Below are 143,565 nucleotides of genomic sequence, written 5' to 3'. Positions count from 1 at the left end.
CAGACACCAGCATGAAGGGAATCCCCTTTTATTCCAGAGATGCGACATGGGAGGCAGCTGTGCCATTGTGCCAGACAGACATGAACAGGCCTCTGGGTCAGACAGGCTGGGTTCATGCCTCTGGTGAAGTGGGGTACAGGCAGACATGGACAAGCATGGTTATCACAGATAAAATGCCCAAAGCACAGGAGGTTCCCCAGATGCATTTGAAATCACTTCTGAAGAGACATGAGCAGGTTAATGATGCTGAGAAACAGCTGATTGAATCAGCTTCCTCAATGTGTCTTTAAGCTCCTTGTTCCTCATGCTGTAGATAAGGGGGTTCATTGCTGGAGGCACCACTGAGTCCAGAACTGCCACCACCAGATCCAGGGATAGGGAGGAAATGGAGGGAGGCTTCAGGTAGGCAAACGTGCCAGTGCTGATAAACAGGGAGACCACAGCCAGGTGGGGGAGGCACGTGGAGAAGGCTTTGTGCCGGCCCTGCTCAGAGGGAATCCTCAGCACAGCCCTGAAGATCTGCACATAGGACAGCACGATGAAAACAAACCACCCAAATTCTACACAGATACTAACCACAATGACCCAAACTTCCCTGAGGTAGGCATCTGAGCAGGAGAGCTTGAGGATCTGGGGGATTTCACAGAAGAACTGGTCCCCAGCATTGCCTTGGCAGAGTGGTATTGAAAAGGTATTGGCAGTGTGTACCACAGAAGTGAGTGAACCACCACCCCAGGCAGCTGCTGCCATGTGGACACAAGCTCTGCTGCCCAGGAGGGTCCCGTAGTGCAGGGGTTTGCAGATGGTAACGTAGCGGTCATAGGCCATGATGGTGAGAAGATAAAACTGCTGTAGCACCGAAAAAGAAAAAAAAGACCTGTGCAGCACATCCCGAGTAGGAGATGGCCCTGGTGTCCCACAGGGAATTGGCCATGGATGTGGGAACAGTGGTAGAGATGGAGCCCAGGTCGAGGAGGGAGATGTTGAGGAGGAAGAAGTACCTGGGGGTGTGCAGGCGGTGATCACAGGCTACGGCGGTGATGATGAGGCCATTGCCCAGGAGGGCAGCCAGGTAGATGCCCAGGAATATCCAGAAGTGCAAGAGCTGCAGCTCCCGTGTGTCCGTGAATGCCAGGAGGAGGAACTCGGTGACAGAGCTGCCATTGGACATTTGCTGCCTCTGGGCATGGGTACCCGTGCAAGAAGGAGAAGTCATTGACAAGTTAGGGGAGACTTTTCTGAGCAAAACCAAAGCCATTTCCTGCAGACCCTTCCCTTGCTATACACCCCACCCCTTTTCTAGAAGACCTTCCTTCACCTCCATGGCAGAAGCTCTGGTTGAATGTGCCGCGAGGCGCAGGGCCTCTGCCCGCTGGCTGCCGAGGTGTCAGCCCTGCTCAGCAGCAGTGAGTTCATGGGAACGGTAGAAGCAGGGGCCAGTCCTGGTGTTCAACTTTGTCAGATGAAACCACCCCTAATGCAGAAGGGCTTGTCACCATCTGCGCTCCCAGTGCTAAGGAACGAGGACTGCAGAAGGCAGACTGGAAGTTTTTCTAAAGAAAATTTCCCCCATCTTATTTGAGGATTGTTTTGCTGACCCTCAGCATTTCTGTTGCACTCAGAGAGAACAGAGCGAGTCCTGCAAGGCGAGAGGATTGCCCTTGGATTAGAGCAGAGGGAGGGGAGCTGGTTTGTCCCTCAGCCCAAGATGCCCTGGGCTTGCACCTTTCTGAGATTGAGGGCAATCACACTGCTATGTTTCCGAGAAAGCCAGCAGACACTGCTGAGAGCCGAGATCCACTGCAGACCACTAAACGTCTCACCCTTTCTCAACATCTCAGCAATGCACTTCTAGCCAAGGACACCCGTTGCTCATTTCACCAACCTAACAGCATTTCCTTGGTCATAGCATCTCTGTGCTTGTACATCGGGCTTTCAGATAACACAAAGATGCTATGGGACAGATTTGCATTCTGGAGGACAGCTCACAGCTTGGAAGGATACCTCAAGGAGATACATAAGTTTTTTCATGATGGCATCTCACCAAGGGAAAACCAGCTCATTCCCCAGCTGCACAGGCTGCATTGTCCACAGCCTCCCAGATGGCAGGAAAGCTGAGACACTTGTTCCCATGGACACACCTGCAGGAAAGGACCCACAAGGTCCGGGAGTGATTCTGCAGCTGAAACTCCCATCCTCAGAGAGCTTGGCAGCAAGAACGGGATGACGACAGCAAGAACAGGGTGACAACAGCAAGAGTGGGATGACAACAGCAGTAACACAGACAAGCGGAGAAACAAGGAAACATGCAGCGAGGGTCTGGCTGAGAGAGGCCAGGGCAGAGGCAGCCGGGCACTCCGGGCAGCACTACCCTTACCCAGCTGTGCAGCCACCTCCCAGACATCAACATTGCCGGGCAGTTCCTTGTGCTCTGCAGAGGGAACGGCGCATGTGGCTGGAGAGCTGCACCACAGCTCTGCTGGAGCTCCAGCTGCAGAGGAGGGGGTTCACAAGGGCCTTGGACCCCACAGCCCTCAGGGCAGAGGCTTTGCTGGGTAGGAGAGGAGGCAAGGGGGCTTGCTCAGAGGAAGGGGTCTGCACTGAGGGGATGAGATGGAGTTTTCTGAATTCTCCCTCCCACAGCATTTCTGGTTTAGGTTTCCTCTCATTCCCTGATTGTAACACTGCTGCCTGGAGATTTTCCTCCTGGGAAGTGGTTCCCTGTGCCATGTCTCTTCCCTCTCAGCACTCACAGACCCCATCCCAACCTCTGTGCACTCACCCTGGCCCTACAGAAACCTGCCTGTGTTCAGGGCACTGGCTGGGCACGTGTTCCTCTTTGGAGGTGGAAAAGGGCAGGTCAGAACCACCCTGATGGGTGCAGCGAAGTTGATGCTGGTGCTGTCCATAGGCAGAGGAGTGGCTGAAGGCACTTTAGGAGGCTATTAACTGACCTACTGACCACTCAAAGTTACAGCTCAGGAGTCTCAAGGACTTGTCCAAACTTGAGAGGTCCTTTTCTATTTCTCTTTCCCTCCCGACCCCCACCCCTGCTCCTGTTCCCTGCCCTCAGAGTAGGAAACTGAAAACACAGACTCGGGAAATGTCTTTATGCCAAACTCTGCCTTGACCTTTCTCTTGAAACATCCCCTTGGAAGTTTCCTAGTGATGTTCTGGAGCTGTGAGCAGCCCTGACCCACTGTCCTGGTTCCAGCTGGGACAGGGTTAACCTTCTTCCCAGTAGCTTGGGGGGTGTGCTGTGTTTTGGGTTCGGTGCGAAAGGAGCGTTGATGGCCCATTGATGCTTTGGCTGTTGCTGGGTGGTGCTTGCTCCAGGAGGGGGGAGCACAGGTGGGGTGGTGAACCCAGCTGGCCAATGGGGTATTCTATACCATGTGACATCATGCTCAGTATAAAAACCAGGTGTGTGGGGGGGGCTCGCCCCTCGTTCGTGACACGCGGTCGGCGGTCGGTGAGCAGTTGTGTTGTGCATTGCCTGCTTTGTGTATTCTGTTATTGTTGTTGTTCTCATTGTTATTATTACTGTTCTACTTAGTTTTATTTCAATTATTAAACTGTTTTTATCTCAACCCAGCAGCTTTCCTACTTGTGCCCTCCCAATTCTCTCCCCCATCCCACCGGGGGGGGTGAGCGAGCGGCTGCGTGGCGTTTATTTTTGCTGGCTGGGGTTAAACCATGACAGTCCTTTTTGGCACCCAACGTGGGGCAGCGAAGGATTGAGATAACGACAGATTATTTAGAGCATATTAAGGAATTTATATCTGGTAACATATTAATTTGTTCTGCACCATGCTCTTGTTTTTACTGTACCTGTTAAAAATTGGGAGTTGGGTTTTGTAGTCTGTTGTGCTCTGCCGTGATTAATGATGTTTTGCCTGGGAGATTTGTTTCTAAAATGCTGGCATTGGGGGTTATTTGGTATTTGGGATTCATAATGAAGCCGTTTCTGTATTTCCACGAGGATACCACCTCGTGGAGACCATTAGCAATTATACCTTTTCCTCTGAGAGATTTTTTATGGAGGAAATAGAGAATGGCACGCTCGCTACCTTTCTCTATGATGTCATCTCCTTTGTTAAAATAACTTGCCAGTACCTTGAACATCCCTGGGTAGTTAAGATACATCTATTGGTATTCCTTGGGAATATTGTTGTGGTTTTATCCAAGGTTAGTAAGCAATTTAAGAATGTCATCCAGGGATCTGCCCCAAGACTGGATAGTTATGAGTGGCAGGGCGAGTGGGATAGCATGGGCAAATGCCTAGGGCGATGGGCACCCCCAGTGTTCTGGAACTTTACCCCTGAACAAGTGAAGAACCCTGAAAAATTAGTAGAATATTTGGAAGAAGTATGCTGTCACCCTGGCCATTCTAGGGAGACGCAAATCACTACAATGTGCTGGGGCCTGGCCCACGCCTACCGAGCCCTGTTTAACACCACTCAGAACCCCCAAGGGGAAGGAAACGTCTCTGCAGCTGATGACAAAGCAACGGGCCCTGTGGCTACCCCACCCCCCACGGCAAGCACAGCGGCTCCCTCGCCCCCCACGGCAGGCACGGCAGCTACTCCGCCCCCTGCGACAGCGAACCAATCCATGCCGGTATCAGTCGCCCCTATACAAAAAAGAAAATGCACAAGAAAATCAGCTCGTCTAGTAAGGGATGAAGATGAACCAGGGCCATCATGAGAACAGGAGGAGGAGGAGGCAGAACCCGTAAATGAGATGGTGACCACCCGATCCCTATCTCTGGGTGAGCTGCGAGATATGCGAAAAGACTTCAGCCGTCGTCCAGGCGAGCACATTGTCACCTGGCTGCTCCGATGCTGGGATAACGGGGCCAGTAGCCTGGAATTAGAGGGTAGGGAAGCCAAGCAGCTGGGATCCCTTTCTAGAGAAGGGGGCATTGACAAAGCAATTGGACAAGGGGCACAAGTCCTCAGCCTCTGGAGGCGACTCCTGTCAGGCGTGAAGGAAAGGTATCCCTTCAAGGAAGATGTTATATGCCACCCAGGCAAGTGGACCACCATGGAGAGAGGTATCCAGTACCTGAGAGAATTAGCTGTGCTGGAAGTGATTTATGATGACCTGAACAACGAGCAGTTGTCCAAAGACCCAGATGAAGTCAAATGCACCCGACCCATGTGGCGGAAGTTTGTACGGAGCGCACCAGCGTCACATGCAAACTCATTGGCAATAACGACCTGGAGAGATGGAGAGGAGCAAACAGTGGATGAACTGGCTGGCCAACTCCAGCAATATGAAGAAAGTCTCTCTTCCTCCCTACGGGCCTGTGTCTCTGCTGTGGAGAAACTGTCTCAGGAGGTCCAGCAACTCAAAGAGGATATGTCCTGCTCCCCACCTGCACGGGCCAGCGTCTCAGCCATTAGGAGCAAGCGTCCCTCTGCTCAAGAGAGGAGACATTGTGGGTACACACCCCGGGGCACCCTGTGGTTTTACCTGCGTGACCACGGAGAGGACATGAGGAAGTGGGATGGAAAACCTACCTCAGTCCTACAGGCACAGGTACATGAGTTGCAAGGGAAAACAACCACAAAAGGGAGATCTTCCAGGAAAACTGCTGCTCCAGTCTCCAGTGAGCAGCTCCCCAGACAGAGTAGAAGGGCTGATTCCACTTCCAACCTTAACAAAGGGACTTCTGACTCATACTTACAAGAAGTGGATAGCGAATATGATGACCAGGACTAGAGGGGCCCTGCCTCCAGCCAGGTGGAGGAAAGGGACAACTGGGTTTACTGGACTGTGTGGATTCGATGGCCTGGCACATCAGATCCACAGGAGTATAAGGCTCTCGTAGACACTGGTGCACAGTGTACCCTGATGCCATCAGGCTATAAAGGGGCAGAACCCATTTGTATTTCTGGAGTGACAGGGGGATCCCAAGAGTTAACTGTATTGGAGGCCGAAGTGAGCCTAACCGGGAACGAGTGGCAGAAGCACCCCATTGTGACTGGCCCAGAGGCTCCGTGCATCCTTGGCATAGGCTACCTCAGGAGAGGGTATTTCCAGGACCCAAAAGGGTACCGGTGGGCTTTTGGCATAGCTGCCCTGGAGACGGAGGAAATTAAACAGCTCTCCACCTTGCCTGGTCTCTCGGAGGATCCTTCTGTTGTGGGGTTGCTGAAGGTCCAAGAACAACAGGTACTAATTGCTACCACAACAGTGCAGTGGCGGCAATATCGCACCAACCGAGATTCCCTGATCCCTATCCATGAGCTGATTCGTCGATTGGAGAGCCAAGGAGTGATCAGCAAGACTCGCTCACCCTTTAACAGTCCCATATGGCCAGTGCAAAAGTCCAATGGAGAGTGGAGACTAACAGTAGACTATTGTGGCCTGAATGAAGTCACGCCGCCACTGAGTGCTGCCGTGCCGGACATGCTAGAACTCCAATAGGAACTGGAGTCAAAGGCAGCCAAGTGGTACGCCACCATTGATACCGCTAATGTGTTCTTCTCCATCCCTTTGGCAGCAGAGTGCAGGCCACAGTTTGCTTTCACTTGGAGGGGCGTCCAGTACACCTGGAACCGACTGCCCCAGGGGTGGAAACACAGCCCTACCATTTGCCATGGACTGATCCACACCGCACTGGAACAGGGTGAGGCTCCAGAACACCTGCAATACATTGATGACATCATCGTATGGGGCAACACAGCAGAAGAATGTTTTGAGAAAGGGGAGAGAATAGTCCAAATCCTTCTGTTCCTCGGGCTCTGGTTTTGTTCCACGGGCCCTGGTTTTGTTCCTTGGGCTCTGGTTTTGTTCCACGGGCTCTGCTTTTGTTCCCCGAGCTCTGGTTTTCTCCTGCGGGCTCTGGTTGTCTCCCACGGGCTGTGGTTTTCTCCCACGGGCCCTGGTTTTGTTCCATGGGCTCTGGTTTTGTTCCGCGGGCTCTGGTTTTGTTCTGCGGGCTCTGGTTTTCTCCCACACCCAGACATGCCCAGCACCCAACATGCCCAGCACCCAACACACCAGAACACAGCAAACCAGCCCCCAATATCCCCAGTGATCAGCACATAGGACCTGGACATGCCCAGCACCCGCAGCGCTCAGCACCTCTAACATCCACCATCCAGCACCCCCACAGGTCTCACACCCAGCACGCCCAGCACCCGGAAACCAGCATACCCAACACCCAGCATCCAGCACCCCCACCCCCCAGCACCCAATGCCCAGCATGCCGCACTTAGACATGCTCAGGACCCAGCAACACAGGGGCACAGAACCCAGCACCCCCAGCGCCCAGAAACCAACCACCCCAGCGTCCAGCACCCAGTACATCCAGGGCCCAGCAACCAACACCCGCACATGCCCAGCACCCCCACCACCCAGCACAGGGACATGCCCAGCACCCAGAACACCCAAAGACCATCACCCCCAGCACCAAGCACCGCCATTGCCTAGCACCCAGACATGCCCAGCACACAGCACCACCAGCACACAGTACCCAGCACCCGGACATGCCCAGCACTCAGACATGCCTAGCAGGCAGCTTCCCTGCTCCCCATCGCCCAGAACCTCCAGTGCCCAGCACCCACCATCCGGACATGCCCAGGGCCAGCACCCATACTGCCCAACAACCAGCACCCACACATACCCAGCACAACCAGGGCCCAGCACACAGCACACGCACATGCCAAGAATCCAGCACCCCCAGAGCACAGCACCCAGCAACCCCAGAGCACAGGCCCAGCACCGGATATGGCCAGCACCAAGACATACCCTCCACTCAGTTATGCATAGTACCGAGCAATGCCAGGGCCCAGCATCCCCAGTACCTAGCACCCAGCACTCCCACCGCCCAATAGCCACCACCGGACATACCCAGCACCCTCACTGCCCATACCCAGCACCCAGACATGCCCAGCACCCAGACATGCCCAGCGCCCAACCAGATGATAGCAGCAAACCAGCCCCCAACACCCCCAGTGATCAGCACATAGCACCCGCACACGCCTAGCACCCAACACCCGCAGTGCTCAGCACCCAGCACCCCAGTGCCCAGAAACCAGCATACCCAACACCCAGCATCCAGTACCACCACCACCCAGCACCCCAACTGCCCAGTACTGGCACGCGGACATGCTCAGCACCCGGCCATACACAGTACCCCTAGGACCCAGCACTCAGAACGCCAGCGCACTGCACTGTCCTGCTTCCGGCTAGGACAGAGTTAACTTTCTTCCCAGTAGCTTGGGGGGTGTGCTGGCTTTTGGGTTTGGTGTGAGAGGAGCGTTGATGGCCCCTTAATGCTTTGGCTGTTGCTGGGTGATGCTTGCACCGGGAGACTTTTGTTCTCTCTTTTCGGCCTCCCACGGGAAGCTCGGGGGGGAGCACAGCCGGGGTGGTTGACCCAGCTGGCCAATGGGGTATTCTGTAGCATGTGACATCGTGCTCAGTATAAAAAACGGGGGGGCAGGAGGGGGCCTCCTGACCCCGTTCATGACATGCAGTCAGCAGCAGTGAGCAGTTGCATTCTGCATTGCCTGCTTTGTATCGTCTGCTGTTCTTGTTGTTCTCATTGTTATTATTACTGTTCTACTTTGGTTTATTTCAATCATTAAACTGTTTTTATCTCAACCCGGGAGTTCTCCTGGACAGCAGGAATATGCCATGGACATGCCCACCACCCAGCAGCCCAGGAGCCCAGCATGCAGCACCCAGCACCAGGACATGACAAGAAGCCAGTCCCCGCAGTACCCACCACCCCACCACTCAGCAACAGAACATGCCCAGCACCAAGCACCACCAATGTGGAGCAAGGGCTGCTAGGTGTGGTGGATATGGCACATTTGGGGTGCTGGAGGTGGCTGGGTGCTGGGCAGCTGAGAAGGGTCTATCAAGGCAAGGTGAGAGCCGCCAACATCTTTCAGTCCTGCCTATTTGTGTATGGGAGCCCGAAGTGGTGCTCGACTGCTTTGCAGTTGGGCTGTGGCAAGGTTGCTGGTTGGGTGGGAGAGCGAGAGCAGCTCCCTCTGAAAGGGCTGCCACGAAAGGCAAGAGCCAGAAACAGCTTTCAATGCTGGTTCCTTCTGTGTTGGAGTGCCCTCTGGTGGGAAGCCGTTTAGGAAAAGGACTCTGGTGATGGTGAGGCAGAGGTTGATAATTAGGAGGGAGAATAAGGGAGGGGGCCAGTGTTATTGAGACAGGGAAGGGGCTACTCCTCTTTTAGAGCCCAATGTGGTGCGTGGAGTTATCTAACGCAGAAGGGTCTCATTATCTACGCAGAACCTCAATCTATCCCTTACCCTCATCAGAGCCAAGCTCCGAAACAGCCACACACCTCATGGGGCTCAGGCACAGAAGTGGTGGGAATGAAGGCTGATGATGGCCCTCACCGTCGCTTGGCAGCCCCTTCTCAGCCCCACCAACACCGGGACTCTGTGTCTGTTCTCCCACCTAACCTCAACCTATCCCCTACCCTCATCAGGGCCAAGCTCCGAAGCAGCCACCCACCTCATGGAGTTTAGGCACAGAAGTAGCCAGGAATCAAGGTTGATGCTGGCCCTCACGATCCCTTGGCAGCCTTTCTCAGCCCCACCAACACCGGGGCTCGGTGTCTCTTCTCCCACCTAAAATCAACACAGCACTTACCTTCATCAGAGCCAAGCTCCGAAGCGACCACCCACCATATGGGGCTTGGCACTGAGGTAGCCAGGAATCAAGGTTGATGCTGGCCCTCACCTTCCCTTGGCAGCCCCACCAACACTGCGGCTCTCTGTCTGTTCTCCCACGTAACCTTAAGGTATCCCTGACCGCCATCAGAGCCAAGCTCCAAAGCAGCCACTGACCACATGGGGTTTAGGGACTGAGGTAGCCAGGAATCAAGGTTGATGCTGGCCCTCACCTTCCCTTGGCAGCCCCACCAAGATCTGTCTCCGTGTCTCTGCTCCCACCTAACCTCAAGTTAGCCCTTACCTGCCTCAGAGCCAGCTCCGAAGCAGCCACCCACCACACGGGGCTTGGCACTGAGGTAGCCAGGAATCAAGGCGGATGCTGGCCCTCACTTTCCCTTGGCAGACCCACCAACACCGGGGCTCTGTGTCTGTTCTCCCACCTAACCTCGATCTATCACTTACCCACCTCAGAGCCACGCTCCAGACTGGCCACCCACCTCATAGGGCTCAGGCAGAGAAGTAGGCAGGAATCAAGGCTGATGCTGGACCTTACGTTCCCTTGGCAGCCCCTTCTCAGTGCCACCAACACCGGGGCTCTTTTTCTGTTCTCCCACCTAACCTTGACCCGTCAGAGCCAAGCTCCGAAGTGGCCACCACCACGTGGGGCGTAGGGTCTGAGGTAGCCAGGAATCAAGACTGATGCTGGTGCTCACCTTCCCTTGAGAGGCCCTTCTGAGCCCCACCAACACTGGGGCTCTGTGTCTGTTCTCCCACCTAACTTCGACCTATCACTTATCCGCCTCAGAGCCAAACTCCGAAGCGGCCACCCTCCACATGGGGCTTAGGGAGTGAGGTAGCCAGGAATCAAGGTTGATGCTGGCCCTCACGATCCCTTGGCAGCGCCACCAACATCTGGTATCTGTGTCTCTGCTCGCACCTAACCTCAACTTAGCCCTTACCCGCCTCAGAGCCAAGTTCCGTCGTGGGCACGCACCACATGGGGCTTGGCACTGAGGTAGCCAGGAATCAAGGCTGATGCTGGCGCTCACCTTCCCTTGACAGCTCCTTCTCAGCCCCACCAACACCGGGGCTCTGTGTCTGTTCTCCCACCTAACCTCAACCTATTCCCTACCCTCATCAGGGCCAAGCTCCGAAGCGTCACCCTCTACATGGGGCTCAGGCACAGAAGTAGCCAAGACTCAAGGTTGACGCTGGCGCTCAAATTCCCTTGGAAGCTCCACCAACACCGTGGCTCGGTGTCTGTTCTCCCACCTAACCTCAACCTATCCCTGACCCCCATCAGAGCCAAGCTCCAAAGCGGCCAGAACCACGTGGGGCGTAGGGACTGAGGTAGCCAGGAATCAAGGTTGATGCTGGCACTCACCTTCCCTTGGCAGACCCACCAACACCGGGGCTCTGTGTCTGTGCTCCCACCTAAACTCGACCTATCACTTACCCACCTCAGAGCCAAGCTCCGAGGCGGCCACCTTCCACCTAGGAGTTGGCACTGAGGTAGCCAGGGCTCAAGGTGGAAGCTGGCCCTCAAATTCCCTTGGCAGCTCCACCAACATGGGGGCTCTGTGTCTCTTCTCCCACCTAACCTCGACCTGTCACTTACACACCACAGAGCCAAGCTCCGAAGCGGCCACCCACCACATGGGGGTTGGCACTGAGGTAGCCAGGAATTAAGGTTGATGCTGCCCCTCACCTTCCCTTGGCAGCCCCTTCTCAGTGCCACCAGCACTGGGGCTCTGTGTCTGTTCTCCCACCTAACCTCAGCCTATCCCCTACCCTCCTCAGGGCCAAGCTCTGAAGCGGCCACCGTCTACATGGAGCTCAGGCACAGGACTCAAGGTTGAAGCTGGCTCTGAAATTCCCTTGGCAGCTCCACCAACAGCGGGGCTCTGTGTCTGTTCTCCCACCTAACATCAACACAGCACTTTTACCCTCATCAGAACCAAGCTCCAAAGCGACCACCCACCACATGGGTCTTGGCACTGAGGTAGCCAGGAATCAAGGTTGATGTTGGCCCTCACCTTCCCTTGGCAACCTCACCAACACCGCGGCTCTGTGTCTGTTCTCCCACCTAACCTCGACCTATCACTTATCCGCCTCAGAGCCAAGCTCCGAAGCGGCCACCCTCTACATGGGGCTCAAGCACAGAAGTAGCCAGGACTCAAGGTTGAAGCTGGCTCTCACCTTCCCTTGGCAGTCCCTCCTCAGCCCCACCAACACCTGCCCCCTTCTCTTTGGTCTCCCACCTAAACATCAACCTACATCTTACCTTCATCAGAGCCAGCTCTGAAACCTTTACCCACTACATGGCATTCCAACACAGAAGGAACCAAGATGACTGGTGTTCGTTGCACTCGCCTGCCGCGGCAGCCCTTTGAGGTCCCCACCACCACCGGGGCTAGGCGCTTGCCGTAGCACTCAACCGTCACCTTGCCGCAGCCCAACTGCAAAGCAGACAAGCGCCCCGTCGAGCTCCCACACACATTTAGCCAGGACTGAAATATGTTCGCAGTGCTCACCTTCCCTTTACAGCCCCTTCTCAGCTGCCAGCACCCAGCCATCTCCAGCACCGCAAATGCGCAACATCCAGCACACCTAGCACCCCTTGGGATCTTTGGCAGTGCTTGGTGCTGGGCATGTGTCGGTGCTGGGTCGTGGGGGTACTGTGTGCTAGGCCCTGAGTGTAGTGGGTTCTGGACAGGTCTGGGTGCTGGGGTTGCTGGGTGTTGGGCATATCTGGGTGCTCGCCATGTCCCTGTGCTGGGCACTGGGAGGATTTGGTGCTGGGAATGGGCAGGTGATGATCATGTCTGGGTGGTGGATGCTGGCTACAGGCAGTGCTGGGCACTGGCTGCGCTGGGTGCTGGTCATTGGGGGTACTGGGTTCTAGGCACTGGGCATGCGGGGTGCTGGACATCTCTGGGTGCTGAGCATGTCCAAGTGATGGGTCCGGGGCACTGGGACTGCTGGGCAGTGGGGGTGCTGGGGACTATGCATATCAGGGTGCTGGGCATGCCTGTGTACTGAGTGCTTGGCGCTGGGTTCTGGATGCTGGCTGGTGGGCATTGTCTGTGTGCTGGGTATTGGGCACTGGCGGTGGTAGGCATGGGAGTGCTTGTTGCTGGGCATTTTCTGATCCTGGCTGTTGGGTAGTGGGGGTGCTGAGTGCTGGGCATGGCTGGGTGCTGGGTGATGGATGGAGGGCGCTTTGGGTGCTGGGCACTAGGGGTGCTGGTTGGTGGGAATGTCCGTGTGCTAGGCATGTCCATATGCCGGGTGCTGTGCGCTGGGGGTGCTGGGTAATGGGGTTGGTGGGTGCTGTGCACTGGGGTTGCTGGGTGGTGCGGGTGCTGGGGGCTAAGTCCTGTAGGTGCTGGTTGCTGGGCCCTGGGAGTGCTGGGTACTATGCATAAGTGGGTGCAGGGTATCTCTTGCTGCTGGATGCTGGGTGCTGGGGGTATTGGGTGGTGGGCACTGGGGTGTTGGGTGTTGGGCATGTCCTCGTCCTTGGCATGACTGTTGCTGGGCACTGGGGGTGCTGGCTGCTGGGAGCTAGGGGTGCTGGCTGTGGGCATTTCAGTTGCTGGACATGACCAGGTGCTGGGCGTGTCCCGGTGCTGGGCACATGCGGATGCTGTGTGCTCGGCACTTGGGGTTCTGGGTGGTCAGCAGTGAGGGTGCTGGACGCTGGGGATGCTGGCTGTTGCGGTGCTGGGTGCTGGGCACTGGGGCTGCTGAGTGGTGGGCATGTCCAGGTGCTGTGTGGTGGCGGTTGGTGTGCTGGGTTGTGCGCCTGTCCGGGAGTTAGTGCAGGGCCCTGGGGGTGCTGGGCATGTCTGGATACTGGGTAAACGGGTTCTTGGGCTGTGGGGGTGCTGGATGGTGGGTGTTGGGTATGCTGGTTTCTGGGCACTGGGGGTGCTGGCTGCGAGATCTGTAGGGTGGTGGGTGTTTGGTGTACTGGGTGCAGGGCATGTCCAGGTGCTGGGTACTGGGCGCTGGGGGTGGTGGTCCCTGGGGGTGCTGTGTGCTGGGCATGTCCGGGGGGTGGGTGTTGGGCAGTGGGGTTGCTGGGTGCTGGGAATGTGCGGGTGCTGGGCACGGCTGGGTGCTGGGCATGGGCGGTGTGGGGGCTGGGCCCTGAGGTTGCTGGGGGCTGGGCACTCGGGTTGCTGGGTGCTGGCCGGTGTGGTTGCTGGGGGCTAGGTCCTGGGGGTGCTGGTTGCTGGGCCCTGGGAGTGCTGGGTACGATGCATAAGCGGGTGCAGGGTATGTCTTGCTGCTGGGTGCTGGGGTTACTGGGAGCTGGGCGTATTGTGTGCTGGGCACTGGGGTGTTGGGTGCCGGGCATGTCCAGGTGCTTGGCATGACTGGGTGCTGGGCACTGGGGGTGCTGGCAGCTGAGAGCTAGGGTTGCTGGCTGTGGGTATTTCAGTTGCTGGTCATGATCGCGTGCTGGGTTTTGTGGATGCTGGGCGTGTCCAGATGCTGGGCATGTTTGGATGCTGTGTGCTTGGCACTTGGAGTTCTGGGTGGTGGGCAGTGATGGTGCTGGGTGGTGGGCACTGGGGCTGCTGGGTGGTGGGAGTGCTGGATGCTGGTTGTTCGGTATGCTGGTTTCTGGGCAATGGGGTGCTGGGTGTGAGACCTGTGGAGGTGCTGGATGTCAGGTGTTTGGTGTGCCGGGTGCAGGGCACTGGGGGTGCTGGGTGCTGAGTGCTGCAGGTGCTGGGTGCTGGGCATGTCCGGGTGCTATGTGCTGATCACTGGGGATGTTGGTTGCTGGTTTCCTGCGTTCTGGTGTGTTGGGTGCTGCGCATGTTTGGGTGCTGGGCATGTGTGGGTGCTGAGTACTGGGCACTGGGGGTGGGGGTGCTGAGTGCTGGGCATGTCCGGGTGGTGGGTGTTGGGCGGTGGGGTTGCTGAGTGCTAGGTGCTGGGCTCTGGTATTGCTGGGTACTATGCATAACTGAGTGCAGGGTATCTCTTGGTGCTGGGTGCTGGAGGTGCTGGGTGTTGGGCATATGCGGTGCTGGGCCTGTGCTCTGCGGTTGCTGGGTGCTGTGCTCTGGGGGTGCTAGATTCTTGGCATGTGCGTGTGCTGGGCCCTGGTTGTGCTGGGTATGTGTGGGTGCTGGTTGTTGGGCAGTATGGGCGCTGGGCGTTGTGGTGGGCGCTGGGCATGTCTGGGTGCTGGGTGATGGGCACTGGAGGTTCTGGGCAATGGGGAGCAGGGAAGCTGCCTGCTAGGCATGTCTGAGTGCTGGACATGTCCGGGTGCTGGGTACTGTGCGCTGGCAGTGGTGGGCAGTGGTGGTGCTGGGTGCTGGGCATGTCCAGGTGCTGAGCAATGGCGGTGCTTGGCGCTAGGGGTGATGGTCTTTGGGTGTGCTGGGTGCTGGGCATGTCCCTGTGCTGGGTGCTGGGCAGTGGGTGTGCTGGAAGCTGGGTGTTGGGTATGCTGGTTCCTGCCACTGCGGGTGCTGGGTGTGAGACTTGTGGGCGTGCTGGATGGTGGGTGTTTGGTGTGCACCCTCACTGCCCACCACCCAGAACCCCAAGTGCCGAGCACACAGCATCCGGACGTGCCCAGCACCTGCACACGCCCAGCACCCACAAGACCCAACAACCAGCACTGGTCATGACCAGTACCTGGAAATGCCCACAGCCAGCACCCCTAGCTCCCCGCACCCAGCACTCCCAGGGCCCAGCACTAATTCCCGGACGTGCGCACAACCCAGCACACCCACCGCCAACACACAGCATCGAGACATGCCCAGCAGCCCCAGTGCCCAGCATCCACCAGCAAGACATACCCTGCACCCAATTATGCATGGTACCCAGCAGTCCCAGGGCCCAGCAACCAGCACCCCCAGTACCTCGGCTCGCTTCTCTAATTCTACACAACGAAGACTTGTGGCTTAGAAGATAGGTAAGTAGCAGGTGTGGTGTTTGCAGGTGTGTAGAATTGTAGTCTAAATCGTATCTCCTGGAAGCAGTGTTAGACTCTAGTGAAGAGTAACCTTGGAAACGAGAACCATAAACAAACGTGGTCCAGACGTGGCTCGGAGACAAACCTCGACCTTAAAAGGAAAGAAAGGAACAGGTTCACGAAGAGTTCACTACCCTGCCGACCACCAGAGACCACCCGAGAGCCAAAAGGAGACACTAAAGGCTTTAGTGCTCATGTGTCTAGGATGATGTAATGTTATAATTAGTTCCCGGAAATTTAAGGAATATGTAAAAGAGAAACTTAAAATATGTATGAGAAGCATGGATACAAACAGAAAGGTGATTAGACCTGGTGTGCTTCATTTGTGGCAAGTCCACCGAGCACCCAGGCCTGAATAAAACAATATCTCTCCTGAGCGTGTGGAATTGCTTAACTGCACGCCGGGCACGCATCCGCTTTTCAGACAACAGTTTTTGGCAACCCAGGTGGGAGTGCTGTGAAGCCTTGCCGGCATCGACTTGCCGGCTCTCGGTGGGGAGACCCTGCTCTCCAGACTCCAGCGCACACCGACCTTTTGATCGGGGACTCTGTGAGTATTCTCCCCGACCAGAGCAGGTGAGCGACTCAACAGTGCAACGCTAAGGTAAAAGAGATATTGTTCTGGGGTATAAAATTGTGCATGCATTTGGTAAGGAATTGTGGCCAAAGGTAAAAAGTGTATATTGATATGCGTTTGACAGTGACGACTGGAGTATATGAAATCATGGTTAAGAACATTCTTTTTGGGCAAAAATATGGGAACTCAATAGTCTAAAGTAACACCTTGCTCTCCCCTTGGATGCATCATAAAATATTGGGGAAAATTTGGGGGAGATCCTTTGAGAAAGGAGAAATTAATTGAGTCTTGTACTAAATAGTGGCCAATGTATAAATTAGAAGATGAGGAAAAACGGCCAGAATTGGCAACTCTGCAATATAATACTACCTTGCAATTAATGTTATTTTGTAGACGACAGGGCAAATGGGATGAGGTCCCTTCTGCGGACTTGTTCTTTCCCTTGAGAAATGATCATGAAATTCGGAAGGAATGTAAACTTTTAGACTCAGATTCTAATGTGATGATGATGATGATGGAGGACGAGGAACCAAAACCGCATTGTTCTTCTGCTTGTAGTCTAGGAAAACGGTGTTTAAAACTAGGAGAAGAAGAAGAAGATACACAGATGTTGGTCGCACCGAGGAAAAATGAAAGTTTTGAAACTGAAGCAAGGGGAAGTAATCCATTTAGCCCAATAGCTGGCAGAACTAGGACCCAACAGGGGTCTGTTTTATTAGCACCCCTTCCTCAGGCTGTGGGCCTAAGGGGGGGACCAGTGTTTGTGAAAATACCTTTTACTACTTCTGATTTGATGAATTGGAAAGAATTGGCAGGATCATATAGGGAAAATCCTGAAAAGGTGTATAGATCTTTAAAGACAATTATTAAAAATCATAATCCAGATTGGCAAGATATTCAAATCCTTTTAATTTGTTAACTCCTGAAGAAAAGAGGGTCGTCTTGGAAAAAAACTAATATGGAAAATTAAAGAAAAAAATGGGAAACAGAAAGCTGCAATTCTTGCAGCTGCTTTTGTGAATGCCCAAGGATCTGCTGGAGGTAGGGGCAGAGGATTTTGGAGAGGTAAAAGCAAAGAGTACTTAAGGGGCAGAGGTAGAGGATGTGGAAACATATATGAACAGTCTGCTCCATTAGGGATCAATCAATGCACTGTATGTAAGAAGCAAGGACACTGGAAGAATGAGTGTCCAGAGAAGAAGAAAGTTTCTGTGATTCGGCCACAGCAAATTCCACCTGAAGCTGATCTCCTTATGATGGGAGAGGATTCTGAAGGATGGGGACTGGGGGGCAGAAAATTATATTCTCCCAGCTGAGACCCTGGTTCCAGTAAAGCTGGGAAATAAAAGAGTCGATTTTTTAGTGGACACTGGTGCAAAATATTCTCTTATAAATACATGTAAAGGACCAATGAGTAAATTTAATGTATCTATTGTTGGGGTCACGGGAAAGAAAGAGGTAAGGTCTTTTTTGAAAACTTTAAACTGTCAAATCGGAGGAAGAACATTGATGCATGAAGTTTTATATATACCGGAATGCACCATGCCTCTCTTAGGATGGGATTTATTGAATAAATTTGGAGCACAAATTAACTTTGAAAAAGGAAAAATCCATTTTTCTTGGATCCAAACAAAAGGAAAAGTTCATTTTCCTGAAGCTAATGCCTGGCAAGCCCAAGTTTATATATTACAGACAAACACAGAAGAATCTAAGAAATCAGTTTACCCTTCTGTTTGGGTGACAGACAAACCAGGAAGAGCAAAAAATGTGGAACCGGTAAAAGTTGAATTGAAAACAGGAGTTCGACCACTCTGGAAGAAAACGGTCAAAAGATTTTTGCCTTTGAGTGGGAAGATCTGTCGACTGGGAGGAGGACTCAGCTCTGCTGGACTGTGCTGCCACGAGGGTTTAAAAATAGCCCAACCATCTTTGGAGCAGCCTTGACCAAGGAACTGGAACACTGGTCCGGTAAGGAAGATCAAATCACCCTCCTTCAGTGTGTTGATGACATCCTATTGGGAGCAGATGCTATTGAGATCTGCAAAGAAAAGACTGTTAGCCTGCTAAACTTTTTGGGAATGGCTGGGTACAGACTGTCAGAAAAGAAAGCACAAATTGCAAAACAAACTGTAATTTATTTGGGATTTGGGATTTCCCAAGGACAACCAAGATTGGGAAATGATAGAAAAAAAAAGGCCATTTGCAAGATGGCAGCCCCTCAATCTACAATATCAAGCTCTGTTAGTGGAACAAGATGACATAATTTTAAAGTAAGTGCCATTTTAAATCCTGCTTCTTCAATGCCAAGTGAAAAAGAGAGCGATCTGAACCATGATTGTTTACAAGTTATCAAACAGGTATATGCCAGCAGGCCAGACCTGAGAGATGTCCCTCTCCGGACTCCGGATGAAGAATTATTTACTGATGGAAGCAGCTTTGTTGTGAAAGGAGAAAGGAGGGCTGGCTATGCCGCGGTAACTTTAACCGAAGATCAAGAAGTAAAAGCATTACCTCCAAATACATCCGCCCAGAAGGCCAAGATAACAACTTGGACAAGAGCTTTAGATCTGGCTAAAGGTAAAAGAGTTAATATTTAGACAGACTCTAAATACGCTTTTGGAGTTGTTCATGCCCATGGATCGATATGGAAAGAGCGAGAACTTTTGTCTGCCAGTGGCTCACCTATAAAGTATGGAACAGAGATTTTAAATTTATTGGAAGCAGTACAAAAAAAAAACAAAAACCAAAAAAAAACCCCAAAGAAGTTGCTGTGCATCAAAAGAAATTCAAATAGAATCCCCAAATTATAACGAAAAAGAAAATAAGTTGGCTAAGCTATTACAGTGCAAAAAGAATGATCAAGGATGATGGATTACTTCAAATCGACAATGTATAGGAACTCCTGAAATCATGAAGAAATTGATGGTCACAACCCATGCTGAGACACATATGGGAGCAGAAGCAATGGTCGAGTCGGTAAAACGATTTGCAATAGGGGCTAAAATGTTATTGATTGCTAAAAGTGTGAGTAATAAATGTGAGATTTGTCTTAGGAACAATTCGAAAATACAAATTCGACCCCCTCCTGGAGAGGTAAGGAAAGGCATAACTCCCGGTGAGTATTGGCGAATAGATTTTTCAGAGTTACCAAGGTGCAACCAATACCGATATTTATTGGTATTGGTAAATACCTTCTCTGGATGGCCAAAAGCTTTCCCGTGGCAAACCAACAAGGCAAAAGAGGTAACAAAACACTTACTAAAAGAAATTATTTCAAGATTTGGAGTCCCTTTAGAGATGTCCTCTGATAGAGGCCCACATTTTGTAGCAGAGGTTATTAAGAATGAGAGTAAGACACTAGAAATCAAGTGGGATTTACGTACCTCTTGGAGACCACAGTCTAGTGGGAGAGGCAGAAAAAATGAACCAAACATTAAGTAGACAAATTTCTAAAATATGTCAGGAAGCTCAGTTGAAATGGATTGAAGCTTTACCACTTGCCTTGTTAAGAATTAGGATGACCCCTAGAGCTACAGAAAAAATAAGTCCATTTGAAATTCTGTATGGTAAATCTTACAATGTCAATATAACAGGAAGGTCTGAACAAATGCACATAATAGGAGAAAAGTGATAACTGAGTATCTCTTGTCCTTGAGTGAAATGTTGAGCTCTTTACACAGACATGTTCTTTTGAGAACACCTTTATCCCTTGAATTTCCGGTACATTCATTCAGCCCAGGAGACCAAGTCTACCTGCGAATGTGGACGGACGACCCCCTTGGAGAATGGTGGAAAGGACCCTTCCAAGTGTTATTAACAACAAACACTGCTGTAAAATTAGAAGGAGTAGACTCTTGGATTCATTACACCAGAATAAAGAAAATACATCCTAGACTGTGGACATCTATACCTCAGGAACCTTGATGAGTCACCAGAGATGTTGCTGAACTATTTGTGATATTTAAAATATTTATTGTTGGAAGGGAAACCAAATTAATTAGGAAATTGTGGGTTTAAGACTAGAAACTGTTGATACTAGTTATGACGATCAGTAAAGCTGAATCCCAATTTCTGTTGCCAAAATGGGATAGAAATCGAAATATCTGGGAACATTTAGCCCGAAAAGTAACCAACATGTCTTCTTTTTGCATTGCAGAACCTAGGTGATAATTCACAGTTAATTGAGAAGATAATTCAACAATTAAAGACTTAGCATCTGGATTTAAGGAACGAGAAGTGTAAGATCTTTCTTGGTTATTTTCGAGGCTTCCGAATTTAAATTGGCTCAGACAGTTGTTCTTATTTGCAATACTGATAGTCATTTTAGTTATAATTACTTGTTGTACGATTCAATGTATGTCTTTTTGTAGACCAAATGCTTATAAGTGAATGATGTGAGACTCATGACGCTCAACATCATAAGTCTCAAAGGGAGGAATTGATGCAGCAGGTACAGTATCTACTATTCCATACTGCTCGCTTCTGTAATTCTACTGCTCGCTTCCGTAATTCTAAACAATGAAGACTTGTGGCTTAGAAGATAGGTAAGTAGCAGGTGTGGTGTTTGCAGGTGTGTAGAATTGTAGTCTAAATCGTGTCTCCTGGAAGCAGTGTTAGACTCTAGTGAAGAGTAACTTTGGAAACGAGAACCGTAAACAAACGTAGTCCAGACGTGGCTCAGAGACAAACCTCGACCTTATAAGGAAAGAAAGGAACAGGTTCACGAAGAGTTCACTACCCTGCCGACCACCAGAGACCACCCGAGAGCCTCAAGGAGACACTAGAGGCTTTAGTGCGCATGTGTCTAGGATGATGTAATGTTATAATTAGTTCTCGGAAATATGTAAAAGGAAAACTTAAAATATGAATCATAGAATCATAGAATCATAGAATCATTAAGGTTGCAAAAGACCTCTAAGATCATCGTGTCCAACCGTCAACCCAACACATCATGTCCACTAAACCATGTCCCTTAGGGCCTCATCTACACGTCTTTTAAATACTTCCAGGGATGGTGACTCAACCACTTCCCTGGGCAGCCTGTTCCAAGGACGGACCACTCTTTCAGTAAAGAAATTTTTCCTAATATCCAATCTAAACGTCCCTTGGTGCAACTTGAGGCCATTTCCTCTTGTCCTATCGCTAGTTACTTGGGAGAAGAGACCAACACCCACCTCACAACAACGTCCTTTCAGGTAGTTGTAGAGCGCGATGAGGTCTCCCCTCAGCCTCCTCTTCTCCAGGCTAAACAGTCCCAGTTCCCTCAGCCGCTCCTCATCAGACTTGTGCTCCAGGCCCTTCACCAGCTTCGTTGCCCTCCTCTGGACACGCTCCAGCACCTCCATGTCCTTCTTGTAGTGAGGGGCCCAAAACTGAACACAGGATTCGAGGTGCGGCCTCACCAGTGCCGAGTACAGGGGCACAATCAGCTCCCTCCTCCTGCTGGCCACACTATTCCTAATACATGCCAGGATGCTGTTGGCCTTCTTGGCCACCTGGGCACACTGCTGGCTCATGTTCAGCCGGCTGTCAACCAGCACCCCCAGGTCCTTTTCCTCTGGGCAGCTTTCCAGCCACTCTTCCCCAAGCCTGTAGCGTTGCCTGGGGTTGTTGTGGCCGAAGTGCAGGACCCGGCACTTGGCCTTGTTGAACCTCATACAGTTGGCCTCGGCCCATTGATCCAGCCTGTCCAGGTCCCTCTGCAGAGCCTTCCCACCCTCCAGCAGATCAACACTCCTGCCCAACTTGGTGTCGTCTGCAAACTTACTGAGGGAGCACTCAAACCCCTCGTCTAGATCATTTAGAAATGGATGAGAAGCATGGATATAAACAGAAAGATTAGACCCGCGGTGCTTGATTTGGGTCATGCCCATGATAAGAGGAGAGTCCCTTGTACACAGCAGTGAGCACACACCAGCACCCACCGCCACATCCCTTCCTCCTCTTTGGCTGACAGAAACAGAAGATCACTGGTGCATGCGTGGAGAGACGAAACTACAGACAAGAGATAATGAACACAAAGTCCCGCAAAGCATGGCCACACATGTTGGGGCATAGGGGGAGGTCCGTTCAGCATATGGTGCCCATGACCGGCCTCGTGGCCTGTGATGTGGGGTGCCCAAGAGAAGGATGTGGACTGGGGGTCCAGGAAGGCATATGGGCCCAGTGTGGGGCTCTGAAATTGCCTGTGAACCCAGGAGTGCTGAGTCCATGGGGCAGAGAACCACCACCCCTCCCAGAGCGGGGCAGAGGACCCAGGGGTCTGGGCTGTCTGTCTGCACTCCTCTCCTGCCCGACAACAAATGGTGCTACTTGGAGCCGCGGTAAGAACCTGTTTCCCGCTGTGCCTCCAAAACACCAGGTAGCCCAAGGGCTGGCACCATCTGCCCTTCGCCTCTCCCAGCCTCATGGGGGGACACTCCAGTTTGCCCTCATCTGGCCTTATCTGGAGGCACAGGGTGGGTGGGAAGGGGATCTCCTTTACAGAGACATCCCAGGCATCCGGGGTCCCTCAGCCACTCTGCTCATCGCAGTGGTGCGGCCAGAGAGGACCCAGGCATATGGCTGCTGGCAGAGGAGAGGGGACAGGGACATGGGCACACACACACATGCAGAGCGTAGCTTTGCTGAAGGGGTTTATTGATCATGAGAGGGAAATGGCCCAGGGCTCCCAGGGAATCAGGTGGGGTCATCCAGGGATGATCATCTCCTCATGCCGCTGGAGGGGGACAGGACAAGGGTGTCACCATCAGTTCCAGTCCTGAAAGACAGAGCCCAAAATGTGATCCCCAACGTCCGCTGGGACATGAGAGGGGTCTTGTCCCCATCGTCTCTCTCTGCAGAGGCCTGGGGAAGGAGAAGAGGATTGGAGCCCCCAATATACCCAGGACAGGACGTGGCTCTCCTGAGATCCATATGGCACCCAGAGCCCCTTGCCCAGTGTGTCATTACCCCAGGATGCCCCTAAATCTCCCAGAGCCCTGCCCAGCCCTCACGGTGATCCTGGGGGTCTGTATGGCACCTGTATGCCTGGCTGCACAGTGACCCTCTGGGTGCCTAGAGCCCCACTGAGTGCAAGGAAAGGCATGGGGGCAGCTCTGTCCAGCTCACCCTGGGACATGCATCATGGACAGTCCCCTACCATACCCAGGGTCTGCCCACCCCTGAGGGCTCAGGGACCCCTTTGAGGGGCCCAGGATCCTTTGAGGCTCGAGACCCCATGATGCTGCTCACCTAGACATCAGCGGCTGCAGCCATGCGTCTCTGGCGCACAAGCTCCACCAGCTTGTCAGCCACAAGGGGCTGGGGAGAAAGGGAGGGTTAGGGACACGCTTGGGTGAGCCGGGGTGTACTGGGAGGCAGGGGAAAGCAATGGGGTCTTTGGGGAAGGTGCCTCCGGGGAAAAATGGGGTACATGAGGTTGTATGGTAAAAGCAGCGGGGGTTCTGGGGAAGGGGCCCACCTGGGTGTGTGGCTGTGTCCTGGGGCATCCAGGGGTGCACTGGGGTGTACTGGGTTGTAATGGGGTGGCTGGGAAGGTAATGGGGACCCTGGGGACGGGGGCCTCCTGGGAAAACACTGGGGTGCAGGGGTGTTCTATGGGGTTGCAGTGGGGTGCACCGGGGTGTACTGGGGCACACTGGCATGCCCTGGAGTGTTGTGGCCATGGGAGGGGAGGGCCTGGGGCCAGCGGAACTCATGGTACCTACCTCAGCCCTCTTCACTCGCCCGATATTGATTCCCCTCTGGAGAGAGACCATGAGACCTCACTGGTCACTGGGATGTCCAGTTCCCCAGACTGGATGCCCTACAAGTCCACCCCATTACTTACATCCACGCAAAACCTTCTACTTGTATCGTAGAGTGCCTAGGGAAAAAGAGGAAAGGGGTGATCTGGATTGGACCTTGGTGGGGCTGTGGGTGGGGCACAGGTGTCCCCAGTCCTCCCAGGCCCATGGCTTCCCCCTGGTCTGAGCGGGAAAATCCCTTCTGCTCCCCGCAGCCCCATTCCTCCAAGTTTCACCTGGGATACCTGTTCATGCAAGGACCAGGGGTGGGGATGGAGACAAGGATAGTGTGGGGAATTTGGGGCCTCCAAAGAGGACGGGGGTGGGAGTGGTGGGGGCCAGAGACAGGGCACTGGGGCAAATTAGCAGATCCCAAGGGACTGGGCTTTGGGTGTTGAAGGGACAGGACTGCATGGGATTCAAGTGAGGGGTAAAGGAATTCAAGTGGAGGGGATATGGGGACTTCAAGCCAGTGGCTGATGGGGGCGGAAGGAAGAGGACTGCAGAGAACCAAAACGAGGGGCTAGGGGCTTGGAAGAGTGTTTGGGAGGGGGGTTCAAGGAAGGGCTATGTGTCCTATGAGGACACTGCTGCAGTGGACGAAAGGCAAAGAACTGAGGAGAAAGACGGAAAGAAAGGCGGTGGGAACGATCAAAGGGAGGGCATTTGGGGACCCTAGATAGGACACGGAGGAGATCCCGGGGTGGAGATGTCTGAGGGGACCAAAAGGATGGGATGGGGAGACCAAAAAGGGAGGGATGTGGGGGCACCAACACAAGAAACCGGTGGGGGCCCTCAGAGGAGTTTCCAGTGGACCCTCCCAGGGAGGGGACAGGTCCAACCACTCAGTGAGGAACCCGGTCTCTGGGCATCAGAAGCTTAATTGCAGGGGAAGTGGAGGGAACAGATGGAATTGTGGGAGGGAGAAAGCTGCATTGCCCAGGGCTGGTGGTGCAGGGGAGCCTGGAGGAGCCCCTTGCGGGGGAAAGGGAGAGGCCAAGTCAAGGGGTTTTGTGCTCACAGCTACAAATTTAATCCTGCAGAAGAGCTGATGTCCTGCAGCCAAGACCCATCCCCAGCCTTGAGCCCCTCCTGTGGCATTGGGGACTCACCTGAGCATCTTCCGGGGTGCACAGCAGGATGGTGAAGAGCAGGGCCACACTGAGCACCGCGACCTTCATCTTCCTCTGCGGTGTAGCAAGTCCTGGGTGAAGCTGGAGAAAGTGAGGGGCAGATTTATCCCTCCCAGGACTCCTCCTTGCCCACCCTCCACCTCCCAAGAGTCCCCAGGGCAAAGCCAGGCATGGCAGAGACATCAGCCCTGGCAACAAGCCCAGCCTCGGCACAGAGTCAACTCCGCCTCCGGCCCCGAGCCAGCCACCTTTCCTGGCATCAGTCCAGCTTCCTGCATGGGGCAGCTGCACAGGTAAGGGCCCAGGCATCTGGGGGTGATGAGGGGGCAGGCAGATTGCCCCTGACAGCCGGACACCCTATGGTGACAACCCACTGCTCTAAGATGAAACCATCCTCCAACAGCCCGCCAAAGCCAGATCCCCCCCATCTCCCAGTGCCCTTCACCTCGCAGCACTGCCATCTCCCAGTGCTGCTCGCCTCCCAGAGCAGTCTTTCCCTCCAGGACTCCCTCAGAAATGAGGCCAGCCTCAAACCAGGGTCTCTAAGTAGAATTGTCTTGGATCCCTCTCCAACCCCTTGGGTAAACGGGGAGCTGGGACTGACCCCTCTTCTTGGGGCACCAGGGACCCCAGGATTAGGGAACACTGGGAGGTAGGAGGACAACCGGAGGCACAGGCAATGGGGACAGCTGGGTGACTGGGATCTTCAGTCACTGGAGGCAATGGGGAGCACTGGTGAATGTTGAGCACCGGGAGATGAGGGCTGGGCTTGAGGGAAGTGCTGGGGTGGTTGCAGTGCGCAGCTCCAGCCCACACCATTTGCCTTGCACTGCACGCCCCAAACTGGTCCGGTCCCCAGCCATGGCATCCCAGGAGCAGAGAACAGAGGGGAATATCCCCTGCCCTGACCCTTACCCGGCCACTGCCTGGGGCCACCATGCCCTCCCACACAACCTGGGTCCCACGCTGCAGAGCTGGCCCCAGACTGTGGCTCCCAGTGACTCTGTCCCAACAAGGCTCTGGCTCCAGCCCCATCCCCGGCTGGGACTTGGCCACAGATCACCAAAGGCCCTCGTCCCCAGGCAGTGTCCCTTCAATGCCCTCATCCTTGGCCCAGGCCAGTGCTGTCCCTGAGCAGGATGTGGCCATTCAGAGGGACACGATGAAGCAGGCACTTGTCCCCAGGCAGCCACTCAGAGCTAATTGCGGGATGGAGCTCCCCTGGCAAGAGGAGGGATGTTTGTCCCCGCAGCATCTCGGATAAGCCGTGTTTGCCCAGGGCCCGTTCAGCAAGGTTGGTGCTTCATGAGAGTGCCCGACTGGGGGGAGTCTGGGGGGCGTTAAAGCAGCCTGGACGCCTGGGCTCCCTCCAGCATCGGCAGTGGACAGAGCCCACAGAGGAGCGCAGTGCTGGGGGCATGGGCGAGTAGCAGGTCCTGGGGCACCCCCCACACCCGGGGCTCCCTCGCTCCTCTGGGGACAGGCTGGAGCCCAGAGGCGGGGGCAGTCCCGGGGCAGCAGCCTGACAGGCGGGATGTCACTTTCCTTCAGGAGAGCCTGGTGGCAGGGCAGTCCTGCAGGAGCGGGGCTTAGAGCAGCCTGGGTGATGGAGCTGCCTCCCCAAGGGCACTGCGTCCCTTCCCCTCTCCTCCCCTGCCTGCCCTGCAGCCATCCCTGACTTCCCAGGGTGGTTTCCTTCACAGTACCCTTGGCCCAAACATCACCATCCTGGGGGTCCTGGGCAGCATCCTCTGGCCACTGTGGGGCAGGGGTGGTGTGGGATTGTATACAACTGGTTCAGCTCTCCACTCTGAGTGGGGAGAGCCACTGGGTGAAGCCGCAGGCCTGGCTGGCACAAGCCAAGCAAGACCTTTCCAGCAATCTGGCATCGTTGCACCCATTCTTTCCAGTCGTGACACGTCACGCGATCTGCCATCACTGCTCTCTGCAAGGATGCAAGTGCCCCAAGCAGCAGAGGGAATAGCTGGTACCTCTGTTAGCAGGGACATATTCATAATGAAGATAGGTGTATTTTGGATCAACAAGCTCAGGCACCCCTCTTTTGCCTCCCTGCAGATGCACACAACTATCAGAAGAGATAGATAACAGGACAGATATTTATTTCATAGAATCATAGAATCAGTTTGGGTCAGAAGGGACCTTTAAAGGGTCATGTAGTCCAACCCCCCTGCCATGGGCAGGGACAACTTCAACTAGATCAGGTTGCTCAGAGTCCCATCCAACCGGACCTTGAATGTTCCCAGGGATGGGGCATCTACCACCTCTCTGGGCAATCTGTTCCAGTGTTTCACCATCCTCATGGTAAAAAACTTCTTCCTTATATCTAGCCTAAATCTACCCTCTTTTAGTTTAAAACCATTACCCTTTGTCCTGTCACAACAGGCCCTGCTAAAAAGTCTATTCCCATCTTACTTATAAGCCCTCTTTAAGTACTGAAAGGTTGCAATAATGTCTCCCCGAAGCCTTCTCTTCTCCAGGCTGAACAACCCCAACTCTCTCTCAGCCTCTCTATTTATTTCTGCATAATGAGAAGACCAGCATTTTGGTGGTGTGAGCTAGTGCTGGGAGAAGATAGGGCCGGTAAGGTCTCAATCAGGAGATGCAGCATGTATTTACTTGTCTCTTTCGGCAGCTGATAGTCAGAAGTAACCACTTCTAATGACCGGCAAAGCCACTAGCCGCATGGAGCAGCAGCAGCATGGAATGCATTGGACTCATTGCCTGTACTGAGTTCACGGGACATCAACATTATGGTGGCAGATCCCTGAATACTTCGTAAGGCCGGCACGTTCTTCTGTAAACTCCTCCTCTCTTTATTATGTGCCACAGTAATTCAAGCTAGCATGCTGTGCTTCCCAATCGCCGTTCACTTCCAAAAACATCCAGCAGTCCATTCACATTTCTGAAAGTAAAATAGTGCTCTATTTCAGTCCTCTGTGGGTGTGAGGATAATTTACTTTTATGAGGCACAAGCTGGGAATCAAAGGCTGGTGGTAAAAATCTGGTTTAGGTTTTGGAGTCAGTGGGAAGTCTGCCTGAGTTTCCGTGAAACCAAGGTGTCACTGTTTTGTTCCCATGGTGATAGAGACTCCTGTCAGGGCATCAAAAAAAAGCCTGTCTGGTTTTATCTACATGAAAATAGATAAATAAAAATACACTGATAAGCGCTTCACGAGAACTGAAAATGGCTCAGATTCTTCACTGACATTATATGTCCTTTTCAAGGGTTATGGATAAGGTTATATCTTTACGTGACACTAACCATAAATAAGAGATCTGTTGTGGATCAGTTGTGAAAAGATTTAAGGCAACTGACTTGAATATTTGCTTTGAAATTGCCCAAAGAGCAGGCAGTCACCTGGAAGATTTCCATTTTGACTGCTTCTGCTTTGTGCGCTATTGAGTAGATAGCTAAGTTACACAGTGCTGAATTATTTATTGTATTTAAATACGCTGTGATGTTATTTGTATGCTGAAGTTGTTTTGAAAAGAATTGTACGCACTGTCATTATTGAGGAATATTGACTTAGGAGAGGTCAAGGCTGCCTTTGAGATAAATGCAAATCCGGTGGATGGCATTTGATAGCCACTTAACATTGAAGGTGCTATTCAGGAAGATCCCATGGGCTGGTTTAATGGTATCTAAAAAGACGTGCTCCTGGTTTTGTAACAGTAGCATATTGAAAACATAAAATGTCCCAAGTTTGCTGTTTTGACAAAGAGATGGACAAGAGACTTTGCAAGGTTAGTCTAAAGTGTAGCTAATCCTACCCATCCTGTCTCCCTCCACCTTCTCCGAGCGGGGCTGAGAACACTTCTGGAAGTTTCTCTGTTTTTCCTGCAGTCACTTCTGTGAGGCAGTGGAATTTTTACCACATTTATTTTCCAAATAAAGTTTTGGAACCCATGGTTGCTCTCCTCAGGCTTCGACCTGCAGCGAGGTATCCCGTTGTTTTACAGCGGGAAAGGAGAGAAAAAGAAAAGTGAATGTACTACTTCTTCTTTGGTGAAAACACTTGGTTCATCTGTTCATCTTGCAGACTTATCTAGGGTTGGAGCCTAAGCAATCACCCCAGCTCTCCCCTCTGCCATTTGGAGGTGTATCTTCCCCTGTCTCATTGTAGGAAACCAAGGGATGAAGGCAGGGAGGGAGAGAGAGGCCAACAGAGGCAGGCATGAAAGGGGAGGAGAAGGGATGCGGGGGTAGAAGGAGGGGGAGAGGCAGCTCTACAGCACTGGCAGGCATGTCAATGGGGACAGACGGAGAGTGGGGGCCCTCTTGTCCCCACATTTACCTTTTGCTTCCCATCTCCCAGTACCCTCCAGTTCCCAGTGTCCCTTAGTACCTGCGGAGGGTGGGGGGAAGGACAGGACTCAGCAGGGAGTCTCTGTCCTGCTGTACTGCTTTTGGCTGGGATAGAGTTAACAACAGATTTGCCCAGAGCGTATTAGAGAGAACTTACAATTGTTATAACTGTTTAACAGTTGCTCGTCGTGATATTGACTTACCTGTTCTTGACGTTAGTTTATCTGATCTGTGCTGTGCTCCCTTTTTTGTGGTACATGTTAAAGGCTGGTTTTGCCTTTTGCAGTTTGCTGTGCTCTGTAGCGCTCGGTGGTGTTTTCTCTGGGAGATGAATTGTAAAAGCACTGGCCTTGAGTTTAATCTGGTATTTGAGCTCCGCACTGATGCCATTAGTCTGCTTTGGGAATCATCTCATGGAGACAATTAGCAATCACACTCCTCTGAGAGATTTTCCGTGGAGGACACACAGAACGGCACCTTCACCACCTTCTTCTGTGTGGCAGATGTTTTCTCCCTTGTTACAATAACTCTTCAGTATCATGAACATCCTTGGGTAACCAAAATACTCCTATTGGTTCTTCTCAAGAATATTTTTTCAGCTTTTTCTAAGGTTAACCAACTATGTAGGAATATCACCCACAGATATGTCCCAAGGCAGTGTGGTTATGGGTGACAAGGCATGTGGGACAATAGGGGCAGGTACCTGAATGGTTGTCACCTCCGATGGTCTGGGACTTCAACCCAAACAAGTGCGGGATCCTGATGAAGTGACAGAATGTGTGAAAGAAGGGTGCCTTGGCCCTGGCTGCGCCAAAGAGACACAGCTTGTCGCACTGTGCTGGGGTCTGTCCTACGCCTACTGAGCACTATTCAGCACTATTCAGCACCCTCAAGGGAAGAGAGGGTCTCTGGATCTAAAGACATAAACCCAGACATTGTGGCTAAACCAGAGACCCAGCCCTCAACTGTATCAGTCGCCCCTAGAGTCAAGAAGGAATAATGGAAGCAGAGGTCAACTTGTGAGATATGCAAAAAGATTTCAGGCGTCATCCAGGAGAGCAAATTATCAGCTGGTTGCTCTGATGCTGGGATATTGGGGCCAATAGTCAGGAATTAGAGGGTAAGGAAGCCCAGCAGCTGGGATCCCTTGCTAGGGATAAGGCCATTGACAAAGGGATTGGAAAAGGGGCAGCAGTCCTCAGTCTCTTGAGGCAACTCCTGTCAAGGGTGAAGGAAAGGTATCCCTTCAAGGAAGATCTTGCAAATTCCCAAACAAGTGGCCCACCTTTGAGGGAGGTATCCAGTATCTGAGGGAATTAGCTGTGGTGGAGGTGATTGACAGCAACCTCGAGAACAACCAGGCATCCAAAGACCCAGATGAAATCCAGCGTACACAGTCCATGTGGCCAAAGTTTGTACGAAGTGCACCAACATCATATGCCAACACCCTGGTGATAATGAGCTGGACAGGCGCGGAGGCTCCACCTGTGGATGGACTGGCCAGCCAACTCCAGGAATTGAATGAGAATCTCACTTCCTCCCTGCAGGCCTGCATCTCAGCTGTGGAGAAACTGTCCCAACAATTGTGCCAGCATTGGCACATGGTCTCTCATACTGACCAATATCTCAGCTATTAAGAGTCAGCCCTTTTCTGCTCAAGGGAAAGGGTACCGGTGGCACACACCACGTACCACCCTGTGGTTCTGCCTGCATGACCAGGGGGAGGACATGAGGAAGTGGGATGGTGAACCTACCTGCAGACTAGAAGCTCAGGTACAGGAACTGCAAGAAAAAACAACTGTTCAAAGGCATCCATCCAGGAAAACTACTGCTCCAGTTTCTGTTGGGCAGAGTAGAAGGGCTGATCTTACTTTTGACCCTGATGAAGGGACTTCTGGTTTGCACTTACAAAAGCCAAGTGATGAATGTGCTGACCAGGAACAAAGGGGCCCTGGCCCCGTCTTCAGCCAGGCAGAAGAAAGGGACATCCAAGTTTACTGGACTCTGTGGGTTCAATGGCCTGGCACATCAGAGCCAAGGAGTGATCAGCAAGCCTCGCTCACCCATTAACAGTCCCATATGGCCAGTGTGAAAGTCTAATGGAGAGTGGAGACTAACAGTAGACTGTCGTGGCCTGAATGAAGTCATGCTGCTGCTGAGTGCTGCCGTGCCAGACATGCTAGAACTCCAGTATGAACTGGAGTCAAAGGCAGCCAAACGGTATGCAACAATTGTTATTGCTAATGTGTTTTTCTCGATCTCTTTAGCAGCAGAGTGCAGGCCACAGTTTGCTTTCACTTGGAGGGGCGTCCAGTACACCTGGAAATCGACTGCCCCAGGGGTGGAAACACAGCCCTACCATTTGCCGTGGACTGATCCAGACTGCACTGGAACAGGGTGAAGCTCCAGAACACCTGCAGTATATTAATGACATCATTGTGTGAGGCAACACAGCAGAGGAAGTGTTTGAGAAAGGGAGAAGAATAATCCAGATTCTTCTGAAAGCTGGTTTTGCCATAAAATAAAGTAAGGTCAAAGGACCTGCACGGGAGGTCCAGTTTTAGGAATAAAATAGCAAGATGGGCATTGTCATAGCCCAATGGATGTGATCAATAAAATAACAGATTTGTCGCCACCAACTACCAAAAAAGAAACACAAGCTTTCTGAGGTGGTGTGGCTTTTTTGGAGAGTGCATCTTCCAGGTTATAGTCTGATCGTAAGGCCTCTCTATCGAGTGACCCAGAAGAAGAATGGTTTTGAGTGGGGCCCTGAGCAGCAACAAGCCTTTGAACAAATTAAATGGGAGATAGTTCGTGCGGTAGCCCTTGGGCCAGTCTAAACAGGACAAGATGTAAAAAATGTGGGTGGTGGTGCATTCCTTCTCCCGCTTCTCCTGGGCCGCTTGTTGATCTGGACCACTTGTTGATCTCAGAAATTTCCTTGAAACCTTGGCCTTGGTGTACCGAGTCTGGCGGTTGAGCGCTCCTTGACCGTATCAGAAACTCTGCATAGCTGAGGCTGGGAACGTACCCCTACTGCCTGGCCCAGGTGTCATCTTATCTGAGTCATAGCTCAAGTGGAACAACACTGAAACCTTCAGAATTTTTTAGTAATTACCACCTGGGACTGTGGCCAGGATGGGAATTTACGGATGACTAAAGCCAATTACCTTGTGAACCTATAAACGGTGGTCCTAAGTGAGGCCCTTTGAGCTCTCCAGGACCGCAGCGGGCTGCACCCACCATCTCCCTCTGAGTGGGACGCCTCTCAGATCTTGCGACCTCTCGAGTCTGCGATATTCGGAGGACCGTTTTCCGACGGGACGTGGATGGGCTGGAACTCTTCACTGCTTGAGGCTCAACCCTCGCCTGTTGAGAAATGCCGAGACATTTTACGTGAATATTTCTTCACCGAACTCGAGGGGAATTTTTAACAGGTATACCTTTTGTACATGAATATATATATTTCTGCCTCTGTGTGTGTGTGTGAACTGATAATAAGCATAATCTGTAATTAAGTCACTGTTGTGATTGTAGTAGACTCTACTAACTTACTCTGTAAATGTTGAATTAGTTAATGATTAAGTGCTCCTAAAATCTTATGATCTATACTTCATCCATGTAGTAAGTAATAGAGTGAACCTTGCCATTGAACTCTGTTAAGTCACGCTTTTATAATTTTCTATTAAAATCACTTTCTGCTAATACCTTTGATGGTGATTCTTTAAGCAGCCTCTAAACCACTCATTTGCAACAACGTGCTTTACACCACAGCCAAGGACCACGGCCCCACCTGGAAAGAAAGAAGCGCCTGCAGAGACTCGAGGTCGACCTCCAGGGTTTGGAGATGGGGTTATAGAGGATCCAAGGCCCACTACACTCCAACAGAAAAAGAAATATTAGCAGCCAATGAAGGGCTTCGAGCCACTTCAGAAGTAGTTGGTACTGAAGCACAGCTCCTCTTGGCACCTCAATTGCCTGTGCTGGGATGGATGTTCAAATTGAGGGTACCCTCTATACATCATGTAACTGATGAGTGGAGTAAACGGGTTATGCTGATAACGCAACGGGCTTGAACGGGAAACCCTGACCGTCCGGGAATCCTGGAAGTGATCATGGACTGGCCAGAAGGCCAAAACTTTGGAGTGTTGCCAGAGGTGACTCGTGCTGAAGAGGCCCCACTAGGTAATAAATTACCAGAAAGAGAGAAGCAATATGCCCTGTTCACTGATGGGTCCTGTCATATTGTGGGAAAACATGGGAGGTGGAAAGCTCCTGCATGGAGTCCTACACAACAAGTCGCAGAAACTGTTGAAGGAGAAGGTGAATTGAGTCAGTGTGCAGAGGTGAAAGCCATCCGGCTGGGTTTAGAGAAAAATGGCCAGTCCTTTATCTCTATACTGACTCACGGATGGTGGCAAATGCTCTGTGGGGGTGGCCACAGCAATGGAAGCAGAACAACTGGCAGCGCAGAGGCAAACCCATCTGGGCTGCTGAACTGTGGCAAGATATTGCTGCCTGCGTGGAGAACCTGGTTGTAAAAGTACGTCACATAAATCCTCACGTACCCAAGAGTCGTGCCACTGAAGAACATTGAAACAACGAGCAAGTGGACCAGGCTGCTAGAATTGAAGAGGCTCAGGTGGATCTGGACTGGGAGCATAAGGGTGAGCTATTTATAGCTCGGTGGGTCCATGACACATCAGGACATCCAGGAAGGGATGCAACATACAAATGGGCTTGTGGTCGAGGGGTGGACATGACCATTGATGCCATTGCACAGGTTATCCATGAATGTAAAACGTGCGTCGTAATCAAACACGCCAAGCAGCTAAAGCCTTTTTGGTATAGAGGACGATGGCTGAAATACCAGTATGGGGAAGCTTGGCAGACTGATTATATCACGCTACCACAAACCTGCCACAGCAAGCACCATGTGCTTACAAAGGTGGAAGCGACTACCGGATGGTTGGAAACATACCCTGTGACCCACACCACTGCCTGGAATACTATCATCTTGGGCCTTGAAAAGCAAGTTCTATGGTGGCGCAGCACCCCTGAAAGAATTGAATCAGACAACAGGACTCATTTCCAAAACAACCTCATAAACACCTGGGCCAAGGAGCATGGCATTGAGTGGGTGTGTCGCATCCCCTATCATGCAGCAGCCTCTGGGAAAGTTGAACGATACACTGGACTGTTAAAAACTACACTGAGAGCAACGGGTGCTAGGACATTCAAGCATTGGGATACAACTTTGGCAGAAGTCACTTGGCTAGTTAACACTAGAGGATTAGATTGGCTAGTTAACACTAGAGAGATTCCTGGTCCAGCACCCACAGCCCCAGCTGCGCCCACCGTGCCTCCAGCTCAGGACACGTTTCAGTCTTTTGCCTAGGGATGCAGAGAGGGGCTTGGTGTCAGGATGGAGCATAGGCACCAGTCCTCAGCCTGTCTCCTGCTCCTGTTGCACAAGAGCTGCTCTCTTGCAGCGAGCTGGTGCCCTGTCATCCCCAGTGACATACAGCCCGTGCCAAGGGAAAGTGTTTAAGAAACAAGGGAGGTGGAGAAGGAATTTTTCCCACCCTCTGTCAGTGTGGTGAGTTGACCTTGGCTGGCTGCCAGATGCCCACCCAGCTGCTCTCTCACTCTCCCTCCTCAACAAGACAGGGGGAGAAAATCAGATTAAAAAGCTCGTGGGTCGAGATAGAGACAGGGAGATGCTCACCAATTACCATCGTGGGCAAAACAGACTCAGCTTGGGGAAGATTAATTTAATTGCCAGTTAAAAATAGAGTAGGATAGTGAAAAACAAAAGCAAAAAAAAAAAACCTTCGCCCACCACCCCTTCTTCCTGGGCTCAACTCCACTCCTGACTCTTCTACCTTCAGCGCAGGGGCACGAGGAATGGGGGTTGTGGTCAATCCATAACACTTTGCCTCTGCCGCTCCTTCCCCCTCACACTCCTCTCCTGCTCCAGTGCGGGGTCCCACCCACGGGACACAGCCCTTCACAAACTGCTCCAGCGTGGGTCCTTTCCACAGGGTACAGTCCTTCTCGAACTGCTTTTGTGTGGGTCCCCCATGGGCCACAGCTGCTGCTGCAGCATGGGCTCTCCACCGGCTGCAGCTTCCTTCAGGGCACATCCACCTGCTGAGGCATGGGGTCCTCCATGGGCTGCAGGGTGGATATCTGCTCCACCGAGGACCTCCATGGGCTGCAGGGGGACAACCTGCATCACCATGGTCTTCACCACGGGCAGCAGGGGAATCTGCTCCAGTGCCTGGAGCACCTCCTCCCCCTCCTTCTTCACCGCCCTTGGTGCTTGCAGGGCTGTTTCTCTTACATTTTCTCACTCCTCTCTGCCAGCTCTTGTTGTGCAGCACTTTTTTTTGCCCTTTCTTAAATATGTTATCACAAAGGCACCACCAGAGTCGCCGATGGGCTCAGCTTAGGCCAGGAATGGGTGTGTCTTGGAGCCAGCTGGAACTGGCTCTGTTCAACACAGGGGCAGCCCCTGGTCTCCTCTCACAGAAGCCATGCCTGCAGCCCCTTCCCCCTCCTAACCTTGCCATGTAAACCCAATGCAGTCACCCGTTCCTGGTTTTGCAACAGCTGGAGGTTACAGGCCTTGTGGCCTCTAAGTGTCTGTACCATTGCACTAAGGAGCTGGTGAACCTTTTGCTGTCAATTTGTTTAACTTTCTTTGGACCCATTTGCACGTTTGTCACCACCAAACACTCAGAGGAGCGGCAGGGTTGTGTGAAGGAGGACTTAAGGACATGTGCCAGCATCGAGCCTTGTGGGACTTTGCTGATAATTTCCCCCAGGATGAACAGCGTTCATTAGCCCTTGGCTGTGGTTTCATCTCTCCAGGCATGCACTGAATTACCACTAACTTTTATGTTGGGAATTTTTCCCTCACTGCACTGCGTTTCATGTCTTCAGTGGAGTCGACTGCAGGAGAATATTTCCCAGGGGGCCGGAGAGGACCTGAGAGTCCCCAGGAGCAGTAGGATGTGAGCGGGGCTGATGAGCACCATCCTGCAGCTTGTCCCTGGGCTGTGGGCTCGGGGCAGGAGCTGTCCCCACGTTCTGCCCTGGGGACCCACCCAGCAGCACCTGGGAGGGTTGCTTGTGAGGTGCACCCGGCTGTCACCTCCTGGGGCTGCCTGGCAAGGGGCAGCTGGTCACCTCTGCCTCAGCCCAGACTTTGTTCCATTTCCTCCTATGGTTCTTGGTCACATTCTAACAAAAAATATATTAAAAAAAAAAAAAAAAGAGAAAGAAAACAAACCAAAAACTCTCTCCCAACCCAGCCTTTGTGCAAGTGTTTCCCAGTGCAGAGTGATTTCAGGGCAGAGGGGGTTGCATTTAAATCTCTAAAGCCCTTCACAGCCTTTGGCAGCGTTTAGACATAGTCATGATGGATTTACCTTAAATAGTTTTATATCAATGGTGAAAGAAAGAAAACGTTTCCCAGGGGAGAGAGGAAACCTCTCCAGTTCCCCCATGGGCTCTGCTGTCTCCACACTTTTGGCCCAATGAAACCCCAACGATGCCCAGGCCTCCCTCCCCAGAGGCTGAAGGAGTGCAATCATAGCCTCCATCCACCCACCCACCCAGGAAACTACAGACCTGTTAGTCTACCCTCAGCATCTGGAAAAATTATGGAGAAGATCATATTGGGTGCTATGGAAAGGCATTTAAAGGACAATGCAATCGTCAGGCACAGTCAACATGGGTTCGCAAAGGGAAAGTAAGTCCTGTTTAACTAATTTGATATCCTTCTATGGTAAGGTCACCAGCCTCATGGATCAGGGGAGGGCGATGGATGTGGCTTTTCCGGATTTTAGTAAGGCTTTTGAGACCGTCCCTCACAGCATCCTTCTGGACAAGTCGTCCAACTGCGAGATGAGCAGGTTCACAGGGCGCTGGGTGAAGAGCTGGCTGAACGGCAGGGCTCAAAGGGCTGCAGTGAATGGGGCTACATCTGGCTGGTGACCGGTCACCAGTGGTGTTCCTCATGGCTCAATCCTAAGGCTGGTTCTGTTCAATATTTTTGTCAATGATCTGGATGGAGGACTTGAATGAACCATTAGCAAGTTTGCCGATGATACTAAACAGGGAGGTGCTGTTGACTCTCTCAAGGGACAAGAGGACATAGTATAACCAGCCAGTCAAAAGAGGTGATTATCCTACTGTATTCAGCGTTGGTGCGGCCTCACCTGGACTACTCTGTGCAGTTCTGGGCCCACCATTTGAGAAGGATGTGAAGGTCCTTGAATGCGTCCAGAGGAGGGCATGTGCTCTGAGGAGCAGCTGAGGACTCTGGGTTTGTCTAGTTTGGAGAAGTGAAAGCTGAGGGGCGACCTCATTGCTCTCTGCAGCTTCCCGAGGAGCGAACGTGGAGAGGGAGGTGCTGATCTCTTCTCCCTGGGGTCCAGGAACAGGATGCATGGGAATGGTTCAAAGCTGCATCAGGGGAGGTTTAGACTTGACATTAGGAAGCATTTCTTTACCGTGAGGGTGGTCAAACCCTGGAACAGGCTTCTTAGAGAGGTGGTCAATGTCCCATGCCTGCCAGTGTTTAAGAGGCATTTGGACAATGCCCTTATCAACATGCTTTAACTTTTGGTCAGCTCTGCAGTGGTCAGGCAGTTGGACTAGATGATGGTTGTAGGTCCCTTCCAATCGAAATCTATTCTATTCTATTCTATTCTATTCTATTCTATTCTATTCTATTCTATTCTGTCCTGTTCTGTTCTGTTCTGTTCTGTTCTATTCTACTCTATATATAGTCTCCACAAACCTGTTTTCCAGACTCTCCATGGCTCCAGCCATTTGCAGAAGCGCAGTTAACCAGCAGGGTCTTGCCCAGATCCTGAATCATAAAGTAGTTTAGGTAGGAGGGCACCTCCAGAGGTCCTTTAGCACTTCTTGGTGTTCAAAGCTGGGCTGCCGTAGATTCAGCTGTTCAGGGTCTTGCCCAAGTGGGTTAGGAATGTTTCCAAGGATGAGGATCTTGCAGTCTCCCTGGGGTTCTGTTCCATTGTTTGACCACAGTCATGGTGGGGGACAGGGGACAGAGAGATCTAAAATCTAATTAATTTCCTCTGTTGCAACTTGTGCCTGTTCCTCTTATCCTTCTATTGCACACCACTGAGAAGAAATGGGATCAGAGGAGGCTAAGGCTGGGCCTGGAGTAAGCGGTGGCTCCAGCACCAAGTCCTCGTTGGCCCAGCACTGGGGGCCAAGCACTGAGCGTAGGCCGGGTTTCTGGCCATGGTGTGTGACCTGGCCACGTGTGGGACCTGGCCACGCTGCTTAGCACCAACCAGAGCCTGCGGGAGCTGGGACTCGGAGGAAATTATTTTGGAGACCCTGGACTTGAGCTGCTGTGTGAGGGGCTGAAGCAACGCACCTACTGGCTGGAGGTCGTGGGGTGAGGGACCCAGGGCCCCTTGGGGCTTTTCCCTGGCTGCCTCGTGGGCAGCCCTTGATGGGGGCTGAGGCTGGTCAGCTGCTGCCTGCAGGGATGGGAAGAGGCTGCCATGGAGGTGAGCTTGCAGCACTGGGTCCCTGCTCATCCTGTGCTCCCTGCCTGCCTGCCCGGAGAGCAAGAGGAGTGTGTGAAAGGGGTGCCCCTGCAGGCACCTCTTTCCCCAGCCCTGGTGTCTGCTGAGTGCGGGGTGTTCAGTCCCCCATGAGCGGGCACCGGGGGAGGACAGAGGACACATCCTCGTGAGGAGTCCCTCTTCTGCCAGGGCCAGCTCACCTGGGCTGAACCACTCGTCCTTGCCTTTACTCACATCGCCTGGCTGCCGTGCCGAACGTCGGGGCTCTTGTGAAGGGCCTGTGTTGTCTCTGCTAGCTCTGCCTGGATGTTTGAGCCATGTGGGGCATCTCCTGGGGCTCTAGAGTGCTCTGCCGAGCCATGGGAATGCAGCCGCACAATTACCGCTACGGTGGTGGGATGACTGGCGTGCACACTGAGATGACTTTGTGAAGAAAACAAAGTGCCCAGAAATTCCCATTTCCCATGTCTGTAGCCTTGGGAGGTGCCCAGTGACTGGGGAAGCTCAGGGTCAGGGACTAGTGGGACTGAACTGGGAAGGCTGGTGCGTGGGTGGGTGCGTCTGTCTCTTGGTGGCTGTGACAATCCCACAGCTCGTCCTTGTGTGCCTCCCCCGCAGGCTGCAGTGCTGCCAGATCACCAGCACCGGCTGTGGGGACCCGGCCACTCTGCTCAGCGCCAGCCCGCGTCTGCGGGAGCTGGACCTGGGTGATAATGACGCTGGAGACGCTGGGGCGTGGCGGCTGTGCGAGGGGCTGAAGCATGCCTTCTGTTGGCTGGAGAGGCTGTGGTGAGGGACCCGGGGCTCCCTGGCAATTTTCACGTGCTGTTAACGCTCCCTCTCCCATCAGTCCTTTTTCCCACGGCCTTCTTGGCCCCCAGCTGCCATCCCAAATTTCAGGGCCCAAGAACAGGCCTTGTGTCACCTCTGAAAGATGCATGTGCATATCAGAGGCATGTGGGGAATATCCCATGGCACTTGAGCTGTTTAGTCAGCAGCATCCAGCCCTACTTACCCCCTTGCAGCAGCGTGACCTCTAGCAGACACACTGAGATGACTGGACAAAACAAAATGGCCAGAAATTCCCATTCCTCGTCTCCACCATGATGGGCCTAAAGCAGCGGGGAGGATGCTTGGGGATAGGAACCAGCAGGAATTATTGAGGAGATGGGTCTGCTGAAAGGCCGTGTCCAAATTTGCCAGCAGTGAAGAGCCAGGACGTTGGATACACGGAACAAAACTGCTGATGTAGAGGGCCTGATGTTCACACTTGGGACGTTTTGGCTTGCTCTCCTTTTGGCTTACCTTTGGTCTTGCGCTATGGACTGGAAGCCTACAAAGAGCTGGAGCGCATTAGGTGTGCTCCTGGGGCACAAGTTCTGGGTCCCGCTCATCGCAGAGGAACCCAGTTCCCACCCTCTGAGGCTGCTCTGCAGGGTGAAACGGAGCACGACAACTGGGCCAATCCAGAGGTGTATCTCAGAAACACGCCATTGATGGGAGTGAAAAGACTCATGGAAATGCTCAAAGAGAAAGTGCCCCTGCCGTTTCCTTCCACTACTGCCACAGTCCTCTCTCAGCTGATCTGTGTGACCCCTGGCTACCTGGGCAAGGCTACAATTAGCCATCTCCATACACACACCTCGGTGTTTCCAGGCAGTGCCTCTTGCTGCACTGTGCACTCTGAGCCATGCTTCTCTGTCACAGTCCCCACTGTGAGGACGCTCTCTTGGGATCCCTTTGCCCAAGGAAGCTTCAAAATTCAACCCAGAAGAAAGGGTTCTCTGAACCAGGAGGTGCATTTCCCCATCTTCCCATCTCTGTTCCCCACAGACTCTGCTGCAGGCAGCACAGACCCCATTGGTGCGGCTGAACCTGGCAGCCTGGCAACACTCTTCTTAAAGCAGCCCAGGATATCCTCAGCCTTTGTTGTGGCAAGGACACACTGCTGGCTCATAGTCAACTCGGTGTCCACCAGGACCCCCAGGTCCTTTTCTGCCAAGCTGCTTTCCAGCCGGTCAGCCCTCAGCCTCTACTGGTGTATGGAGTTACTCATCCCAATATGAAAGACGTTGCAATTCTGTCACGAATGAGTGGTTTAGAGGCTGCTTAAAGAATCACCGTCAAAGGTATTAGCAGAAAGTGATTTAATAGAAATTTATAAAAGTGCCACTTAACGGAGTTCGATGGCAAGGTTTCCCTCTATCGCTTACTACATGGATGAAGCATACAAAGGAAAATCGAGTTAGAATTCAGCTAGAATGCTTTATACAGAGACCGAGGATGAAAAAGGGTAAGGGACACCCTCCCGTTGAGTCACGAGGTTCAGAGAAGACCCCCTTGCTTTCTAAACTCCTCACGCAGCTTAGGTGTGTCTGGATCCACTCCTAGTCCCAGACTTGCTCAACGGTTTATATCTGAGGGATTATATGTGTTTAGCAGCAGCCTAAGGCTCATTCACATTTTCAAGCTGATCACAAGATTTTAGTAGCAATTAATCATTTACTAATTTAACATTTACAAAGTAAGTTAGTGGAGTCTACTACAATCACTACAGTGACTTAGTTACAGAATACGCTTACTATCAGTTCACACACACACACACACACACAGAGACACAAAGATAGATAAATACACATAGGTATACCTGTTAAAAATTCCCCTCGAGTCCAGTGAGACATTCACGTCAAATGTCTCGGCATTTCTCAACGGGCGAGGGGTTGAGCCTCGAGGACTGTTTCAGCCCAGGTACTGCCGTCAGTCGGCGACGGTCCTCCTAATATTGCAAACGCGAGAGGTCGCGAGCTCTGAGAGGCGTCCCACTCAGAGGGAGATGCTGGGAGCAGCCCACTGCGGTCCAGGAGGGCTCAAAGGGTCTCACTTGGGATCCCTGTTTATAGGTTTGCAAGATGACTGGCTTTAGTCATCCATAAAGGTTCTCAAGGTTTCAGTAACAGTGGTATCCTTCCACTCGAGCTATGACTCAGACAAGGGTATCAGGGGATAACGAATTATCCCCGCTCTCGTCTCCCACCTGGGCCAGGCAGTAGGAGTTCCTGCTACGGTCAGTACATTCCCCAACCTCAGCTATGCAGAGTTCCTGATACGGTCAAGGGACGCTTCACCGCCTCACTCATTACACCAAGGCCAAGTTTTAACGGGAGTTTCTGAGATCATGGAGCGGCCCAGGAGAGGGGGGAGGGGTGGGAATGCACCACCACAACTTCCCCTTGTTGAACTTCAGGAGCTTCCTGTCAGTCCATTTCTCCAGCCCATCCAGGTCCCTCTGAATGGTGGCACACTCATCTGGTCTGTCAACCACGTCTCTGCTTTTGTATCATCTGCAAACTTGCTGAGGGTGCACTCGGTCCTGGTGTCTGATGACGATGTTCAACAGTATTAGCCACAGCGTTGACCCCGGGGGTATGCCACTGGTGACTGGCCTCCAGGTGGACTCAGGGCCACAATCCTTGAGTCGAGCCATTCAGCCAGTTTTAAATCCATCTCACTGCTTTTCTAGCCAATAGTCATCCGTCTGTCTAAGCGGGTGTTGCAGAAGACAGTCTCAATATCCCTTCTGAAGTTGAGCTAAATGACATCCTATGCTCTCTCCTCATCCACCAAGCCACTCATTTTACCAAAGACGGCTATAAGGTTGGTCAGATGCAATTTGCCCTTTGTAAATCCATGCCGAGTACTCCCAGTCTTCTCCCTTCCTGCCCTTCCTGTGTTCAGAAGTGGTTCCCGGAGTTATTTGCTCCATCACCTTTCCTGGGATGGAGGTGACTGGCCAGCCTGTAGTTCCCTAAATCCTCTTTCTCGTCTTTCTTGAAGATAGGGGCAACAGTTCTTCCAGACCTCAGGAACCTGCCCTGATCATCATGACTTTGCAGAGATTATCAAGAGTGCCCTTGCAGTGACACCAGTCAGCTCCCTCAGCCCTTGTGGGTGCATCCCATCAGGTCCATGGACTTACCTATGTCCCGGTTGCTTAAACATTCCCCATCCTGATTCTCTGCACCAAGGATAAGTCCGCCTTGCCCTGGGCTCTCCCATTGGTCTCAGGGAACTGCAATTGCTGAAGGCCAGTCTTACCAGTGAAGACCGAGGTGAAGGTGACATTCAGTACTTCGGTCTTCTGCATGTCCTTTGTGACCCGGTCCCTACTCCCATTCAGCAGCAGGACCAATCTTCTGTATTGTTCGTTCTGCTGCGGATGTACCTATAGAAGCCTTTCTTGTTGCCCCTCACTCACATCCCTTGCCAGATTCAACTCCAAGAGGGCTTTGGCTTTCGATCCCTGCACACTCGGACAGCATCTCTGTATTCTTCCCAAGCCGCTGTCCCGTGCTTCCATCTCCTGCATGCTTCCTTTTCAAGTTTGAATTTTGTCAGGGCTCTTTGTTCACCCATGGAAGCCTCCTGCCACCTTCACCTTTCTACCTGCTCATCAGCATGGACAGTTTTTGAGCTTGGAGGAGGTAAAAAAAAGTTTTTTCTTCTGTTTGCAAAGTCCCGAAGTGCCAAGTCCAGCACCTGGGGAGGTATAACCCCGTGCGCCAGTACATGCTGGAGGCAGGCCATCTGGAGAGCAACATTTGAAGCCTCCTGCGAGGCTGCAGCTGGAATGGGGGTAGTCGGGATTGTGTCTCAGCTGGAGGCTGGTCCTGGCACAGGGCTGCACTGCAGAGCACTGCCCTTTCAGTGTCTCTGCGTCCACAGGTGGGTCAATGGAGAGGAGCAAATTCCTCCTCCTGCGCCGCCTCTGCCACCCTGTGCAACGCTCCTGTGTGTGTCACATCTGTCCCCGACTGCAGCAGCGGGAGCAGGGAAGGGGCCAGGCAAGTGCCTCCCTTGGGCGAGGTGTCCCAGGCTCTGATGGCAGGGTGGGTGGTGATGGGGACACAGGACGGGAAAGAGGGGCTCCTGGGCTTGGAGTGCCCGCAAACCCTCACCCAGGCACGGGGACTCCCCCTGCACCCCTCTGCCCGCCAGCATCCCTGGGGTGGGGTGAAGGATGGCTTCCCCTCTCCCGGGGGGTGGGGTGTGGGCTGGCTGAGGGACCCTCCCCTTCCCGCAGCACCAGGGACTGTCCCCACCCTGCGCTGTGCCCCAGGACTCCTCTACCCAAGGGCTCTGCAGCGCAGCAGGCGAGTGCGCTCGGCCGACAACCAAAAGCTTGGTGGTTCAGCCCCCCGGGAAGGGGCTGTGCTCCAGGCAGTGTGGCCAGGAGGGCTGCGCTGGCTGGTGGTCTGGATCTGTCCCAGCTGAGCACCTGCCTGGCAGAGGGGCTGGGGGGAGCCAAAGCTGGACCACATTGACCGTGATCTCCTGGAGTGCGACGATGGTTGAGAGGATGGACTGCTCATCTCTTCTGCTCTGCGCACGCGGGCGCCAACGCCATCCTCACCGGTGATTCTTCTCTTTCTGCCTCAAAAACAACTGAGAAGGAGTCTTTTGGAGCAGTGGCAGTCTTGCATTCACTTCCCTGCAGACAAGCATCTTCAAGCCCATTCTTAAAGCTGGCAAGACAATGCCCAAGCTGGGACGGACATGCCCGTCCTCTCCTCCCTCCTCGCACTTGCGCTCGGTCACAGCAAAACCCAAACTTCTCCAGCAGTGCCTCCCTGGGGGGCCAGCTACGGGACAGCAGGTCTGCCGGAGGCTGGGACGTGCGTGTGGCTGTGGGATTCTGGCCAGTCTGAGCGTATGCTTTGGCCTCGTGGGTTCACTGAGGAGGGAGAGAGGGATGCCCTGGGTCACTGTCCTGGTCGAGCTCATGCTGGAGAGCCACGTTCACCTGCAAGAGGGGCTGCGGGAGGACCCAAGGAGCTGCTCGTGTCTGCATGAGCAGGATGTTCTCCTGCTGTGCGGGGACAGGGGGCTGCAAAGGGCTGCGGCTGGGATGGACAGTGCAGGCTGGTGGGTGGCTAGCTTATGGGTTTGGGAATGGTTGGGGTGCTTGTGCTGTGAGCTCTTGGTCCAATGTGGAGGGGACAGAGAACACAGAAGTCTGGGTGCGATGTGCAGGAATGACAAAGGAATGTGAATTTGGAGAGGAAAAATGACTGCCAGTCTCTGAGCTGGGGCTGTTCTGAAGTCACAGGGTCATGGCCCGTAGCTGTCCCTGCTACGCCCTGAGGAGTCACTGCTGCCACCTCTATGCCACCTTGGCTCTTTCAGTGGGAAGGAGCTGGTGCAGAGGGCTCTTCACTGCGGGTCTGTCCATGCCGTTTTGCTCCCTGCTGATGCCCAGAGAAAAGCACGTATTTCATCCAACATTGCAGCGGGGAGCAAAGGGGCCAAGAAACTCCGCTCAGGAAAGCAGGTGACTAAGCAAGGCTGGTGCTGCGGAGGAGGTGGGAGCTGGGTCTGGGCACCCAGGCAGAGGTGAGGGAGTTGTGCACGTGGGGCAGCAGAGTGGAATGTCAAGGGATGTCAGGAGCTGCCTCCACCTCCAGCAAATCCGGCCCAGGATCCCCCCGGGGACCTGGGCTCTCTGCCCAGTATGAGGGACACGGCTGCTGCTTTCCCCTTTGTGGGTTCAACCAGCAGCAAAGCTGAGCTCGTGTTCCAGAGACACACAGGACACAAACAGACACACAGCCTGCCACAGCCAAGACACTGCTGCCAGCAGCCCCCACGCACAGGACCCCCATCACGCGCCAGCACCACAGACAGACGGTCACTCATGCAGGAACACACACGGTCCCCTGAGCACCAGCATGGCCCCTCTGCCACCCGGGACCCCTGCCCGGACGCTCTCCCTCTGACCCACCCCATGGCTTCCCAACTTGCCGGCTGGTCCAGCTCGGCGCTCACTGCAAACACGCGGCACTCGCACACCCGTCCCATGGGCACCCCACATTTGCGGGTCCCCCCGGGTACCACCACAGACCCCTGCCCACCTGATACCCCAGCCCAGACCCAAGGCCCACCTGCTCCCGACTGGTCCAGCCTGGTTTGCTGGTGAACACCCACGCACACCCCACGCACAGCCGCTTTGGGGGGATACATACCCTCGCCCCCCCAGCAGCTGGCACCAGGCACATACGCTGTGACCCACGGAACTGCTCCAGCCGCTGGTGCGGAGCCCCTCACTCACCCCCATGAAGGGGAAACTCAAATTGCCACTGCCCAGCAATGACACCTGGTGACCAAGGAGCGATCTGGCAGGGAGGGCAGGAAGGCGTTAAGCTGTCAGAGAGCAGGAGCCAGGGAGAGAGCAACACCAGGTCCCAGAGATTCCCTGGCTGGTGAGATGGGACATGCTGCAGGATAGACTCGTGAGGGTCCTGCAATGGGGGTGCTCAGGGGCCACTCCCAGCAGCCGAACTGGGCTGGGGATGGACCCACGGCCGGTGCTCACAGGATGGGCACTGGCTCTGGCATGGTGAAGGAACTGGCTCCTGCCCCGTCGGTGCCGAATCCCTGCCGAAGTGCTTGCGGCAGTAGGACTCTGCCCCACGCGTGGCCCATCGCATGTCTGTGTTTAAGCACAAATGTGTGTTTAATTCGCCTCAAGGGGCACAAGAAAAACTCCCCAACATCAGTCCCCCCGGTAGCTGGTTTTGGGGACACACACCATTCCCACCGCACTGGCTAGAGGCCCAGACCCCCACTGGGTCCAGTAGCAGCACTGGGACCCCCACCGGCTCCAGTATCTGACACTACAGGCTGTGGGGTGCCCACATCCCTGGTCTCATTCCTATGGCTGGCCACAAATCCATGCACACTGCTCTTGGCAGTAGCTGGCACTTAATCCTTGCAAAACACACACACACACTCCACCCCCACACCATCCCAAGAGAGCGAGATTAACAGAGAGAGAGTTAAGAAAGGATTTGTTATATTATAATTAGGATTATTATTATTAGGTTTTATTAACTTACTATTATGAAGGTTAATGGGATCACCAGGAGTGGTTAACGCAATGGCCAGGAGATGGTTATCAGTGTCTCCTGGAGCTTGTCCTTGCAGATGACCCTGCCAAGGGCTCCCTTCCTCCCCACTCCTCCACCAGTTTGCACAGTCCCACAGACCCCCTCCTACACTCCAGACCCTCCAATTTGCATCCTGATTAAACCTGATTGCTTGCCTGCAGTCCCTTGACAGCCCATCAGTCAGTGCCACTGCCAAGGTGTGGTCTCCCTACTGCCTCCCTTATCACTTGTTGGTCAGGTCAGTGTCTCTGCACCTTCTTCTTCATGACTTCCTACTTTTCTTATTTCTGCTTCTGCATCTGGGCAGATGCCCTTAAAGCAACATGCCCCTACACACACCACCAAGGAGGACAAACAGGAGCGACAGGAGGGTCTCTGCAGAGACCCTGTGGAGGGGAGACCCCTACCCCTGTGGTGCAGGACAGGAGGTACAACTAGAGACTACCCCCAGAGGAGCACTGGACCAAAGACAAGCCCCCCGACAGCGGGAGGGGATGGAAACTGGTGACTTTCGGCACAGAAGGAAGGCTCCTTCTACTCCTGCAGAGCTGCAGGTGCATGGAAAGTGCAGCCCCTGGAAAGAGGTGAGGAGGAGCCAGGCCCATCGGGGAGACATCAGAGCCAGCTGAGCCTGAACAGCCCATGGCACAGGACAGGCTGGGGGTGACTGTGCTGCAGAAGCAGCTTTGCAGAAAAGGACATGGAAGTCCTTGTGAACAAGACATCGAACTAGATTCATCAGTATGTCCTTGCAGCCGAGAACGGCAAGAGCATCCTGGGCTGCATAAGCAGGATTGCGGGCAGCAGGACCAGAGAAGGGACTCTTCTCTCCTCAACCTTTCTGAGGAGAACACACCTCTGAGACACTGTCCCTGGTAATGGTCTCCAGGGTGAGGGCAGCAGGGAGTCAGTAAAAGGACTAAGGAGCTGCAGTACAGTACGCAGAAGAGGCTGTGCCCTCGGCACTGGGAAGGCCGAGGAGGAGGGCTGGGGCAGGCCAGAAGGACACAGATTGCTTTGCGGAGAGAGGGTGCAAGACTACTGCAAAAGCCCTGGGCTGAACCAGGGACCTTCAGCCTAAAGCCCTTCCAGCTGAGCTGCTTCAGCCTCCCTCTGCAAGTTGTTCTCCAGGGGCAGTCACAGCAGGTCACAGGCTGGCACACAGGAGGTGTGCTCCTCAGGGAGCTTCCTGAGGGAAGCTGGGAACCCCCGGCTTAGGCAGAGGGGAGGTGGCCTCTCCCTGCACACTCCTCCCATGCTGGCCATGCTACGAGCCCACCTCACCACCCCACCTCAGCCCGCTCCTGGGAGCCCTCCAAGAGTGTTGCTGGAGCTGCCTCAGCTCAGGAGCTGCCTGGCAGCGGGAGGTTCAGCATTCCCAGAGCCCCGGCGGTGCTGGGAGCAGGGGCAGAAGCTGTGACATCAGGGCAACACAGCAGGAGGAGCTGGGACATTGGGGCGAGCAGCACAGAGCTCCCAGCTTGTGCCCAGCCCACTGGCTTACAGCCATGCTGGCCAGAGCAGATCGGATCTGAAGCTGCAAGGGTTTCCCTTGCGAGGTTTCCCTGGCTGTGCCTAAGGGTGAGTCATGCAGGAGCAACTGGTAGTAAAGAAGAATAAAGGGGCTTGATCACCATGGAGTAGAGAGATGGAGAAGGCAGGTAGGCAAGCAGGCACACACATAGGCAAGTGCATGCACACGCACGCACACAGGCCAGCCAGCCAGCCAGCAGGCAGGCAAGCAAACAGGCAGGCAGGCAAGAAAAGCAAAGTAAGCCAGCGAACCGGCACTGGGGACCCAGACCCCACTCACCACCAGACTGAAGGTATAATCGTCCCTTTGCTCACACCAGAAAGCTGCTCTTTGTCCTCAGCCAGTCATCCATACTGGAAGTTCCCCCAGGCTGTAACTAGGAAATCGTCCAGACGCAGAGGGAGCCCCTTCTAGGGAGATGGACCCTGTTGAGTGAAATCGAGTTGCCAAATTAGCAAAGGACTGACTGAAGGCAGGATTCCTTGTCTGCAGTAGGAATCCCGTTTCACCAGCAAGTGTTTTTGAGGGATCCTATAACAAAACGCATGCACTTATACATTCATGCTCCTGCATGTTATTTCTGTCAAATAAGGCTCTGAATTTATGAATATCGTGACCTCTGTGTGTGTCTCATTGGCAACTTGGCCCTTAGCCTGCCCGCTCGCTGCCTTTGGCCTTAGCGAGCCCAAGTGTGTGGGCACCATTTGAACTGATTTCCCCAAATCACTTTCCTTTTTGCACTTTTTACTGCTTGCTTGACAGAGTAGATTTTTTTTTCTGTTGTGTTGGTCTGAGCTTATCCAGGGTTGGCCAGATTGCTGGATATGTGTCTCAAGAAATATTTATGTGCCAGGAAAAGAGACAATTACCCCGCTAGGTCTGTGGGTTTTGAGAATTTGCCTTAACCCCTCATCCTCTGGTGTCTTTGAGTCCTGCCCTAAATTGCACTGGGTGGCACCTGGCAATGGGCTGTCCGGAGTCTGGATCACTGGTTGTTTTTTAGCGCCTGGACTGACTGCAGTAAATTCGTAGCATGGACTCTCCTGCCCCCATACTGTACAGGAACCACAGCAAGTGCAATGTGTTGGCAGCTCTCACTCTCCACACAGACACTGTTTGACAAATTAACCAATTTTATTCTGCTGCCCCAAACCTGGGAGACAAGCCCTGCAGCAAAAGGGGAAGGCTTGTGAGGGAGGGTGGTCGCTGCAAGGACCAGAAATACAGCTGACTGCCTGGGTCTCTGGGGGCTCAGAAGCAACTGAACTGGGGAAGAAAGGAAATCTGGAATTAGCTCTTACAAAAAACACATTTGAAACTCCTTTTAAGTTGGCCTGTTGGAGCAACAAAATTCTTGACAGTGTATGTTTGTGTAAAGGCAGTGTGGAAAGTGCAGAAACAAAACAGACCAGCAGCTATGACTAACAGGATGCTACTAAACTCCCTAAGTGGGTAATTAAACAAGGGAAAAGATCCTGGAGGACTGGCTGCTTTAAAGGAGCAGAACCCATCTCTGCAGGCTGTGAGGCTTATGTCAGTCACTGCAAATGGGCAAAATTGAAAGGCAGTAAAAAGGCAGATTGTGCCATTTGGACTCTGTGCTATGCCTCACGGGAGTCACAGGGTCTGCTAACAGAAAAAGATGGGGAGGTAAAGAAGTGTCAAAAAGAAACCCAGAAAATCAAGGAGGAGGTAATTCCCAAATCAGCAGAACAAAACACCATCTTAATCAGAAGAGAGAAAGATCTTCGGGCCCACAGACAAAGCTTCAATTTACCAGTTTACAAATTACACAACTAGAGATGGAAGTTGCAAAAGAACAAGATTTAGAAATAATAAAGCCACTACGATAGGTCAGGATCAAGGAAACGCAATCACTGCAGATATAAGAGAAAAACTTCACTTGCACGAAGGGTTAATAGCTGCTGTGAAGGCGGAAGAAATTCCTGATGTTTTCCTAAACCCTGAACCTTCTCCCACGAGAATTTGTTCTGAAACTTGCAAAGGTATACTGCCTGAAGTTCCTTTCTGTGGTTAAGTGGAGGGACTCCACCCCATTAACCCAACAGTAACCTGACAGGTTGAAAGGACAGGGAATAGAAGAGCGAATATTCAGGAACAGTAAGGGCAACGTTCATTTGGTAGAAGCCCCGTGAGGCTGAGGCCATCACAGACCAGTTAGGTCCCTTAAATAAAAGTGCTGTAACTGACTTGAGGACCAGCCCCAAGAAGTGAGGCCCAGGCTCAACACCTTCTCTGCCTGGAAGGTCTAAACCAGCTCTTCCCTCCTCTCCCAGGAGGCCCCCAGCGACAAGGGCATCTGTCCTGGCAAAGGGCTTTCATTGGAAGAGAGATGCCCTGGATGCAGGGACCAACACGAAACCCCTAGCTCCTGAGCTGTAATCTTCAGGCCCCTCCAACATTCCCAGGCTGCAAATGGCAGAGTTCACATCGTACCAAGGCAAGCGCCACGCCAGCCCGTGGACTCGGTGTAATTCAACAAAATACAGCTCTGTGTGTGCCTTCCTGGCTGACAGTCACCTGTACCTCTCCTTCCAGCCCATCAGATGGCTCTTCTCTCCACAGCTAAGCAGAGAGAAGAAAGATGCAAAGTGCAAGGCACGAGGAGAAAGGCAGAGAAATACTGCAGACTATTTCAGGCCACACATTTTTGGATGTGCTTTTGACAGCCCTTCCGTGCTTGCCATGATGTGACATAGATCCCCGTGTCCGAACAGGGTCCCATATGCAGCATGAGACTGAGTCTGGTGGCATCAAGACTGGGGGCGAGCCAGAACTCACTAAGAGGTTTGAAAAGGGGCAAAAAAACATTGCAGGGATCCGTTTGCACTCAGGTGCTCAGGGCTTCTACACCCCATCTTTTCATCCTATTATGAGTGCCTGACAGTGACCATGTGGATGGAAGGGGCGTCTGAACCAAGGCCAGTGTGGTTTGCTGACAGGGAAATGTGGCTGCGGTAGCAGTGACACCTCCTCTCTCTCATTCTGGCTGAAACCCCTCCTGCCTCTCTCCTCCCTCAGCCCCTCCATGCCTGCTCCCACTTGCAGCCAAAGCCTCTTCAGCTCCAAGCGAGAGTTGGGCATTTGCCCGGGGCTGTAGAGAACTGTTTGGTGCCAGGGTCTAACCCAGGTCAATCCCTTGTCAAAAAAAGTCACAGGATGTCACATCCCACCCAGTGCCTCTGAGACTGGGATTCTGAAATCTCAGTAGGTCACTGCCACTTAACTGTCCTCAGCTTCTCCTGGACCTGGCACACATTCTGTCTGTCATGTCCCCATCATCTCATTGCTCTTTTCTCCCCCTCCTGTGCAAAGGAAGTTAACTTACACAGTCACATCATCTGATGCCTGGTGGGACTCAAGGACTTCCTGAACACTTGGCTTTTCCTCAGCCAGCTTCTCACCAGTCTTTTCTTTCCCAGCTCGGGGTACGAATGAGAGTGACCAACCCAAGTGGTTGGGTTTCAGTTCTTCACTGAACCTGCACAGCAATTTGACATATTTTAGCCCTGCTTCCAAGCTCACTGAGGTGCTCTGCACATGCACCACTAGGGCAGCCAGTGCCTAAAGATGCTGCGCTGTCACCCCCAGATCTGGTGTGGCCTCAGGGCCCCACCACTGGCAGGGACGCTAGAGACCTAGCTGGAGAACCAGGAGACCCACTTCAGCACAGCCCTCAGGCATGTCCCAGCCTCACAAAAGAGGCATCACAAACTGTCCTCAAGCTTGACTCCCTTCTGAGCAACTCCTCCAACAAAAGAGCCATTTGCAGTGCATGCCGGGGCACAGAGCATTCAGAACTACCAGCTGCAGCTGGGAGCATTGGACTGCCCCAAGATTTTCTTACCTTAGGAGTTACTGGAAATTTCCCATCGTAGGGAAGCAGTGTCACATCTTGTACCTTGTACTACCTGAGGCACTGCACGTAGCCTTGGCTCCAGTCCCCTGCCTGTGATCAGCTCTTCCACTACCCATCTTGCCCACTCCTCTTCCCAGGTGGGCTTCACAGGTCCTACAGGCCTCACAAATGGCTTTCTAGCTGCCATCTCAAACTTGCACATGGAAAGAGGGAAAAAACACCAGTCTGAAGGAAAGGCACTACATTTCCTTTGCACCTTGTGTTAATAATTGGGACACGGTGACACTTGGGAGTTACTGTAACACCCATCCTTTTCCAAAGTAGAAGCAGCAGAATATGCCAGATCCTGAGGACTGCATTAGGAAGCTGAGTGAAGACCTCCAGTGCCTGGAGGGGCATAAGCTTCTCATCAGGCTTTCCTTCCTGTGAGAAAGCTTATTCTAACCCAAAGCCTCCGTGTTGCTATTGGAGATCATCTTCCATCTCCTGTTCATGCTCATGTCCAGGCAGAACAGACTAGTCTTCTTTCCTCCAGCTTTCCAGCACATTTTAATTCCAGTCTTGCCCTCCAAGAAGTCTAATGGGAAAAAACACAGGAGACCCATCCTTTTCTTTGCCCTTTTCCTTGAACATTTGGGGATGGGATCCCAGGCTGCATGGATCTTTCATTGAATCCAGTACAGTTATTCCCAAGTCATCTGAATCCTTGCCCTGGTTCTAGCTGGGACAGAGTTAACTTTCTTCCTAGTAGCTTGGGGGGTGTGCTGCGTTTTGGGTTTTGTATGAGAGGAACGTTGATGGCCCATTGATGCTTTGGTTGTTGCTAGGCGGTGCTTGCACTGGGGACTTTTTTTTTTTGGCCTCCCATGCTCTGCCAAGTGCAGGGGAAGCTGGGGCGGGGGGCGCATAGCCAGGGCAGTTGACCCAGCTGGCCAATGGGGTATTCTACACCATGTGACATCATGCTCAGTATAAAAACCAGGGGTGGGGTGGGGAGGGCTCGCTCCCCATTCGCGACACGTGGTCAGTGGGTCAGTGAGCAGTTGCATTGTGCACCACCTGCTTTGTATATTCTGTTATTGTTGTTGTTATCATTATTATTACTGTTCTACTTAATTTTATTTCAATTATTAAATTGTTTTTATCTCAACCTGCAAGTTTTTCTACTCATGCCCTCCCGATTCTCGCCCCCCATCCTACCGGAACGGGGCAGGGGCGGCGGGGGTGAGCAAGCGGCTGCGTGGTGTTTATTTGCTGGCTGGAGTTAAACCACAACAATCCTAGAGAAGAAACAGTGCAGAAACAGAACTGGCTTTACCAGGATTGTTCACATGCCTAGAAAGGTCGTGGCAGGCCAATAGAAATCCTTTCACTTGTACTTTGCTAGGGTTTTGAAAGAACAAGAAGTACCACTGGAGAAAACAAAAACTTACCCCAAGAAGAGCTTCTGCCAGCTGCTCGGTCTCATTCAGCCTTTGCAGAAACTTCTTGTAAAATCTATTTTCACATCTTTTCCTAGAATAACCAGCATGCCAATGTCCTTCAAAACAAGGGCAACCCTCTTCCGACTCTGGAGGCAGTGAGAGAATAGGTGCATGGTCTCTTCTATGCAAAGCCTCTACTGTGTTCTGAGAAACTGCGATGTTCCAGGCTATCCAAGCATATTTAATGGACTCAGCTTGCTTCTGACCTAGGAAGCAACAACAGAGGAGCACAGTCACTAACAGAGAAGTTCAGCAGGCTAAAAGAGAGGGCCAGGAGCTTTGAGTTCTTCCAGCAAGACAGTGCTACAGAGCTGTCTTCTTCAATCCTCCAATAAAGTTTATGAAGGTGGTTGATGTCATCTCTCCCTAGGAGAAGTTCAAGGCACTCTGTAACCTGATGCAGTGCCAAGTGTATAGCAATGCTTTTTTTCCCAACAGAAACAGAAGGAAAGAAAAGGTCCTAGTGATCTGGTATGAACATGAGGGAGGATGGCAGGACAAGCGGGGAAAGAGGACCAGTTCCCTTGAGAAGAGAGCAGGTGCAGGTCAGTGTAATTGTGTCCACACTCAGGGTACTCCAGGTTTGAAGAAACTTAGTCGTGCCACATCACATGGATATAATGATAAAGGAGACACAAGGGCGCCACAACAGCCCTTAAGATCTTTCTGGCCACTGCCAGGACCCTCAGCATTGGTCAGCAAACACCCCACATTGCCAGAGGCCTGTCCCTGAGGGATGCCAAGCTGATGTTCACATCACAGATACAATGGAGTCATTTGAAAGGAAAGTCAAACTCCAAGCACAGCTCTGAGCTCCTGGTGAGCCCCACAGGACCACCGATGTCACACTACAGCTGCAGTGCTAGCAGCACTGACCAGCAATCACAGCACATCTGGACTCTGATGGGTTTTCCCACCCCCTACTGGTCCCACCTCTGTTTCAAGGCTCTCTACAGCTGGCTTCAATACTCTTCTAAGAAGGAGAAGAGCAAGAGCCAGCATGAATGCCGGTGTTTGCCTTTAGAAGGTCTGGTGGGGCATAAACATATGCCAACCGCTTTAACTAATTCAATTAGAAGCAGTAGCCCCAATACAGCTGGTGCTATTAGAGTAAGGGGGGGGGGGGGGGGGCGGTGGGGGGGGAGGGCGAGGGGGGAAAGAGAGCAAGCATAATTTCAATCTGCATTAAGAAGTCATGATAATTGAAAAAAAAAAAAAAATGAAGCCGTTCTCAGGACCTGGTGAAGGAGTTCCAGATTTCTAAGAGTCAGTGCGAAACAGCAATTACCCACAGCCCAGAGGCGTCACAAGGGGAAGCAGAAGTTTCAGTGTCTTCCTACCAGCAACGTGGCAAGAAGACATTCTTAGCCTACAGTCAGTGAGGCCATGAACCTCTACAGTATACTTGGAAAGATGAAACGTGGGTCTGCAGACAGTCAGAAAACCCTACAGAAAGCCCAGGGGCTGCTGGGGCTGGCCCCTCCTCCACAAAGCTCTGCCCCCCCCCAAGGCCCCACCCTCTGAGGATCCAGGCTCCCCTCCCTCCCTGGGACCCTGGCATCCCAAGCAGCTGGAACCAGCCCAATAAAGCGAGCAGGTGGCAGTGGTGGTGTTCTGCGTGATGGTGTGATGTCATAGTAATGCAGGGCCTGGGGTAGTGATGTCAGAGGTGGCAGCACTTGGAATCATGGCTGCGTAACTGTTAACTCCCCAGTGGGGCAGAGTACTGGGTGCTGTGATGTCATAGTGATGAGGGCAACAGGGGCAATACTGTCATAGCCCCGGGGGTGTTGGGAACTCTGTGGTCATCAGCCATTGGGTACCGGTACAAGTGATGTCACAGCAACGCGAGGGGCTGCGGTGCTGTAGCCCAGAGGACCTGGGTACCGCGAGGTCAGGCCTAGGTCGGTATGGGGCAGCCTGTGGTTTCGCAGTGGCACAGCGACCCTGTATCGTGTAACCGGGCAGAAGTGACCTCATAATACACGACCTTGTGTGCTTGCCTCTGGCCTATCCAATACTGGGGTGGGGGGTGCCAGGGGAGCATCAGGCCAAATCTGGTAGCCCACGGGAGCCCTGGCCCCTCTCCCACGTGGTCTCCCTCGCTCCGATCTCCCCAGTTGCTGCCCCACGGACCCCCATGACCCGTGGGCTGGCTCCGGGCACTGCGCTCATTAGGAAGGGGTTCAATAAGCAGTTAGGATGGACTGCACTGGTCACGCTTAGGGCATGGCGTGACCAACAAGCAAGCTATTTTCATGTGATGGACCCTTTTTATCCCTCTATTTCCCCCTACTTGTTCTTCCATGAACCCCCTAGATCCTTCCCTTTGGTTCCTCCCCAAAACATCTTGCGTGATGCCGAGACGTCCTGCTGGGGGACTTCAATCACCCCAACATCTGCTGGAAAAGTACCATGGCGGGCTGTAGGCAATCCAGGAGACTCCTGGAGTGCATTGAGGGTAACTTCTTAAGCCAGATAATAGACAGCCCTACCAGAGGGGATGTGATACTGTACCCGTTGGTCACCAATGCAAGTGAGATAATTGGCGATGTCAAGATTGGAGGCAGCCTGGGCTGCAGTGATCATGCACTGGTAGAGTTCGCAGTCCTGAGGGATATAGGTCAGGCGAAGAGTAAAGTCAGGACCCTGAATTGTAGGAAAGCAAAATGCCAGCCGTTCAACGAGTTAGTCAACAGGATCCCCTGGGAAACTGCCCTCAGGGACAAAGGAGCAGAAGAAAGCTGGCAGATCTTTAAGGACGCTTTCCACAGATTGCAAGAGCTCTCGATCCCCAGCTGTAAGAAATCAGGAAAGGAAGGCAAGAGACTGGCATGGATGAGTTGAGACCTGCTGGTCAAACTAAAGGGCAAGAAGGAAATGCACAGGCAGTGGAAGCAGGGACAGGTATGCTGGGAATAGTATAGGGACGCTGCCCGTTTGCGTAGGGATGGGGTCAGGAAGGCCAAAGCACTGCTGGAGCTGAACTTGGCAAGGGATGCAAAGAGTAATAAGAAGGGCTTCTACGGGGATGTCAGCCAGAAAAGGAAGATCAGAGAAAGTGTACCCCACCTGATGACTGGCAAACTGGTAACAACGGACAAGGAGAAGGCTGAGGTACTCAACAGCTTTTTTGCCTCAGTCTTCACTGGCAACCTCTCTTCTCACACCTCTCGAGTGGATGGACCTCAAGACAGGGACTGGGGGATCAAAGTCCCTCCCACTGTATGAGAAGATCAGGTTTGCGACCACCTAAGGATAAGTCTATGGGACCCGACAAGATGCACCCCAGAGCCCTGAGGGAATTGGCTGATATAGGTGCCAAGCCACTCTCTATGATATTTGAAAAGTCACGGCAGTCAGGTAAAAACCCCGGTGACTGGAAAAAGGGAAACATTGCACCCATTTTTAAAAAGGGTAGAAAGGAGGACCCGGGGAACTACCGACCTGTCAGCCTCACCTCTGTACCTGGGAAGACCATGGAACAGACCGTCCTAGAAGCTATGCTAAGGCACATGGAGGACAGGGAGGTGATTCGACACAGCCAGCATGGCTTCACCAAGGGCAAGTCCTGCCTGACCAACCTAGTGGCCTTCTATGATGGAGTGACTACATCAGTGGACGTGGGAAGGCCTACCAATGTCATCTATCCGGACCTCTGTAAGGCCTTTGACAGGGTCCCCCACAACATCCTTCTCTCTAAACTGGAGAGGTATGGATTTGATGGGTGGACTGTTCAGTGGATGAGGAATTGGTTGGATGGTTGCATCCAGAGGGTGGTAGTCAACGGTTCAATGTCCAGATGGAGATCGGTGACAAGTGGTGTCCCGCAGAGGTCAGTATTGGGACCAGTACTGTTTAATATCTTCATCAATGACATAGATGGGATCGAGTGCACCCTCAGCAAGGTTGCAGACGACACCAAGAAGAGTGGTGCCGTTGACATGCCTGAGGGATGGGGTGCCATGCAGAGGGACCTGGACAAGCTCGAGAAGTGGGCCCATGTGAACCTCATGAGGTTCAACAAGGCCAAGTACAGGGTCCTGCACCTGGGTCAGGGCAACCCCCAGTATCAATACAGGCTGGGGGATGAAGGGATTGAGAGCAGCCCTGCCGAGAAGGACTTGGGGGTACTGGTGGATGAAAGCTGAACAGGAGCTGACAATGTGCACTCGCAGCCCAGAAAGCCAATCATATCCTGGGTTGCACCGAAAGAAGCGTGGCCACAGGTTGAGGAAGTGATTCTCTCCCCGTACTCTGCTCTGGTGAGATCTAACCTGGAGTACTGCGTCCAGCTCTGGAGTCCTCAGCACAGGAAAGACATGGACCTGTTGGAGCGGGTCCAGAGGATGGAACGCCTCTCCTGTGAGGACAGGCTGAGAGAGTTGGGATTGTTCAGCCTGGAGAAGAGAAGGCTCCGTGGAGTCCTTATTGCAGCCTTTCAATACTTAAAGGGGGCTTATAAGAAAAATGGGGACAGACTTTTTAGTAGCACCTGTTGCAACAGGTCAAGGGGGAATGGTTTTAAAAGAGGGTGGATTCAGACTAGATATAAGGAAGAACTTTTTTACAATGAGGGTGGTGAAACACTGGAACAGGTTGCCCAGAGAGGTGATAGATGCTCCATCCCTGGAAAACATTCAAGGTCATGTTGGACAGGGCTCTGAGCAACCTGATCTGGCTGAAGATGTCTCTGCTCATTGCAGGGTGGTTGGACTAGATGGCTTTTAAGGTCCCTTCTGACCCAAACCTACAATTCTGTGATTCTCCACCTCCAGTTTTTGTATAAAAGTTCCAGTTACACAATGTAATTATAAAAGGGTAATGTTTAACTAATATATTACAATAGTAAAATATTTGGAAAAAGATCCTGAAAGATCAGGCAGAGTACTACTGTTTTCCTTAAAAAAAACCACAGAGTACACAAATTGCTTTCTGCAGGCTGGATACAGCCTTTAGGACAATTCTGCATCCAGCCTATGGTTTGATCCTGTATGCTTGTTAGAGACAGGCAGGTTAAGTTTACCACCAAATCTCTACATGAGCATTCGCTAACACTGTTCAACTTTGGGTAGCCAGAGCTGCGTTCAGTTCACGTGAAAGCATCTCCTAGTAACACCCAGTATTAAGCTAAGAACTATACCTCCCCAACGTGTAAATGGAAGAAAACTCAAGCTGTGCTCCCTTCTCCTTACACTGGCTTAGAATTTGTGACAGGAATTTGATTCCACAGTTTGGAAAAGCTCCAAGGTCGCAGCCTAAGGAAACAGGAGTTTCCTGGGTCTCAGAGTAATTCTAGAGCTAAAGCGGTGATAGACATCAACTTTAGATCAGATAATACATGCCAACACTCATCACTGACCCAAGGCAGCAACCTCCTTTTGTCCTACCCAAGGATTTCAAGGCCAACACACTTTCTTCCTAAAACAGGACGCTACCTTATTTATTTTTGACACCATTAATACATTCCTTGAGATCGGACTAGAGATACATTATGCAAGCAATCAAGTGACTGCTTGGAAGCACTGGAGCCTTTTGGGTACTGTTTTTCACCACAGTTGGCACGAGAGGAAAAATAAAAGACAGAATAGATACTGAGAAATTTAATCTACAGTGGAGATAGCTACGGTGAACAAATAAGATTGAGACTAAGTCCTTTTTCTCAGCGGAAAAGTACACACCAAATAAATAAATAAAATGCTCAGACTGGTATAATTTGTAAGTTATACAGAAAAAAAAAGCAGATGTGAGGAACAACTAAGAACTGACTACAACATTTCTTTTATGTAGTACTAAAGTGTAAACACACTACACATATATAAAAAGTATATGTATTACATAAAAGTATAGTTCATATAATCATTACATAATTATTTAAATATATTTTAATATACAGTAATATATATTTCTGTGTGTATAAGTATCTATAAAATCCAAACCTTTACTCTTCCTCTGGCCATATGCATCTTTCACCTCAACATACACCAAGAAGTATTCATAAAATCCAAAAGTGATTATCTACAAAATTCCAGTAAAGTCTGCAGTTAAGAAATATTTTGAGAAGACTGCTACAAAACTCATGAAGAATGCAGACAACATCACCAGTTAAGGAACAATGTTCCCAAATCCGACAACTTTTTTACAAGATGAATCCTAAAGTTTTGCCTGTTACATTTTTTTTTTTCTTCAATACGGTACTGAAATAGTTTTTGCTACTGGTATCCAACAGCACCTGGTTCCTAAGCCTGCAATCATCAAAATCATTAACTAAAAGCGGTTGTTTCAACAACTACCCTGTCACATTTACCTGGATGAGCTGAGGGTCAACAGAAGATGAGGATCGTGACCTGTGCTGGCACTTATTCCACCACATTGGTGCTGACACGGTTTGATGAATACCAGAATTTCGTCTGTCTTCATTCGCTGCAGCCGTCCCACAAGATCCATTGCTGTCTGCCCCCAGGAAACACTGCTCATCCTCAAATACCCTGACAGGCTGCGCTTCTAAGCAGGGCATTATTTTAGTCCTTAATCAGAGAAGCACAGCATCAAAATAGAACAATGAAAATGCCCTAGTTAACATGTACAAAGTTTGCAGTGCATCAAATATTTTCCAACCCATTAACAACTTAGGATGTATGAACCACTCATAAATATGATCTGCATTACGCGTGCCTGTACATATGCACACATACATACAGGCACATGTGCGTGTATCCACCTACACTACTACATTTCCCTCCTCCCCTCTACTTTCTAGTCTAAAAGTATCAAGCTCAATGTCAAGTTAAACACATGCAAGTAGTAAGGCACCAGTTCACTTCAGGTCATCAGTTATTACCTTGGCATCCAAACTAACATGTAAATCCCCACGAGTGTCAAAAATAAAAGTCTAATATTTAATGAAACTTACTGTCAAGTGCCAAAGCTGCCGCAATTGGAAGCTGCACTAGGAAAAGAATTCTCACATGCATATCTATCTATCTCTCCTATTGTTTACCTACACTACCCATAAGCATTATTTTCTTGATGCAGTACTTCAACCCATGTGTTTTCAGCACAGCAACAACAATCATAAGCAATAGTGCCTCCAGTTCTTTTGTGGACACTAAACATAACTGGAACTTTTTTTTCCCCCTCCAGACATAAGCAGTTACTGACATTTTCCACCTCCTGGAACTGGAATCCAAATAAAGCTACAGCCTCCTTGCAGATAAAGGAGCAACAAGTAGTTTGCTCCCCAGGTCTCAGAGTAATTCTAGAGCTAAACTGACCATCTTCAGATTTATGCTCAGATAATTCATGCCAACACCCATCACAGACCCAGGGGAACTAACACAGCAGCTCCCTTTGCACATCCCAGGGGACGCAGGCAAGACAGAAGGAGTTGGGAGCATGCATCCAACCCCTAACTCTCAACATGGGCATGAGGGTTGTTACTCTTAATAAAAGCACAGCTGTGCTGAGGTAAGTCGACACTTACATAATCGCCCTTCAATGTCCCATACGAAGCTACATAGGCCACGTGTTTCTCCAAAAGTAATGTGCTCGGGGCATCAGGTTTTCTTATCGAATCCTTTCACGATGTCACCTTTAAAAAGCACCAACAAAACGGCAGCTCGGCAGCTTTCTGTGCCCAGGGGTAATTCCCACAGCTTGGCAGCGGTGAGCACCTGCTTGGACACAGACCATTCTCTGTCCCCCTGACCGCAGGCACATTCCCGCCTCGCTTCCCGGCCTGGCCGAACCCTCCCGGGGAAAGGGCGCGAAGGAAACCTCCCAACGAGGCTGAAGTGAACCACTGGCTCGCCGCTGTGTTACTGTAAGAGAGTGAAATAAGAACTCTCTAAGACTCGTTTTGGAGTTTTAGAAAGCAGGCATTCTTTAATGCGGCGCCGGGCGCACAGGGGATCGCTCCACCTAGTGTGCGCACCAAATCACCCAACCACAGAAGTTATAGAGAGAAGTTAATAAAATTACTGTTGACATGCATCCTGTGGTACCTAATCCATATACCTTACACTCTGCTATTCCTGAGAATAAGGTATATTTTACTGTATTGGATTTAAAAGATGCATTCTTTTGCATTCCCTTAGAAGAAGAAAGTCAGAAAATATTTGCCTTTGAATGGGAGAGCCCTACCACCAGGAGGAAAATACAGCTTTGCTGGACTGTTACCACAAGGATTCAAGAACAGCCCAACACTGTTTGGTAATATACTCGCTAAAGAACTGGAAGATGGGCAAGGTAAGAATCCTTCTATCGCTTTGTTGCAATATGTGGATGACATCTTGCTCGGAACAAGGACTGAACGTACGTGGGGTTTGTAATTTCTCAAGGAAAAAGAGAATTGAGAGCAGAACGAAAAGCAGCTATTTGGCGAATAGCTCCCCCCCCGATCAAAAAAGAATTGCGAGGGTTTTTAGGAATGGCCAGATGGTGCAGGCTGTGGATACCCAATTTCAGTTTGATTGATATGCTGCTATTAAAGAACCTGGAGAAACTCTGGAGTGGACACCAGAATGCAGAAAGGGGTTCGACTCTATTAAAACTGAGAGCCCCTGCCCTGGGTTTACCGGACTTGACTTTACACGCTACATCCATGAAAGACAACATGTGGCATTGAGGGTCCTGACCCAGACTTTGGGAGATTGGAAAAGGCCAGTAGCCTATTTTTCCCAACAGCTGGATGAAGTAAGTAAAGGATGGCCGGCATGTCTGAGAGCAGTAGCTGTGGTGGTGCTCTTAGTTAAACAAGCTTGGAAATTAACTTTAGGACAACCTAAAGTTTGTACCACCTGCAGTGGTTGCCGTCCTCGAACAAAAGGGCCATCACTGGATTTCTCCTATTCGATTGGCTCAATATCAAGTGGTACTGATTGAACAGGATGATGTAACTTTGAAAACGTCTTCAGCTTTGAATCCCACCACTTTAATACCGATAGATGAAAGAGGAGAACTGGAACATGATTGCTTGCATGTGATGGAACAAGTATACTCTAGCCGACCTAATTTAAAGTATGTGCCACTAATGGATCCAGAAACTGAACTAGAGCGAAAAGCTGGGTATGCTGTGGTAACCCTGCGGGATGAAATTGAAGCCTGAATATTAGCTCCAAATACTTTCCCCCAGAAAGCAGAAATCATTGCTCTAACCCGAGCATTAGAGCTATCTAAAGACAAGAAAGTAAATATATATACAGTTTCTACATACGCATTTGGAGTAGTCCATGTGCATAAAGCCTTTTGGAAAGAACGTGGACTATTGTCTTCACAAGGGACTCCTATTAAATATGGATCAGAAATTTTGAAATTGTTACAAGCTGTCCAAAAGAAGTTGCAATTATACGTTGCAAAGCCCACCAGAAAGGACAAACAGAAGTAGTTAAAAGAAATCAGAAAGCAGATGAAACAGCTAAAAAGATTGCAATGACAGGACAACTAATAAGAGCATTAATCCCTCCAAGAAAAATTCAGTGGGAACCCCCGAAATATTCAGAGGAGGAAGATAAACTTGCTAAATATTTAGAAAGCACAAAGTCAAAGCAAGGTTGATGGGTAACTAGTGACAGGCAGGTTTTAATTACCGCTCCAATGGTACAAGAGATAATGAAGAAAACTCATAATGAGTCACACATGGGAGCAGATGCTTTAGTAGCAAGTGTTAAAAGATATGCTGTAGGACCAAAAATGCAAAAATTAGCCAATATAACTGTACACAATGTCAACGGTGTTGTGCGAACAATCCAAAATTTCAAAAGAAACCTTTAGTCGGAAAAGTGAAAGGAGGTTATTCCCCCGGGGAATACTGGCAATAGATTTTTCTGAGTTACCAAAATGTAACCAGTTTAAGTATTTCTTATTTTTGGTAGGTACTTTCTCTGGGTGGCCTGAAGCTTTCCCGTGTTGCACCAACAAGGCTAGAGAAGTAGTTAAGAGTTTTACTCAAAGAAGTGATTCCAAGGTTTGGTATACTGCAAGGGATATCCTCAAATAATGAGCCTCATTTTATAGCAGAAATAGTCCTAGGAGTAACTAAATTTTTACAGATACAATGGGATTTACATACACCTTGGAGACCCCAATCAAGTGAAAAAGTAGAAAGGATGAATCAGACTCTAAAGAGACAGATTTCAAAGCTGTGTCAAGAAACACAGATGAGGTGGGTAGATGTGCTGCGCATAGCAGAAATGAAAATTCAAATTATTCCTAGAGTTAGGGAAGGGGTAAGCCCTTTTGAAATATTATATAAGAAACCATACCCTACTACTTTAGTTGTTTAAAAAAAAAAAAAGGAGACCAAATGCGTTCAAAAAGGAGAAGTGTAAAAAACCCTATTTGGTGTTATTTACCACTTACACTGCTGTGAAGGTGAAGGGTATAGACTCTTGGATACATTATACTTGTGTAAAGAAAGCTCCGCAAGGAGAATGGACTTCTGAAGAGACAGGACCATTGAGGCTGAAGCTGTCTCGAATCTAATGAATTGCACTTGGAACTTTGACATTGAATTAGATTGTATACAAGGCTTAGTATTTTTTTATTGTGTTTCAGCTACTGCTTTTATCCTTTATTGATATATTTGTGTAAATATACTGATCTTTTAGAATAAGGAATGAAGGAACTAAGGGGGATGATATTCCTTTGTTGTTTTCAGATAGGACTACTCCATGAGGGACCAGGGAATCCATGGGAAAGAAACGTACATATAGACTTGTAACAAAGAACAGTCCAAATCGCTAATAAGTCGGATTGTTGGGTCCGCACTCATTGTCTAGAGCATTCAAAGAAGAGAGTTCCCTTAATTGGGATCCCCGTACCACTTTATGGATAAACATCTCTTTTAATATCAGTAGAGAAATGAAAGAACAAGAACGGATAATTGAGACTCCAACTCCAAGATAAAAATATTGTACATGTGTACAACGGTGTAGCCCCCAAAAGGAATGGACAAAGTCCAGTGCCTAACAAAGACTTTGTTGGAAATTATTCTGATTGCAATAAGACTATAATATCGGAAGTTTAAGCCCTTTTGAATGGCCAGTATCTGAAGGAAGAGGTCGGTATTGGATTTGTGGAAACACGGCCCGTAAGACCTTGTGTCCTGGTTTCCACCAAATTGGTCAGGAATATGTACCTTGGGAGCAGTAGTACCAAAAATTACTGTGGCTGAGAATTTAGAATCTAAAATATGGTTAAGAACATACCTTCGAAGAAGCAAGAGAATTAGAAATAATCCGTTAATAAATAGACCCACAGGGTTTCATTCTTTTGCACGATGGTTTGTCCCATGGTTAGGAGTTAGTGAACTAGAAAAAGCTATAGTAGACATATCTGCTATAATTAAGAAAATCAGGAACAAAACCTATGACGCTATAAAGGCCTTGCAGGAAAAAGTGTCTGAATTGGCAAAAATAACCCTTCAGGATAGAATAGCTTTGGACATAATGTTAACATTTCAAGGAGTATGATGCACAGTGTTAAACACAAACTGCTGCGTATACGTAGATCAAAGTGGTAAAATTTCTACTAATTTAGAAAAATTTTGGAAACCAACAAAATTGTTCCATAAAATACAGAAAAATGACACTTCATATGGATTTGAGGAAACATTCAAATAGTTAACCTCCTGGATTCCCAACCGTAGTCAATGGGTGAAAAAGTTATTATGCATTTTAATGATTGCTATATTGGTTTTTGTTTGTATATATGTAGTAATACAGTGTTTTTGGAAATGTTCTATAATTGGAAACCAAAGCTATGAGAGGGTGAGACTAATATAAGAACTACAGTGAAGTCCCCCTTCTATAGCCTCAAAAGAGTTTGATTTATTTTTGATTAAAAACTAATTATAAGCATTTTTTTATAATTGCAATACGTGTGCTACAAATTCATTTAATGAGCAATATAGCTTTAACAGGGATATAGCTTTTTATATACCCTCAAAAGAAAAGTAGGGATTGATACCAATTACAAAGGAACAGTGAAGAGACATATGATTCTTTGGTTGAAATGATGTAGGTGGGTTAGGAATGCTTTATGAATAGACAGGCCGGACATTCAGTAGATAAAAAGGCCTTGAAACTTTGTATTCTGTGCAAAATAGATGAGGACACTAACCTTGTATCTTGAGTAGAATAGATAAGGGGGTTGTGCCAGCCTAAGCTAGTTTGTGCTAATGAGAATTGTGCTGATTAAGCCAAGGATTAAAACTGAGCACGCGTAAAGACTGAGTTCAACTAAAGGACACTGTGAGGAAGACTATCGACGACCACCAGAGGACCCTGACAGACCACCAATGAATACAAGGCCGCATGCGTCAAAGACTTTTACATGTGTTAATGAATCCCAGGAAAGAACATGAATCCAGAGAGTATTTCCCGGAAATGTAATGAATACGTACATTCTAACTGTATATAACTTCTATGGTTGGGTGATTTGGTGCGCACACTAGGTGGAGCGATCCCCTGTGCGCCCGGCGCCGCATTAAATGCCTGCTTTCTAAAACTCCAGAACGAGTCTTAGAGAGTTCTTACTTCACCGACTGACGGTAACGGCTGACCGCCCCGACCAGTGGGGGGCCGAGACCCCGCCGAGGGCTCCGGGGCCCCCACGGACGCCTCCCCAGGGCCCCCCACCGCCAGGCCCGGCCCGGGCGGGCTCACCCGCCCCGCCGGGCCCCACCGCGCCGCTGGAAGGAGCGAGCGCGGCCGCAGCCCCGGCCCCGCCGCGCGGCAGCAGCACCCACCTCCGCCGCCGCCCGCACCGGAAAGGGCACCCGGCGGCGGGGCGGGCCAAGAGGCGCCTCCCGCCAGGACCCCGCTATGGCTGCCCGCGCCCTTCGCCTGACCCGCGCGGGCGGACTGAAGCGGCGCCGCGGCCGGGCAGGACCCGGCGGTCAGGCGGACGCCCTGCGGCAGGGAAGGACCCCGCCCGGAAGCGGGGTCTGCACGCCGACCGCCGCGGCTCTGTGGAGAAGCCGGTCCTAGAGCTCAGCCCCAGAGCAGGTGAGGGTAACTATGCTTCCCTTCAGGAATAAACCCCTTTCCTTGCTAATTAAAACTGATTAGTCTGATTGCGCTGTTCATTGCCGACGTTGGACTCTGGCAGATGTGATCCGTGCCGGGCGGGAACGCCATTTTGAGACTATGCAAGAAAAATCGTGTTTAATGCTAGCTGGTCTAGAGCAGTGGAAAATAAGGTATCTTTTTTGGCTTTGTTTCTTCTCCCCCCACTGGGGGAGGTGGGGTTATGGGGGTGCGTAGGGTTTTTTGAGGGGTTTTGATGGGGGGGGCGGGGTTTAAGTACAGCAAAGACTTGTCTAGCATGTCATGGTGTTGATCTTCCCGCAGGTAAATGAGGTGGCCGTTTACAGCCATTAAGCACTTCATTAAGCAGTGCAAACGTCATACCTGGTGACAGGATTTGCACCCTCCAGCACTACGTTCAGAGGGTGGGTGGACAGGGACCACAGTGAAGCAAGGGTGAGCAAGCGTTTGGGTGAGTAGCTGCAAATGAATTCACAGAAGGGTTCTGGTGGGAAGGGACCTCTGGAGGTCATCTAGTCCAACCCCTGCTCAAGCAGGGCCACCCAGAGCCAGTGTCCCAGGACCAACCCAAAAGTTGGGTTTTGACTGTGTCCAAGGGTGGAGACTCCACAGCCTGTCTGGGCAACCTGTGCCAGTGTTTGACTCGCCCTCACAGCATAAAAAAGTGTTTTCTCATGTTCAGGTGGGATTTAATGTGCTTTAGTTTGTGCCCCTTGCCGCTTGCCCTGTCGGTGGGCACTACTGAGGAGTGCCTGGCTGCCTCCGCTTCCTTCCATCCCATCACATGTTGATGCACATTGATAAGATCCCCCTGAGCCTTCAACAGGGTAAACAGTCCCAGCTCTCTGAGCCTCATGCTCCAGACCCCCCATCATCTTTGTGGCCCATCCCCTCTCTCCACTATGTCCATGCCTCTCTCGAACTGGGGATCCCGGCGCTGGACACAGAACTCCAGGTGCGGCCTCATCAGTGCTGAGCGATTTCCTCAGGAAGTCTGGGGAAGGTGCATTCTGCCAGCACTGAAAGAAGGGCCTATCCAAGTTAAAAAAAAAAATCTCACAAAAATTCTTCCTTCTCAGGAAATGTAGTTAAGTATATATACTGATGGGAAGGAATAATAGGTTTAAATATACTATTTATTCAAAATAAATGTGATGCTTTAAGTCATTCTTTAGGAAGAGCTACGCACTTTCACTTGAATCGTCCTAATGGAACATTTACTTGCTTAAGAAATGTGGCAGTGAAAGAGGCCACACTCTCTGAAGCTGATATTCTGTTACTGCAGGATAGTAAAATTCTTAAAACTGACGCACGTGCAGACAACAGCGACACAGTCCTTGGTATTGCTGAGCTGGAAGGGCTGTAGCGTACTGAGAACCACAGTACAGTTGTAACGTACTTCAGACACTGAATAACTTACCTGAAATACAATTTAAATGATGTGACAAGCAAAGCAAATAAAAGCAACCGCACCTCTCTGCTTAGAAATAGTTTTTTATTAGAATGCAGCAATGCCTGTCAGAAATAACATTTTGATCATCTAATTTTACAGTGAAAAAAACATTGTGTTGTGAGGTTCTCATTTCTTGCCCTTGGACTTTTGGGGTAATATCCAAGTTTACAACAGCATTGTTATAACTGAAAATAAGGCACAGTTTTCTACAGGTTATTTTACACGGGATCAGTTGAAATGAAAACATGTTTAAAATTGAATGATCATACTTCTTTTTTTCCCATTCTGATAAAAACACGTACCTGTATTTCTCAAGACCTGTACTTAACATTCATCCATAAAGGAGAAGTCTTGTTTAAGGCACCAGAAAACAAGTATTTTCTTCATAAGTGTTACTTTGAGGCACAGAGATAAATGCACTGAATGACAATTTCTGTCTTTGCTAAGTGAATAAGACGGTTAAGTCACTGAAAAGGAGCCCTATGAAAACAAAAACTAGTTTTCGTTCATACTGGCTCATGAACATGTGTAAAATATAGATAACCTGCAAGTAGTAATCCGGCCACCGTTTGAGAAAAATAATGCCAATCTGTCTTGTAATTTATGAGAATGTATGTTTTTGAAAGGTCCAGCAGTCAATATGTATTCGCATTCAATTTTTTAAAAGATGCAAGTTTCTAAAGACCACAAAACCACAGTGTTAGCGTATTTATTTTAGCAAGTGGTGACCTAGAGACCATGTGCTGCAACATGGTATTCCTGAGGAAGCAGAACAGCTTTTTTAAATTTCCCTGAGATTTATTAATTTGATATCCACCCAAACTCCAGTGATAAAACAGCGGTAGCAAAACTGTATCATTTTAAACGACACAGAAGCACCTAAAACCCAATTCCTTGTTACATGCTGAATGCCTTCACAGGACAAAAAAAAAAAAAAATCAGAATTTTCTTCATTTTTTTGATCATATACATTTTACAAGGAAGGTTTTTACCTCTTCTCCCACCAAACATTTGAGTGAAAGAGAGTGAGTGGGGAAAGGCGACAACCAATCACTTTGAAATTCAGAAATGTTTAGAAAATACCAAGTGTATTAGTCAGAAGGAATGAAGTGAGGGAATGGATGCAGAGTACAGAAGTAGTGCTCAATTGTGTACACAGTAAAAAGATTTGGAAGGAAAAGGGTTTTTTCCATGCCTTTCTAACTGTACTGAGAAATGCACTAAAATCCTCTTCCATGAGAACACAGAACACTACAGTAGCAGCCAGACGTGCTTGATACATTTCTTTAAGCCTTATATTTGCCAACGATCGTTCACGAGCTACGATCATCCTTTAAGTCTGAGCAGTTCCCTCATACATCTGAAAAGAAGAATTGCAATAATGTTAGCTGATCATTTTTTAAAATATTGTAACAGATCTTTCTACACTTGTAAACCTTTCTACACCTTGTAAACCACTTGTAAACCTAATCCAGTGTGGATTAGGATGTGCGAAAAAACAGAGAAAACTGAAAAAATTACAGTGTGACTTGAGTAACTACAGTGGGCTAAATGCAATAAACCACATACAAGATATTGAGAGACACTCTTGTTCTCTCAGATGCCCTCATCAAAACTCAGTAAGGTTCTCATGAAATTAACAGACATGGTGAAGAAGGATAGGGAAAATGTCTTATCAGGGGAAGGAAATACATAATTTAGGTTTTACAAAGTAGGTGGGTGGAGGGGAAGAGATGCCCTGTGCTGAAAGTGGTGTATTTTCTGTGACTAGCCTTTCAAGGCCATAGCAAATGTTCCCTTTCATCCATTTATTCCCACTGCTCCTTCTTAACTAGTACTCTCTTCAACACAGTATTTCTTTTTTTATTTCTTTTTTTTTAACCATGTATTCTTGCATTTTCCTCTAGAAACATTCTGCATCTTCCCTCTGTTCTATTTGGCTTGCTGGCAGCAAAGCACAACAAAGCACGTGTGTAGGTCTAATGCAGAAAGAAGGCCATATACTCCACAGGTACAGCGCAACGTGATTAGAGGCCAACATAGTTTAGGGGTTTAAGTTTTCACCTCCCAGTTCTGCCAAAACTTGCTTTGGCAAATTGCTCAAAGGCATGCAAATTCCCTTTCTCTGTAGTCACAAAATAGGATAATCTTTCCAAGAACCTTAAAAAACTTTTCAAAAATAAAGACCTGTGGTCACATTTTTGGTTCAGAGGAAATGGTTCATTCTCAAAGTGAATTCTCTGACTGCTGCTGCTTACCCCATGTCTAAATTACTTGCTGATGAAGACAGCCATGAAACTCAAGTGTAAAGACATCAAAACCCACAGTCTTAAGTAACCACGAGAATGATTTTGGTTTATAAGCCAATGGGAGCAGTTTCAAGCATTGTTGACAATTAAAGAAAGGAAATTTTCTGAATTTGAGAAACTGTTAAAATTTCTATCATAGTAGCCTAGATTTGTAGCGAGACAGAAACCCAGAGCAAAGCATGGACATGTAAGAATGTTACCATTAAACACAGAAGCAGAACTGTCTCATCCTGAGAAATATCAAATATATGGAAGAAAAGAACAGGTGGAAAACAAAGTTTCTGTACATGAAACAAATGGCCAAAAGCATATACCATCTGGAATTGGGCAGTAATACAGGGAAGCATAATCAAGAGACAGGGATGAAATTGTTGTAAAGACAAAAGCCTTTCCTGTATTCTTTTGGGGATGAACACCAAAAATTTAATACAAAATCTGATTAATTTGAACAATTAAAAAAAAAAGTCTACCTAGCCATGCATTCGTGATGGATCAGTGTAATGGAAAATTTAAATAACTGGGATCCTGTAAAATCAGCCTCAACTTTCAAATAAACTTCTAACCCTCCCAACCTCTTTCTCTAGAAAAGCATGGAACCTGACAGAAAAAAAGCCCAGTCATAACAATGTCCAATTACTCATTAATTTCCTCACTTGCAGGAGTGCAATTAGGACTAAGAACCTTTAGATTCCAAACCAGTAGTTTTCTATCTTTAGATAGAGAAAAAATCTTGGCTAGTGGGAATAGTTTTAATTTTCAAGTCAGCTGTAAGAGAAATTTCAACTACCTGGAATCTTAAGAATAACAGCTGTATAACTAACATTGCAGATCATGGTCCACATGCATTTCTTGATGTCATCTATTTTGGTATGTTTTATCTAGTCATTATTAATGTCAGAAAGAGGTCAAAAGATAAAGATTACTGGTTTTGCTGAACATAAATCATTCTTGCTGAATAAAGTACTGTAGCATAGTATATGCTAAGAAGAATTACGACATGGAACACTCTCGGTAATAATACTGCAGAAAAAGATCTGGGAATTATGGGTGACTATGGGCTAAACACGAGTTAATATGAGTATGTTTTGTTGTTTTTGAGGGAAAAAAAAAGGCTAATCACTCCAGGTTGTGCCACACTTCTGTTAATACAAGATACGCAAGATAGTTAATGCATGATACTCAGTGCTGGTGGTATCTCAACTGAAGTAATCTGCCCAGCTTATGAAACCAAAGTTTCAGAGAGAAGGTTTGGAGCACAGCAAGAAGTGATGAAGAGAACAGCATTATACATAAACCATCTCTACTTACAGAATACCAATGCATGATCAGTGTTTTCTACATGCTTTTTTCTAAGAGTTCAAAAGCTTCAAAATGAAGAGCCCAATAATTTCAAAGAGCTACCACATCAGAAAAACAAAACTAGACTGCTAAATTTATTTCTCTTGTGTAGGTTAAGTTGTTGATTTAATGCAAAGAGTTTTGTATGCAAGAATTTGCCTGATTTGAATGCCCTTTCCTTAAATGGCAGGATTATTGCTCTCATCCTTAAAACTTTTTTTATATGTGTACATCACAATTTCAAATAAGTAGTCATTATTTTATATAAAATGTATGCATTACTATAAAGATCACATTCTCTCTTTTACTCACCTGGTAGATTTTAGCATCTCTCATTAGTTTTTCTACAGGATATTCAGCATTAAATCCATTTCCTCCAAAAATCTGCACTGTGTCTGTAGCTACTTGGTTTGCAACATCACCCATGAATGCCTTTGCAGTGGAACCATAGTGGGTATTCCTGCAACCAGCATCGACTTCCCACGCAGCTCTTTGGGAAGCCATCCCAGCCAGTTCCACTTTCATTGCTATCACCTCTTGTATCAGAGCAGCGCTGACCCGTATTCATGTCCTGAAAAAGGAAGTTTACAGAGGTGCAACTAAATTGAATTCTTCCAAGTACAACACATTTTCATTCTTTAGTTTACTCAAAGCATAAAGTAAGCTTTTTTTCTTTCCCCAAACACTTCAGTTTTATCTAATAATCACCATATATACAACAAATACTAGTTTTGCATTTATAGACCAGCATGCCCTTAATTTGTCAAAGCTGGGCAGTTTACTTTGTATGTGAAATCAATTCCATAGTTGTAATCACTTGTTTGTCTTTTTCTAGTTCAACTATATCCATTGAGATGGGAGAGGAAAAAGTAAAGAACCTAATATGCAGGCAGTAATAAAATACAGCTGTACTACAAACAAACAAACAAACAAATAAATAAGATGAAATTTCAAGTTTTCAGATTTCTTTCCTAATGTTCAATGTCTAGTTTTTCCTGCTAGTAAAAATAGTACTTCCTTTTTTCCTTTTTCTCCACACTGCCCCCCCCGCCCCGAGAACTAGCAGCAGTGTCTCTAAGGCCTATTCCTTGAGCAGGAGTAGCTAAGGTATGTCTTAGCTACTGTAAATATACACTGTATATTTATGGTTAAGGTTGTCCATCTTGCTTCTTACACTTGCAAGGCATACTACTTCACACTAATTGGCACTTGTCAATTAAATGGTTCTCAAAGATTCTTTTGCAGCTGTGCAAAGTCATCTTAAGACCATTGTGAATAGTGCCTTATATGAATTGATAAAATTATAATTAGGTACGTCTTATGAGTAGTTTCTGTATGTTGTGAAAATGAAAAGATCATTGTACATGAGCACATGAAAACGTTCAGTTGCATAACAGTCTTTATTTGTTGCATTTTTTGTTTTGAAGCGAATAATAATTCCTGGCTTGTCAAATCAGAGATACACTCTTCACCTTTCTTCCAGTTTGGATTCCAGGGCTATTTGCTTCCATAATGAATCCAGTAAAGGCTTTGCTTGCAGGAGCTTTTGGGTCTGGATTGGTACGAGCTAGCAAAAAATACCTAATGTAGAACAAAGATGAGGGGAGTCAGTTTATCCTCACTAACCATCAGATACTTTTTTAGCTAACATGTTAAATGTTTTTCTGTGTCTTTGTACCACATAATAAATCTATCAATAAGTTAACAACCCTTTTTTCTTGGCCCTTCCAAAAATAAATTGAGAGAGAGTGAGAGAGAGGAAGTTTCAGTGCATCTCTGACTGCAAAAGTCAAGATATAATAAAATTACTTCAGATCAACATGCAAAGGTTCTCCTCCTTCTCCATGTATTGTAAGTCTTAATATTGCCATCAGCTTCACAAATAGTACAAAAGAAACCTATTCACAGCACATATGCAAAAATAAATGCATAGGAAATACAGTATTGCATGCAAAATGTTAATTTATCACCAGATTTCAAAGATCTTAACTTTGTTCTTCTAAGCATAAGTTGTACATAAGTTTTTTTCTGCTAGAAATTAAACAGTGGTAATGTTTATGGTGTTCAGCAATATCAGAAGATAGCTGGTAGATTCTCTTTGATGGTTCTGCCTTGAACAAGGAAATAAATAACGAGAAAATTCAGCTTTCTACATAAATGTAGAAAGTTTTTCCTCTTGAATTAAAAAGAATCTATGTGTTGGGGATGAGCGTGATATGTGAGACATGATGGAAGAGGTCTATATTGTAAAGCACCTCCACAGATACTACAGCAAAATCTGGATTCTTTGACACGTGGAAAATGTCTTCCCTTAAGAAAATAAAATGTACCACCACAATCCTAGAGCTTTTCTATATCTTCACTAAAAGTGAGAGATGTTTCCAGTAGAATCAGAAGCAACTGGTCTCGGTCACCATACCCACAAAGCAAGGTCCCTTGTAACATGAGCCTCTTGAGTACTTTGCAAGTTCTCTCTTACTGTTGCTGCTCTTCCCTGAAGGGAAAGCGGAATTAATTTTGTTTGATAGCAGCAAAAATTGAGAGGCATTCTTGAGTAAAGTTGTCGTGTCATCGCTCAGTTTCCTTTTTAGGCATGGCACAGCACTGAGTCTGCTTTCTTACACGTTGTCCTGATAAACTGGTCTCCAATTAAATTGTAGTGTGGTGCAACATAATGAACGTGCAGATTTCTAACAGATATTTAAAGACATGCTAGTATCTAACTTGGGGGAGGGGGGCATCTCAGTATAGGACAGAATAAAGGAAAATATAATGTCAGTGAAAAGTCCACACACCAGTTTGCTTTCCCACCATTTGTGATCCACATCTTCTGGCCATTAATAACACATTCATCTCCTTTCTTCTTAGCCTTTGGTTTTATACCAGCCACATCAGAGCCTGCTCCAGTCCTGTTGCACAGTAAGCCTAGAAAGAAAACAAAATGCAAAGTCCTGAGGAATAAAAGTTGTATTTTTAAGCAATCACAAATTATTGCAGAACTATGTGCAGCAAACTGATCTGTAAAAGTTGTAAGTGAACTGCATGGAAAACCCCAAAATACTACATCAAAAAAACCCAACAACTGTTTGAGCAAGAATCCAAACACGTATGGGTTAATTTTCCTTGTAAATCCATAATGATACTTAAAATTGTCTTTTACTTTTAATGATAAACAGAACCATTCTGTAACTTTTAATAAGTCATCCCTTCCTTATGCTTTACAAACTCTGATATGAAGGCTGAGGATCTTTAAAACCTGAAAATAAGAGCACAGAGTAACATTTTATGGTTGCCGTATTCTTCATTTTATGAGGCTTAGTTGTTCAGATTTTAACGCATTGCACATGAATCTTCTTTCTGTGTAACAAATGCTGCTTAGATAATATTTAAGATTCATAAATGTAGGTTAATGCCCATCTGAGTTGAGTTTGTGCTCATATCAACCTTGCATTTGTCTTAAACTCCTACACCTTCTCTTGAAGGGGAAATAAAAGGTATTAATTTTCAGTAAGTGACTTAGGATGGTTTTCCAGGTAATATCTTCTCTTTGCTTATTGAATGCGTCTAATTCAATATTCCTTGACTTTCAGTAAATGCCACTGCTTATTTACAAACCAAAACGGGCTATGTTGTGAGCAGATATTAGTGTTTCAAAAAACAAAACAAAACAAAAACATGATTAATATGATTTAGGACACAGTCTACAGCATTCCTAAGTTATACTTACGCACATCATTGGTTCCTCTGTGTCCTGGTTTCGGCTGGGATAGAGTTAAATTTCTTCCTAGTGCTGTGTTTTGGATTTAGTATGAGAAGAATGTTGATAACACACTGATGTTTTTTGTTGTTACTAAGCACCCTACTAGTCAAGGACATCCAGCTTCCACGCTCGCCAAGCCCATGAGAGAGCCTGGGAGGGAGCATAGCCAGGACAGCTGGCCCAGCTGGCCAATGAGGTATTCCATACCATGTAATGTCATGCTCAGTATATGAATGGTAGGCGTGTTCCAGGAAGTAGCGATCGCTACTTGGTTATCAGTCAGCGTGGGTGGTGAGCAATTGCATTGTGCATCACTCATTTTGTATATTCTATCATTATTATTATTATTATTTTCCCTTCCTTTTCTGTTCTATTAAACTGTCTTTATCTCAACTCAAGAGTGAGTTCTTTCTCACTTTTACCCTTCCGATTCTTTCCCTGTCCCACTGGAGGGGGCGGGGAGTGAGCGAGCAGCTGTGTGGTGTTTGGCTGCCTGCTGGGTTAAACCACGACATCTGTCATTCTTCCTAAATATTTTTTCTGCTGCTGCTCATTTCCTGCAATGATTACTGGCATTTGCTGAAAGAAAATATTTGTACCGTTAATCCATCTTTTTAAAGGGCACAGACTCTAGTTTAAAGGAGGTAAGAAAAGACAGAACTTACCCCCAGGGAGTTTACCTCAATGGTAGTTTGAACCCCCGTACTTCCGTAAGCTAACTCTTCCGTAATAGGGCATGCTTCAAAACTGCTGAGGCCAAGACCACCTACGCTTGAAATATTTAATTGTCTAAAATGAATTTAAAGTGGAACATATTAGTGATTTACAAAAATTAATTATCAAAAACATATTCCCCCACATATATTTGATTGTGCACTGTGTTTGATTAGAAATTCCCGTGCACGATTTTTAAATAAAGTTTTGTCAGATTAGTAACAGATGATTTAAAAATTACACTTCACAGTTCCAGGGTGATTGTGTGCTTGATGTGGGACAAGTTACACAAAATGGCAAGAATGTACCACTAGGATCTTTCAACTGCTTTACATCTGAGAATTTCCTTCAGAAGGAAGCAGAGAAAGGGCCACGGGGGCTCCTAAGTGAGCTACCACAGCACTTAGGAATAAAAAGAAAGTGTCCATATCACTCAGAAAACCAACCCAGTAACCTGTTTCTGACAGAAGCCAATACTTTGGAAAGTGCATAAAAATACAGTAACAATACAGCAATACTTCCTCAAAATACTTTCCCCAGCCTTCAGGTGACTTAGCCAAAAGTATCTTTAGTATCTTTGTTACGCTAACCCTTGACAGACATCTGTTCTGTGAATTTGCCGTCTCTTTTTGAACTTGTGTACAATTTTAGCATCAATATCATCTAGGGGCAATGAGTTTCACAAATTAACTACACACTGAGTGTAGAACCATCTCGTGTCATTTATTCTGAACCTGCTGTCTACTGACTTCATTTGATGCCTTCTAGTTGTACCGAAGGGGATAGTGAGCTATCAATCCCTTTTCACACCCTCCATGACACTGGCGTTTTAGGCATTTCTCATACAGAAGCTGTTCTGTATTTTTTATCATCTCTGTCATCCTTTTACAAGTCTTCTCCATTTCCACAATACCCTTTTGAGGTGGAAGGATCAGACTCCATAATGAATTAGAGGTAAGTGCAATTTGGATTCAAGCAGCAGCATAATTATGGCTTCTGCTTTTTTCTTCATTCCCTTCTTAATTTTTGACCTTAAATTTATGGGTTTGACCATTTCTGGGCATTATGCTGACATCTTCACAAAACTATATATTATGACCCCAAAAATCTCTTTTTTCACAGGTGATAAGAAGACACCATTTTATCTGGGAAGTTTGGATTACTTGTTTCCTTTCTTGTGTGCATCACTTTTCCTATTTTAAATTTCATCTGCCATTTTAACGGTCACTCAGTTTCACGACCTTCTCCTACAGCTCTTTGCACCAGCCTCATCTTTTCTATACTGAATAACTTAGCATTATCAGTAAACTCCATGACCTCGCTATTGACCTCCTTTTCCAGATTATTTATAGATATCCCAAACAGCACAAGCACCAGCAAGACTGTGCTGCTGATTTTTCCACTGTGAAACCTGATGATTTTTCTAATTCATTTCTGAAGTTTGAGCATTTTATACCAAACAGGCATCCCATGTTCACACACTTCCTAGCTACTGGGGGTTGGACTAGATGATCTTTAAAGGTCCCTTCCAACCCAAACCATTCTGTGATTCTAGGATTCTGCTTTAGAGAACTCCCATTATTTTTTGTGCCGTGACTTCCTTTTAGGAAAACCCTTCTCTAGCACATCATGTTTATGTCTGTCTACTATATCTGTACTTCATCTTACTTGCTCTTAATTTAAATGGTATATCAGGCTTTCCCGGCTCTCTCTTGCAGACCTTGCAAAGCAATGGTGTCCAATTTGTCACTTGTAAGTTTTGATTTAATAACCAAGTGATTACACCTTGCAATAGTCCAGCTATTTCAGCCTTGAGTTTCCCTAGAATTTGTGGCTGAATAAATGTGTTCCTCACAATTGCTCCTTTTATCTCTTTGTTCCTTAACGTTGTTTATTAAATTTTTGATACAAGATACACACCCTCTGATAAGTCTTCAAAAAAAATAGGGCCTGCTATGGACATTTCCCCAGCTTCGTTTTCAGGTAATACACATGTAAGAAAGAAAATCTAAAATTTAACATTTTCTCCATGGTTAGTCATATACCTAAGCACTGCCCACTGCCAAAGCACTGCTCTACTGCACCTCATCTAAACTGGAAAACTGTCCTTCTGGAATAAAGTCTTAAATTGCTCCAGCCTGCGTCAGAGACTAGATCAAAATATGACCACCTAATTTCTCTGCCTCATCAGCTGACGCAGTGCACCAGGGGAACATTAGGCAGCTGTAATCATGGTAGAAAATCTGGTCATAAATTACTAAGTCATGATCTAATTTGTTGCCTGATTACATCCACCCCTAGTAACACTTTTATGTGTCAACCTCCCTACTGATTAAATTTAGATTATTCAAGTATGCAACAGTTTATTTTATACAGAATCCATAATTACACATATAAATCTCCTCTAAGGCCTTTTCTTTGTTTTATTTTACAGATTAAAAAGAATGTTTACTTACCACAGCTTTCTGGTATGTGTTAATTTATAAGACCAAGTTCCCAAGCCCGTTTTATGAGTGAAAGAGGATACTGAAATAGACAGGGAAAATCACCTTCTGATTCTGATTTTAAATTTTGCACAGGTTAAGATAAAAATCTGTTTTTTCCCCTACTGTATGGTAGATTTACCTCTCCAGTTTTGTCGTATTGTGCAGCAATAGGAATAATTTCCTCCACAGCAAATTTATGAGCAGTAGCTTGAAACTCTTTCTGTTCATCAGGAAGATCTTTAAAAAAAAAAGGTAAAAAAAAGTCACAAATTTTTCCAGTTGTCCAACTACGAGAAAAGAGAAAACAAGTCTCAGTTCCTTCCAGGCCAATCCAGACGACCAGGACCCACCTTCCTGGGCCTCTCCAGAAATCAAAGCAGCTCAACTTCCTCTTTCTCTCTAGAGAAAACGTCCAGTAATCTGTAATCAACGCCTACAATGCACTTACTTCTGACAAAAATATTCAAAAAATACTTAAAATGGAGTAGGAAGTAACATGTAACATAAAATGTATTACCCAAAGAAACGAAAAGCATGCTGTGCTAATTAATGAAGGAGGAGATGGAGGCAGATAAATGTTCCTTATTTGACGATTCTGGTTACTCAGTTTCAAACATCCAGCTGCTGACCCACTAAATTTACTTTTACATATATAATAGGCCTAGTTGAGGATGAATTTCTTTATAACATTTCTTTGTAACTAAGTTCAACTAAAACTAGATAAGTTATTTTAACATTTTAAAAGCTGATGTGAGACAATTATTCAAAGCCAAGGCAACTTTGGCAATAAAAAAGCTCAAGACAGACATTTGTTAAAAAAAGAATAAAACCTCATAAATAGCCACAAAAAGCCACATACCTGGCTTTCCTGAGCTGGAGAAGAAAGTAATTTTGGTTTTCAAATACTTTTTTAAAGAAGAATAGAAATCTATTCAGAATAAACACCTTCATTGTAAATTCATACTGAACTGCAGTACAGTTGGGTTTTTTCCTAACTCTGTAATTTGTTCTTAACTGTTATATTTCTTTCAAAAACTGCAATACTTACCAAAGCTACAGTCAGATCCAGGTTTGCTTATATGTACGTTTTGAGCAGGTTTACTAGAATGTGATCTCCATCTATGCCCTGCAATTGTTTGGAGCATGTGCTAAAGAAAGAAAAGAAGATGAGGTGTAAGATCTTTGTAGCTCAAGTCTCATAAAGCTACCAGCCTGACCGCAGCACAACTGCACAAGGAAGCATGAAGAACACGGGCAATAATAGGTATCGACACAGTGAAAAAAAGTATTTTCAGAGAATACTGAAAACGTCTATGAAGTTAAAAGGTGAAGGAATGCAGGAAGACCACTGCTAGACATAGAAGCACTGAATACTGAATTGTTAAGTGAGTGTATTAATAATTCAGGACTGTATTTTCCAGTAGGCAGTATATTATTCATTTGGAGTTTTCACAAGCCACAGCCATTGCAAAATGGTATGTTGCTTTCTTACCTGTTTTAGCTTCTTGCCTAAGCTTTCTTACCTAACTGCTACCACTGTTATGTAGAAAAACAAACCCATCAAACAGTACCAACAAACATCTAAAAAAGACCTCAGTCCTTCCAAATGTTTTCTCCCTTATTTTATCTGGAAACAGGCAAGAAGATGAGGTTGAGAAAGAGCCAGGTAATTGTAATCGTGTTTGTTTTTTTTTTTTTCCTCAAGGATGATCCAGTCATATACAGCTTTGCCACCAAAAAGTTTTGTCTAAACTAGAAAAAGTCCTGAAATCAAAATAACACTAAAGGTGATTCACTACATGAAAGAAGCTGTCCAGTTTATGCTAGAGAACTTGTCTGTCGTGGTTTTCATATCTGAGTGGTGTGCATGGTCAACACTGAGCGTTACTCCGAAAAAACCCAACACTCCCCCCAACAAATGGAAATATGAATTGGATGGGGGGTTTCATACCTGGAAGTGGCACAAAGTGGGGACAAAGGACCACAGTTCACAACATGTATGGATTTGGGCAACCACCTGCCTGCTCCATAAACCTCCCTGTTGTCTGACTGGGTGGATTCAGTGACAAGTCTCTGGTAGCCATGCTCAAACCCACCTCCTCGCGCAGTGCACCAGCTCTGCCACCGCTGGACACGCCACCGCGGCAGTGGCACAGTTGTTGGTGGGGCTGAATCCCAACTGCCGGTGCCCGACGCCTCGCCTTCCACCTGCGAGGGACCGGCTGCCGTCGGGTGGAGCTGCCTTCTCTGACTGCCGCTGTCACAGCGACACTTGGGCAGGTGGCCGCGTCCCGCCGGGGGACATGGCTGCTGTTGCCCGAGGGACACGGCTGCCCGAGGGCCCAGCGCTGCCCCGCGTTTGCCCATCAGGGTTTTTCCCTTCTCTGCATGAAACAATGTTCATTTCCCTGCATGGTGTGTGCCCGGAGCCGGTCTCATTCTGGTAACGGCTGGGCTTGTTACCACAAAAGAACAAAATCGACTGGCTTAGCTAGGCTTTTAAAGTTCATTTTTAGTACAGACGTGAACTTTAATGCCGTTCTGCGTTTGAGATGCCATAGTGATGTGTACGGGGTGGACAGCGGTGTAAAATGCCCTCATGAATGCTCCCGGTTCTGGCTGTACGCTAAAGCAAAAGCATCGATCTTGCATATTATCGGCAGTGCTGTGAAATACACTTTTTTGAATATTATTCCTTCAATGGATTAAAGCAGTGTTATTTCAGGCTTTATTAAAATAACACTTTCAAGAGAAATAGCTACTTTGATTTCTCTGTGAACAACCTTTTTTGGTATGACATTTTTAACAGACTTGCCAAAATATAAATCCCTTTTCTGAAAGCTGGATTTTGGATAGCATTTTATTTTGCGTAACAGGTCAAAGTAAGGTGTGCCAAATATTTTTAGCACCGTTATTGCCTTGCTGTGTTTGATTCTTGATTGCTTGGTTCGTTACTGACAGCTGTGAGTATTGATTTTGTACTTAATGCAGCAGAAACACTTCAGTAGGGAGTTATTTTTTGGCACACATATCAGCAGATTAAAAAGCAGCTGATTGTAATCTCGCACAGGCTTTGTACGGACATGACTCCGGGCGTTTACTGACTGTAGTGACTGCTGATTTTTCACTCCAATATCGGTGGATTTTTTCTCCCTGTACTTTAAAGGTAGTTGAGTAAAAGGAAATTTGTAACTTTATGTTATTCAAATATTTCATGAAGATTTTCACATGTTCTTCCTGTTTTAAGTCTAGTCTCAAGCACACGGGATTGTGTGACTTTGGGGCTTTTAAATATCAGCTCTCAAGCCTGGGACTAAGTGCCAGCTGCCAGTGAGACCTCTGCGCGCGAGAGTGAAAATTGGTGCCAGGTACTGGGGTCAGACCAGGGGTGTGGGCACCCCTGGGCTGTGGTGTCAGCTACTGGAGTGAGTGGGGTCCCAGTGCAGCAACCGGAGTGAATGCAGGGGTCCGAGTGCAGCTACTGGAGCCAGTGGGAGTCTTTAATCTCCAGCCACTGTGGCAGGAACGCTCTGTGTCCACAAAACCAGCCACTGGCAGGGACTGGCAAGAGTGAGGTGAGTGAGGGGCTCCGCACCAGCGGCTGGAGCAGTTCCGTGGGTCACAGCGTATGTGCCTGGTGCCAGCTGCTGGGGGGGCGAGGGTATGTATCCCCCCAAACCAGCTGTGCGTGGGGTGTGCGTGGGTGTTCACCAGCAAACCAGGCTGGACCAGTCGGGAGCAGGTGGGCCTTGGGTCTGGGCTGGGGTATCAGGTGGGCAGGGGTCTGTGGTGGTACCCGGGGGGACCCGCAAATGTGGGGTGCCCATGGGACGGGTGTGCGAGTGCCGCGTGTTTGCAGTGAGCGCCGAGCTGGACCAGCCAGCAAGTTGGGAAGCCATGGGGTGGGTCAGAGGGAGAGCGTCCGGGCAGGGGTCCCGGGTGGCAGAGGGGCCATGCTGGTGCTCAGGGGACCGTGTGTGTTCCTGCATGAGTGACCGTCTGTGGTGCTGCGCGTGATGGGGGTCCTGTGCGTGGGGGCTGCTGGCAGCAGTGTCTTGGCTGTGGCAGGCTGTGTGTCTGTTTGTGTCCTGTGTGTCTCTGGAACACGAGCTCAGCTTTGCTGCTGGTTGAACCCACAAAGGGGAAAGCAGCAGCCGTGTCCCTCATACTGGGCAGAGAGCCCAGGTCCCCGGGGGGATCCTGGGCCGGATTTGCTGGAGGTGGAGGCAGCTCCTGACATCCCTTGACATTCCACTCTGCTGCCCCACGTGCACAACTCCCTCACCTCTGCCTGGGTGCCCAGACCCAGCTCCCACCTCCTCCGCAGCACCAGCCTTGCTTAGTCACCTGCTTTCCTGAGCGGAGTTTCTTGGCCCCTTTGCTCCCCGCTGCAATGTTGGATGAAATACGTGCTTTTCTCTGGGCATCAGCAGGGAGCAAAACGGCATGGACAGACCCGCAGTGAAGAGCCCTCTGCACCAGCTCCTTCCCACTGAAAGGGCCAAGGTGGCATAGAGGTGGCAGCAGTGACTCCTCAGGGCGTAGCAGGGACAGCTACGGGCCATGACCCTGTGACTTCAGAACAGCCCCAGCTCAGAGACTGGCAGTCATTTTTCCTCTCCAAATTCACATTCCTTTGTCATTCCTGCACATCGCACCCAGACTTCTGTGTTCTCTGTCCCCTCCACATTGGACCAAGAGCTCACAGCACAAGCACCCCAACCATTCCCAAACCCATAAGCTAGCCACCCACCAGCCTGCACTGTCCATCCCAGCCACAGCCCTTTGCAGCCCCCTGTCCCCGCACAGCAGGAGAACATCCTGCTCATGCAGACACGAGCAGCTCCTTGGGTCCTCCCGCAGCCCCTCTTGCAGGTGAACGTGGCTCTCCAGCATGAGCTCGACCAGGACAGTGACCCAGGGCATCCCTCTCTCCCTCCTCAGTGAACCCACGAGGCCAAAGCATACGCTCAGACTGGCCAGAATCCCACAGCCACACGCACGTCCCAGCCTCCGGCAGACCTGCTGTCCCGTAGCTGACCCCCCAGGGAGGCACTGCTGGAGAAGTTTGGGTTTTGCTGTGACCGAGCGCAAGTGCGAGGAGGGAGGAGAGGACGGGCATGTCCGTCCCAGCTTGGTCATTGTCTTGCCAGCTTTAAGAATGGGCTTGAAGATGCTTGTCTGCAGGGAAGTGAATGCAAGACTGCCACTGCTCCAAAAGACTCCTCAGTTGTTTTTGAGGCAGAAAGATAAGAATCACCGGTGAGGATGGCGTTGGCGCCCGCGTGCGCAGAGCAGAAGAGATGAGCAGTCCATCCTCTCAACCATCGTCGCACTCCAGGAGATCACGGTCAATGTGGTCCAGCTTTGGCTCCCCCCAGCCCCTCTGCCAGGCAGGTGCTCAGCTGGGACAGATCCAGACCACCAGCCAGCGCAGCCCTCCTGGCCACACTGCCTGGAGCACAGCCCCTTCCCGGGGGGCTGAACCACCAAGCTTTTGGTTGTCGGCCGAGCGCACTCGCCTGCCGCGCTGCAGAGCCCTTGGGTAGAGGAGTCCTGGGGCACAGCGCAGGGTGGGGACAGTCCCTGGTGCTGCGGGAAGGGGAGGGTCCCTCAGCCAGCCCACACCCCACCCCCCGGGAGAGGGGAAGCCATCCTTCACCCCACCCCAGGGATGCTGGCGGGCAGAGGGGTGCAGGGGGAGTCCCCGTGCCTGGGTGAGGGTTTGCGGGCACTCCAAGCCCAGGAGCCCCTCTTTCCCGTCCTGTGTCCCCATCACCACCCACCCTGCCATCAGAGCCTGGGACACCTCGCCCAAGGGAGGCATTGCCTGGCCCCTTCCCTGCTCCCGCTGCTGCAGTCGGGGACAGATGTGACACACACAGGAGCGTTGCACAGGGTGGCAGAGGCGGCGCAGGAGGAGGAATTTGCTCCTCTCCATTGACCCACCTGTGGACGCAGAGACACTGAAAGGGCAGTGCTCTGCAGTGCAGCCCTGTGCCAGGACCAGTCTCCAGCTGAGACACAATCCCGACTACCCCCATTCCAGCTGCAGCCTCGCAGGAGGCTTCAAATGTTGCTCTCCAGATGGCCTGCCTCCAGCATGTACTGGCGCACGGGGTTATACCTCCCCAGGTGCTGGACTTGGCACTTCGGGACTTTGCAAACAGAAGAAAAAACTCTTTTTTACCTCCTCCAAGCTCAAAAACTGTCCATGCTGATGAGCAGGTAGAAAGGTGAAGGTGGCAGGAGGCTTCCATGGGTGAACAAAGAGCCCTGACAAAATTCAAACTTGAAAAGGAAGCATGCAGGAGATGGAAGCACGGGACAGCGGCTTGGGAAGAATACAGAGATGCTGTCCGAGTGTGCAGGGATCGAAAGCCAAAGCCCTCTTGGAGTTGAATCTGGCAAGGGATGTGAGTGAGGGGCAACAAGAAAGGCTTCTATAGGTACATCCGCAGCAGAACGAACAATACAGAAGATTGGTCCTGCTGCTGAATGGGAGTAGGGACCGGGTCACAAAGGACATGCAGAAGACCGAAGTACTGAATGTCACCTTCACCTCGGTCTTCACTGGTAAGACTGGCCTTCAGCAATTGCAGTTCCCTGAGATCAATGGGACAGTCCAGGGCAAGGCGGACTTATCCTTGGTGCAGAGAATCAGGTTGGGGAATGTTTAAGCAACCGGGACATAGGTAAGTCCATGGACCTGATGGGATGCACCCACAAGGGCTGAGGGAGCTGACTGGTGTCACTGCAAGGGCACTCTTGATAATCTCTGCAAAGTCATGATGATCAGGGCAGGTTCCTGAGGTCTGGAAGAACTGTTGCCCCTATCTTCAAGAAAGACGAGAAAGAGGATTTAGGGAACTATGGGCTGGCCAGTCACCTCCATCCCAGAAAGGTGATGGAGCAAATAACTCCGGGAACCACTTCTGAACACAGGAAGGGCAGGAAGGGAGAAGACTGGGAGTACTCGGCATGGATTTACAAAGGGCAAATCGCATCTGACCAACCTTATAGCCGTCTTTGGTAAAATGAGTGGCTTGGTGGATGAGGAGAGAGCATAGGATGTCATTTAGCTCAACTTCAGAAGGGATATTGAGACTGTCTTCTGCAACACCCGCTTAGACAGACGGATGACTATTGGCTAGAAAAGCAGTGAGATGGATTTAAAACTGGCTGAATGGCTCGACTCAAGGATTGTGGCCCTGAGTCCACCTGGAGGCCAGTCACCAGTGGCATACCCCCGGGGTCAACGCTGTGGCTAATACTGTTGAACATCGTCATCAGACACCAGGACCGAGTGCACCCTCAGCAAGTTTGCAGATGATACAAAAGCAGAGATGTGGTTGACAGACCAGATGAGTGTGCCACCATTCAGAGGGACCTGGACGGGCTGGAGAAATGGACTGACAGGAACCTCCTGAAGTTCAACAAGGGGAAGTTGTGGTGGTGCATTCCCACCCCTCCCCCCTCTCCTGGGCCGCTCCATGATCTCAGAAACTCCCGTTAAAACTTGGCCTTGGTGTAATGAGTGAGGCGGTGAAGCGTCCCTTGACCGTATCAGGAACTCTGCATAGCTGAGGTTGGGGAATGTACTGACCGTAGCAGGAACTCCTACTGCCTGGCCCAGGTGGGAGACGAGAGCGGGGATAATTCGTTATCCCCTGATACCCTTGTCTGAGTCGTAGCTCGAGTGGAAGGATACCACTGTTACTGAAACCTTGAGAACCTTTATGGATGACTAAAGCCAGTCATCTTGCAAACCTATAAACAGGGATCCCAAGTGAGACCCTTTGAGCCCTCCTGGACCGCAGTGGGCTGCTCCCAGCATCTCCCTCTGAGTGGGACGCCTCTCAGAGCTCGCGAACTCTCGCGTTTGCAATATTAGGAGGACCGTCGCCGACTGACGGCAGTACCTGGGCTGAAACAGTCCTCGAGGCTCAACCCCTCGCCCGTTGAGAAATGCTGAGACATTTGACGTGAATGTCTCACTGGACTCGAGGGGAATTTTTAACAGGTATACCTATGTGTATTTATCTATCTTTGTGTCTCTGTGTGTGTGTGTGTGTGTGTGAACTGATAGTAAGCGTATTCTGTAACTAAGTCACTGTAGTGATTGTAGTAGACTCCACTAACTTACTTTGTAAATGTTAAATTAGTAAATGATTAATTGCTACTAAAATCTTGTGATCAGCTTGAAAATGTGCATGAGCCTTAGGCTGCTGCTAAACACATATAATCCCTCAGATATAAACCGTTGACCAAGTCTGGGACTAGGAGTGGATCCAGACACACCTAAGCTGCGTGAGGAGTTTAGAAAGCAAGGGGGTCTTCTCTGAACCTCGTGACTCAACGGGAGGGTGTCCCTTACCCTTTTTCATCCTCGGTCTCTGTATAAAGCATTCTAGCTGAATTCTAACTCGATTTTCCTTTGTATGCTTCATCCATGTAGTAAGCGATAGAGGGAAACCTTGCCATCGAACTCCGTTAAGTGGCACTTTTATAAATTTCTATTAAATCACTTTCTGCTAATACCTTTGACGGTGATTCTTTAAGCGGCCTCTAAACCACTCATTCGTGACAGAAGTGCAACGTCTTTCATATTGGGATGAGTAACTCCATACACCAGTAGAGGCTGAGGGCTGACCGGCTGGAAAGCAGCTTGGCAGAAAAGGACCTGGGGGTCCTGGTGGACACCGAGTTGACTATGAGCCAGCAGTGTGTCCTTGCCACAACAAAGGCTGAGGATATCCTGGGCTGCTTTAAGAAGAGTGTTGCCAGGCTGCCAGGTTCAGCCGCACCAATGGGGTCTGTGCTGCCTGCAGCAGAGTCTGTGGGGAACAGAGATGGGAAGATGGGGAAATGCACCTCCTGGTTCAGAGAACCCTTTCTTCTGGGTTGAATTTTGAAGCTTCCTTGGGCAAAGGGATCCCAAGAGAGCGTCCTCACAGTGGGGACTGTGACAGAGAAGCATGGCTCAGAGTGCACAGTGCAGCAAGAGGCACTGCCTGGAAACACCGAGGTGTGTGTATGGAGATGGCTAATTGTAGCCTTGCCCAGGTAGCCAGGGGTCACACAGATCAGCTGAGAGAGGACTGTGGCAGTAGTGGAAGGAAACGGCAGGGGCACTTTCTCTTTGAGCATTTCCATGAGTCTTTTCACTCCCATCAATGGCGTGTTTCTGAGATACACCTCTGGATTGGCCCAGTTGTTGTGCTCCATTTCACCCTGCAGAGCAGCCTCAGAGGGTGGGAACTGGGTTCCTCTGCGATGAGCGGGACCCAGAACTTGTGCCCCAGGAGCACACCTAATGCGCTCCAGCTCTTTGTAGGCTTCCAGTCCATAGCGCAAGACCAAAGGTAAGCCAAAAGGAGAGCAACCCAAAACGTCCCAAGTGTGAACATCAGGCCCTCTACATCAGCAGTTTTGTTCCGTGTATCTAACGTCCATGGCTCGGCAGAGCACTCTAGAGCCCCAGGAGATGCCCCACATGGCTCAAACACCCAGGCAGAGCTAGCAGAGACAACACAGGCCCTTCACAAGAGCCCCGACGTTCGGCACGGCAGCCAGGCGATGTGAGTAAAGGCAAGGACGAGTGGTCCAGCCCAGGTGAGCTGGCCCTGGCAGAAGAGGGACTCCTCACGAGGATGTGTCCTCTGTCCTCCCCCGGTGCCCGCTCATGGGGGACTGAACACCCCGCACTCAGCAGACACCAGGGCTGGGGAAAGAGGTGCCTGCAGGGGCACCCCTTTCACACACTCCTCTTGCTCTCCGGGCAGGCAGGCAGGGAGCACAGGATGAGCAGGGACCCAGTGCTGCAAGCTCACCTCCATGGCAGCCTCTTCCCATCCCTGCAGGCAGCAGCTGACCAGCCTCAGCCCCCATCAAGGGCTGCCCACGAGGCAGCCAGGGAAAAGCCCCAAGGGGCCCTGGGTCCCTCACCCCACGACCTCCAGCCAGTAGGTGGGTTGCTTCAGCCCCTCACACAGCAGCTCAAGTCCAGGGTCTCCAAAATAATTTCCTCCGAGTCCCAGCTCCCGCAGGCTCTGGTTGGTGCTAAGCAGCGTGGCCAGGTCCCACACGTGGCCAGGTCACACACCATGGCCAGAAACCCGGCCTACGCTCAGTGCTTGGCCCCCAGTGCTTGGCCAACGAGGACTTGGTGCTGGAGCCACCGCTTACTCCAGGCCCAGCCTTAGCCTCCTCTGATCCCATTTCTTCTCAGTGGTGTGCAATAGAAGGATAAGAGGAACAGGCACAAGTTGCAACAGAGGAAATTAATTAGATTTTAGATCTCTCTGTCCCCTGTCCCCCACCATGACTGTGGTCAAACAATGGAACAGAACCCCAGGGAGACTGCAAGATCCTCATCCTTGGAAACATTCCTAACCCACTTGGGCAAGACCCTGAACAGCTGAATCTACGGCAGCCCAGCTTTGAACACCAAGAAGTGCTAAAGGACCTCTGGAGGTGCCCTCCTACCTAAACTACTTTATGATTCTGGATCTGGGCAAGACCCTGCTGGTTAACTGCGCTTCTGCAAATGGCTGGAGCCATGGAGAGTCTGGAAAACAGGTTTGTGGAGACTATATATAGAGTAGAATAGAACAGAACAGAACAGAACAGAACAGAACAGGATAGGATAGAATAGAATAGAATAGAATAGAATAGAATAGAATAGAACAGAACAGAACAGAATAGAATAGAATAGAATAGAATAGAATAGATTTCGATTGGAAGGGACCTACAACCATCATCTAGTCCAACTGCCTGACCACCGCAGAGCTGACCAAAAGTTAAAGCATGTTGATAAGGGCATTGTCCAAATGCCTCTTAAACACTGGCAGGCATGGGACGTTGACCACCTCTCTAAGAAGCCTGTTCCAGGGTTTGACCACCCTCACGGTAAAGAAATGCTTCCTAATGTCAAGTCTAAACCTCCCCTGATGCATCTTTGAACCATTCCCATGCATCCTGTTCCTGGACCCCAGGGAGAAGAGATCAGCACCTCCCTCTCCACGTTCGCTCCTCAGGAAGCTGCAGAGAGCAATGAGGTCGCCCCTCAGCTTTCACTTCTCCAAACTAGACAAACCCAGAGTCCTCAGCTGCTCCTCAGAGCACATGCCCTCCTCTGGACGCATTCAAGGACCTTCACATCCTTCTCAAATGGTGGGCCCAGAACTGCACAGAGTACTCCAGGTGAGGCCGCACCAACGCTGAATACAGTAGGATAATCACCTCTTTTGACTGGCTGGTTATACTATGTCCTCTTGTCCCTCGAGAGAGTCAACAGCACCTCCCTGTTTAGTATCATCGGCAAACTTGCTAATGGTTCATTCAAGTCCTCCATCCAGATCATTGACAAAAATATTGAACAGAACCAGCCTTAGGATTGAGCCATGAGGAACACCACTGGTGACCGGTCACCAGCCAGATGTAGCCCCATTCACTGCAGCCCTTTGAGCCCTGCCGTTCAGCCAGCTCTTCACCCAGCGCCCTGTGAACCTGCTCATCTCGCAGTTGGACAACTTGTCCAGAAGGATGCTGTGAGGGACGGTCTCAAAAGCCTTACTAAAATCTGGAAAAGCCACATCCATCGCCCTCCCCTGATCCATGAGGCTGGTGACCTTACCATAGAAGGATATCAAATTAGTTAAACAGGACTTACTTTCCCTTTGCGAACCCATGTTGACTGTGCCTGACGATTGCATTGTCCTTTAAATGCCTTTCCATAGCACCCAATATGATCTTCTCCATAATTTTTCCAGATGCTGAGGGTAGACTAACAGGTCTGTAGTTTCCTGGGTGGGTGGGTGGATGGAGGCTATGATTGCACTCCTTCAGCCTCTGGGGAGGGAGGCCTGGGCATCGTTGGGGTTTCATTGGGCCAAAAGTGTGGAGACAGCAGAGCCCATGGGGGAACTGGAGAGGTTTCCTCTCTCCCCTGGGAAACGTTTTCTTTCTTTCACCATTGATATAAAACTATTTAAGGTAAATCCATCATGACTATGTCTAAACGCTGCCAAAGGCTGTGAAGGGCTTTAGAGATTTAAATGCAACCCCCTCTGCCCTGAAATCACTCTGCACTGGGAAACACTTGCACAAAGGCTGGGTTGGGAGGGTGTTTTTGGTTTGTTTTCTTTCTCTTTTTTTTTTTTTTTTAATATATTTTTTGTTAGAATGTGACCAAGAACCATAGGAGGAAATGGAACAAAGTCTGGGCTGAGGCAGAGGTGACCAGCTGCCCCTTGCCAGGCAGCCCCAGGAGGTGACAGCCGGGTGCACCTCACAAGCAACCCTCCCAGGTGCTGCTGGGTGGGTCCCCAGGGCAGAATGTGGGGACAGCTCCTGCCCCGAGCCCACAGCCCAGGGACAAGCTGCAGGATGGTGCTCATCAGCCCCGCTCACATCCTACTGCTCCTGGGGACTCTCAGGTCCTCTCCGGCCCCCTGGGAAATATTCTCCTGCAGTCGACTCCACTGAAGACATGAAATGCAGTGCAGTGAGGGAAAAATTCCCAACATAAAAGTTAGTGGTAATTCAGTGCATGCCTGGAGAGATGAAACCACAGCCAAGGGCTAATGAACGCTGTTCATCCTGGGGGAAATTATCAGCAAAGTCCCACAAGGCTCGATGCTGGCACATGTCCTTAAGTCCTCCTTCACACAACCCTGCCGCTCCTCTGACTGTTTGGTGGTGACAAACGTGCAAATGGGTCCAAAGAAAGTTAAACAAATTGACAGCAAAAGGTTCACCAGCTCCTTAGTGCAATGGTACAGACACTTAGAGGCCACAAGGCCTGTAACCTCCAGCTGTTGCAAAACCAGGAACGGGTGACTGCATTGGGTTTACATGGCAAGGTTAGGAGGGGGGAAGGGGCTGCAGGCATGGCTTCTGTGAGAGGAGACCAGGGGCTGCCCCTGTGTTGAACAGAGCCAGTTCCAGCTGGCTCCAAGACACACCCATTCCTGGCCTAAGCTGAGCCCATCGGCGACTCTGGTGGTGCCTTCGTGATAACATATTTAAGAAAGGGTAAAAAAAAGTGCTGCACAACAAGAGCTGGCAGAGAGCAGTGAGAGAAACAGCCCTGCAAGCACCAAGGGTGGTGAAGAAGGAGGGGGAGGAGGTGCTCCAGGCACTGGAGCAGAGATTCCCCTGCTGCCCGTGGTGAAGACCATGGTGATGCAGGTTGTCCCCCTGCAGCCCATAGAGGTCCTCGGTGGAGCAGATATCCACCCTGCAGCCCATGGAGGACCCCATGCCTCTGCCTGCACCTTTTTGTGGAGGTACCAGCTGCAGCTGGTGCCAAAGCCCACTACCAGACATCAGAGAGGACCCACAGAGGCTCAGCGCCAGGGAATCACCTTCTCCCACTCCCATGGTGATGGACTGGACCATACATCCCTGGGGGATTCTCTGCAGTGCCCCAACATGCCTTCCTGGCCTGTGATGGGGAATGCTTGAGAGAAAAGTGTGGGCTGAGGGTCCAGGAAGGCATACGGGCCAGGCATGGGGCTCTGAAATTACCTGTGAACCCAGGAGTGCTGAGTCCATGGGGCAGAGAACCACCACCCGTCCCAGAGCGGGGCAGAGGACCCAGGGGTCTGGGCTGTCTGTCTGCGCTCCTCTCCTGCCCGACAACAAATTGTGCTACTTGGAGCCCTGGTAAGAACCTGTTTCCCGCTGTGCCTCCAAAACACCAGGTAGCCCAAGGGCTGGCACCATCTGCCCTTCGCCTCTCCCAGCCTCATGGGGGGACACTCCAGTTTGCCCTCATCTGGCCTTATCTGGAGGCACAGGGTGGGTGGGAAGGGGATCTCCTTTACAGAGACATCCCAGGCATCCGGGGTCCCTCAGCCACTCTGCTCATCGCAGTGGTGCGGCCAGAGAGGACCCAGGCATATGGCTGCTGGCAGAGGAGAGGGGACAGGGACATGGACACACACACACATGCAGAGCATAGCTTTGCTGAAGGGGTTTATTGATCATGAGAGGGAAATGGCCCAGGGCTCCCAGGGAATCAGGTGGGGTCATCCAGGGATGATCATCTCCTCATGCCGCTGGAGGGGGACAGGACAAGGGTGTCACCACCAGTTCCAGTCCTGAAAGACAGAGCCCAAAATGTGATCCCCAACGTCCGCTGGGACATGAGAGGGGTCTTGTCCCCATCGTCTCTCTCTGCAGAGGCCTGGGGAAGGAGAAGAGGATTGGAGCCCCCAATATACCCAGGACAGGACGTGGCTCTCCTGAGATCCATATGGCACCCAGAGCCCCTTGCCCAGTGTGTCATTACCCCAGGATGCCCCTAAATCTCCCAGAGCCCTGCCCAGCCCTCACGGTGATCCTGGGGGTCTGTATGGCACCTGTATGCCTGGCTGCACAGTGACCCTCTGGGTGCCTAGAGCCCCACTGAGTGCAAGGAAAGGCATGGGGGCAGCTCTGTCCAGCTCACCCTGGGACATGCATCATGGACAGTCCCCTACCACACCCAGGGTCTGCCCACCCCTGAGGGCTCAGGGATCCCTTTGAGGGGCCCAGGATCCTTTGAGGCTCGAGACCCCATGATGCTGCTCACCTAGACATCAGCGGCTGCAGCCATGCGTCTCTGGCGCACAAGCTCCACCAGCTTGTCAGCCACAAGGGGCTGGGGAGAAAGGGAGGGTTAGGGACACGCTTGGGTGAGCCGGGGTGTACTGGGAGGCAGGGGAAAGCAATGGGGTCTTTGGGGAAGGTGCCTCTGGGGAAAAATGGGGTACATGAGGTTGTATGGTGGTGCACAGAAAGCAGCGGGGGTTCTGGGGAAGGGGCCCACCTGGGTGTGTGGCTGTGTCCTGGGGCATCCAGGGGTGCACTGGGGTGTACTGGGTTGTAATGGGGTGGATGGGAAGGCAATGGGGGCCCTGGGGATGGGGGCCTCCTAGGAAAACACTGGGGTGCAGGGGTGTTCTGTGGGGTTGCAGTGGGGTGCACCGGGGTGTACTGGGGCACACTGGCATGCCCTGGAGTGTTGTGACCATGGGAGGGGAGGGCCTGGGGCCAGCGGAACTCGTGGTACCTACCTCAGCCCTCTTCACTCGCCCGATATTGATTCCCCTCTGGAGAGAGACCATGAGACCTCACTGGTCACTGGGATGTCCCCAGTCCCAGGAAGGGATGGGAGGACCATATTGGCCTCCAGTTCCCCAGACTGGATGCCCTACAAGTCCATCCCATTACTTACATGATACCCTTATCTGAGTCGTAGCCCAAGTGGAATGATACCATTGCTACTGAAACCTTGAGAATTTTTACGGATGACTAAAGCCAATCATCTTGCGAACGTATAGTGGTCCCAAGTGAGACCCTTTGAGCTCTCCTGGACCGCAGCGGGCTGCTGCCAGTATCTCCCTCTGAGTGGGACGCCTCTCAGAGCTCACGATATTCGGAGGAACACTCCTTGGCCAAAACACTCCTCGAGGCTCAACCCTTCACCCGTTGAGAAATGCCAAGAAATTTGATGTGAGTATTTCACTGAACTCAAAGGGAATTTTTGACAGGTATACCGTCGTATATTTATCAATCTCTCTGTCTGTGTGCGTGTGTATTGATGGAGGTACTCGCTAGCAAAATCTTATGATCTACCTTAAAACTGTGAATGAGCCTTAGACTGCTGCTAAACACATATAATCCTCTAGACATAAACCGTTGACCAAGTCTGGGCCTAGGGGTAGGTCCAGCTGCACCTAGACTCCTCTCTGAGAAGGAGTTTAGAAAGCAAGGGGGTCTACTCTGAATCTCGTGACTCAACGGGAGGGTCTCCTTACCCTTTTTTATTAGATATAAACTGTTGTCCAAGTCTGAGACTAAGATTGGATCCAGCCGGGTCTTCTCTGAACCTCATGACTCAACAGGAGAGTCTCCCTTAAGCTTCTTGTCCTCGGCCTCTGTATAAACCATTCCAACTCAATTTTAACACGATATCCTGGTTTCAGCTGGGATAGAGTTAATTTTCTTCATAGTAGCTGGTATAGTGGTGTGTTTTGGATTTAATATGAGAATAAGGTTGATAACACACTGATGTTTTAGCTGTTGCTAAGTAGTGTTTACAGTAGTCAAGGACTTCCCAGCTTCCCATGCTCTTTTTCTTTGTATGCTTCATCCATGTAGTAAGTGATAGAGTGAACCTTGCCATCGAACTCTGTTAAGTCACACTTTTATAAATCTCTATTAAAATCACTTTTTGCCAATACCTTCGACAGTGATACTTTAAGCGGCCTCTAAGCCACACATTTGAGACAATGGGGTAGCTTACAGCATGGTGGGAAGAGCTGGGACTGATCAGGAATGGGGAGCAGTGGGGCTGAGGGACCAGGGGTCACACAGCTGGGGGTTGAGTCAGTCACATTCCTCTCTCCTCACAATAACCTGTGACCAGGAGATGGTCCCACTGACATGGGCTGTGCTCAGCCTGGTCACAGGTGAGATCCTCCTCCTCTGGGTATCTCAAGATGCACAGCCCCCCCACAGCCTGGCAGGTGTCATTGTTTAACCCTGGCTCACAACCTAAGTACCACATAGCTGTTCACTAACTCCCCCCGCAGTGGGATGGGAGGAGAATTGGAAGGAAAAAAGAGAAAACTCGTGGGTAAAAAAAAGAGAAAACTCGTGATAAAGACAGTTGAATAATTTTAAAAAAACCACAACCCACAGGAAAATACTATAACAAAGAGAGAAAGGAAAATAAACCCTAAGAAAAACAAGTGATACAAAAGAAAACAATTGCTCACCACCAACCGATTGACGCCCAATCAGTCCCTGAGCGACGATAGCCCTCACAAACCTCGACCCTCCCAGTTTTATTGCTGAGCACGACGCCATGTGGTATGGAATATCCCTTTGCTCAGCTGGGGTCAGCTGTCCAAAACAAGAAGTTTTGTGCACCCCCAGCCTACTTGCTGGTGGGGTCGTGTGAGAAGCAGAAAAGGCCTTGATGCTGTGTAAGCACTGCTCAGCAAGAAGTAAAACATCCCTGTGTTATCAACACTGTTTTCATCACAAGTCCAAAACATAGCCCCCTCCAAGCTACTATGAAGAAATTTAACTCTATCCCAGCCCAAACCAGTACATTCTCCACCCCTTATTCCATACCATTTATGTCATGCTCAGGTCCCATGCTATCACACTATCCAGTACATCCCCATTAACCACCACCCCACTTCCTATCCTCTGATATATATAGACAGATATCACTCCCCTAGTCTAGGGGCCACCCCTGTAAAATGTAAAATGTCCATAAATGACCAGAAAATGTCCACTGAGTTCATTTGGTCCATGATTTTGGGCTCTGTCTGTTATGGTGGTCGCTCAGGACAGGAGAGATGGTGTGTTGCAGGGAGTTACAGGGCACCAAAGCCAGCTCAGGTTGGGTCACTGCTGCACTTGCGCTGCTTGTTGTGAGGTTCGTCTTTCATTGGTTCGTGCGATTTCTGCTGTAGCACTTCCTATAACGTGCAACTGAAATAATGGGTTACAGCAATTTAAAGGTATATCCATTACAATCTCCACCCCAGGTCCCTTTGGACCAGGCCGTAGGGTTTAACATTGCAATGAATGCCTCCCCTTGCCTCTAGCCTGGCTATCAGCAAGAGATTCCTGCCATAATACCTTTGACACACGGCAGTCACAGCAGCACACTGCCATCATACAACTCAAATTGTGGGTTCTTTTCATCTTGCGGCACACATTGGACTTCCTCATCCTTCCCCATTAGCCACCCAGGTCCTTGAGCAAAAGCAGTCCCATGAGTGAGTTTGCCTTTTCCCAAGGAAGGAATAACCCGGCTGTCTTTCTCATCCAGTTCCATATATGTACTATGGGACCTTATCTCCTTCCACAGCGTGCAGAGGTTTTGATTGAGCAGGGCCAGGCTGACTGGCAGATCCTCTAGTGTTAACTAGCCAATCTAATCCTCTAGTGTTAACTAGCCAAGTGGCTTCTGCTAAAGTTGTATCCCAGTGCTTGAATGTCCTAGCACCCGTTGCTCTCAGTGTAGTTTTTAACAGTCCAGTGTATCGTTCAACTTTCCCAGAGGCTGCTGCATGATAGGGGATGCGACACACCCACTCAATGCCATGCTCCTTGGCCCAGGTGTTTATGAGGTTGTTTTGGAAATGAGTCCTGTTGTCTGATTCAATTCTTTCAGGGGTGCTGCGCCACCATAGAACTTGCTTTTCAAGGCCCAAGATGATAGTATTCCAGGCAGTGGTGTGGGTCACAGGGTATGTTTCCAACCATCCGGTAGTCGCTTCCACCTTTGTAAGCACATGGTGCTTGCTGTGGCAGGTTTGTGGTAGCGTGATATAATCAGTCTGCCAGGCTTCCCCATACTGGTATTTCAGCCATCGTCCTCTATACCAAAAAGGCTTTAGCTGCTTGGCGCGTTTGATTACGACGCACGTTTTACATTCATGGATAACCTGTGCAATGGCATCAATGGTCATGTCCACCCCTCGATCACAAGCCCATTTGTATGTTGCATCCCTTCCTGGATGTCCTGATGTGTCATGGACCCACCGATCTATAAATAGCTCACCCTTATGCTCCCAGTCCAGATCCACCTGAGCCTCTTCAATTCTAGCAGCCTGGTCCACTTGCTCGTTGTTTCAATGTTCTTCAGTGGCACGACTCTTGGGTACGTGAGGATTTATGTGACGTACTTTTACAACCAGGTTCTCCACGCAGGCAGCAATATCTTGCCACAGTTCAGCAGCCCAGATGGGTTTGCCTCTGCGCTGCCAGTTGGTCTGCTTCCATTGCTGTGGCCACCCCCACAGAGCATTTGCCACCATCCGTGAGTCAGTATAGAGATAAAGGACTGGCCATTTTTCTCTAAACCCAGCCGGATGGCTTTCACCTCTGCACACTGACTCGATTCACCTTCTCCTTCAACAGTTTCTGCGACTTGTTGTGTAGGACACCATGCAGGAGCTTTCCACCTCCCATGTTTTCCCACAATATGACAGGACCCATCAGTGAACAGGGCATATTGCTTCTCTCTTTCTGGTAATTTATTACCTAGTGGGGCCTCTTCAGCACGAGTCACCTCTGGCAACACTCCAAAGTTTTGGCCTTCTGGCCAGTCCATGATCACTTCCAGGATTCCCAGGCGGTCAGGGTTTCCCGTTCAAGCCCGTTGCGTTATCAGCATAACCTGTTTACTCCACTCATCAGTTACATGATGTATAGAGGGTACCCTCAATTTGAACATCCATCCCAGCACAGGCAATTGAGGTGCCAAGAGGAGCTGTGCTTCAGTACCAACTACTTCTGAAGTGGCTCGAAGCCCTTCATTGGCTGCTAATATTTCTTTTTCTGTTGGAGTGTAGTGGGCCTTGGATCCTCTATAACCCCATCTCCAAACCCTGGAGGTCGACCTCAAGTCTCTGCAGGCGCTTCTTTCTTTCCAGGTGGGGCCATGGTCCTTGGCTGTGGTGTAAAGCACGTTGTTGCAAATGAGTGGTTTAGAGGCTGCTTAAAGAATCACCATCAAAGGTATTAGCAGAAAGTGATTTTAATAGAAAATTATAAAAGCATGACTTAACAGAGTTCAGTGGCAAGTTTCACTCTATTACTTACTACATGGATGAAGTATAGATCATAAGATTTTAGGAGCACTTAATCATTAACTAATTTAACATTTACAGAGTAAGTTAGTAGAGTCTACTACAATCACAACAGTGACTTAATTACAGATTATGCTTATTATCAGTTCACACACACACACAGAGGCAGAAATATATATATTCATGTACAAAAGGTATACCTGTTAAAAATTCCCCTCGAGTTCGGTGAAGAAATATTCACGTAAAATGTCTCGGCATTTCTCAACAGGCGAGGGTTGAGCCTCAAGCAGTGAAGAGTTCCAGCCCATCCAGGTCCCGTCGGAAAACGGTCCTCCGAATATCGCAGACTCAAGAGGTCGCAAGATCTGAGAGGCGTCCCACTCAGAGGGAGATGGTGGGTGCAGCCCGCTGCGGTCCTGGAGAGCTCAAAGGGCCTCACTTAGGACCACCGTTTATAGGTTCGCAAGGTAATTGGCTTTAGTCATCCGTAAATTCCCATCCTGGCCACAGTCCCAGGTGGTAATTACTAAAAAATTCTGAAGGTTTCAGTGTTGTTCCACTTGAGCTATGACTCAGATAAGATGACACCTGGGCCAGGCAGTAGGGGTACGTTCCCAGCCTCAGCTATGCAGAGTTTCTGATACGGTCAAGGAGCGCTCAACCACCAGACTCGGTACACCAAGGCCGAGGTTTCAAGGGAATTTCTGAGATCAACAAGTGGCCCAGATCAACAAGCGGCCCAGGAGAAGCGGGGGAAGAAATGCACCACCACCCACATTTTTTACATCTTGTCCTGTTTAGACTGGCCCAAGGGCTACCACACGAACTATCTCCCATTTAATTTGTTCAAAGGCTTGTTGCTGCTCAGGGCCCCACTCAAAACCATTCTTCTTCTGGGTCACTCGATAGAGAGGCCTTACGATCAGACTATAACCTGGAAGATGCACTCTCCAAAAAAGCCACACCACCTCAGAAAGCTTGTGTTTCTTTTTTGGTAGTTGGTGGCGACAAATCTGTTATTTTATTGATCACATCCATTGGGCTATGACAATGCCCATCTTGCTATTTTATTCCTAAAACTGGACCTCCCGTGCAGGTCCTTTGACCTTACTTTATTTTATGGCAAAACCAGCTTTCAGAAGGATCTGGATTATTCTTCTCCCTTTCTCAAACACTTCCTCTGCTGTGTTGCCTCACACAATGATGTCATCAATATACGGCAGGTGTTCTGGAGCTTCACCCTGTTCCAGTGCAGTCTGGATCAGTCCATGGCAAATGGTAGGGCTGTGTTTCCACCCCTGGGGCAGTCGATTTCCAGGTGTACTGGACGCCCCTCCAAGTGAAAGCAAACTGTGGCCTGCACTCTGCTGCTAAAGAGATCGAGAAAAACACATTAGCAATAACAATTGTTGCATACCGTTTGGCTGCCTTTGACTCCAGTTCATACTGGAGTTCTAGCATGTCTGGCACGGCAGCACTCAGCAGCAGCATGACTTCATTCAGGCCACGAGAGTCTACTGTTAGTCTCCACTCTCCATTAGACTTTCACACTGGCCATATGGGACTGTTAATGGGTGAGCGAGGCTTGCTGATCACTCTTTGGCTCTGATGTGCCAGGCCATTGAACCCACAGAGTCCAGCAAACTTGGATGTCCCTTTCTTCTGCCTGGCTGAAGACGGGGCCAGGGCCCCTTTGTTCCTGGTCAGCACATTCATCACTTGGCTTTTGTAAGTGCAAACCAGAAGTCCCTTCATCAGGGTCAAAAGTAAGATCAGCCCTTCTACTCTGCCCAACAGAAACTGGAGCAGTAGTTTTCCTGGATGGATGCCTTTGAACAGTTGTTTTTTCTTGCAGTTCCTGTACCTGAGCTTCTAGTCTGCAGGTAGGTTCACCATCCCACTTCCTCATGTCCTCCCCCTGGTCATGCAGGCAGAACCACAGGGTGGCACATGGTGTATGCCACCGATACCCTTTCCCTTGAGCAGAAAAAGGCTGACTCTTAATAGCTGAGATATTGGTCGGTATGAGAGAGGAATACATCCTTTTTTAAATGCTGGCACAATTGTTGGGACAGTTTCTCCACAGCTGAGATGCAGGCCTGCAGGGAGGAAGTGAGAGTCTCGTTCAATTCCTGGAGTTGGCTGGCCAGTCCATCCACAGCTGGTGCCTCCGCGCCTGTCCAGCTCATTATCACCAGGGTGTTGGCATATGATGTTGGTGCACTTCGTACAAACTTTGGCCACATGGACTGTGTACGCTGGATTTCATCTGGGTCTTTGGATGCCTGGTTGTTCTCGAGGTTGCTGTCAATCACCTCCACCACAGCTAATTCCCTCAGATACTGGATACCTCCCTCAAAGGTGGGCCACTTGTTTGGGAATTTGCAAGATCTTCCTTGAAGGGATACCTTTCCTTCACCCTTGACAGGAGTCGCCTCCAGAGACTGAGGACTGCTGCCCCTTTTCCAATCGCTTTGTCAATGGCCTTATCCCTAGCAAGATTCCTTACCTTCTAATTCCTGACTATTGGCCCCAATATCCCAGCATCAGAGCAACCAGCTGATAATTTGCTCTCCTGGATGACGCCTGAAATCTTTTTGCATATCTCACAAGTTGACCTCTGCTTCCATTATTCCTTCTTGACTCTAGGGGCGACTGATACAGTTGAGGGCTGGGTCTCTGGTTTAGCCACAATGTCTGGGTTTATGTCTTTAGATCCAGAGACCCTCTCTTCCCTTGAGGGTGCTGAATAGTGCTGAATAGTGCTCAGTAGGCGTAGGACAGACCCCAGCACAGTGCGACAAGCTGTGTCTCTTTGGCGCAGCCAGGGCCAAGGCACCCTTCTTTCACACATTCTGTCACTTCATCAGGATCCCGCACTTGTTTGGGTTGAAGTCCCAGACCATCGGAGGTGACAACCATTCAGGTACCTGCCCCTATTGTCCCACATGCCTTGTCACCCATAACCACACTGCCTTGGGACATATCTGTGGGTGATATTCCTACATAGTTGGTTAACCTTAGAAAAAGCTGAAAAAATATTCTTGAGAAGAACCAATAGGAGTATTTTGGTTACCCAAGGATGTTCATGATACTGAAGAGTTATTGTAACAAGGGAGAAAACATCTGCCACACAGAAGAAGGTGGTGAAGGTGCCATTCTGTGTGTCCTCCACGGAAAATCTCTCAGAGGAGAAAAAGGAAAAAGTGTGATTGCTAATTGTCTCCATGAGATGATTCCCAAAGCAGACTAATGGCATCAGTGCGGAGCTCAAATACCAGATTAAACTCAAGGCCAGTGCTTTTACAATACATCTCCCAGAGAAAACACCACCAAGCGCTACAGAGCACAGCAAACTGCAAAAGGCAAAACCAGCCTTTAACATGTACCACAAAAAAGGGAGCACAGCACAGATCAGATAAACTAACGTCAAGAACAGGTAAGTCAATATCACGACGAGCAACTGTTAAACAGTTATAACAATTGTAAGTTCTCTCTAATATGCTCTGGGCAAATCTGTTGTTAACTCTATCCCAGCCAAAAGCAGTACAGCAGGACAGAGACTCCCTGCTGAGTCCTGTCCTTCCCCCCACCCTCCGCAGGTACTAAGGGACACTGGGAACTGGAGGGTACTGGGAGATGGGAAGCAAAAGGTAAATGTGGGGACAAGAGGGCCCCCACTCTCCGTCTGTCCCCATTGACATGCCTGCCAGTGCTGTAGAGCTGCCTCTCCCCCTCCTTCTACCCCCGCATCCCTTCTCCTCCCCTTTCATGCCTGCCTCTGTTGGCCTCTCTCTCCCTCCCTGCCTTCATCCCTTGGTTTCCTACAATGAGACAGGGGAAGATACACCTCCAAATGGCAGAGGGGAGAGCTGGGGTGATTGCTTAGGCTCCAACCCTAGATAAGTCTGCAAGATGAACAGATGAACCAAGTGTTTTCACCAAAGAAGAAGTAGTACATTCACTTTTCTTTTTCTCTCCTTTCCCGCTGTAAAACAACGGGATACCTCGCTGTAGGTCGAAGCCTGAGGAGAGCAACCATGGGTTCCAAAACTTTATTTGGAAAATAAATGTGGTAAAAATTCCACTGCCTCACAGAAGTGACTGCAGGAAAAACAGAGAAACTTCCAGAAGTGTTCTCAGCCCCGCTCGGAGAAGGTGGAGGGAGACAGGATGGGTAGGATTAGCTACACTTTAGACTAACCTTGCAAGGTCTCTTGTCCATCTCTTTGTCAAAACAGCAAACTTGGGACATTTTATGTTTTCAATATGCTACTGTTACAAAACCAGGAGCACGTCTTTTTAGATACCATTAAACCAGCCCATGGGATCTTCCTGAATAGCACCTTCAATGTTAAGTGGCTATCAAATGCCATCCACCGGATTTGCATTTATCTCAAAGGCAGCCTTGACCTCTCCTAAGTCAATATTCCTCAATAATGACAGTGCGTACAATTCTTTTCAAAACAACTTCAGCATACAAATAACATCACAGCATATTTAAATACAATAAATAATTCAGCACTGTGTAACTTAGCTATCTACTCAATAGCGCACAAAGCAGAAGCAGTCAAAATGGAAATCTTCCAGGTGACTGCCTGCTCTTTGGGCAATTTCAAAGCAAATATTCAAGTCAGTTGCCTTAAATCTTTTCACAACTGATCCACAACAGATCTCTTATTTATGGTTAGTGTCACGTAAAGATATAACCTTATCCATAACCCTTGAAAAGGACATATAATGTCAGTGAAGAATCTGAGCCATTTACAGTTCTCGTGAAGCGCTTATCAGTGTATTTTTATTTATCTATTTTCATGTAGATAAAACCAGACAGGCTTTTTTTTGATGCCCTGACAGGAGTCTCTATCACCACGGGAACAAAACAGTGACACCTTGGTTTCACGGAAACTCAGGCAGACCTCCCACTGACTCCAAAACCTAAACCAGATTTTTACCACCAGCCTTTGATTCCCAGCTTGTGCCTCATAAAAGTAAATTATCCTCACACCCACAGAGGACTGAAATAGAGCACTATTTTACTTTCAGACATGTGACATGGACTGCTGGATGTTTTTGGAAGTGAACGGCGATTGGGAAGCACAGCATGCTAGCTTGAATTGCTGTGGCACATAATAAAGAGAGGAGGAGTTTACAGAAGAACGTGCCGGCCTTACGAAGTATTCAGGGATCTGCCACCATAATGTTGATGTCCCGTGAACTCAGTACAGGCAATGAGTCCAATGCATTCCATGCTGCTGCTGCTCCATGCGGCTAGTGGCTTTGCCGGTCATTAGAAGTGGTTACTTCTGACTATCAGCTGCCGAAAGAGACAAGTAAATACATGCTGCATCTCCTGATTGAGACCTTACCGGCCCTATCTTCTCCCAGCACTAGCTCACACCACCAAAATGCTGGTCTTCTCATTATGCAGAAATAAATAGAGAGGCTGAGAGAGAGTTGGGGTTGTTCAGCCTGGAGAAGAGAAGGCTTCGGGGAGACATTATTGCAACCTTTCAGTACTTAAAGAGGGCTTATAAGTAAGATGGGAATAGACTTTTTAGCAGGGCCTGTTGTGACAGGACAAAGGGTAATGGTTTTAAACTAAAAGAGGGTAGATTTAGGCTAGATATAAGGAAGAAGTTTTTTACCATGAGGATGGTGAAACACTGGAACAGATTGCCCAGAGAGGTGGTAGATGCCCCATCCCTGGGAACATTCAAGGTCCGGTTGGATGGGACTCTGAGCAACCTGATCTAGTTGAAGTTGTCCCTGCCCATGGCAGGGGGGTTGGACTACATGACCCTTTAAAGGTCCCTTCCGACCCAAACTGGTTCTATGATTCTATGAAATAAATATCTGTCCTGTTATCTATCTCTTCTGATAGTTGTGTGCATCTGCAGGGAGGCAAAAGAGGGGTGTCTGAGCTTGTTGATCCAAAATACACCTATCTTCATTATGAATATGTCCCTGCTAACAGAGGTACCAGCTATTCCCTCTGCTGCTTGGGGCACTTGCATCCTTGCAGAGAGCAGTGATGGCAGATCGCGTGACATGTCACGACTGGAAAGAATGGGTGCAACGATGCCAGATTGCTGGAAAGGTCTTGCTTGGCTTGTGCCAGCCAGGCCTGCGGCTTCACCCAGTGGCTCTCCCCACTCAGAGCGGAGAGCTGAACCAGTTGTATACAATCCCACACCACCCCTGCTCCACAGTGGCCAGAGGATGCTGCCCAGGACCCCCAGGATGGTGATGTTTGGGCCAGGGGTACTGTGAAGGAAACCACCCTGGAAAGTCAGGGATGGCTGCAGGGCAGGCAGGGGAGGAGAGGGGAAGGGACGCAGTGCCCTTGGGGAGGCAGCTCCATCACCCAGGTTGCTCTAAGCCCCGCTCCTGCAGGACTGCCCTGCCACCAGGCTCTCCTGAAGGAAAGTGACATCCCGCCTGTCAGGCTGCTGCCCCGGGACTGCCCCCGCCTCTGGGCTCCAGCCTGTCCCCAGAGGAGCGAGGGAGCCCCGGGTGTGGGGGGTGCCCCAGGACCTGCTACTTGCCCATGCCCCCAGCACTGCGCTCCTCTGTGGGCTCTGTCCACTGCCGATGCTGGAGGGAGCCCAGGCGTCCGGGCTGCTTTAACCCCCCCCAGACTCCCCCCAGTCGGGCACTCTCATGAAGCACCAACCTTGCTGAACGGGCCCTGGGCAAACACGGCTTATCCGAGATGCTGCGGGGACAAACATCCCTCCTCTTGCCAGGGGAGCTCCATCCCGCAATTAGCTCTGAGTGGCTGCCTGGGGACAAGTGCCTGCTTCATCGTGTCCCTCTGAATGGCCACATCCTGCTCAGGGACAGCACTGGCCTGGGCCAAGGATGAGGGCATTGAAGGGACACTGCCTGGGGACGAGGACCTTTGGTGATCTGTGGCCAAGTCCCAGCCGGGGATGGGGCTGGAGCCAGAGCCTTGTTGGGACAGAGTCACTGGGAGCCACCGTCTGGGGCCAGCTCTGCAGCGTGGGACCCAGTTGTGTGGGAGGGCATGGTGGCCCCAGGCAGTGGCCGGGTAAGGGTCAGGGCAGGGGATATTCCCCTCTGTTCTCTGCTCCTGGGATGCCATGGCTGGGGACCGGACCAGTTTGGGGCGTGCAGTGCAAGGCAAATGGTGTGGGCTGGAGCTGCGCACTGCAACCACCCCAGCACTTCCCCCAAGCCCAGCCCTCATCTCCCGCTGCTCAACATTCACCAGTGCTCCCCATTGCCTCCAGTGACTGAAGATCCCAGTCACCCAGCTGTCCCCATTGCCCGTGCCTCCGGTTGTCCTCCTACCTCCCAGTGTTCCCTAATCCTGGGGTCCCTGGTGCCCCAAGAAGAGGGGTCAGTCCCAGCTCCCCGTTTACCCAAGGGGTTGGAGAGGGATCCAAGACAATTCTACTTAGAGACCCTGGTTTGAGGCTGGCCTCATTTCTGAGGGAGTCCTGGAGGGAAAGACTGCTCTGGGAGGCGAGCAGCACTGGGAGATGGCAGTGCTGCGAGGTGAAGGGCACTGGGAGATGGGGGGGATCTGGCTTTGGCGGGCTGTTGGAGGATGGTTTCATCTTAGAGCAGTGGGTTGTCACCATAGGGTGTCCGGCTGTCAGGGGCAATCTGCCTGCCCCCTCATCACCCCCAGATGCCTGAGCCCTTACCTGTGCAGCTGCCCCATGCAGGAAGCTGGACTGATGCCAGGAAAGGTGGCTGGCTCGGGGCCGGAGGCGGAGTTGACTCTGTGCCGAGGCTGGGCTTGTTGCCAGGGCTGATGTCTCTGCCATGCCTGGCTTTGCCCTGGGGACTCTTGGGAGGTGGAGGGTGGGCAAGGAGGAGTCCTGGGAGGGATAAATCTGCCCCTCACCTTCTCCAGCTTCACCCAGGACTTGCTACACCGCAGAGGAAGATGAAGGTCGCGGTGCTCAGTGTGGCCCTGCTCTTCACCATCCTGCTGTGCACCCCGGAAGATGCTCAGGTGAGTCCCCAATGCCACAGGAGGGGCTCAAGGCTGGGGATGGGTCTTGGCTGCAGGACATCAGCTCTTCTGCAGGATTAAATTTGTAGCTGTGAGCACAAAACCCCTTGACTTGGCCTCTCCCTTTCCCCCGCAAGGGGCTCCTCCAGGCTCCCCTGCACCACCAGCCCTGGGCAATGCAGCTTTCTCCCTCCCACAATTCCATCTGTTCCCTCCACTTCCCCTGCAATTAAGCTTCTGATGCCCAGAGACCGGGTTCCTCACTGAGTGGTTGGACCTGTCCCCTCCCTGGGAGGGTCCACTGGAAACTCCGCTGAGGGCCCCCACCGGTTTCTTGTGTTGGTGCCCCCACATCCCTCCCTTTTTGGTCTCCCCATCCCATCCTTTTGGTCCCCTCAGACATCTCCACCCCGGGATCTCCTCCGTGTCCTATCTAGGGTGCCCAAATGCCCTCCCTTTGATCGTTCCCACCACCTTTCTTTCCGTCTTTCTCCTCAGTTCTTTGCCTTTCGTCCACTGCAGCAGTGTCCCCAAATCCCCTTCCTTGAACCCCCCTCCCAAACACTCTTCCAAGCCCCTAGCCCCTCGTTTTGGTCCTCTGCAGTCCTCTTCCTTCCGCCCCCATCAGCCACTGGCTTGAAGTCCCCATATCCCCTCCACTTGAATTCCTTTACCCCTCACTTGAATCCCATGCAGTCCTGTCCCTTCAACACCCAAAGCCCAGTCCCTTGGGATCTGCTAATTTGCCCCAGTGCCCTGTCTCTGGCCCCCACCACTCCCACCCCCGTCCTCTTTGGAGGCCCCAAATTCCCCACACTATCCTTGTCTCCATCCCCACCCCTGGTCCTTGCATGAACAGGTATCCCAGGTGAAACTTGGAGGAATGGGGCTGGGGGGAGCAGAAGGGATTTTCCCGCTCAGATCAGGGGGAAGCCATGGGCCTGGGAGGACTGGGGACACCTGTGCCCCACCCACAGCCCCACCAAGGTCCAATCCAGATCACCCCTTTCCTCTTTTTCCCTAGGCACTCTTCGATTATCGTAGCAGTTCTTGCGTGGATGTAAGTAATGGGGTGGACTTGTAGGGCATCCAGTCTGGGGAACTGGAGGCCAATATGGTCCTCCCATCCCTTCCTGGGACTGGGGACATCCCAGTGACCAGTGAGGTCTCATGGTCTCTCTCCAGAGGGGAATCAATATCGGGCGAGTGAAGAGGGCTGAGGTAGGTACCATGAGTTCCGCTGGCCCCAGGCCCTCCCCTCCCATGGCCACAACACTTCAGGGCATGCCAGTGTGCCCCAGTACACCCCGGTGCACCCCACTGCAACCCCACAGAACACCCCTGCACCCCAGTGTTTTCCTAGGAGGCCCCCGTCCCCAGGGCCCCCATTGCCTTCCCATCCACCCCATTACAACCCAGTACACCCCAGTGCACCCCTGGATGCCCCAGGACACAGTCACACACCCAGGTGGGCCCCTTCCCCAGAACCCCCGCTGCTTTTACCATACAACCTCATGTACCCCATTTTTCCCCGGAGGCACCTTCCCCAAAGACCCCATTGCTTTCCCCTGCCTCCCAGTACACCCCGGCTCACCCAAGCGTGTCCCTAACCTTCCCTTTCTCCCCAGCCCCTTGTGGCTGACAAGCTGGTGAAGCTTGTGCGCCAGAGACGCATGGCTGCAGCCGCTGATGTCTAGGTGAGCAGCATCATGGGGTCTCCAGCCTCAAAGGATCCTGGGCCCCTCAAAGGGATCCCTGAGCCCTCAGGGGTGGGCAGACCCTGGGTATGGTAGGGGACTGTCCATGATGCATGTCCCAGGGTGAGCTGGACAGAGCTGCCCCCATGCCTTTCCTTGCACTCAGTGGGGCTCTAGGCACCCAGAGGGTCACTGTGCAGCCAGGCATACAGGTGCCATACAGACCCCCAGGATCACCGTGAGGGCTGGGCAGGGCTCTGGGAGATTTAGGGGCATCCTGGGGTAATGACACACTGGGCAAGGGGCTCTGGGTGCCATATGGATCTCAGGAGAGCCACGTCCTGTCCTGGGTATATTGGGGGCTCCAATCCTCTTCTCCTTCCCCAGGCCTCTGCAGAGAGAGACGATGGGGACAAGACCCCTCTCATGTCCCAGCGGACGTTGGGGATCACATTTTGGGCTCTGTCTTTCAGGACTGGAACTGGTGGTGACACCCTTGTCCTGTCCCCCTCCAGCGGCATGAGGAGATGATCATCCCTGGATGACCCCACCTGATTCCCTGGGAGCCCTGGGCCATTTCCCTCTCATGATCAATAAACCCCTTCAGCAAAGCTACGCTCTGCATGTGTGTGTGTGTCCATGTCCCTGTCCCCTCTCCTCTGCCAGCAGCCATATGCCTGGGTCCTCTCTGGCCGCACCACCGCGATGAGCAGAGTGGCTGAGGGACCCCGCATGCCTGGGATGTCTCTGTAAAGGAGATCCCCTTCCCACCCACCCTGTGCCTCCAGATAAGGCCAGATGAGGGCAAACTGGAGTGTCCCCCCATGAGGCTGGGAGAGGCGAAGGGCAGATGGTGCCAGCCCTTGGGCTACCTGGTGTTTTGGAGGCACAGCGGGAAACAGGTTCTTACCAGGGCTCCAAGTAGCACAATTTGTTGTCGGGCAGGAGAGGAGTGCAGACAGACAGCCCAGACCCCTGGGTCCTCTGCCCTGCTCTGGGAGGGGTGGTGGTTCTCTGCCCTCCCAGAGAACCAGCAGGGACCGACCCCTTTTATACCTCAGCACTCAGCACTCCTGGGTTCACAGGCAATTTCAGAGCCCCACGCAGGGCCCATATGCCTTCCTGGACCCCCAGCCCACACCCTTCTCTTGGGCACCCCACATCACAGACCAGGAAGGCAGGTCATGGGCACCAGATGCTGGACGGACCTCCCCTTATCCCCCAACATGTGTGGCCCGGCTTTGTGGGACTTTGTGTTCATTATCTCTTGGCTGTGGCTTCATCTCTCCAGGCATGCACTGAATTACCACCCATTTTTACATTAGCAATTTTTCCCTCACCCCACTGCATTTGATGATCTTAAAGGTCTTTTCCAACCTAAATGAGTCTATGATTCTATGATTTCATGTCTTCATTAGGGTTAACTGCAGGGTAATATTTCCCAAGGGACTGGGGGGGACGAGAGAGTCCGCAGGGCATTGGGATGCAAGCTGATCTGATGGGCACCACCATCCTGTGGCTTGTCCCTTGGCTTTCGGGTCAGGGCAGGAGCTGTCAACTGGGAAAATAATAGAAGAAGGGGAAGCCAGAAACCAAAATATACCAAGACACAGACCTGACAGAGCAAACATGGAGACAATGAGAAGAAACAAACCTCACTGCTCACAGTAATTGATGGGCCATTGAGAAACCACAGGTGCCACTTCCAGGAAGATCAGCCTGGTCCCTGCAAGATTGTGAAGCAAGGGGATCCTGGACTGGGAGAGCTGCAGGAATCGATGGAGCTGTGCAAACCCAGGAAGGACATGCAGGAGAAGAGGGAGCAGGGAAGAATAAAGAGGTAGACGGAAAAGGGTATAAAAGGGGTCGGTCCCCTGTAAAATGGGGCCAGTCATAGAATCATAGAATCATTAAGGTTGGAAAAGACCTCTAAGATCATCAAGTCCAATCATCAAGCCAACACCACCATGCCCACTAAACCATGTCCCTAAGCGCCTCATCTACATGTCTTTTAAATACCTCCAGGGATGGTGACTCCACCACTTCCCTGGGCAGCCTGTTCCAAGGACTGACCACTCTTTCAGTAAAGAAATTTTTCCTGCTGTCCAATCTAAACCTCCCATGGTGCAACTTCAGGCCATTTCCTCTCGTCCTATCGCTAGTTACTTGGGAGAAAAGACCAACACCCACCTCTCTAAGACCTCCTTTCAGGGAGTTGTAGAGCGCGATGAGGTCTCCCCTCAGCCTCCTCTTCTCCAGGCTAAACAACCCCAGTTCCCTCAGCCGCTCCTCATCAAACTTGTGCTCCAGGCCCTTCATCAGCTTCGTTGCCCTCCTCTGGACATGCTCCAGCACCTCCATGTCCTTCTTGTAGTGAGGGGCCCAAAACTGAACACAGGATTCGAGGTGCGGCCTCACCAGTGCCGAGTACAGGGGCACGATCACCTCCCTACTCCTGCTGGCCACACTATTTCTGATACAGGCCAGGATGCCGTTGGCCTTCTTGGCCACCTGAGCACACTGCCGGCTCATGTTCAGCCGGCTGTCAACCAGCACCCCCAGGTCCTTTTCCTCTGGGCAGCTTTCCAGCCACTCTTCCCCAAGCCTCTAGTGTTGCATAGGGTTGTTGTGGCCGAAGGGCAGGACCCGGCACTTGGCCTTGTTGAACCTCATACAGTTGGCCTCAGCCCATCGATCCAGCCTGTCCAGGTCCCTCTGCAGAGCCTTCCTACCCTCCAGCAGATCAACACTCCCGCCCAGCTTGGCGTCGTCTGCAAACTTACTGAGGGAGCACTCGATCCCCTTGTCCAGATCATTGATAAAGATATTGAACAGGACCGGCCCCAGTACTGAGCCCTGGGGAACACCGCTCGTGACTGGCCGCCAACTGGATTTAACTCTGTTGACCACAACTCTCTGGGCTCGGCCATCCAGCCAGTTTTTTACCCAGCGAAGAGTGTACCTGTCTAGGCATTAAGTACCTCAGCCTTATCCTTGTCCTTGGTGGCAACGTTCCCCCCCGCATCCAATAGAGGATGGAGATTCACCTTGGCTCTCCTTTTGTCATTAATATACTTGTAATACACTTTTTGTTGTCTCTCACAACAGTGGCCAGGTTGAGTTCTAGCTGGGCTTTTGCCTTTCTAATTTCCTCTCTGCACGACCTAACGCGATCCCTGTACTCTTCTTGAGTTGCCTGCCCCTTCTTCCAAAGGTGATAAACTCTCCTTTTTTTCCTGAGTCCCAGCCAGAGCTCCCCGTTCAGCCAGGCCGGTCGCCTTCCCCGCCCGTTCTTCTTGCGGCACGTGGGGACAGCCCGCTCCTGCGCCTTTAAGACTTCTTTCTTGAAGAACGTCCAGCCTTCCTGGACCCCTTTGCCCTTCAGCACTGCCTCCCAAGGGACCCTCTTGACCACTGTCCTGAGCAGGCCAAAGTCCGCCCGCCGGAAGTCCATGGTAGCGGTTTTGCTGGCCCCACTCCTTACTTCACCAAGTATCGAGAATTCTATCATTTCATGGTTGCTAAGCCCAAGCCGGCCTCCGACCACCACATCTCCCACCAGTCCTTCTCTGTTTGTGAACAGCAGGTCAAGCGAGGCATCTCCCCTGGTGGGCTCGCTTACCAACTGCGTCAGGAAGTTATCCTCCACACACTCCAGGAACCTCCTCGACTGTTTCCTCTCTGCCATGTGGTATTTCCAGCAGACATCCGGAAAGTTGAAGTCCCCCACGAGAACAAGGGCTAGCGACTGTGAGACTTCTGCGACATCTGGTAGAATATTTCGTCTGCCTCCTCGTCCTGGCTAGGTGGTCTATAACAGACTCCCAGCAGGACATCTGCCTTGTTGGCCTTCTCCTTCATCCTTACCCACAAGCACTCGACCTCGTTGTCACTACCATTGAGCTCTAGACAGTCGAAGCACTCCCTAACATACAGGACTACTCCACCACCTCTCCTTCCTCGCCTGTCCCTTCTGAAGAGCTTATAGCCATCCATTGCAGCACTCCAATGGTGAGACTCATCCCACCATGTTTCCGTGATGGCGACTAAGTCATAGCTACCCCGCTGCACAATGGCTTCCAGCTCCTCCTGTTTGCCGCCCATGCTGCGTGCATTGGTGTAGATGCACTTGAGCTGGGCTGCCGATTTCTCCCCCGACATTGGCGTGCGGTCCCTAGGCTCTTCTCTAGTGAGCCTGTGCACTTGTCTGGCGGAGCCCTGTGCCTGATCACCGCAGTCTGTCCTGTCTTCTTCCATCTTCTTATTAAATCTTCTCTTTACTATCTCTGTGTATTCTCACTCTGTCTTTGTGTGTCTCTGTGTATATGTGTGTGTCTGCTGCAAGGACTAAGTGCCAGCTGCCAGTGAGACCTCTGTGTGTGAGGGTGAAAATTGGTGCCAGGTACTGGGGTCAGACCGGGGGTGTGGGCACCCCTGGCCTGTGGTGTCAGCTACTGGAGTGAGTGGGGTCCCAGTGCAGCTACTGGAGTGTTTGGGGTCCCAGTGCAGCTACTTGGAGCGAGTGGGAGTCCTAAACTTGCAGCCATTTGGGCGGGAACCCTGTATATGCCTAAAACCAGCCACTGGGGGCGACTGGGGTGAGTGGGGTGAGTGAGGGGCTCTGTGCCACAGCTGTAGCAAGACCACGGGTCACAACTCTTGTGTGTGGTGCCAGCTGCTAGGCAGGGTGAGGGTCTGTATCCCCTCAAACCGGGTGTGCGTCGGGTGTGTGTAGGTACTCACCAGCAATCTTCAGGCTGGACCAGCTGGCGAGCAGGGGGACCTCGGGTCTGGGCTGGGATATCAGGTGGGCAGGGTGATACCCTGCTGGTACCGAGGGGGACCCACGAATGTGGGGTGCCCTTGGGACGGGTGTGTGAGTGCTGGGTGTTTGCAGTGAGCACCGAGCTGGACCAGCCGGCGAGTCAGGAACCCGTGGGATGAGGAAGGGGTTTGGGCAGGGATGCCGGGCAGACAAAGGGGCTGTGCCAGTACTCAAGGGATATATGAACTTGTGTGTGCTTGTGAACCTGTGGAGTGTTGTGTGTGTGCCTGCACTAGTGACGTCCTGTCTCTGCCAGACAAAGGGGAGGAGGGGACGTGGCGGTGGGTGCTGGTGTGTGCTCACTGCTGTTTACAAGGGGCCCTCCTCTTACCATGGGCATGACCCTGGTCTCCCCAGTTGCTCCCGCAGTCCTGCGTCCAGCTCATACCAGATGGCTAAGTTTCCCCCTTGCAGAGTGCTCTCAACTTCTTCCACCAACCTTTCTAAGAAAGGTTCCCAGCAAATTACAAGTGTGCTCTTTCTCTTTTGGGATAAGTGTGTCCTCCTCTGCAGTAACATGGAACAGTGAATGTGTTTGATATCTCTTAATTCCCTATGGAATGACATACTGAGGAACTGAATCAACAACTTCCATAAAGTTGTCCCTGATTCTGAGTGAAACTGCAAAAGAAAATAATTACAAGAGAGGGTCTAATGTTACTTAGGCATTGATATTTACACAGTCTGGATGGTACAAGAGCTGGTGATCCCTCCTCCCTTTCTCCCTGCCCACCATGACTTCAGACACTTCTGTCACTTCTGTCCTGGCTTCAGGCCTCTCTTTCCAAGCAAGAGGGCTCAAGTGTGGTTAGTGTCTTCCATGTGGAAGCTGGCCCATCCCTTTGATCCCTACCCAAGTCCCCTTGTCCCTCATGCTCTTAGTTCTGCGGCTGCAGGTCTGTATTCTCATTTGTCATTGGTATTATCACCAACACTGTTATTTTTTGGCCATGAAATAACCCAGACAATAGTCTTTGAACACCTCAATTCAATGCAGCCCCTGAGCTGTTGTCTACATGGCTGCTTTGTTTGAGATAGGCAATGTTATAACTCATTCAGTAGTCTTTGCTTTGCCACTTCTACTCACCAGAGACCTTTGCTTGAGTGTTGGAGACTTCTTGAACAGCGGATAGCTTTGCTGCCTTTTTGAGCAATAAGAGAAGCTTCTTGGCATCATCTCATGTGTCTTTGTCTCTGTTGCAGAGCCTAGAAATGAGGTGATTGGTCCTACCAAACAGAAACCGTGGATCCTCACAGCCCTCCGGGCAATGTTGTCATGTTTCCAAAGTGAGTACGTCTGCTCCTCCAGGCCTTTATCACCTGAGCTAGCTGCTTCTCTGCTCAGGCAGTTCTTCAAGACTAACTGTGCCCAAGGCATGCTTCACATTGCACGCCAGGCTTGCTCTTCCAGTTATGGGGTAAGGGTGCCTTCACGTGGAGTAACATGGATCAACGATTGTGTTTAACTTTTGCAAACTCTAGTTGGCATACAGAGGAAGAGGCAACAATGTCTGTAAAATTTTAGATCTTTTTCTTTTTAAATGGAACCACAAAAAAAAAAAAAAAAAGGAAGAGAAAGACTGATTCTAGTATTTCTTGGGAGTTGATTTTTACACAAAAAGCACCTCTTAGAACATAGATTCAAGTCATGTGCTTCTGACCTTTACATGTCTTTTATGGGACTCAAATGTCTCCTAAATGACTTCGTCTTGAGCCCAGTGTACATAGGAGGGGGCACTTGTTGGTCAGAGGGAAGCCTATGTCTGGTAGGGCTCTGCAGAGCCCTGACTTGCATCCAGCACTGCTAGACAGTCTCATTAATGACTGAAGGGATGGAGGGGGCTCTTTACAGAATGAATCTGGGAGGGTTTTGAAATTATGTTTGGATGAGAAGCTCAGAATTTGAAATTACATTGCAGAACTGGAGGAAAGAGACTAGTTTGTTCTCCATGTACACTATGAGTAAGAGGGGCAAGATGGCAGCAAAGAGGACTTGTGTTTGAATGCAGTTTCTCCCAGAAAGGATGTGGACATCTTGGAACAGACTCATGGCATTGCTTGTGCCCCTCCTGGCACTGAAGCTCTCCCATATGCCTCTCGGTTGCCTAAGTCCTTCAGGATGAGGAATAGTCTGCTTTGGGGAATAGCAGTAGCGAGACAGGACTTCCTTCATTTCCCTCCTGTCCTTACCGGTACCTGATCCAAGGTTACAATGCCACATGTGGTATAGCATGTGGCACTTCTTGTGACTCTCTTTACCCATTATGGTAAAGCTGAAGGGAATCATGATGGAACACAGTGTCAGGACAGCTCAACATCAAAACTGCAATTTATACATCTATATTATATTTCCCTGCTAAAGCCTTTGCCCTAGTCCGTATTGCAAAGGGCTCTTTAATTTTATGAATTGGTTTGTGCAGAAGGGATTATGAATTTAGCAAAAAAACCCAAACATCCACAATCTGCACTGGGATTCTGCCCTGCACAATAAGTAATAGAGCCATGGAACTATAGAACCACAGAATCACAGAATGGTTTGGGTTGGAAGGGACCTTTAAAGATCATCTAGTTCCAACCCAGCTCACAGCAGGGTCATCTTCCACTAGATCAGGTTGGTCAAAGCTGCATCCAACTTGACCCTGAACACTTCCAGGGATGGGGCATCCACAGCTTCTCTGGGCAACCTGTTCCGGTGTCTCACCACCCTCATCGTAAAAAAAGTCTTCCTTATGTCAAATCTAAATCTTCCCTGTTTTAGTTTCAAGCCATTACTCCCTGTCCTATCACTACAGGCCCTGATAAAAAATCTCTCTCCATCTTTCTTTTAAGCCCCCTTTAAGTATTTATCATGGTTTAACCCTGGTGGGCAGGTAAGCACCACACAGCCATTCATTCACTCCCCCTCCCAACAGGACAGGGAGATAATCGGAAGTGTAAAAGTGAGAAAACTCGTGGGTTGAGATAAAGACAGTTTAATACATAAAGTAAAAGCTGCGCATGCAACCAAAGCAAAATAAGGAAGTCATGCACTACTTCCCATCGTCAGGCAGGTGTTTAACCGTCCCCAGGAAAGCAGGGCTCCATCACGCATAATGACTACTTGGGAAGACAAACGCCATAATTCTGAATGTGCCTCCATTTCTTCTTCTCCCCCCAGCTTTTATGGCTGAGCACGACGCCATATAGTATGGAATATCCCTTTTATCAGTTGGGGTCAGCTGTCCCAGCTGTGTCCCCTCCCAACTTCTTGTGCACCCCCAGCCTACTTGCTGGCAGGGCAGTATGAGAAGCAGAAAAGGCCTTGGTGCTGTGTAAGCACTGCTCAGCAAGAACTAAAACAGCCCTGTGTTATCAACACTGTTTTTAGCGCAAATCCAAAACATAGCCCCCTCCAAGCTACTATGAAGAAATTTAACTCTGACCCAGCCAGTATTGAAAGGCCACGATAAGGTGTCCCCACAGCCTCCTCTTCTCCAGGCTGAACAACACCCACTCTCTGTCTTTCTTCATAGGAGAGGTATTCCAGCTCTTGGCTCATTGTTGTGGCCCTACTCTAGACCCACTCTAACAGGTCCATGTCTTTCTTGTGCTGGCGACCCCAGAGCTGGATGCAGTGCTCCTGGTGTGATCTCACAAGAGCAGAGTAGAGGGAGAAAATCACTTCCCTCAAGCTGCTGGCCATGCTTCTTTTGATGAAGGTCAGGGTACGGTTGGCTTTCTGGGCTACAAGCGCACATTGCCTGCTCATGTCTAGTTTTTCATCCACCAATACCCCCAACTCCTTCTCTGTAGGGCTGCTCTCAATCCATTCATCCCCCAGTCTGTACTGATAGTACAGACTGGGATTGTCCCAACCCAGGTGCACTTGGTCTTGTTGAACTTCATGAGGTTTGCATGGACCAACTCCCCAAGCCTGTCAAGTTCCCTCTGGAGGGTATCCCTTCCCCCCAGTGAATCAACTGCACCACTCAGCTTTGTGTCATCTGCAAACTTGCTGAGGGTGCACTCAATCCCACTATGTCGTTGATGAAGGTATTTAATAGCATTGGTCCTAGCACAGACACCTGATGGAAACCATTCGTTACTAGTTTCCACTTGGTCATTGAGCCATTGACTATAACACTTTCGATAGATGCAATTGATAATGCAGAGAGCACTGCTGATGCAATAGCAGATGCAGATACCATTGCAGATGTAGATACCATTTCAGATGCAGGTACCATTGCAAAGGGGATTGCAGATTCAAACACCATTACAGAAACCTTTGCATATACCTTTGCAGATGCTCATACCGTTCCTGATAATGGAATGAGATGGTTGCTGATGCAGATACCAAAGCAAATACCATTACAGATGCAGACACCATTTCAGATGCTGATACCATTGTAGCAATGACTGCAGAGACCATTGTTAATGCAAAGTCAGATGCAGATCCTCTAGGAGAAACAGATGCCATTGCAGATGCGGATGTAACTGAAGATGCAGAGGCCATTGCAAATACCATTGCAGGTGCAGAGGCCATTGCAGATGGGAGTCCGAGAAAGAGAGAAACTGGTGGAACAATGCTCTGCCCTCCCTGTGACAGAAACAGGAACAGCCACCAGAAAAAAACAAGATCAAGGGGATCCTGTATCCTTCCCCCACCACTCAGAAGGCAGTAGCTTAAAGGAAAGGAGTGAGTTAAGGCAAGTCCATGCTTGGGGTGGCAGGCGAACCCCCTTCTTGCCTACCCTGCCTTCCCAGGTGCCTCCATACAACAGGTATGAGGCTCTGGATGTGGAAGGCCAGTCAATGGATGACGTGGATGATGATCCATCTACACCAGAGGTGTTGCCAAGGTCAGAAAGGCCTACCTCCCATATCACGGCCACCTTGATGAGGAAGAAAAGACAGGTTATAGTCATAGGTGACTCCCTTGTGAGGGGAACAGACGGTCCAATATTCCTCTTAGGGAAGTCTGCTGCCTCCCTGGGAATGGGTTAAGGACATCACTAGGAAACTTCCCAGCCTGGTACGGCCTTTGGACTATTGCCCATTACTGCTCTTCGATGTGAGTAGTGATGAAGTCGCAACACGTAGTCCAAGGGCAATCAAAAGAGACTTCAGGGCCTTGGGATGGTTGGTGAGGGAATTGGGAGCAAAGGTAATTTTTTCCTCTATCCTACCAGTTGTGGGCAATGACTTTGGAAGAACACAGCTGGCAGATCTTTCAGGATGCTTTCCACAGATTGCAAGAGCTCTCTATTCCCACCTGTAAGAAATCACGAAAGGAAGGCAAGAGACTGGCATGGATGAGTTGAGACCTGCTGGTCAAACTAAAGGCAAGACGGAAATGCACAGGCAGTGGAAGCAGGGACAGGTATCCTGGGAATAGTATAGGGACGCTGCCCGTTTGTGTAGGGATGGGGTCAGGAAGGCCAAGGCACGGCTGGAGCTGAACTTGGCAAGGGATGCAAAGAGTAATAAGAAGGGCTTCTACGGGGATGTCAGCCAGAAAAGGAAGATCAGAGAAAGTGTACCCCGCCTGATGACTGGCAAACTGGTAACAACGGACAAGGAGAAGGCTGAGGTACTCAACAGCTTTTTTGCCTCAGTCTTCACTGGCAACCTCTCTTCTCACACCTCTCGAGTGGATGGACCGCAAGACAGGGACTGGGGGATCAAAGTCCCTCCCACTGTATGAGAAGATCAGGTTCGCGACCACCTAAGGATAAGTCTATGGGACCCGACGAGATGCATCCCAGAGCCCTGAGGGAATTGGCTGATGAAGTTGCCAAGCCACTCTCTATGATATTTGAAAAGTCACGGCAGTCAGGTAAAAACCCCGGTGACTGGAAAAAGGGAAACATTGCACCCATTTTTAAAAAGGGTAGAAAGGAGGACCCGGGGAACTACCGACCTGTCAGCCTCACCTCTGTACCTGGGAAGACCATGGAACAGACCGTCCTAGAAGCTATGCTAAGGCACATGGAGGACAGGCAGGTGATTTGACACAGCCAGCATGGCTTCACCAAGGGCAAGTCCTGCCTGACCAACCTAGTGGCCTTCTATGATGGAGTGACTACATCAGTGGACGTGGGAAGGGCTACCAATGTCATCTATCCGGACCTCTGTAAGGCCTTTGACAGGGTCCCCCACAACATCCTTCTCTCTAAACTGGAGAGGTATGGATTTGATGGGTGGACTGTTCAGTGGATGAGGAATTGGTTGGATGGTTGCATCCAGAGGGCGGTGGTCAACGGCTCAATGTCCAGATGGAGATCGGTGACGAGTGGTGTCCTGCAGCGGTCAGTATTGGGACCAGTACTGTTTAGTATCTTATTCAATGACATAGATGGGATTGAGTGCACTCTCAGCAAGTTTGCAGATGACACCAAGAAGAGTGGTGCCGTTGACATGCCTGAGGGATGGGGTGCCATGCAGAGGGACCTGGACAAGCTGGAGAAGTGGGTCCGTGTGAACCTCATGAGGTTCAACAAGGCCAAGTACAGGGTCCTGCACCTGGGTCAGGGCAACCCCCAGTATCAATACAGGCTGGAGGATGAAGGGAATGAGAGCAGCCCTGTCGAGAAGGACTTGGGGGTACTGGTGGATGAAAGCTGAACAGGAGCTGGCAATGTGTGCTTGCAGCCCAGAAGGCCAACCGTATCCAGTGCTGCATAAAAACAAGCAGATTGAGGAAGGTGATTCCCTCCCCCTGCTCTGCTCTGGTGAGACCCAACCTGGAGTACTGTGTCCAGCTCTGGAGTCCTCAGCACAGGAAAGACATGGACCTGTTGGAGCGGGTCCAGAGGAGGGCCAAAAAATGATCAGAGGGATGGAACAACTCTTCTATGAGGAAAGGCTGAGAGAGTTGGGGTTGTTCAGCCTGGAGAAGAGAAGGCTCCGGGGAGACATTATTGCAGTCTTCCAATACTTAAAGGGGGCTTATAAGAAAGATAGGGACAGACTTTTTAGCAGGGCCTGTTGCAATAGGACAAAAGGTAACGGTTTTAAACTAAAAGAGGGTAGATTCAGACTACATATGAGGAAGAACTTTTTTACGATGGGGGTGATGAAACACTGGCACAGGTTGCCCAGAGAGGTGTAGATGCCCCATCCCTGGAGACATTCAAGGTCATGTTGGACAGGGCTCTGAGCAACCTGATCTGGTTGAAGATGTCCCTGCTTATTGCAGGGGATTGGACTAGATGACCTTTAAAGGTCCCTTCCAATCCGAACTATTCTATGATTCTATGATACTGATCCCATTGCAGATATTAATAACATTACACATACTGATGCAGAAAAAATTACCATGACAGGTGCCATTACCAATACCATTACAGATCCCGATACCAGTACAGAGAGAGCAATACCGTTACAGATAGTCAAACCAATACCGAGACCATCAGTGATATAGATACCATTAGAGATATGATTGCTGATATTATTTCAGCTAGAGAGAGAATTACTCATACACGTATATAAATCAAATACAGGTACACATCCAGAAACCAATGTAAGCACATGTGCAGATAGAGGGTCTGGCTGGGAGTTAGCTTTCCCCATAGCAGCCCTCAGAGCAATGTGCTTTGTTTTTGTATTTAGAACGGTGTTGATAACACACCAATGTTTTGGCTACTGCTGAACACTGCTCGCACAGCACCAAGGCTGTCTCTCCAACCACCCCTCTCAAAGGCCAGTAGGCTGGGGGTGGGCAGGAGACTGGGAGGGGACACAGCTGACCAAAGGAATATTCCATACCATATGATGTCATGCTCAGCATTAAAAGCTAAGAGAAAGTGGCAGGAGGGCGGGGCATTCATTATTGAGGCATTTATCTACTGAAACAACCGCTATGCATCCTGAGGCCCTGCTTCCCAGGAAGTACTAGGCATTGCCTGCTGATGGGAAGTAGAGAATAATATTTTTGTTTCCTTTGCTTCCAAGCGTGGCCTTTGCTTTTCTTTATTAAACTGCCTTTATCTTGAACCACAAGTTTTCCATCTTAAGTTCTGCCCCCTGTCCTGCTGAAGAGGGGAGTGATAGAGCGGCTTGGTGGGCACTTGGTGGCTAGGCAAGGTCAACGCACCACGCTGATGAATGATAGCTAGTTTCTTTAGCAATTGTATAGTTTTTAACAGTTCAGTACTTACTCTCACTGGAAGTTATAAACCCACGCTGCTTCCGTAACTGTCAGTGGAGTGGCATACTCCAAATGCATACCAAGAATCAGTATAAATATTTATAGTCTTTTGTTTGGACACCTGGAAAGTCTTTGTTAATGCAATCAATTCTGCTGCTTGTTGTGGTGGTGCATTTCCCCCCCCTCTTCCTCTGGGCTACGGTACAATCTCAGGAACTTCTGTTAAGCTTTAGCCATTGTGTATGAGTTGGGCAGTTGAGCGTCCCTTGCCCGTACCAGGCACTCTTGCATGGCTAAGGTGGGGAGAGACACCGATCGTACCAGGGACACTAGCTACATGATCAAGGTAGGGAACAAGAACAAGAGATAATTCGTCATCTCTGACAGCCCTGAAGCATTCCCTACCTAGATCATAGCTCAAGTGGAATGATACCATCGTTACCATGAAACAATACCATAATTACTACCCTGGACCACCTCGGATAGTAGCCAAAATGGAAATTTACTGAGGACTAAAGCCAATCATCTTGCAAACCTATAAACAGCGGTCCCAAGTGAGACCCTTTGAGCTCTCCTGGACCACAGCAGGACCACATCCAGAATCTCCCTCTGAGTGGGACTCCTCTCAGAGTCCGCAAACTCGAATTTGCAATACTCGGAGGATCACCAGGATTTGGGCTGGAACACTCCTCGGGGCTCAACCCTTTGCCCATTGAGAAATGCCAAAGCATTTAACGTGAGTATTTCACAAGGCTCGAGGGGAATTTTTAATATAAGGTATACAGGTATACCTTTATAAATTTAGCTAGCTTTAGGCCTTTATAAACTCATTTAGCTTTGGTACCATATTCGTATGCATATATATATATATACACACGTATTGATTGATCTAGATCTTTTTGTGCATTTATCTGTACAATTACTAACAAGTATAATCTGTAGTTAAGTTGTTTTAGTATTTGTAGTAACTTGACTAACTCTTTGTATAGCTGCCAAATTGATTAATGCTTAAGTATTGTTGGGCTCTAAGTTGCTGCTAAACACCCTTAACCCTTTAGTCATAAACTGTTGCCCAGGTCTGAGACTAAGGGTAGATCCAGCCGCACCTAGGCTCCTCACTGAGAAGGAGTTTAGAAAGTAAGGGGGTCTACTCTGAACCTCGTGATTCAACGGGAGGGTCTTCTTATCCGTTTTGTATTAGACACAAATCGTTGTCCAAGTCTGAGACTAAGACTAGGTCCAGTCGGCTCTTCTCTGAACCTCGTGACTCAACAGGAGGGTCCCCCTTACCCTTTTATCCTCAATCTCTGTACAAATAACTCCAACATAATTCTGATACGATTTTTCCCTGTGTATACTTAATCCATGTAATGAGTAATAGAGTGAACCTTGTCATCGAATTCTGTTAAGTCACGTTTCTATAAATTTCTATTAAAATCACACTCTGCCAATACCTTTGCCAGTGATTCTCTACGTGCCCTTAAAACCACTCATTCGTGACACTTGTGCGCTTAGCTTCAGACTGAGTGCTGAAGCTTCTACTACTTTATTTTCAGTAGTTTCTGAATAACCTGTAATGCAGTTACTGTTCAGATAACATGAGGACCTGTCTACACATAGTTCAAGATCAGGATCTGGAAATGGCACATATTTTCAAGCCTTTTTGGCTTCACAGGCTGTTACCACACAATTGTGATGTGGAGTTTCTTCCCCAGGAGGAGGGAGCAGAGTAGTAGGGTTCAGCACATTACATCACTTAATTGTTATGTTTTCCACCGTTAAGAGAATCAGCTCATAGCGATGTATTCGCTGTGGTGACAGTGCCTGGGTAAGGTGCTGTGACAGCAGCATTTCAATTTCATGTGGTTCTTGTACCACGAGAGGGGATCCCAGCACCACGTTGTCACTCTGTTCTACCAGGAGTGCTGCAGCAGCTGTCCTAGGGACACAAGCAAAGGATCCTTGACCACCAGACTGGGCTGGTTTTGGCTGGGAGAGTTAAATTTCTTCATGTACAAACAAGGTCAATGGCTTACCATAGTCTGGCAATGCCAGGGCAGGTGCAGTTGTTAATGCACGCTTCAAAAGCTCAGATGCCTTTAACTTGTCTGTTGTCCAGTGGATGGGTTCTCCAGCATCTTGAGCAGTAGTCTGTACCAGTGGCTTTGCCATTTCCCCAGAAGCAGCTATCCAGGGTTGGCAGAATCCTACAGCTCCTGAAAAGACTCACATGTGCTTTTAGTAACTGGTTGAGTAAGATTTTAAATGGTTTTAATACGGTCCTCAGATAAATGCCACTCCCCTTGTTGAGGATAGTAATGCAGATGTTTTACACTTCTCTTACAAAAATTGTATCTTATGTGGAGAAGCCGGATGGCCCTTTTCAGCTAAGGCAAACAGTAAGGTATGGATGTCAGGTATACAAAATTCCTTGTCTACCAATGAATCATCAATCATCATATTGTATTAAAACCTATCTGTTTTTTTTTAAACACAATTTCCTGCAAATCTTGTACTAAAATTTGTAGAAAAAATAGTGGAGGGCCCAGCAAAGCCCTGAGGGATCCTTGCCCATGTTCTCTGTATTTTTCCCCAAGTAAATGCAAAGAGGTATTGGGAGTCTGGATGAATATGTATGCCGATTTAAGGTAGAAAAAATTGCCCCTGTATCTGTTAGACAGGGGTAATTACATTCATCAGTTGAAAGGTTTAAGACCAGATTCTCATAAGGAGAAGGGGAAAATACATTTCATATTCAGAGGCTCCTGTAGTGACTGCACCATAGGTCCTGCTAACTGTCAATCCTGGGTGAAATCAAGCTGCCCCTGTTGCACAGAGCAGGGAAAGATTGCACCAGAGGATGGAGAGGTCCTTTTGAGAGGCCTTTTGGTCATACTGGGCACTCCCATTTCCCATCGGCTTGTTGTCCACAAGAATTACAACAGTCTCTAGTTCCTTGAGGTCCATTGCTCCTAAAATTTCCTCTTCTGCCCTTACCTCGAAAACCTCTGTGTCCCCATCCCCTTAGTCTAGGATTGCTATTCAATGCCGCTACCAACAGACTAGCTTTCTGTTCCTGTTCTTTCTCTTTTTGCTTCAGCTGTCTTTCATCACTTCCATTAAACACAACGGTAGCAATCCTACTTCATCCAATCCTTTGCCCTGCCATCCTGGCACATGTTTAAAAAAATATTTCTTAATATCTGGGGCTGAGTGATCTACAGAGAAAAATACCATTAAAGATCGATTTTCCTCCTTCTCAGGTTTGACCCCTCCAAACATTCTTATTTGTTTAACCATTTGGGCGTAATATTCAGAGGGGTGTTCAGTATTTCCTTGTTGACATTCTTGGCCCTTTGCCAAATTTAGTCTTTCTAATAACTCTAACAATCCTCTCTCATGCTTTGCAGCGTATCACTATCGGCTGGTATGTTGGGGTCGCATCCTGGGTCACTGGCTGGCCATGGGGTTCTGCCCAGTGCTTCCCTGGCCATCCGCGATTTGTTCCCCATATTTTAAATTTTTCATCTGGAGTAAAGACTGCCTCAAATGGTTCTCACACTTCAGCCCATGCAGGGTCATAAATGCGGAAGATGCTGTGTATAGTTTGTATCACCTTCTCTGGATCATCCTGGAGTCCGGGCATTTGTTGTTGCCCCAAAAACAAATCAGTGGGTGCAAATGGCACATGGACTGTTCCCACAGAAAGCTGGCCAGGTTCCAGTCCCAGCCTTATAATTTTTTGTCGGAGAGGTGCTTGCAAACCAGAAGCAGTAGCAATAGCTGGGGGAAAAACAGGAACAAAAGCAGAAAAAAGAGCAGTAGGATACGCAGGTGGAGCTGAATGTGGAACGTCCCTGATTTTCCTGCTTGGATGAAGATTTTACTCAATTTCTGACTTGAAGGGGAAATTCCTCTTGGAAATCTCTGTCTAGATAAATTCTAGAACATAAAGAGCTCTTATTTTTCTCATTCATTCACAGAATATACTTATTTTCTGCTTCAGAGGGGAAAATACTCTTCGATACCTGTAATTATCCCAGCTATACCAATAGTCCATTTGTGATTGGGAACTGATCCTCCAATTGCTGGCATACATAGCTCAGCTTAATATCATAAAAAGAACCAGACCGTGGCCATGTATGTTACATTTCACCAAAGCGGACACTTCCTGCCAAATTTCCTGACACAGGGCTCAGGCTTTTGATGACTCAGCCATCCCATCAAAGGATTTCCAGTGTTGCAACTATTCATCTACCGGTGACCTCTTCACGATACTTTGTCCCCTGTTATTACAAAAATCACCCCCTGACCACCAAACAAAATCCATGCTTCACTACCCCTGTGCCCGAGTATCTCGAGGGGAATTCACGCACAAGCCGGTAGTGCAGATGGCTGAGGTCTGGGTGGTAGTGAGATGTTGGATCAGGCTTGTCAGCTGTCTCCCACCTGGGTCATCAAACTGTTACAAAAATTCGCAACTGGCCTGTGCAAAGGATGCAAAGTATAGAATTACAGGAGTAATTTTTTTATTTATGTGCATGAGGTGTACCAGCCAAATTGGCGCACCCTGAATGTGGTTATACAGAGGTTCAAGCATTGTTATTTGTGAATGGAGAAGGACTCACGGGAGATGTGAGGGTAGGTGGCTGTCTTGACCACAGTGATCATGAAATGGTTGAGTTTAAAATTTTTGGTGTAATGAGAAAAAAGGACAGCAGAGTTGCTACCCTGGATTTCCCTTGGGAGACAGTCCTGAAAGGCAAAGGGGTCCAGGAAGGCTGTCCCCATGTGCCGTAAGAAGATCGGGCGGGGAAGACGTCCGGCCTGGCTGAACAGGGAGCTCTGGCTGGGACTCAGGAAAAATAGGACAGTTTATCACTTGTGGAAGAAGGGGCAGGTAACTCAAGAAGAGTACAGGGATCGCGTTAGGTCGTGCAGACAGGAAATTAGAAAGGCAAAAGCCCAGCTAGAACTCAACCTGGCCACTGTCGTGAGAGACAACAAAAAGTGTTTTTACAAGTATATTAATGACAAAAGGAGAGCCAAGGAGAATCTCCATCCTCTGTTGGATGTGGGGGGGAACGTTGCCACCAAGGACAAGGATAAGGCTCAGGTACTTAACGCCTTCTTTGCCTCAGTCTTTCATAGTCAGAGCAGTTATCCTCAGGCAACTCAGCCCCCTGAGATGGAAGACAGGGACGGAGAGCAGGATGAACCCCCCATAATCCAAGAGGAAGCAGTTAACGACCTGCTACACCACCCGGATGTTCACAAGTCTATAGGGCCGGATGGGATCCACCCAAGGGTACTGAGGGAGCTGGTGGAGGAGCTTGCCGAGCCGCTCTCCATCATTTACCAGCAGTCCTGGTTAACGGGGGAGGTCCCAGACGACTGGAGGCTTGCCAATGTGACGCCCATCTACAAGAAGGGCCAGAAGGAGGATCCGGGGATCTACAGGCCTGTGTCAGCCTGATCTCGGGGCCGGGGAAGATTATGGAGCATTTCATTTTGAAGGCGCTCACGAGCCATGTCTGGGACAACCAGGGGATCAGGCCCAGCCAGCACGGGTTCATGGAAGGCAGGTCCTGCTTGACCAACGTGATCTCCTTCTATGACCAGGTGACCCGCCCAGTGGATGAGGGAAAGGCTGTGGATGTGGTCTATCTGGACTTCAGTAAAGCCTTTGACACTGTCTCCCACAGCATTCTCCTAGAGAAGCTGGCGGCTCACGGCCTAGACAGGTCCACTCTTCGCTGGGTAAAAAACTGGCTGGACGGCCGAGCCCAGAGAGTTGTGGTCAACGGAGTTAAATCCAGTTGGCGGCCGGTCACGAGCGGTGTTCCCCAGGGCTCAGTGCTGGGGCCGGTCCTGTTTATCAATGATCTGGACGAGGGGATCGAGTGCTCTCTCAGTAAGTTTGCAGACGACACCAAGTTGGGCGGGAGTGTTGATCTGCTGGAGGGTAGGAAGGCTCTGCAGAGGGACCTGGACATGCTGGATCGATGGGCTGAGGCCAATGTATGAGGTTCAACAAGGCCAAGTGCCGGGTCCTGCACTTGGGTCACAACAACCCCATGCAACACTAGAGGCTTGGGGAAGAGTGGCTGGAAAGCTGCCCAGAGGAAAAGGACCTGGGGGTGCTGATTGACAGCCGGCTGAACATGAGCCGGCAGTGTGCCCAGGTGGCCAAGAAGGCCAGTGGCATCCTGGCCTGTATCAGAAATAGTGTGGCCAGCAGGAGTAGGGAGCTGATTGTGCCCCTGTACTCGGCACTGGTGAGGCCGCACCTCGAATCCTGTGTTCGGTTTTGGGCCCCTCACTACAAGAAAGACATGGAGGTGCTGGAGCGTGTCCAGAGAAGGGCAACAAAGCTGATGAAGGGCCTGGAGCACAAGTTTGATGAGGAGCGGCTGAGGGAACTGGGACTGTTTAGCCTGGAGAAGAGGAGGCTGAGGGGAGACCTCATCGCGCTCTACAACTCCCTGAAAGGACGTTGTAGCGAGGTGGGTGTTGGTCTCTTCTCCCCAGGAACAAGTGATAGGACGAGAGGAAATGGCCTGAAGTTGCACCAAGGGAGGTTTAAATTGGATATCAGGAAAAATTTCTTTACTGAAAGAGTGGTCAGGCCTTAGAACAGGCTGCCCAGGGAAGTGGTTGAGTCACCATCCCTGGAAGTATTTAAAAGACGTGTAGATGAGGCGCTTAGGGACATGGTTTAGTGGGCATGGTGGTGTTGGATTGATGGTTGGACTCGATGATCTTAGAGGTCTTTTCCAACCTTAATGATTCTATGATTCTATGATGCTATGAATTCCCAGAGAGCTACCAGGCACGGACCTGCCTCCAACATGGACGAAACGCCTTGTCTAGCAATTTTAGAGGAGCCTGGAGCTGCTACCTGAGAATTCATCCATCTCCAGAGGAGACTAAAACATTCTTGGAGATGCCTGGGTGGACTCCCGGGGAGCTTCCGTGCATGCACGTGAGTCCTACATGAAGAAAACTTTTCCGGTAACTCCCTAGGAGTCACATGCGTCTTCTGTCCAGGACTTCAGCTGCCTCCAGGAAGGGCAAAACACTCCCAAGCTGCCTGGCAGGACTCCCGGCAAGGTACAGGACCTGCCTCCAATACTGAGAAAACTCCTTGGGTGGATTCCTTGGAGGAGTCTGGGGCTACTACCTGCAAAATTCCTTGTTCTCCAGGGGAGGCCAAAACATTCTGGAGCTGCCTGGGAGGAGTCCGAGGAGCTGCGGGGCAGGGACCTTCCCCCAGCATACACAATGCTCTCCGGGCAGCTACTTGCAGAAGAGTCTGGGGCTGCTACCAGGGAATTGAGCTTTCTCCAGCACAGGTCAACACACTCCTGGAGACACCTGGCAGGAGTAGCAGGAGCTACCAGACATGGATCTGCCTTAATGATTCTATGATTCTATGATTCTATTTCAAGCGTTCAAGTCCAACACAATTTGACTAATCACTAATTAACACACACCCTACCAATGACTAATCACAGTATAACTTTGCAAAGCAACAATATTTCTGCAATGTGATCATCCATCAGCAGTCTTGCTCTTTGTTTACTGATCCAGATGTCCCTGGAGTCTGTCTTACTATAGTTGCTTATCTCTGATGCCAGACGACATGGGGAGGGATGTTGGCATTATCTTGGTTGTTCAGGGGTGTCTTTTATCCTTCATGGACAGCTGTAAGCTTCCAAGAAGCAAAGTCCTTTTTTCAAAGGCTGCACTTTCCTTTTGATGCTTGCAATGATCTGGTGTCCTTTAGTTTGTTTTATTTGGCATGAACAATACCAAAGTCTCCAGTAAAATTCCACTACTTCATTACATTGCTTTAATTTGCTTATGTAAGCATCACTACTCAGTATACAATGTGAAATATTTATATATATATACACACATATGGGTGTAATGTCTGCCTTTCTGAGCCATCAGCAACCTTCCTGGCCTTGAAATTTCAAGGACAGACAAGAAAATCTTGCAAGGACGTCATCCAGCCTGCTCCTGTGCTTCTCAAATGTGGTTCTTAAAAACTGACCAGCACTCGCCAACTCCTAAGCCCTCAACAGCAGATTCCCAGGGGACTCTGCGAAGTACCTCCCTGAATAGCTTGAAGTTTGCTCTCTTGAAATCCAGGGTAGCAACTCTGCTGTCCTTTTTTCTCATTACACCAAAAATTTTAAACTCAACTATTTCATGACCACTGTGGCCAAGACAGCCACCTACCCTCACATCTCCCGTGAGTCCTTCTCCATTCACAAATAGTAAGTCTAGGAGGGCTTCTTTCCTAGTCAGCTCCCTGAATACTTGTGACAAGAAGTTATCTCCCACAAACTTCAGGAATTTCCCAGACCTGCTCGTCACAGCAGTATGGTATTCCCACATGATGGCTGGGAAGCTGAAATCTCCCAGAAGGACAAGGACTACCGATCCAGAGATTCCTCCTAATTGCCTGTAACTCATCAGTGCTGGCATCCCGGCTGGGAATTGGTAGTAGACAACCACTACAACATCTGCTTTGTTTTCCATCCCCCTAAAACTCACCCAGAGGCTCTCAACCACATCATCGCTGATAGTAAGGGCTGTACAGTCAAACCTCTCCCTTACGGTGTGACACCTCCATCTCACCTGCCCCGCCTACCCCTCCTGAACAGCCTTGTAGCCCTCCATCCCAGCACTCCAGGTGGGAGTCTCACATCAAGACACCAAGTCTCACTAATACCAATGATATCGTAGCACTGGGATTGGACCAAGGCTTCCAGTTCATCCTGTTTGTTTTTCATATTGCCTGCATTGGTGTACAAGCATTTCAGATATGCTCCTGAGCCCTTTGTGCTCCCTGGAGCAGCGTAAATGTTCCCACTAGCCACCCTCAGGCGATGCCATGCCAACCCTTGGCTTACCTTCAGCTTTTCTGTGGGTATCCCCTTCCCCCACTGATTCTAGTTTAATGCTCTTTCAATCAGTCCCGCCAGCTTACGCCCAAAGCCATTTTTCCCCATCAGGACAGGTGGAACCTGTCAGGTCCCAGCCTACCTTGTGTCTCAAAGGCTCTTCCATGGTTTAAAAACCCCAAGTTTTGGTGGAGGCACCAGGAGCCAGGTATTGATATTCTGGGCTCTCCTCTTTCTTCCAAAGTCTCCCCCCCATTATTGGGAGTATTGAGGAAAACACTACCTGTGCTCCTGAATTTTTTAGCATTCTTCCTAGGGCTCCGACACCTCTTTTGATCAACCTCAGACTTTTTGTTGCAACATCATTAGTACCCACTTGAAAGAGCAGGAATGGATAGTAGTCATAAGGTTGTACTAAGCTTTTCAGTCGTGTGACAATGTCCTTAATTCGGGCCCCAGGGATGCAGCAAAATTCCCTGGAAAGAGGGTGCGCCCTGCAAATGGGTGCTTCCATTCCGCACAGGAGGGAATCACCAATGACCATAACTCGCTGTTGTTTCTTCTCGGTGCTGATCTTAATGCAGGTTTTGTGGCAGGAGGCCAGTCTCTCTGATCTTGGCAAAAATGCTTGCATAGGTTCCTCTTCTATCTCATTATGCGCTTCATCTACCATTCCCAGGGCCTCGTACCTATTCTGTAAGGGTATCTTAGAGGATAAGGAGGGGTTTCTCTTACAGCTCTGTGTATGCCACGCCAGATGCAGATACCACCGCAGATACCATTGCAGATACAAATGCAGATGCATGCAGATATCACTGCAGATGCAGATACCCTTGCAGTTGCATATGCCATAGCAGAAGCAGATAACATGGTAGGTAGTGGCTATTCCAAAAGCCAATAGCAATGCGGATGCCATTACAGATGCCGTTTCAGATGCAGATACCATAGCAGATGCAGATGTCATTGCAGATGGCATTGCGGAATGAATTAGCACTGCCGACGCTATTGCAGATACCTTTACAGGTGCGCAATCCATTCTTGATACCATTGCAAGTGCAGATACCAATGCAAACAGCATTGCCGATGCAGATAGCACTGCAGAAAGAGATACTATGGCAAATGCAGACAGCACTGCAGGTGGAGATACCTTTGCAGATGCAGATGCCATTGCAGATCTAAAAACCTTTGAAGAAGCCAATACTGCTGCAGATGCAGATACTATGGCAGATACCTTTGCAGGTGCCATTGCAGTTGCAGGCACCCTTGCAGATGCAGATGTCATTGCAGATGCAGACATGACTGCAGATGTAGACACCATTGCGGATACCACTGCAGATAGATACCGTTGTGGATACCACTTTACTCTCAAATACCACGGCATGCACCACTGCAGATAGTATTACTCATGCCATTTCAGATGCAGACACTGTTGCAGATGCAGATACCATTACCAATGCAGATGCCATGCATTACAGATGCAGGGACTGTGGCAGATGCAGAGGATATTGCAGATGTTATTGCATTTCATGCAGATACCATTGCTGATGCAGATACCATTGCAAATGCCATTCCAGGTGCAAATATAATGGCAGACAGCATTACAGGTGAACATATGATTGCAGATGGAGATGCTGTTGGAGGTTGTCGTGGTTTAACCCCAGCCAGCAAAAATAAACGCCACGCAGCCGCTCGATCACCCCCCCCCCCGGTGGGATGGGGGAGAGAATTGGGAGGGCACAAGTAGGAAAGCTCCCGGGTTGAGATAAAAACAGTTTAATAATTGAAATAAAACTAAGTAGAACAGTAATAATAACAATGAGAACAACAACAATAACAGAATACACAAAGCAGGCAATGCACAACGCAACCGCTCACCGACCGCCGACCGTGTGTCACGAACGGGGGGCGAGCCCCCCCACACACCTGGTTTTTATACTGAGCATGATGTCACATGGTATAGAATACCCCATTGGCCAGCTGGGTCCACCACCCCGGCTGTGCTCCCCCCTCCCGGTGCAAGCATCACCCAGCAACAGCTAAAGCATCAATGGGCCATCAACGCTCCTTTCACACCGAACCCAAAACACAGCACACCCCCCAGGCTACTGGGAAGAAAGTTAAACCTGTCCCAGCTGGAACCAGGACAGAGGTGCAGATGCCATTGCAGATCTGGACTAAATTGGAGATGCAGAGATCATTGCAGATACCATTGCAGATGCAGATAGCAATGCTGATGCAGACACCATTGCCGCAGAAGTTATCATTGCAGATGCTATTGATGTTGCAGGTAGCATTGCTGATGCCATAGCAGATGTAGACACCATTGCGGATGTAGATACCATTTCAGATGCAGATACCATGGCAGATGGCATTGTAGATTAAAATACCATTGCAAAAAACATTGCATAAACCTTTGCAGATGCACATACCATTCCTGATAATGTTGAAGATGCAGACACTGAAGCCAAGATCATTGCAGATGCAGATTCCGTTTCCAGTGCAGATACTGCTGCAGATGCAGATACCACTGTAGAAACTACTGCACTTCTGCTGTGGCAAAGTCAGGTGCAGATACAAGAGGAGATGCAGATGCCATTGCAGATGCAGGTATCACTGAAGATGCAGAGGCCATTGCAGACACTCACAGCATTATGCCACTGCAGATGCAGATACCTTTGCAGCCGCAGATAGCATTGCAGATGCAGAGGTCATTGCAGACGCCATTGCAGATACCATTGCAGATACACCCACAGATACAATACCATTACAAAGATACCAATTCAATGGCAGATATAATGGGAGATATATCTTGCAGATATAGACACGGCAGTGTCGTGGTTTAACCCCAGCCAGCAAATAAACCCCACGCAGCCGCTCGCTCACCCCCCACTCCAGTGGAATGGGGGAGAGAATTGGGAGGGCACAAGTAGGAAAACTCCCGGGTTGAGATAAAAACAGTTTAATAATTGAAATAAAATGAAGTAGAACTGTAATAATATCAATGAGAACAACAACAATAACAGAATATACAAAGCAGGCGATGCACAATGCAACTGCTCACCGACCGCCGACCGTGTGTCACGAATGGGGGTCGAGCCCCCCCACACACCTGGTTTTTATACTGAGCATGATGTCACATGGTATAGAATACCCCATTGGTCAGCTGGGTCCACCACCCCAGCTATGCTCCCCTCCTCGGTGCAAGCATCACCCAGCAACAGCCAAAGCATCAATGGGCCATCAACGCTCCTTTCACACCAAACCCAAAACATGGCACACCCCCCCAAGCTACTGGGAAGAAGGTTAACTCTGTCCCAGTCGGAACCAGGACAATATCCACCCCTTATTCTATACCATCTACATCATGCCCAGGTCTCACATTTTCCCATACATTCCAATTAGTCACCACTACTTTCCTGCCTTTTGATATACACACACAGAGAGATACCATTCCCTTAGTCCATGGGCCATCCCTCTAAAACATCCATTGAGTTCATTTAGTCCATGACTTCGGGTTCCACCTGTCATAACAGTCTTGCAGGGCAGGAGAGATGGTGTGTGGTGTTGGGCTCTTGCATGCGGAGGCCAGTTCTGGGCGCTCGTCCGGTTCTATCATCGTTGCACTTTGCTCAGTTTCATCGGAGTTCATCCTACATTAATCTGGGTGATTCTTACTGTAATACTGTTAATATGGCACATGGTAACCATAGAAGTGATGACATACAGTATTATATAGTAACTAACAGCATACAATTCAGTTCATTGGCTATTTTCACCCACAATTAAATCCCCTTGAGGTACACACCGGACTTCCCCATCCTTTCACATCACCCACCAAGTGCACCCAGGTCCCTGAGCAAAAGCAATCCCATGGATGGGTTTTCCCTTGCCAGAGGCAGGAGTAACCCAGACTGTCTCCCCCAGCATATTTCTCATATGCACAACACGGACTTTATCCCCCTCTACAGCACGTAAGGGTTTGGATTGGGCAGGGCCAGCTCGAGTGACAGATCCCCTAGTGTTGACTAACCAGGTGGCTTTTGCTAAATGTGTGTCCCAATGCTTGAATGTCCCACCACCCATTGCCCTCAGTGTTGTCTTTAGCAGTCCATTGTATCGTTCAACTTTTCCGGAGGCTGGTGCATGGTAGGGGATGTGATAGACCCACTCCATGCCGTGCTCTTTGGCCCAGGTGTCTATGAGGGTGTTTCGGAAATGAGTCCCATTGTCTCCCTCAATTCTTTCTGGGGTGCCATGTAGCCATAGGACTTGCTTTTCAAGGCCCAGGATGGTGTTCCTGGCGGTGGCATGGGGCACAGGGTGTGTTTCCAGCCATCCTGTGGCTACTTCCACCATGGTGAGCACATGGCACTTGCCTTGTCGGGTTTGTGGGAGCGTGATATAATCCATCTGCCAAGCTTCCCCGTATTTATACTCCAACCATCATCCGTACCAGCGAGGCTTTACTCGCTCGGCTTGCTTGATTGCAGCGCATGTTTCACATTCATGGATAACCTGTGCAATAGTGTCCATGGTCAAGTCCACCCCTTGACCACGAGCCCATCTATATGTTGCATCTCTTCTTTCATGGCCTGAAGTGTCATGGGCCCACTGAGCTATAAATAATTCACCCTTATGTTGCCAGTCCAGATACACCTGAGCCACCTCGATCGTAGCAGCCGGGTCTACCTGCTGGTTGTTTTGATGTTCTTCAGTGGCCTGACTCTTGGGTATGTGAGCACCTACGTGAGGTACTTTTACAACCAGGTTCTCTACTCGGGCAGCAATATCTTGCCACAACGCGGCAGCCCAGATGGGTTTACCTCTGCGCTGCCAGTTGTTCTGCTTCCACTGCTGCAACCACCCCCACAGGGCATTTGCCACCATCCATGAGTCAGTATAGAGATAAAGTACTGGCCATTTTTCTCGTTCGGCAATGTCCAAGGCCAGCTGGTTGGCTTTCACCTCTGCAAACTGGCTCGATTCACCTTCTCCTTCAGCACTTTCTGCAACTTGGCATATAGGACTCCATACAGCAGCTTTCCACCTCCGATGCTTCCCCACGAGACGACAGGACCCATCAGTGAACGGGGCATATTGCTTCTCGTTTTCTGGTAGTTTGTTATATGGTGGGGCCTCTTCAGCACGCGTCACCTCCTCCTCGGGCGATATTCCAAAATCTTTGCCTTCTGGCCAGTCCGTGATCACCTCCAAGATTCCTGGGCGACTGGGGTTTCCTATTCGGGCCTGTCGTATGATCAGTGCGACCCACTTACTCCACGTAGCATCGGTTGCATGATGTGTAGAGGGGACCCTCCCTTTGAACATCCAGCCCAGCACCGGCAGTCGGGGTGCCAGGAGGAGCTGTGCTTCAGTACCAACCACTTCCGAAGCAGCTCGAACCCCTTCATATGCTGCCAATATCTCCTTTTCAGTTGGAGTGTAGCGGGCCTCGGATCCTCTGTATCCCCGACTCCAGAACCCTAAGGGTCGACCTCGAGTCTCCCCTGGGGCTTTCTGCCAGAGGCTCCAGGTAGGACCATTCTCCCCGGCTGCGGTGTAGAGCACATTCTTCACATCTTGTCCTGCCCGGACTGGCCCAAGGGCTACTGCATGAACTATCTCCTGTTTAATTTGTTCAAAGGCTTTTTGCTCAGGGCCCCATTTGAAGTCGTTCTTCTTCCTGGTCACGTGATAGAGAGGGCTTACGATCTGACTGTAATTTGGAATATGCATTCTCCAAAAGCCCACAACGCCTAAGAGAGCTTGTGTTTCCTTTTGCTAGTTGGTGGGGACATGGCTGTTATTTTATTGATCACATCCATTGGGATCTGACGACGTCCGTCTTGCCATTTTATTCCTAAAAACTGGATCTCCTGTGCAGGTCCCTTGACCTTACTTTGTTTTATTGCAAAGCTGACCTTCAGAAGGATTTGGACTATTTTCTTCCCTTTCTCAAAGACTTCCTCTGCTGTGTTGCCCACACAATGATGTCATCAATGTATTGCAGGTGTTCTGGAGCCTCACCCTGTTCCAGTGTGGTGTGGATCAGTCCATGGGAAATGGTAGGGCTGTGTTTCCACCCCTGGGGCAGTCGATTTCCAGGTGTACTGGATGCCCCTCCAAGGGAAAGCAAACTGTGGCCTGCACTCTGCCGCCAAAGGGATGGAGAAGAACGCATTAGCGATATCAATTGTGGCGTACCACTTGGCTGCCTTTGACTCCAGTTCCTATTGAAGTTCCAGCATGTCCGGCACGGCAGCACTCAGTGGCGGTGTGACTTCGTTCAGGCCACGATAGTCCACTGTTAATCTCCACTCTCCAGTAGACTTTCACACTGGCCATATGGGACTACTGAAGGGTGAGCGAGTCTTGCTGATCACTCCTTGGCTCTCCAGTCGACGAATCATCTCGTGGATGGGAATCAGTGAGTCTCGGTTGGTGTGGTATTGCCGCCGCTGCACCGTCGTGGTAGCGATTGGTACCTGTTGTTCTTCAACCCTCAACAACCCCACAACAGAAGGATCCTCTGAGAGACCGGGCAAGGTGGACAGCTGTTTAATTTCCTCCGTCTCCAGGGCAGCTATACCAAAAGCCCACCGATACCCTTTTGGGTCCTTGAAATACCCTCTCCTGAGGTAGTCTATGCCAAGGATGCACGGAGCCTCTGGGCCAGTCACAATGGGGTGCTTCTGCCACTCATTCCCGGTTAGGCTCACTTCGGCCTCCAATACAGTTAACTCTTGGGATCCCCCTGTCACTCCAGAAATACAAATGGGTTCTGCCCCTCTATAGCTTGATGGCATCAGGGTACACTGTGCACCGGTGTCTACGAGAGCCTTATACTCCTGTGGATCTGATGTGCCAGGCCATCGAATCCACACAGTCCAGTAAACCCGGTTGTCCCTTTCCTCCACCTGGCCGGAGGCAGGGCCCCTCTAGTCCTGGTCATCATATTCGCTATCCACTTCTTCTAAGTATGAATCAGAAGTCCCTTTGTTAAGGTTGGAAGTGGAATCAGCCCTTCTACTCTGTCTGGGGAACTCACTGGAGACTGGAGCAGCAGTTTTCCTGGAAGAACCCCCTTTTGTGGTTGTTTTTCCTTGCAACTCATGTACCCGTGCCTGTAGGACTGGGGTAGGTTTTCCATCCCACTTCCTCATGTCCTCTCCGTGGTCACGCAGGTAAAACCACAGGGTGCCCTGGGGTGTGTACCCACGATATCTCCTCTCTTGAGCAGAGGGACGCTTGCTCCTAATGGCTGAGACAGTGGCCCGTGCAGGTGGGGAGCAGGACATATCCTCTTTGAGTTGCTGGACCTCCTGAGACAGTTTCTCCACAGCAGAGACACAGGCCCGTAGGGAGGAAGAGAGACTTTCTTCATACTGCCGATGTTGGCCAGCCAATTCATCCACTGTTTGTTCCTCTCCATCTCTCCAGGTCATTATTGCCAATGAGTTTGCATGTGACGCTGGTGCGCTCCGTACAAACTTCCGCCACATGGGTTGGGTGCATTTGACTTCATCTGGGTCTTTGGATAACTGCTCGTTGTTCAGGTCATCATAAATCACCTCCAGCACGGCTAATTCCCTCAGGTACTGGATACCTCTCTCCATGGTGGTCCACTTGCCTGGGTGGCATAGAACATCTTCCTTGAAGGGATACCTTTCCTTCACGCCTGACAGGAGTCACCTCCAGAGGCTGAGGACTTGTGCCCCTTGTCCAATCACTTTGTCAATGCCCCCTTCCCTAGCAAGGGATCCCAGCTTGGCTTCCCTACCCTCTAATTCCAGGCTACTGGCCCTGTTATCCCAGCATCGGAGCAGCCAGGTGACAATGTGCTCGCCTGGACGACGGCTGAAGTCTTTTCACATATCTCGCAGCTCACCCAGAGATAGGGATCGGGTGGTCACCATCTCATTTATGGGTTCTCCCTCCTCCTCCTCCTGTTCTCGTGATGGCCCTGGTTCATCTTCATCCCTTATTAAACGAGCTGATTTTCTTGTGTATTTTCTTTTTTGTATAGGGGCGACTGATACCGGCATGGGTTGGTTCCCTGTCGCAGGGGGCGGAGTAGCTGCCGTGCCTGCTGTGGGGGGTGAGGGAGCCGCTGTGCTTGCCGTGGTGGGTGGGGTAGCCACAGGGCCCGTTGCTTTGTCATCCCCTGCAGAGACGTTTCCTTCCCCTTGGGGGTTCTGCGTGGTGTTAAACAGGGCTCGGTAGGCACGGGCCAGGCCCCAGCACATTGCAGTGATTTGCATCTCCCTAGAATGGCCAGGGTGACAGCATACTTCTTCCAAATATTCTACTAATTTTTCAGGGTTCTGCACTTGTTCAGGGGTAAAGTTCCAGAGCACTGGGGGTGCCCATCGCCCTAGGCATTTGCCCATGCTATCCCACTCGCCCTGCCACTCATAACTATCCAGCCTTGGGGCAGATCTCTGGATGACGTTCTTAAATTGCTTACTAACCTTGGATAAAACCGCAACAATATTCCCAAGGAGTACCAAGAGATGTATCTTAACTACCCAGGGATGTTCAAGGTACTGGCAAGTTATTTTAACAAAGGAGATGACATCATAGAGGAAGGTAGCGAGGGTGCCATTCTCTATTTCCTCCATAAAAAATCTCTCAGAGGAAAACGTATAATTGCTAATGGTCTCCATGAGGTGGTACCCGAAATACAGAAACGGCTTCATTACGAATCCCAAATACCAAATAACCCCCAATGCCAGCGTTTTAGAAACAAATCTCCCAGGCAAAACATCATTAATCACGGCAGAGCACAACAGACTACAAAACCCAACTCCAATCTTTAACAGGTACAGTAAAAACAAGAGCATGGTGCAGAACAAATTAATATGTTACCAGATATAAATTCCTTAATATGCTCTAAATAATCTGTCATTATCTCAACTCTTCGAGCCCCACGTTGGGCGCCAAAAAGGACTGTCGTGGTTTAACCCCAGCCAGCAAAAATAAACGCCACGCAGCCGCTCGATCACCGCCCCCCCCGGTGGGATGGGGGAGAGAATTGGGAGGGCACAAGTAGGAAAGCTCCCGGGTTGAGATAAAAACAGTTTAATAATTGAAATAAAACGAAGTAGAACAGTAATAATAACAATGAGAACAACAACAATAACAGAATACACAAAACAGGCAATGCACAACACAACCGCTCACCGACCACCGACCGCGTGTCATGAACGGGGGGCGAGTCCTCCACACACCTGGTTTTTATACTGAGCATGATGTCACATGGTATAGAATACCCCATTGGCCAGCTGGGTCCACCACCCCGGCTGTGCTCCCCTCCTCGGTGCAAGCATCACCCAGCAACAGCCAAAGCATCAATGGGCCATCAACGCTCCTTTCACACCGAACCCAAAACACAGCACACCCCCAAGCTACTGGGAAGAAGGTTAACCCTGTCCCAGCCGGAACCAGGACAATCTGCAATGGTATCTGTATCTGCTGTGGTGTTGCGGAATGAGTGATTTAGATCTCAGTGAGGGGAGGTGCATTTAGAATCAGTGAAGGTTTAAATGGCTGGTTTAGTGGCTAGTGGGTCGGTGTTTATAGGCATTTGTAATTTGGATATTTTTGTATGTCCTTCAGTCAATTGCAGTTCATCTGCTACTCCCATCAGGTAGGCATACCATTTTCTGGTAGTGGGTTTCTGTGCAATTCCTTCTGGGGAAACAGCTACTTTTAGGACTGTTTCTAGCAAATTAAATGTCCCTCTAGTCTGAACAGGTTGCCCCTGCTGTTTTTTCTCAACTTGTTTAACTGTTTGGGCTAAAGACGAAAGTCCTTTTTCCCATTTGGAATATCTCTGTTCTATCTCTTCAAATGCAGTCGAGCTAAACATTAAAGGTCTTTTTGGCCTGGTCAGCCCAGTCTGGAATAGACTGCAATAAGTACCATGTTCTGCAAAAGCCCATTCTGCTATAATAGGGTCACAGGGATGTACTGGTCCCAATGATTGATATCTTTTTAATTCCTGTATTAGGGTTTTGACTGCCTCTTCATATTCTGGGTTCCATTTCCATGGTTTTCCCTTTCGTAAAAATGTGTACAGTGGGCAAGCAATGATAGAAAATCCAGGTACGTGTTTTCTCCAGTACCCTAAAGTACCCATAAACTGTTGTAATTCTTTCCTAGATTGGGGCATCTGCAATTGTTCTATTTTACTTAGGGTGTCCAGTGGAATTGCTGCACTACCTGCAATCAACCAAGTACCTAAAAATTTTACTTCTCTACTTGGTCCCTGACATTTTTCAGGTGGAACTTCAACTTCTACTTTGTATAGTGCCTGCCATACTGCTGCTGCCGCTTCTCCCGCTTTTTCAGGAGAGGTTCCTCCAATTAGGATATCATCTATATACTGGTACAATTTCAGATCTTGAGGGAGTGGGACTGTCTGTAAAAGTTCAGCAAGCGCAGCATGAGCAATTGTAGGTGAATGTTTATACTCCTGTGGGAGTCTGTTAAAGATTTATTGTATACCTTCCCAAGTAAAAACAAATTTCTCTTTATCTTCCTCCTGCAAGGGGACCATAAAGAACATCTCTCTGACATCTAGCACTGCCATCCATGGATGTGCGGCTGCTTGTAATGTGGCTAAGTTGCAATATTGAGTACTGCAACCGTTAGTGGATCTGTGTTGGCACTTAGGCAACGATAATCAATTGTTAAACGCCACCTCCCATCCGGTTTTCGGACTAGTGAATTATATGGGGAGTGGGTTCTGGAGATAATGCGCTGTTTTTCCAAGTCTGCTATTCCAGCTCGTGCCACAGCGGAAATTGTATACTGCGGGACGTTGGTAATCTTTGCATCAGGGAATGCAGGGGCTGCACTGAGCACCTGCACTGTAGCCTCCTGATTTTTATCAGGGTTAGGGTCGACATTTGAACCAAAGGACCATATGCTGCCATCTGGCAGGCGCCAGGTTTGGCCATTCAAAACATCAAAACCCAAAATATTTTCATTGTGATCTTTTACTGCAAAGCAAGCAGACAACATGCGCTTCTCGCCCAGGAGCCATAAATTAACTTTTGCAGTTTGGCATATAGCACTTACTCTGTTCACTCCAGTAATTTTAACTCTTTGCCGTCCAGGTCGTACACTCTGCATTTTGGCATCCTGCTGTGTTAATATTGAAATTTGAGCTCCCGTATCTATTAGGAATTTTATCAATTGTTGTCGAGGACCAACTGGAATCAAAATATATGGGCCATTATTATTTATCCATTGATAGGATTCCACTTGCCGGACAGGCAGGCCCAGTTGCCATCCTGGCATTACTTGTTTTTTGGCATCATGCTTTGCAATTCATCCCTAAGGGGGAGGAAAGGGTTAATGCTCTTTCTTGGAGCTGGCGATGGCATGAGAGCATTTGGAATATGCACTTTCTTTTCACCATCATCACGTTTGTGGAATGCTTGAATTAGACTCGGGATAATGCCAGTAGGCTCTCTCTGAATCACGGCTCTGGGAATGCCTAGTGCCAATGCTTTCTTCTACAGTTCATTTCTCTACTCCCGAGACTCTGCTTGTGGGTCTTTGGGCGTATTTTCCCCTGGTGTAGTTCCTGCTCCCTGTGGGGGTGTTTGTTTTATTGGTCTTACTCGGTGATCTCCTGTTCGGGGTCTCGGGTCCTACTTCCAGCTAACAGATTGTCCCATCCCATCTCATGGGCATGGTTTATAATGCCGTTCATTAACTCTGCCCAAGTTGGGAGTTGGTTGCAGGGATCTTTATCACCTAATCCCTCATTGTGTTCTGCGTCTCTTTTAATTTCATCCCATTTTGTAATTAAGCAGGGTTTAAGAACTGCCAGGGCTCCTCTAGTGGTTTTAGCATCACATAATCAATTGTAGCAGATATTGGGATATCATTGGATTCTCGTTTATGCATGGCTTGTATGCAGGCAGCTTTTATGATGGCTCTAGAGAGCTTATTAAGAGATCTTATGGGTATTATAAAGGGTTCACCTTGCTCCATAACATCTATTCCCCCAGCCCAATAAGCTACCCTGCTGGTGATAGAATGGGATCCATTTGCCAAGTTGGGTCCTAAATTTAAGAGAACTCCTGGACCCCAAATGTCATTTGCTTCATCTCCACTCAGCATTATTTGGTCACTGCCACTCAGGTAGACTCGCCACAAATACCCAGTTTCAACTGGCTTTCTTGTAAATTTGCCAATTGTAATGGATCCCAGGGAGTGATTCGCACAGTATATTGTGGAGCACTACCCTGAGATCCTTCAGAATGTTCTATTTTAATGATGGGTCTGGCTTCATATTCAGGAGGATTTGAGGGAGGCAAAGGATCATCTTCCCCTGGTTCGCTATCGTCGGGGTTAAGCCATATGCTCCCATCCCATTCTTCAGGAGGTACAATTAATTCCCTAATCTGTACCATGTCAGGGGGATGAGAAGCCTGCATAAATATAATTTGTACCTTTCTTCCAACTTTTGCTTTTTCTTCTTTTCTTCCTGTAATTGTTGCTGCAGTTGCTCTATTATTAAGAACAGTATTAATTCAGCTGCCTTTCTGCCTTCTATTTCTTCTTTTAGGTCCTGTTCCCTTCTACTGTTATTCTTCTTATACTAATAAGCAGCTTCTAAACAGGTACCTGGCATTGTGCAAATAATTCCTTTCCCTTTTCCATCTTTTATATGCCCCCTGGGCATCTTTAGCTGTTCTCTCACAGCTTTCCAATCATGTCAGTTATTACGAACCTATTCTTCTGAGAATTTGGGGCTCGTACTTATTCTATGCTCCCGTAAGTAATCAGTGATACTACTTGCCATCCTATGGACTATGCCAATTAGTCACGGATGAGTGATTTAGGTTGCTCAAAGAATCACCGTCAAAGGTATTAGCAAAAGTGGTTTTAATATGGTGTTGTAAAAGTGCGACTTAAGAAAGTTCAATGGCAAGGTTCACTCTATTAATTACTGCATGGAAGAAACATACAAAGCAAAACTGAATTACACTCGAGTTGGAATGATTCCCCGGGAGAAACCAGGGATGCAAAAGGGTAAGGACGACCCTCCCATTGAGTCACGAGGTTCAGAGAAGACCCCCTTGCTTTCTAAACTCCCGATGGAGCTTAGGTGCGGCTAAATCCAATCTTAGTCTCAGATTTGGACAACAGTTTATGTCTAATGGAAGAAATACAAAGAGCAAGGAAGGCCCTCCCATTGAGTCACGAGGTTCAGAGTGGACTCCCTTACTTTCTAAACTCCTGACAGAGTCTAGGTGCGGCTAGGTCCAAACCTAGTCTCAGACTTGGTCAACAGTGTATGTCTAAGGGTTTATACATGCAAAATCTATGTAATGTTTCACTAGCATCAATTCAGCATGTAAAGTTAC

The 143,565-nt window shown here is 49.6% G+C and overlaps 4 long non-coding RNA genes, 2 other non-coding genes and 1 pseudogene across 14 annotated transcripts; 1 reads left to right on the top strand and 6 right to left on the bottom strand.

The window, feature by feature from the left end:
* Positions 1–237: 237 nt before the first annotated feature.
* On the bottom strand, positions 238–1,237 carry LOC142076964 (olfactory receptor 14C36-like; annotated as a pseudogene).
* Positions 1,238–41,195: 39,958 nt separating this feature from the next.
* Positions 41,196–66,784, bottom strand: LOC142076966 (uncharacterized). The gene is made up of 6 exons (XR_012671460.1): positions 66,655–66,784; positions 61,390–61,497; positions 60,214–60,433; positions 53,856–54,112; positions 48,822–48,967; positions 41,196–44,587 (listed from the first exon to the last, which is right to left on the bottom strand). It is a non-coding gene; the product is annotated as an uncharacterized LOC142076966 (long non-coding RNA).
* On the bottom strand, positions 59,185–59,269 carry LOC142076968 (small nucleolar RNA SNORD45). Its single transcript, XR_012671462.1, has one exon. It is a non-coding gene; the product is annotated as a small nucleolar RNA SNORD45 (small nucleolar RNA).
* On the bottom strand, positions 61,148–61,230 carry LOC142076969 (small nucleolar RNA SNORD45). Its single transcript, XR_012671463.1, has one exon. It is a non-coding gene; the product is annotated as a small nucleolar RNA SNORD45 (small nucleolar RNA).
* On the top strand, positions 66,633–82,212 carry LOC142076965 (uncharacterized). Of its 9 annotated transcripts, none has more exons than XR_012671456.1 (6): positions 66,633–66,913; positions 67,017–67,107; positions 67,259–67,406; positions 77,652–78,512; positions 78,964–78,997; positions 80,112–80,709. It is a non-coding gene; the product is annotated as an uncharacterized LOC142076965 (long non-coding RNA). The 9 variants fall into 9 exon arrangements; XR_012671457.1 differs by lacking the exon at positions 77,652–78,512 and adding an exon at positions 80,721–82,212 and having other exon boundaries at positions 66,648–66,913; positions 80,112–80,490; XR_012671459.1 differs by lacking the exon at positions 77,652–78,512 and adding an exon at positions 80,721–82,212 and having other exon boundaries at positions 66,656–66,913; positions 80,112–80,279.
* LOC142076967 (uncharacterized) lies at positions 78,990–80,142 on the bottom strand. The gene is made up of 3 exons (XR_012671461.1): positions 80,064–80,142; positions 79,155–79,252; positions 78,990–79,055 (listed from the first exon to the last, which is right to left on the bottom strand). It is a non-coding gene; the product is annotated as an uncharacterized LOC142076967 (long non-coding RNA).
* A 10,784-nt stretch (positions 82,213–92,996) lies between the features above and the next one.
* On the bottom strand, positions 92,997–94,116 carry LOC142076962 (uncharacterized). Its single transcript, XR_012671450.1, has 3 exons — positions 94,081–94,116; positions 93,597–93,665; positions 92,997–93,123 (listed from the first exon to the last, which is right to left on the bottom strand). It is a non-coding gene; the product is annotated as an uncharacterized LOC142076962 (long non-coding RNA).
* Between the last annotated feature and the right edge of the window lie 49,449 nt (positions 94,117–143,565).

Source organism: Calonectris borealis, unplaced genomic scaffold (genome assembly GCF_964195595.1).
Source record: "Calonectris borealis unplaced genomic scaffold, bCalBor7.hap1.2 HAP1_SCAFFOLD_128, whole genome shotgun sequence".
NCBI classification, from domain to species: Eukaryota; Metazoa; Chordata; class Aves; order Procellariiformes; family Procellariidae; genus Calonectris; species Calonectris borealis.
The sequence above is the reverse complement of the archived record's forward strand: the minus strand, read 5'-3'. Positions and strand labels throughout refer to the sequence as shown.